Raw genomic sequence first — 117,288 nt, forward strand, 5'->3', positions numbered from 1 at the left:
GAGATGGTTGAGAACAGGGCCTGGGATCAGAAGCTCACTGAAGGACATCATGGGTGTTAAAAAAAGCTCTAGAGGCAGAGAGTGGGTTTGGTAGTCTCTCAGAAAGAATGGACATCTTAGGCCTAGGAAGCAGCTGGGTAAATGAGAGGGAGGAATTTAAGAAAAGACTTCATGTGCAAAGGCCTGGTGACATACATACAAGATATTAAAGACTAGTAGTATTAAGTGCATATACTTAACATAAACATTTAAGAACGTGTAAATTGTGCGTAAGATACTGGTCGGCTATGAGACCTCTCTTTGTATGCTTCTTATTGTCATTTTTCTTCTTTTAATTCTTTTCCTTCCTTTCTTTCTCAGCCACTATACTCTGTATTTTCCCTGAGGAACATTTTCACGCTTCATGTTAGATGAAACCTTCATCTACAATTGTGTGGAGCAACAGTGCCAGACAGTGGCTGGCTGAGATAAATGCAGCTGGATTTCCCTATGGTTAAGCCTCTGGGACCTGTAAGAAGCCTGTTAGTTACCTGTGATTGACCTGAGCAGTACAGAAAGAAGAGACAGGATTGTAAAGCAGAGGAATTATCCCTATTGTCTGCATTCCCCCAAAATTTCACGGGATTTGTTCTGATTTTGAACACTATGCTTGGAAATAAGCTCTAGGGAAGATGATGAGAGCTGTGACCAGCAGTTTAAAATTCCTTTCCCCTTCAGCACTGCTCATACTTCCATTTACAGAGCTTTACAGCAGGCTGCAAAACTCTCCTCATACTGTGGGGATTGCTTCTCCTGCTGGGACAGAGTCCCCTGTCTGTAAGGCCTTACAAGCTGTAGTAGCTCAGGTCAGACTAGAAGCACTGTGTCCCTTGCAGCACAGTATGGGTGACGTGCAGTCTGGAATAAAATGATACCCATGCCTTGGTCAGAGAATCTCGTTCCTGCCATCTCCTTTTTTTAAGGAACTGAGACCCAAGTTACCCTTGAGTAACTGCACACCCAGTAGCTGCCTCCTGTTGGCTAAACTGTCAGACAAATGCCCAGCAGACTGGTGACTTCTCAAGGTCTTCTCCTCCCTTGGTGCAGGAAAAGCCTCTCGACTTGGAGTGAGGATAAATGCATTTGTGGTGGATTAGGAAAACTCAAGTCCAACAGGCCTTTGAAATATCTTGCCACGGGAGCCATTTTACCAAAAGGCTGTGGGGAGGTGTGAGGACCAGGCAGCAGCGTGGTTTAGATGAACTTTCCTTTGGTGGGTTTAGAGGAGCGAATGTTAAGCTTTGTCAGCAGAAGGTCAATGGGTGGAAAAATTAATTACTTGAATTTTCAATTAAGTATATCATCTGCCATGCCAATTATTTTGGATGAGTAACAAATACTGGTTGTGCACTACAAGAGCATTCAGCAGATGGTTTCAACTCACATCTACCAATACTTTTGTATTTATGAATATTAGTTACTTCCTTTCTTGTAGCATTACTAAGGTGGTATTTGTTTAGAGTAATTCAACGAGCTTTACATATTTTGCCTATAAAGTATCTATGTGAATTCCTGAATGCTAATGTGAGAATTACCTACTTTAATATTCTACAGGGTTTTTTTCTTATATCACAGAATTATTAAGCTTCATGAAATCTTCTTATCCTCAGCCTAAGCTTTCAGCAATAGTTAAACCGATATTTGAAGGAAAGAAATACTCTAATTTTCCCCCACTCCAGCATCTCCAAATCAATTAGCTGCAGATAATAGCGGAGTAGGGGTCAAAACCACAAAAATATTTTGCGCTCTAAACGATGCTATCTCCAAGCTAGTTTAGATGCAATCTAGCTTAATTTCTGTTGTCAAAACATCTTGGGTTTGCGTGGAAGCATGAAGAATACTCACTAACTAGTTCAAAGAAGCAAGTAGGGCACACTAGCATGATGGTTAGCACGCAGTCATTGAGATGGAGGCAATCTGCAGTCCTCCTTCCAAGGGTTTTGTGAGGAAAAAGGAAAAAAAAAAAAAAGCAAACAAACACATATAAGTGATCTTTGGAGAAGAATTCTAACAACTAATAGGTGTGTTGCCGAGCCCCTCACTCTTTCTTAATCCCCCCGGCCAGCCAATGTCCAGTTCCTACACACAAACCAGCACAGCTTCACAGGGAGGGGAAGCGTGCCCCTCCAGGCCGGTTTCCAGACCGGAAACCGGGTCCAGGCCAGGGCTCGGGAGCTGCGGCTCCATCACAGCCCGGCGGGAAGGGGGACTCCCCCATCCTTTCCCCCCTCCCCTCCACCCAGGACCGTTCCACCCCACGAGTCCCCGCAGCTGCCCGTCGCCCCGGTAGCCGCCGCCGGCCGCCCCTGGGTGGCGGTGTTACCCCGCGGGACGCGGCCGCGCCCGACGCCGGGGCCGCCCCGGCTCCGCTCTCAGCCGCCGTTTGCGGGGCCTGCGGCAGAAGCTCCCTGCGACCGAGGCCGCCTTAGCCCTGCCGCCTCCCGCCCGGGCAGGAGGGAAGCCGTGGCTGCCCCCTAGCGCCTGGGCGTCCGGGGCTCTCGGGATGAGGGGGTGTTCGCCTTCAAAAGTCTTCAAACACCGAGGAAAAAGAAAAAGGGAGGGGGTGCTGCATCTTGAATGCACTTCTGGGTGTTGGTCAAAGAGGTTGGATGGCAGCTCCGAATGAAGTTATGAGGCTCTTGGAAAAATGGTTCTGCAAAAGGGAAACACGGCGTCACCTCATATGAAAATCCTTCAAATATGGGGGGGGGGGGATTGGGTCAGTCAATTGGCGGATTGGGCGGAAGCGGGGGGAAAGGCCACTTACATACAAGAGTGTGAAGGGAAGCCCCAGCATTTTGAAAGGAGGAATTGTTCATAGTTAAGTATTAGGGAAAATGTAGCAGAAGCGGTGTGGATGGGGGCTGGTTGCCTGCCGCAAGAGCTGGAGCGTTGATTATTACGGAATAAACCGTGAGGAATGCGGGGGGAAGGCAGAGCGAACCCCATCAGCAGGGGTGGGGTGTGCAGAGAGCAGTGAGAGGAGAGCAGGCTCGGACCCCTCCCTCCGGCCTAGGGGACTTGGCATGGACACTATAGCAGGGCCCTTCTCCGTCCCGCTTCTTCGTGCTCTCCTTTACCGCGGACAGCCTTGGCGCCCCGGGGAGCCCCTGTGTTCGGGAGCTGGGTGGGTGATGGCAAGGTGCGGGCAGCGTTGGCTGTGGGAGTCGTCTGAAAATGACCTGCGATTTCACACTGAATCTCTTCAACCACGGCAGCATGGCCGGGCTTTCAAAAATCCTTTGTTTTCTCGGTCAGGATAGATATTTTACGATGAAGTTCAGTGTTCTGCCTCTTTTGCTTGCTTGTCACTGCCTGCTTTCCTTTCAGCCTTTACTGGTGTGTGTTTAGCCGTTTCTCTTTGAGAGGTGCCTAGAGCTATCTATGCTTACTGTTACTACACGCATATAAATGTATGTGTATGAGAGGGCATAGGTGCACGGGTCTATCCATTTCTATATAACTTACCACAGCCCACAAACCTGTATTTGAGTGCTGTTTAAGCGTGCATATGCATGCAGGCATATGCCTCCAGACAGACACACATTGTGTAGTAGACTGGAATAGATAATTCCACAGAATGCAGGAATAAACTGAGCGGCTCAGAAATCAGTGAAAAAGAAAGAAAAGACAGAGAAAAAGAAGCAAGAGGCAGAGAGGGAAAAAGGAAAAGCAGAAAGGAAGCTGGACTTAGTGTCTGAACACAAAGTGCGGTTTTGTCTCACCAATTGATCTCTCTAGGAGCAGCAAACTGAATATCCTAAACTCGTGTTAAAAGTCAAGCGTATCTGTTTCTGAAAGGAGGAAGAATGTTTTCTTATTGTGGAAAATGAAATCAAATTTAGTGGCAGGCGTTTGTGTAGAGCAGCAGGGTCGGATGGCCAAAGAGCCTGGACACACACCCCTGCCTGTTAGGCTATGGCGCTGTAAGCAAACCGGGGTTAACGCTGCCTCTTTTTGATTAGAAAGGAAAAAAGAAAAAGAGGAAGAAAAGGAAAAAGACAAAAAAAAAAGAAGAAAGAAAAAAAGGTTTTAGCAATCTCTCTTTCGAAGTCCATACACTGCAAATCCAGCCGCGTTACCATACTAGAGGAAATGAAAAAATGCTTCGGTTTGAGAGGACGAGTCCTTTATTTCCCTTACTGGATACGTTTCATGTGTTTTCCCCGACACTCTGGCTTAAGGACATGCCTTCTGAAACCCAAACACACGCATAGCTCGCACCCGCACATGCACACGGACAGATAAGATATGTATTAGATCCTGACACATACGGGGTGGGGGGAAGAGCAAGGGAGAGAGAGAGAGAGGGAGAGAGAGAGAGATCCTCCTACCTGGAGCCATAGATTGCAAGATACGTAGTGTTACCTGGGGAAGTCAGAACAAGTAAAAACACATTGAACTTCAGGGCTCTATGAGGCAGTTGATCAAGATCAGTGCTTGCTCATTTTCTCCCTCAGACTGTCTGTCTTGGGTTTTTGTTTTAGCGTTTTGAGCAGCTCTTTCTATTTTTGCCTCCCTCTGGAGCTTTCATATCGGAGCCGGTTTCGGTCACCATGGCTCTGGGAAGAGCTGCTTATCTGCACGGTGTTGATTTTTTACAGTTCGGCCGGCTCTGCTCCTGGGTAGCTTCAGCAATGCTTTTGACTGGGATTTAATCGACAAGATCAGTTCGACTTTTCGTGCAGTTTTTATGGCTCAGTCCATTCTCTAGATCATGCACAGAAACTTTCGCAAGTGGATTTTCTACGTGTTTCTATGCTTTGGAGTCATCTATGTCAAATTAGGGTAAGTCCTTCTGCACGACAAATCTCCTTGGCTTTTGGGTCACGTTATTACGGAGTTGTGGACAAAATATTGCAAAGAAAAGGGAAAAAAAAAAAAGAAAGAAAGATAGAAAGAAAGAAAGAAAGAAACAGAAAAAGAAAGGAAGGAAAGAGAGAAGGTGACTGTTCCTCTCTGTCTGTCTCCCCCCTCTGCCCGGGTGCCCAGGCAATGGCAGCCCCCCGGAGCTCGGCCGTGCCCCCCACCCCGGCCCCGGTGCAGCGCGATGCCCGGCGGCGGGACTCTCCGGCAGCGCCGAGCCTGGAGAGAGCCGGTGGCGGGTGATGACGGATCCTTTTCTTTTATACTGCTTAAGCGAACTTAAATATTATCTCTGGCGTACAGTACCCTCCGTTTAAAAAAAAAAAAAAAAAAAAAGGCAGCCTGACAGAGTTAACTCAGCCGCTGCTGCTGGGACAATAGAGCAGAGCTTAAGTATTAAAAAGGCGAAAGGGGCGGGAGGAGGGGAATCCCTGCTCTGAACCTGCACTCGGGGATTTGGTTTATGCAGGCCTAGACACAATTTGCGTTTCTATCCATCACGCGGACGTGTTGAAATTAACTTGACAACTGGTCCGGCTGCCTCCGCGCTGGCGCGCCCGGGAGGCCGGGCGGGCTCCGCCGAAGGGCCCCCACCCCGGCCCGGGGCCGGCTGGCAGCGGGGCTCCCGGGGAGCCCGCGGATCGCTCCTCGGCCCTCGATCGCAGCCACAGAGCTCACGCTGTTATTTCAGTTGCCAAGTTTCTCCCTCTCTGCCTCTCCCTCCGTACCTGTATGCCCTTATTAATATTGCTCGTCGCAGTAGGCTGACTTGAGTTGAATTTCCACATTCCTGAGCCCCAGCCGAGTCCTTACCTGTCGAGCTACAAACTCTTTAAAGCTCCTGTCTTTGCATAGCTGCGGGATTTTTTTTTTACTTAATGATCAAGAATGCATAAGGTGAGTTGCAATCCAAAGAAACGCTCCCTTCCCTCCTTGAAATCAATAAGTGGAAGAGGGGGGAGCAGAAGGGGCAGCCCCCAAAGACGGGAGAGCGGAGGCAATTCCCCGGAGGGACGGGCCAGCCGACAGCACGGCATAGCGTCCCATTCCGTCCGGTCCTGGAGCGGGAGGGCAGCCGCCAAGCGGGGAGCTGCCCGGCCGGGCCCGCCCGCCCTGCCGCCGCCGCGGGCGCTGCTCGGGGCACGATCGATGCGCGGCGGGGATGGACCCGGCACAGCCCAGTCCCCGCTGTCAGCAGCGCCGGCAGCGGCGGGGAGGAGGAGGAGGGGGCTGCAGGGGGAGGGAAGCTGCGAGAGGGAGCACGCCAGAGCTCCAGATTAAGGTTACACCGAGAGGGGATTAAATCAGGCTCCTCGGGGATGAGCAGAAAGGGTCGGTGCATTCCCTCCCCTCTACCCCCCGCAGCTCCCCCAGCTGCGGGCAGCAAGGGCAGCGCTACCGCGGTCGCAGGCGCCGGTCGAAAGCCACGGGCAGCCTTGCGGAGGGTCCCCCGCAGGTTGTTCGGCGGGCAGCAGCCGGGTGCATCCCTGTGCATGTTTGCCTATTTATTTATTTATTTATTTATTTATTTATTTAATTTATGGCACGGAGCTCGGCCTGCCCCACAGCCGCTGGTGCCGCCGCGGAGGACCCGCGGAAGATGAGCGGAGGGAGGGCGGGGGACGCCCTCCGCCCTGCTCCCTGCTCTGCCCCCGTGCGCGGCCCGCGTCCACCCTGCCCCTGCTGTCGGGCATGGCCGGGGATAGCCGCAGATCCTGCCTGCTAGAGACAGGAGGGTGTTCTCCGTGCTCTGACCCCCGCGGGGCCGAATACCTGCGCCGCCCTTTGTCGTAGCTGTGGTCGGCAGCGATGGGCTCTGGCGTCCTCTAGGCTCAGATTGACGGGGGTTTAGATGAGAAGTGAATCTGATAAGGCTGTGTATCCATAAAAGAAGCGATGACGGGGGCAGCCCATATGCTTCAATAGCTGGAGGACTTCGTACAACACGTCTCTCACAGGGAGGCAGGCGAGCTCAAAGAAAACGCTTTGCAAAATCAGGGTAATGATATCGCTATTGGCTTTCACTGCGGTTTTATTTTTAAAGGGAACAGAAGATTGGGCAAATGGTAGAGTCTGGAAGGCAGAACTCTTTTCGAAATTGCTTGTGGCTGTTTTAGAAGGGGATTCAGAGCAAAAATCGCAAGAATGCTGTTGATCTGAGCCGGGAAGTAAAACTGAGTGGACAGCAGGAACAGTAAAAGCTCGTACAGAAACCCTATCAGATTCATCACCATGCCTGTAAGGCGATGAGGATACTTCACTTTCTCTGAACAATAGAAGAGAAATTTGCTTTGAGATCCAGGGCTACTTGTAGGCTAGGCATGTGGGATGCAATTATTTCCTCTTTCATCAGCCACTGGAACTACCATTTTGTTGAAACCATATCCTTAGAGTGTAATGATACCTTTTCCAGTGAGCTCTTTGCATGGAAAAGAAGGGGGGAGATGAAGTCAGATAAAACGTAGTTTGTCTTCCAGTGCATTAGGTTTATTTTGCAGCGTGAAGGAGAGAGCCCCTGTGCCCGCGGTAGCAAGGAACTTGCACTTGGAAGACTTTTTGTTTGGTTTTTCTTTTTCTTTGCTGCGGAGCACGTGTTCGTATCTTAATAAAACGTGCTAAAAGCTCCACTTCCAGTGGCAAACATGAGACCGAGGGGAGAGAAAATAATACAATGCATAAGAATTCACCCAGTTATTGGACGGGGCGGGGGTGTCCCATGGGGTGACATGGCAGGGTACCATAAAGAAGCCTCTATATCCAGTTAGGAGGAGAGAGCAAGAACCCGCTCAGGTAGTCATTCCTCTCAGGGAATTCCCGTTGTTCCCACTTCTATTTCCTATCCAACTTTGCTGGAGGGAGAGGCGTGAGATGAAGCATTCCTTGATGTTTCTGTCGATGACGTTTCCGTCCGGGCACCGAAGCGTAAAGCGGCTGCAACACTGGTGACTCCGTGTATCCCCTCGCGAAAATAGATCTCATCAAATACTGACCTCGGCTAGCAGCAGGATCGAAACAGAAATATTTCCTGCGGAGATCGCAGAGCCCTCATCTCCAGTTTAATTAATAAATACGTCTGAAGTTAAAAACCACAGCTATACCACAGATGCAAATCACAGCTGATGCTCTGGGGATGAGTGATGTGACTTTTGGCAAGACGGAGCAGCGGGCAGTGACCGGATCCGGGCTCTTGGGGCAAAATTCACCCTTTTCCTCTTCATCTTTTCTGGAGAGAGAGAAGGGAGACAGGCGGGCAGGGGAGGTGGGATGACCCCCGTCCCCGTCGGGCAGGAGCTCAAGGTACGGTTCGAGATATGCAGGCGGTGGGTGCTGGCGCTGCCCAAAGGGAGCAAAGAAAGGTGCCGGTACCCCTTCGGATTCTCCGGCCCAGGTTGGCCGCAGCACACCGCTCCCTCCCGGGACTCCTAGGGACGCGGCCGCAGGGAACGGCCCAGCCGACCCCGCTTCTCGCCCCTACGGCGAAGCTCGCCTTGGCTTTGCGGCGTTTGCAGCAAATGCCAACGAAATCCCGTTCCCCTCACACATCCCCGGGGCTGTCCGGTCTCAGGGAGTCCGTCAGCCTGTCCCCTCCGGTTCCCCCGGTCCAGAGGCCGGCAGCGGCTGGGACGCAGCCTCGACAGCGGCCACGTGCAGCACCAGGAGCTCCGGCGAGGCCCCCGGAAGGAGACCCACGGGATTTACGCTCGGAGCCCCGTTCGGAGCGACTGTGGTACCAGGGCTGCCTGGCACCGTCCCCATGGCGGAAGGACATGCTCTCCGGCCTTTCCGCGGGCACCCTCCGTTGTGCTGCTGCCGCCCCCACTCCTAGCCCTCCCCGCAAAGCAGACCTCCGCTCATGTTAGGAGACTCATCGTTCCGCTCCTTCTGTCCCCCGGCACTAGACTTGCCGCTTGGTAAGGTGCAAGAGATACCCGGTTTAGAGCAGAACGGAGTCCGGTGGGTTGCCAACCGGGCGGACCTTCAAAGCCTTCACCGGCTTCCGACGTGCTCTTGTGCCGAACACTCTCCAGGTTTGGGGTAAAAAGGAAACCGCAGCTGGGAATAGACAGATAAAAGAGAGAGAGAAGAAAAGGAAACTCTTTATTCGTGCCTGCTCTGCTTCATCTGCCCGACTATGGTGTCAGCAACCATTCCAGTGCCGTTCTGCCCCTATTTTGTCCCATATACACGTGTTTGTGGAAGAAGGAAAGACAGCTGCCGAAACGCCCATATTAGGTGTCACTGACAATACCTCCTCCTCCAGTGCCACATCATTTTATTGACGGGAATATATTCGGCTTCAATCAACAAAACAAGTGCACTTCTCACCATCGCCGGTTGACATGCGTATAGAACCCATTTGGATGGAATTTATCAGGTTATTCCTATCATCATTATCATTAATAATTTTCCGACGTAATAACCGGCCCGTGGTTTTAGAATAAAATCTAACTTCTCGAAAAGAAACGGCACAATTTGTTTTGTTTTATATAAGTTTCCTCTCTCTACACAGCTAAGCTGTAGATAAAACCAGCTTCGATCCCAAAATTGTAGAGATGGGTAAATTGTCTTCGTTTCAACTGGACTGGGTCTAACTCTGGTGGCACCGGTTCGAAGATTTCCAGCGCCAGCATTTACTTTGCATTTTCACAATTCCCTTTTTTTGGTCTTCTTTCCCCCAGGCCACCTCTTTAAAAGCAGATGCACGTTTAAAAACATATCCAAAGCAGAAAAAATGCTAGAAATAAAACATTAAAAGCGGCTACGCCGTTATCCTAGTTCCTGTTCAGAGCAGCTGCCCCAGCCTCAGCCTGCGTGCCTGAGGGGGAGAACGGGCATTACAGGACATACACAGCTATATGTTTGTTTACATATACATGCACACACACACTTACAGAAGTATAAATAGGACGATTTTAGAATCGTAGAGAATTATAAATAAGACGATTCAGGGATGACAATGATCGTTGAAAGGCTTAATCTTCTGTCCGTTGTTAATCGAGATTAGCATTTCTCAAAAGCACTTTGACTGTTCCAGGGTCTGTGCTGGACTCGTAGATGAGGGTGGTTAAATGACACCAAACCCCGAGAAGATTTTTATCGCATGCTGGGGGGCAGGCAACGTTTTTACACCGGTTCTGCAATTCCTGTTCTATCTGAGGGAATATTTCGTTGTGTCACGGAGGCAGCTGAACCCCTGTGCTGGGACTGGCTAACCGAGGAGGTGTTCCCAGGTTGTTTGGAAGAGCACTTGGCCAGGAAAACTCCTTCAGTCATTAGGCAGTTAACCTGAGTAGAACATTTACAAACTCTACGGACCGAGGAGAAGTCGGAGCCTGGTTCTTGCGGATGTCGGCTGCATTTGTGTTAAATTATCTGCGGTGCACGTTTCTCTTTCGCGGTTCTTTTTCAAGTCCTAACCCCGGCATCCTCAGCGCACGTCTTTCCACAGTATCCCCCATCGCTGAAACGTCAATTTTTTTGGTATTTCCTCCCACTCCTCCCCCCCCCCCAAAAAAAAAGGTAAGCGTCCGACAAGGAAGCGAAGAGGAAGAGCGACTGTCTCCCGCGCGGCTGGGCTACACGGGGCGAAGGGCTCCCCCCGGCCGGCGCGGGGAGGGTCGAGCATCCCTTGGCCTTGGGGCGCGGCGGGGCCGGCTCGGGGGAGAGGCAACTGACCTGCCGGGAAACGGCTCTTCGGACCGGCATCTTCTCAAGAAGGAGAGAGGGAAGAGAAGAGACGGCAGCTCTGCTTGCGGGAGCGGCGAGAGTTGTGGGGAGCCGGGAGCCCCCCGCTCCTCTCCTACCCAGGCTGTTTCACACCAGTCCTTTCCCTCCCCTTCTCTCACTTGAAATCCAACCTCTCCAGGAAGCTACGAGTGTGTATGTCTTTATTTCTCACTCAGGCGGGATACGACAACATATACATCCTTGTCGGTTTTGTTTTTTTTTTTTTTTTGAATGATTCCCCCTAAACCGGAGCTTAATTTTCACCAGCGGGGACAAGGAGAGGCAGACCTCTGTCGAGGCTGGAGGGACAGCAGAACCCTTCAGGGGACCTGGGCCAGTCGCCCGTAATAAAGCAATTCATCGACACCGGAGCTGGGAGGGAGCTGCCAGCTCCTTCGGGATCTCTCCCTCACGGCAGACGCGGGGAGCGAGCTTAAAAATGCCCCATGGTGCGGGAGAGGAGCGCCTGGGGAGCGAGGCGTGCAGCGAGGGCTCAGCCAGGGAGCGCGGATCCATGGCAGCGCGGGCAGGATCAGTGTCTCTCCATTGTCATCCTCCCCTTTTTAAAAAAAAAAAAAAAAAGGAGAGGGAGAGAAAAAAGTAGGCGGATTGCAGTGACTGACTGCCCAATGGCAGCCCCGAGTCTCAGGAGAGTTGCAGAGAGAGGGAGAGAGAGAGAGAGAGAGAGTCACTTTCTGCCATCCAAATCCCTTAAACCATCCTCATTCCAACACGAGAACCCACTGTAACAACTTCCAACCACTGAGACATGACAGGCAGGAGCCCAGAGACAGCAGCAGCAGCAGCGAGAGCCGCAGCAGCAGCACACACTCTGCACAGGGAGCAGCATTAGCACCAGGGGAATACTAGACACAACAATACAAACAAACAAACAAACAAACAGACAAAGCCCCCCCAAGCCCAAGGGACTGGATTCCAACTCAGATTCAAGCCACAGCTGACACCAAAAAGGGTGGGGAATTACGACCGGGGGGGGCCCAGGAAGGAATAACCAAGGAAGCGAACTCCAAGAGTGTAAACGGGATTCAGCCATGATCCTTTTTTCATCTCGCAGTGTGTTACTCTCAGTGTATTACCCTCAGATTTTCCTCATCCTTACCAGTGGGAGTTACCTGTAAGTGATCCAGATTTTTTTTTTTTTTAATTTATTTTTTTTAACAAAATACTGTTTGCAATGACCCCGCTAGCAGCTGCCTAAGGGCAACGCGCAAAGCGAGCAAGAGGGAGCTGGGAGAAGCCAGCACGGGCGGCAGCTCCGTGCAGTGCGTGGTGGTGAGGATGGTGGTGGCGGTGGCGGCGGAGGAGGTGCTGCTGCTGCTGCTGCTGCTGTGCTGGTGGCGGTGCTGGCGCTGCCGGTCGGAGGCTGCCGGGGGAAGGTGCACAGCGCCAGGTAACTCCCGGGGCTGCCCCACCAGCGCGGCCGGGGTGGCGCACCTTGAAGGGCGGCGGGGCGGCGGGGCACGGAGCGGCCGGCGTCTCCCCTGGGGACTCCGACCCCGACTCCTCCTCCTGCCAAACCGGAGATGGGCATCGCTTCGCGCTCGTCGGGGGGAAGTGTGTTTCTGCGCGGAGATCCCGAGGAGCGCGGGACCGCTATAGCCGCCGGCGGGCGAGCCCCCGGCCGCGGGGGCTCTTTGCTAGCCGGCTGCTTTCGCTCCGGAAGGATCTCCAGTCCCGCAGTTAGAGCTGGCTCCAGGACCTTTTCCTTGTGAGGAAGGGGGTGGAGGTAGGGGTGGGGGAAATGAGAGTCGGTGGGTGGGACTGCAAGGAGTTTCGCTCTCTTTTTTTTAATATCTATATCTGTATCTAACGTTGCGGTGGATAAGGAGCGGCTGGGCTAGTCCGTGCGGGCTGCGGAGAAAGTTCCCGCCGCCCTGCTCCTGCCGGTCCCCCGGCATGTCTCTGTCTCCGCCGGGCGCCGTGTTAGGGGGTGGCGAGGTGGCGGGCCGGGGTCCCCGCCGCTGGCCAGCCGTGGTGCCGGGGAAAGCCGGGTCCGGCAAGGGCTGCTCGCCGGAGCCTGGAGGGGCTGCCGGGCAGCTCTCACGGGTGTTTGCTCTCCCTCACCCTGGGAAAGACCTGTCCGCGCTTTGGGACAGGCATGGGGAGAGGAGGGCGCGGGGGGCGGCAAATCACCTGGCCGGTGCAGCCGGTTTAAAATGGGGACCCTTCTCCCTCCTTTGAGCAACCCCCCAGCGCCGGGGCACGCCGTGCCCCGCCGGCCCGGGACTCGAGGATCGGGCCCGGGGGAGCTCTGGGGGGCGCAGCGGGAGGGTCGGGTCCGGGACCGGCTGCCCGGAGGCCGTGGCAGAGGGGCTCCCCTAGGCCCGGGAGAGCGTGGGTCAGGGACGAGGAAAACCCGTCTCGGTATCCCCTGCCTCGCATGTCGCGGCCAGGAGGATCTCCCTTCTCCTCCACCCCCGTGCCCAGGTCAGGCTTTATTGCACCCCGCCGGGCGCAAAATTTGAACCCCTAAACTGTATGTGGATTTATATGTATGTTTATATCTCTCTATATATATAATATATAAAATATTGTTTCCCTCTGTACGCATGCACGGAGCACATGCACATAAATAAGCACGTGTGCGTGTGTTCCTCTGTGTGCGTTTTCTGTGGGCTATGGAAAAACGTAACCCACCGCTACGGAAGAAAAGTAGGAAAAAACACACTCATAAAAAGAAACTAAACGCCTATTTTTACATTCTTAATTCTTAATGAAATGCACATGCCTTGGCTACCTATTTTTGAAGGCGCTTGGTTTATGGAAGCCCGTTAGGTTTCATTCAGCCAACGCTGCCTGTTTCTATTCTCAAGCGGGATATGTCTGCTGGTAGGTGACCAATAGCTTGTAAAAAAATTGCAGTGCTTTTTTTTTTTTTTTTTAAACAGGAGGAAGGAGTGGTAATAAATAAATAAATACACCCTTTTAATATAAGCGTAGCCATATTTTTCTCAAACCCGTAGGAAATTACTATCCTACCAAGTTTTCCTTCTATAAATAGTGCAAATCTTAAAACAAAAGTTTTAAACCGCACACCAGATGCTGGGATGCTAGCGGTTTCCCTTGCTGTGTGACATAATTATAAGGTCCGAAAGCAAAAGCTATAGAAGTATAATAATAATACTAAGGCGACTGCTGAGGGGAAATACAAGGGAAGCAATGCTTGCTTTATTTAGAGCGAACTGCTTGGGGATCTTTTGAGCGCTGCCTCGCGGCAATGAGAATTTATTGTTGCTGATAAGTAACGCTCCCTCGGCTTTCCCGGTGCCATCCCCGGTTCGTCATCCCCTCAGCGGCGGGTCACTTAGAGCTGGACCCACGGAGCTGGAGCCGAGGCGGCTATTGCAGTCCAGCAGAGCAGAAGGGAAAGGGATCAGGAGGTGAAACACAACAAAGCGGAGCCCCAAAGCAATGCGCACCTCCCTCTCTCCATCCATCCCTCCCTCCATCCATCACTCCGGAGGGAGGGAGCCGGCTGCCTCCCCGGGGAGAGACTGCCTTGCCTCCCCCTCCCTGCTACCCCTGCGTGCCACCCCCGGCCCTGCTCGTTGCATCTCAGCCGTGACCCCCCGTTTTCTCCCCAGCAAGTGGGAAGCAGCGCAGGGGAGAGCCGGGCGCGCTACGATGCTTCGCCTCGTTCCGGGTTGAAAGTTAAAAGAGGAGTTATTTCAGTGCTTAATGGATAGTAGCCTAGCGAACTTGTGGTGTTTATCTTGTGGGTAAATATACTTCTCTGGCTTACTAATGGTAGCTTTTGAAGATTAAAGCCTGTTCGAGCATTATCTTCTGGTGTCTGTTTCTGCTACCCGCTCTCTCTGGAGGGCATGATGCTTCCCAAGCTGCTATTTAGTGAGCTCTCGTGGACTGTCAATGGTTATGTTAATTTTGCCTGAGATGTCTATCGTCTTCTGGGTGTGGGAACAAATTCTCGGCTTTGGAGTTGTTGGTCCTTTAGGGATAAAGAGGAAACTACCAGAGGCAGTAAGTGGAGCAGGAGTGAACGGAGAGCGAGGTGTCCGTCCGTATTCTCTCTCTCCTGATGAGTGTGCGGCGGGACGAGCACGATGTAGCTCGGCTATTCCACTAGAAAAGCTGGAAAGCATAAGTCCCCTCGTGATGAAAAGGGATTTTCAGGGTGAAAAAGACAATGATGAAATGAAATTTCATTTTCAGAATGAAAAAGGCACCGGGGCCTCACTGTTTTGTGCAGGGAAGAAAGTCAAGTTATTGTAGACTGTATTCAAAATTAGTTTAAAGAACCAACTCCTTTATAAGGTTTATTTCTATATGGTAAGTCTGATATATGATAAACTGATCTTCTTTGGCTTGCCTACTAGCATCTGTAAAAATGTAAAAGTTTTTGCAACCCGGAACAATTGGTGTCTGACTCTCTGAAACAACTGACTGCAGCTAGAATAGCTGGTAGTGGGATGATTGATGTATTTTAATGCTCTGGACATATTTTGGTAATCCAATTACATATTTAAAGTATAAAACTGACATTCAATAATATCAATGTAATTAGTAGAAATGTCTAAAACCCAGGATTATATCTAACACTGTCTGGCACCGTTTCTTGCAGTGCATCTTTGAGTATGCATGTGTCTGTATACATAGACAGATTTAGCTTCTTCTAAAGAAGATGGTGCTAGTCTAACTTTCCATTTGTGCACTCCTTTCACTGTTCATCTGCTTTAGAGTTGGATGCATTCACCAGCAATGTGAGAGTTAGTTCTTAAGAAGCTTATTTTGGGGATTATCTGCGGGTATATAGAGAGAGTTAATTCAGTTATTTGCTATACTGCAATTGGGAATAACTCATATGAGAGTGTGCGTACGTAGGAATAGAAGCACAAACATTTAAAACAGCTACATATTCTAACCGCATAATACAGCAAATAATTTGTATTAGTGAGAAGACATTACTGGCTGGTTAGGAAATATAGAAGAAGAAAAATCCCCTGCGCGTTTTGCATCTGTTCTGCTGGTGCTCCCACGTCCTTACAATTCCACATCCTTTAGAACAGGGCTTCTTCACGCTCGTGGGAAATGGCTTAGAAGGAATGCTTATTTTTCATATGCCTTAGGAAAATACTCATGCCTAATCCCTAAAGATTAGAACTGCTGGAGACAGTCCCTGAAGTTTGTCTCTAAATCTGTGCAGTGCGGGAGGGAGCTGCACAAGCAGAGAGCAGCCAGCCTGCTCTGTGGTGCAGAGCCTTCAAGGGGACAGTGGGCACGGCTTCACCAGTAGCATCAATGCTTCCACATTAGCTGATACAGTCAGGGCTACACAGGCTGGCCCACTCTTCTCATCCCAGTTAGATCAGCTACTGTGATAAAACTGTCTGTTATGGGAACAGGATTATCTCTAGCTCAATTACTGGACTACAGCGTAAATCCATCATTTCCCTGCTTTCGCACCTCATTCCTCTTATAACTGAGACTGTGTACTCTTTAGGGCAAGCTTGCCCTCTTGACCTCTATTTGTACAATGTTCCATGGCTGAGAAGAGCTTTGTTAAGATCCTTAGATACTCCTTTTACATGGTACTGTAATACTAGTCATCTATAAGAGGTTTTGGAATAGGACTTCAACTTTACTGTCTCCCAGAGATATGTTGGCTTAGAGACACAACAGGTGAACCTCCAAAAGCTGTTTGCAGGATCACTTAAAGCCAAATGCTTTTCATCAGCAGAAACAAGAAAGATAAAGAATATTTTCACACTGGGCTACCATAATCACTGTGAACTTGGCTTACCTGCCTGATACAGGCTATTTCCGTATGTTGAAGGAGTCACACAAAGATGGAAGAGGGATTCCAATATGACTTCTTGGCAGCTCCAGAAGATAAAGTCCACAATTTCTCTGAGAGACCCAGACTAAAATTCCCTGTCTAAGCTCAGAGAGCTTTGCTAAATCTGTGACTGGCCACCCCTCTCCCTGCCATGGTCTGTGCCGAGCACTCCAGTTCTGAATATCCTTGAATCTAAATACATTTGGATGTAGACAACTCTCTCGACCCTTTGGGGCAAGTAGGTTCTGGGAATTAAATGTCAACTATGCATAAAAATTGAGAAAAAGTAACAACTTCAGTAATTATAAGGAAAGGTGACTGCATCCAGGTTTTGTAGGATGACTGCATGACATTATTACATACGTTGCATTACTAACATAATAAAACAAGTGACTATAAAGCACCATGAAGTATTCAGATGAGTAGGTAAGATTAAATGCAGATGCGCTTGCCTATTAAACAAAGAACAAGGCTAATCCCTCAGAAGACGATCTTTCAAAGGAGGTGGTAAAGAGGTAAACTAAGTGAGCTGCAATTGTACAGTTAGACTGACAAACACATTTTATGTAATGGAAAAAATGCACCATATGTACCTGGCAATATAGCATGCTAAACGTAGAATGGTGCCAAGTGTTTTCTCAGTGTATGAGACTGCGTAATTTGGGCTGAAATGCTGTCAGAGAGATTCCTAACCCCCTAAACAATGCAGTTTAACACACTAGTCCTCCCAAGCTACCACAAGCAACAAAAAGCTGGGACCAGCTATAGATCAAAGGAGTTCTGCAGACGTGCTGACACCATGCGTTACAGAACTGGTTAATGTTGCAAGCTCCATTTCTTCAGCCCATAATCTTTGTATGGTGTTTACCCTAGTGGACTTTCACTGGTGCCTTTCATGCGTGCTGGCAAAACATCTCTACCTGTTAACTACTGGACAGGTGGCTTTTTGCAACTCATGTTCACCTGCTCCTTCCTCCTTGATGCTTCACTGCCCTCCCATATGGCGTTACCCCAACCTGCTTCAGGTATATAACTTATATAGTATTACAGCAGCACTCTACATGGGAGAGTTGCATGAGAGCCAGCCAGGCCTCTAGTCATGAGAACCATGACCAAAATGCCAACGCATGAAAGCCAAATCTCCATGGGTTCTGGGGTTACGCAACACACATGTGAATAACCTGGCAACGAGCTGAACAAACTGGTCACTGAAAGCTTCAGGTTTACAAGCCCAGAACTACTTGGGAGGCTAAGAAAGACAAGGGGCTCAGGCACAGGAGTACTATGGAAGAAAAGCCAAGAGGGCAGATTCCTGGAGAATGTCTTTCAGTCCTTTAAGGGCTATTAGCATCCTCTCCTTCTCTCTTGCTCTGCCTTCAATCCTCCCCCAAAGATAAAAAGATTCATTTTCCTTCCATCGTGGAGAGCTGCATAGGACTTGCTGGCTGCTTCTTGTCAAGACAACACCTATATATTTGCTTTTGCTACAACACACGCATAAGGAGCATTGTGCATACTCCAAAGTACAGCAAATGTGAAGTTCTAGATATGGAGATTTAAAGTATTTTCTCAGTAAGTTTTTCTGTCTATATGCAATATATTTCTGTGACTTCTCTCTAAATGTTTTTAGGACAAACCTTGCATAAAGCACTGAGTTGTCTTTTCCATACTTTCCTCTCAGTCTTTCTTTCTAAAAGGCAGTTTTCTTGATAGTGCAATGGAACTGAAAGTTAGCTACCTCTTTCAGTTCTAATGGAGTATAGGCAGCTTTTCTAAAATTAAGATAGTTCAGGCCAAACAGTTGTTCTCTTCATAAAAAAAAATCTTTCTTCCATGAGGATCTGACAGCAAGATGATTATCACCTATTATTTATTTTACACTGAATCATGCCTTCTTTAGAAAATATGAAGATAGACTAAATTAGAGAATTATTATATCTTCTGTTGGAAATAATTTTAATCATGCATACAGTTTGTACCCATGTCATAGTTACAGTTTTGAACATTTATTTTCTTTTCAGCCTATGCTTGTGGATCAAATTTCCCTCACGGCAGGAACCCACAACGGATAAAATTCACATTTATGCAAAAATCCCACTTAATCATCATGGTGACATAGTCTTTGTTCCAGCTCTTTGTCCAAGGTCAAATTTCATCCTGAGTTTCTAAGTAATAAGAAGAAAAGGACAGCCAGTGGTACAGCAAGTGTGCAAACGAAGGCAAAAGCTAGCCTCAGATGTTTAACATGAGGCAGTAGAATTTTCCCATGAAGTGGCACCAAGTCCACTTGTCACTGTACTGCATGTCCCCAGATTTTTTTCTGAAGTAGAACCACCTTATTGCTAATGAGTGGCACCACTTTCAAAACTGATTGAACTCCAGGGACTTTACTGGCAGATTTGTGGTGCAAAAGTAATGCTGATGAGTTTCGTCTTCCCCCAACTCATACCTGGGCTGCACGGCAAAGGCATTTAAAAGCTATAGATCTGTGCAACATTTTGGGAAGCTCCTATATCTTGTCTTTTCAGGTCTGAGGGCCTAAGGCTTTTCTTCCTTGGGGTTATGTCCACAGCTCAGTAGGTTAATAAAGCAGGAGAGACTTTGCTGCAGTCAACAAGAATGACTCCAGTGCAAGTGAGAGGTGAACCAAACAGAAAGCCAGCACAAGCCGTGTTCTTCCAGTATCCAGTCGAGTACAGCCTTGGCACGGGCTGCCATATTACACATGTTAAAGGGAATGTGGCCATAGTTCCCAAGAACATACAGTGAAAGCAATAGGAGGCCATGTCAGACAAAACCCAAAATCATTTCTATGGACTATTGAAAGAATCATTATGGCCTCTGGTGCCACTAAGAGCTGACATAGAAACAAAAGTTATCTATTTTTTGAGGGGAAAAGCACTTCAAAAGCACTGTGACATTTGCTTGTCATATGCAAAGCACTGTGGGGCAGCCCAGCTTTCAAAGCTGGAAGTAAGCATAAGCCATAAAGATACAAACCACTGTATCCCTGCAAGTAGGGCCTGGAAAACAATTTGAGGTGTATCTAATTTGAAATTGTTTAAGTGCTGCAGTACTGGGCCTGGCTATCATATCTACCCTCCTAATCTGGCTAAAGTTAAGCATAATTATGAAATGTGATTACTATTTAAAAATAGTTTTTTTCATTCAAGGATTGTAAGTGAATTAATCCTCCCAGTATTCAAGTGAATTGGGCAAGGATCATTTCACTCGCCTCTGGGGTGGAATGTAGCAGCTGCAATGTAGCACCCAATAGAGCTGTATGGACATGCAGGACTAGCACCAGTCCTGACATTCCTGGCAGGAAGGCAAGAAAGCATTTGAAAAAGTCCATGTGCATCTCTAATTGATCTGGACCCTGGCCAAGGTGGTAGGATAGCCCTTCTAAAGATTACGCTTTTCCATGGCAGGTTTCACTCTATGATGAAGACAGGCAAGGTCCAGGACTGGACTGATACCTGAGATGCTGAATAGCCGTATCCTGACTTGTGCCTGCCTCAGTTTCCCACAGCTTTAATAGGGCAATAACAATGCTGGCATGGCTTGGAGGTAGGGGAGGGGCAGAAGAGCGAAAGCTGCCACAGCACTTTGAAAATGCAACACATGGTGTAAGTGCCATGTCATTACTTTCAGTGTCTCTTTTCCAACCACAAGCAGCTGCGACGGCATGATTATGTCTCATCTGAAACAGTGCATCCCTATCACCTACTTCACCACCATGTCCAGTGTGGCCTTGCGGAGAGCGCAAGGGGAAAGCGCTGCTTACCAGAGTCATGAGCATCACTTCTGACAATGCTTCCTCCTTCCACAGGAGCCAGCCAGCCAGCCACCATGGGCACAGCAGGGCCAGGGAAAGCTGCTGGCCTTGGGGTGCGAGGTGGCTGGCGGCAGGCTGGGTAGCAGGCAGGACATGGTTAAGGGAGTGCTGAGAGGAATGGCAGCATCTCTCATGACTCCTTTGGCTGCTTGCCAGGGAGCCATGTGACTCCTTGCTTAAAAGAGTCCTCTCAACCATGAGACACTTCCCCCCCTCCTCTGGTTGTACCTTTTCTTCTCCAAAGTTAAAAGAAAACAAAACGTACCCACAAAACTTTCCACATTAAAGTTATATTGTAGTCCGATGACTCAGGGTGAGAAATTCAAGGGGAAAGAAGAGGAAGGGGAATATTTCTGAATCAGACCTGTTGTGCTGAGCGTTAAAGGACAGGAGGATTTTGCTGGATGGAGGGCAGCACTGCTGTACAGCACAGTGAGCAAGGAGCAAAGGATGGGGCTTAAATCTATTCCCTACTGCTGTGGGCTACTGCTAAATCTGACAGGGTAGCTTCAAATCCAGTGGACTTTGATGCTATCAAAAGGGCTAAGGGTATCAGTGCAAACAAATATGGTTTCTTCTGATTCCTAGTAAATTCCATTTTCTCCACCCCCATGGACTAGCTTTACGGTTTCTGGTTGTTTTTCTATTATTGGCATCTCTCATCATAGCATCTGAGTACTGCCATAATAATTAGATTGGCACATCCCTAGTAGACTTCCTGGAGTCTTTTGTTCTCCTTTCTCTGTCTCTGAGGAGCTCTGCCCAGGGTAGGTGCTTCTGAGGGGAGGGATGGGGTCAGATTATTGTTGCTAGTGTCACTCTGGTTAGGTTGTAAAAGATGTATCAAAGAGGAAGTTCTTGCACTATGACCTAAAGGTCGTTAGAGCCTGGATTAGTCTAATCTCTGAAAGTTTTTTCCCCAGACAGATCCTTTCAATCGAGAGTAACTTACCTCTGGGCTCAGAGCTTTGTCTTGTGTTTTATGATCTTCGTTGTTCCAGAGGAGCTCAACAGGCCTGGCAGAGATCTGTTTGGTCTGTCTTTTCTTGCTGGGCCATGATCCACTGATTGCTGTGTGGAGGTTAGGCTTCACACCTTGAACTGGGGATGAAAGATAATAGGAGAGGTGAGGACTCGCATGCAGAGGCAATGTCCACAGTGTAACCTCACCTGGACATGCAATCTACTTTGAAGTTGGTATGCTGTTTTCATGGTCAGAACACTTTGGAAGTCATAAAGCCTGCGTCTCATTTTGGTTTTGTCCTCTTTTGTGGAGCAAAAGGGCAAAACATTTTGAAATTGCCAGCCAGGTGGTTTTCCAGGCTCACCCATCTGTTTGGGTCTCTTGTAGGCTGCAGTGAGGAGTTGCAAAAGCTGTGGCTGGTTCAGGAATGTCCATTCACCAGCAACTCACAATGCAAGCTGTGCTGAGGGTGGGGGGGGGGGGTGCTGGACAGGATTTAGAAACAACCTTTTTACCCTCAAAATGCAGATGTGCTTCTGAGCAGAACCAAGACATCATCTTGGTGTAAATGCTCATTTTTAAGGAATGTGCTCAAGATAAGCATGTGTGCCTGCCCCTGTATGCTCTTCTCCTCTCCCCAGCCCAGCCAAGCAGTGTGCCAAAGCCAGTTCCTCAGCAACAAGACTTGGCAGGTGGCACCTGATGAGATAATCATGCCCCCGGGACATTAGGAGGCATGAGGTGCAGCCAGGTGCTCCTAATCTGTCCATGAGTATGATTTTCTGTGGTAACCACACCTTCAAGTGTTGTCTTACTGCAATTAGGAAATTTGTTCAGTTTAGGTCAACTACTTCTGTTAGGGCGCTCTTCACATCTAATATGTGTTGGCATGGCAGGAGCATGTGGATGTCCAGGGTCAGGCAATGCATGGCACTGAATGGTGTTTCTGCAACTAGCAGGGAGGAGGGGATCCTGCCTCTCGCCACTTTGCTATCTGCTTATTTCTAAACTCAGACCTTCCCTTCCTGAAGACCCTGAGCATTAATTCAGGTGCAAATAAATCCAAATGTAAACTGCACCCTGAACGTGACATTCCATTTGGACAGGGCTTGGAGAAACCTGGTCTAGTGTGAGGTGTCCTTGCTCATGGCAGAGGGGTTGGAACTAGATCTTCAGGTCTTTTCCAACCCAAACCATTCTGTGATTCTGTGATTCTATGATTCTATTTCATATATATCACCAACAAGGAACCTTTTAAAAAGTTGTTACTTTCATTTCCTGGGATTTCCATTTTACAAGAAGTTCTTTAAAAACTAAAACATATGAGAGCCTTACTGCAGCAAAGATCAAATGACAGTTCCTTCTTGTAGGTAGAAAATGCCTTATTTTCACAGGCTGGCTTGCATTTCAGTCTTACTACAGATATGGGAGCTAGGTGTTAAATCAGTCTCGTAGTGAAAAATACCAGCCAGACACTAACACAGGTTCCTACCTTCTTGTTAAAGACTTGATGCAATAAGGTCCAACAGACAATGAGGTGCTCTGGCTATCAGAAAGCTGAATAGGAAGGGATTCCTCCGGCTGCTTGCGGAACTTGTTCCCCATGTCTGCACTCGGGCAGAGCTGTCATTGCCTGTCATGTCTGCTGCAATACTGTAAGAGGTATGAAATGAAACATACAGAAGTGGCTTCAGGTGCTTCCAAGGTCTTGGTGTGACTTTGGGGAAGCCTTTCCTGCCTTTGTGCTATTGTTCCTGTTCCAGCATTGCCTGCTTGGACTGCAAGCAGGGGAAGATCTCTGTGCCTTCACACATGGAAGCATGTGCAACAACATCTCAGGTATTTGCCCTTCACTCAGCCAGCCTAGATGCTGCCTTGTTTAAAGTTTAATTTGAAATTTTGGCTCCATCCACACTTTGTCTGAATAACTGCAGGATTTACCTCACAGTATTTTGGTGGGATAGTGTTGTTTATTGGAAAGAGAGACTGATGTATTATATCTCTCTGAAAATGAAAAACACTTTCAGTGCTAACAAAAGTGCTGCTTTTCTCCCTGTTGCACAGATATGTTTTTTTGAGGTATATCAGATCTTTGCTTACATGATAGTTGCCATTGTATACCTAATTAGAAATCAGCTTTAGCTTTCTGACAATAGCTGGCACTGGTTATATTCCCTCTAAGACATCTTGTGAGATAATTAAAGCGATGACTGACAACATAACACAGCAAAAGGAATGTTTCTCAAAGTAGAGCTGCATTACAGGTCGCTTGTACACATTTTGTTAAATGCAGCCCTGGTAGTAATATAACTACTCTGACTTTAATGAATTCCCCAGAAATTAATCTGGACCCTGATTTTTTGAGAGTAAATCCTGAAATTCTCTCAGTTTCTGACTCCTTTTTAAATTCATGTTTAAATGCATGAGCACGAATATGCTGCTTATGAAGTGTGCCTGAATCACAGCCCTGGAAAATGAATTCCTCTCCTTACCCACAAAACCAGCGCAGCACAAGCAGAGGGTGTGTGAGCTTCACCACTCCACCCCATCCTTGTGTCTCATCCATGACCTAGACGGGCAACCTCTAGCTGGGCATAAGCGAGTGGCTCAGTCTCTGTACTTATTTAATCCTTGGCCAACCTGCTAAGGCTGCCAATAAGGGTGCCAATTGTGGTGATGGTTTCTGTGATGTGGATAGTTGTCCACTGGGAACTGGATTAAGACCATCAACTCATTTCAAATACTCTAAGCCACAAAGCATCTGCCAAACGGTAACCATTTTTTTGGTCACTACTGACTTGGGTCATGTTTGGATCAGTGATGAAAGGCTCCATATCCCAGCACCCATCCCCTGAGCCATAGAGTTTCCCGGAATAATTTTTTTAAAGAAGGAAAACATTATTTATTGTTCTAGATTCTACTTTGATCTGCTGATCTGCTGTACATATTGGCCCTTTAAGGTGCATAATTTTCATTACTTGATTGTAGAGGGTTCAGATGCTGGGAAAGATTCTGGAAGATGACAGGTGGCAGATCCATGTGGTGTGATCCAAAATGAGCTCTCAGAGACAGTAGTTACACACTCTGGCACCTCAGCTGGTATTATATTTGGATCTAAAACTGGTCTTACACCTTCAAACTTACTACACAGTCCCTCAGCAGGAAAACTGCCATTAAATTGAAGAAGATCACATTGCTTCCTTTGCTCTTGTTCTTTCAGAGATACCTAGATATCTATGTCAGATCTGTGGCGTTAGCCAGCTTTGCTGGTAGCTCTTCCAGCAACTCATTATATTGCCAGTGGTCCCCACTCAACCCACCACAAACTTTTGTGTATGCCCACTAGCAACTTACATTGTTGTTGGGAGGTGACTTATTTCACAGATGCTGCAGAACTGCTGGAGGCAGAGGCTAAATCATTTGGCACAAATGACACAGCCAAGCAGAGAAGGGAACTGAAGAGGAATTTTCTTGATCTCAGCCTAGCCCCCACATTATTAGCACACCTGAGAGTGGAGCTAGGGGCAGCTGAAATTCTTAGTTTAGTTGGCAATGAATAATACTTTTTCCTGTGGCCATGTCTCTTGCCCAGAAGAGACCCAGTCTCAGAGAATGCCTAGGATGAGAAGCACATTGTCAGAATGCTGAGGAAATGTCTTTCTGGTTTTTCTTGGATAATACAAAGCTGTGCAATATTGCCATCAGCTCTCCCTTCAGCTGATGCAAATCCTAAGAGGTGACTGGGTTTTTCTTTCCTAGGGGTAATTTGCATTTACACCAGCACAAAGGCACTACTTTGCTTGCAATTGTTCCTTAGAACAGTGAGTCACCTACCTTCTTTATTACATGTGGAAGTAAGGCACGCTGTGATATCAAAGGAGTGATTGTTAAGATGATAGAAAATTCTGAGCAGATCCATTACAGCTATGGATCTTTAGAAGCAACAGATAGAGGAAAAAATGGTATTATAGAGTTGATGGTATTGAGAGGCTGTGGTAGAATCTTCTTTCTATCACACAAGAAAAGTGCCAGGAGCATCTTGCCAGTACATATCTCACAGTGGTTTACTGGTATTAGACTGTGGAACATATATTTTGGATTTCCTTTGATTTTGTTTAAAATAATAAACAAAAATTGTTTTATTCAATGTATCTTTCCACTGTGAAAAATTGTTTCTGTTAAGAGAAACAGAAGAAGATGGCAAAAGTAGGGAAAAATTGTATTTGAAAGATTGTGTGCAGTCATATAGATAGGTATAGAAATCATAATTCTTTAATCCTTAAAAAAATGAAAAAAATAAAGCTCTCTTTTTTAAATTTCTCTCTTATTTGGAGCCCTTTTATGTATAGTTTCCAGAATAGAAGCTTCCCTTTCAATAGCAGATGAGGCTTAAATTCAAGAAAACACATGGAGAAATGTAAACGTAGTGGCTTAAAAGAGCTGCTAGTTGCATTCATGTATTTAAGAAGACCAGGTCCCAGACACAGAAAACATAGGACATATACAATGCCTAGCACTCTTGTGTGTTCCCCAAGTACATAGGGATTCCAACACATGCTTAACTCTTTCCTAAACTAAGTTCTAAGCTTGGGTGATAGCTCTCAATTTTACTTTTTCACTGGAAAATCTGTGAAAACCGAGATGAAAATGTACAGTGTCAGAATGTCTGTGGGATCTCAGCTTGGGATGTATGACTTTGTATAAAGTAAGTCAGATTTTTCCTTTCAGTCTATTGGCTGTGTGCAAGGACTAAGCTTACTGTCTCAGGAGGTTAGAGATGAAAGGTGATGAGGAGTGATGGGTAGCAAGGGAGAGAGAGCCAGGGCAGGGCCTGTGTGTTCCCCAGGAAGAAGAGAGTGGAGAGGTGTGGGGTGGAAAGCCCAATGGGAAGGAGAGTGAACAAACCAGGAAGAAAAAAGGGGAAGGAGCCCAGCGCTGGAAGGAAGAAAGTGGAAAGTCAGGGAAACATGGGAAAAAGGAAAGATGGAGCTGGAGAATGAAACAGGTTTTAGGATGGTTGCCAAATAGGGATGCAGTTCTTGGGAGGTTCAGCATTTAGCTGAACCATCATTCAACCTGTCTTGTTGGTCCAAGTCATGGCCCCATCACTTGGTCAGAAATTTAATCACCTGAAAGCAGCTCTTTTGCAACTCTGCAAACTCAGCATGAGGACCACAGTCTGGAGAGGAGCATAGTCAGGAACCAGGGGGCAAGCGTGAAAACAAAGCATGAGCAGAGCAGCTCAGGAGAGCTCAGCCCAGAGACACCCACTGTGCCGCTGAAGCTTATTTGTCCCCAGAAAGGATGTGACTGACCGTCAGTGCTCAGGAAGAGAGACAAAGGGCAGAGCACAACTCATAGCTGTCTAGTTTCAGCTAGCAGAGGACAATCCCCCTTTTGAGGAAGGGGCAGGGGGAGATGTGCAAGAGAGGGAATGTAAAAGAGGTAAGAGACAAAGAGCAGTTTACATCAATAAGAGAATTTGGCTTTAGAAGAAGATTTTCTGCATGGCTGCTCCACATAAATTGTGCTTAGCTCTACGGTTGCAGGCTTCTGGGGTCTCTGATGAGGGTCTTTAACTCCTAAAGACAATTTTACTATTTAGCATCCCAATATGCTACCATCCATAAAACCTAAAGCCTTATGTGGGTGCAGTTATAAGTTTAGAGATTTGGAAATTCTGCAATACCAGTGGTTAAAAAGGACATGAATTAAAGTCTCTCTTTACAGGATTTAATTTGCGAATATTGGGGCAAATGCACTCTTTGGCCTGAGAGTCCCCAACTGGAAGGCTTAACGGCAATACATCATATTACAATTCTTCAGTCACAGCGGATGCTGTGCAACACTGGTGTGCAAGGCTGAACTGGGACAGTTACTACTGAGGGGATGCTCTGCTTTTCCTTCCTCTACAGCATGAATTCATTTCAAAACCCAAGCTTTCAGGGGGTATAGCATTGTTTGTGTGCAGCCAAACCATGAAGGATTTTCTTCTCAAATTAAATTCAGCTCTTTTCTTCCAAACTCTAGAGCTAACTCTTTATATCAGCTGACTGGGATCCGGTTTTTAAAATATATATAGGAGCTATTGCTTGGCACAGAATAGAGACATTGGTTTTTATAGCAACCATGCACTACCACGGTCTAGTTTATTACTTTGTAAACTATTTTGGGGATGTATCTTTGTTTATATAAAACCAAGTCCAGCACCACACATATTTCAAATCTCTCCTTTTCTGTTGTTTTCTTCGTGGACACAAAAAGAGTTTACAAGATTCAGGAAGACTCCAGAGAAGGCCCTTCATGACTGAATATGAGTGGTTTGGGAATCTTCTTTTTAGCTTTGTTTATAGTTCTTTTTCCAAAGTTGCACTCAGTTTTAGCTGAAATTGGTGCCTCATATGCACATACATGATTTCAGTCTACGTCTCACAAGCTTGATTCTCAAAGTTTCACTCAGCAGTTTTCACTAAGGACATATATGAGTAGACTTAAGACCAGGCAAATGTTAACTTAAGCTGTCTATTTTATCTTATCCTTCTGAGGAGCTCAAATTAAACTCCCTGAGATGAACAGAGCAAGATTGTCATCTGAAGTAAACTATCTTATCAAAACTAATCTCAGTGTAGTTCAGTCAGTTTCAGTCTTACAATCAGAGAAGTGTATTTTTCTTTTTCTCCCTCTCCTCTATTCCCTCTATTATTGTTTCTAAAATAAAATGATTAAGGAAGGAGACAAGTGCTAGAGAAACACACGAAACTGAAAGGAGGCTCAGCACCCACCTATGATCCCGTTTGGAATAAAGCTCAAGCCACCCACTTTTACCTGAGATGTGAACCCCAAAATACACTTCCCAAAGACCAGGAAGCATCTGGCAAATACCTGGAGAGACATTTGCTCACATGTTCAGCAACACACCCTGGCACACATGTGCAGTCACCCAGGCAGAAGAGTAAACGCTAGCTCCAGCGCTTCCAAGTTCAGAACACATATCTGAGCAAACATAGGTTATTATAACTCTGGACAGCAAACCACAAAGGCATTCAAAGAATCACCACCACAATATTTGACAGAATATTATTACAACTGTCACCAGCAGTTCTGTCAGAAATCTGAAAATTGCAAACGACAAAATTTAACTACTGAGGAGCAGGGAATTCTCAAAATTTGTCTGGCATTATGCTGGCATGTTTCAGACCAGATAGAAAAATGCTGGACTTTCCTGCTAACCACCCTGCAGAGCACACGACAAAAACTAATGTCAGAACGATACTCATCTACATCTCTTCTTTTAAGATCCTACATGAATTCTCATTGGTACTTTTATGTCTGTTTGCATTCCTCCTCTGTATTGCACTACCTCTGGATCTGGACTGTCTCCAAGGACTAACTCAAACACTGTTCTTCATTGAAATCTCACTAGAGCTGTGACTTTGGAAACAAGTTTGACTTTTATAAGAGAGAAAGCAAATGGAACTGTGCTCAGCTGGCCTATACCTGCACCACCTGCCCCAGCAAAATGTGTCACATTAACATTGCAGTTAAATTATACCTCTGAGGTAATATAAGACATCTGGTTGGGCATGACCTTTCGCTATGCCTTCTTAATGCAAGAGGTTGTCAGAGGAAAAGTAGAGATTTGGATGTAAGGGAGTTGGCACTTCTGGAGCTTGGGAAGCTTTCACAGGAAGGGTTTTGGTGGGTTGAACCCTTGGGATGTCTTCTAGGCAGGAAAGGTGCAGAGCTTGAATTCCTTTCTTAAGTCCCATAGCCAACAATGGCTTCAAGTAACTTCCATGCTGCAACCCTTTTAGCTGCTACTTGAGCAAAAAGTGATGTAAGAGCACATTGCCTTAAAGGTTTTGTTTACATTGCTAGGAGTGAAATGGTTGAACACACTAACTGCCATTTTTGCCAGATTTTGGGTAAAGCAGACTTGTAGCATGTATTTTGCAGCTCACAGTTCTCTCAGAGCTGTAGTTTCAGTCTCCTTGCAAACTGAGTGGAACAGCAAGGTTACCGTAGTTTGTATGTTGAAGGGCTAATGAACTAGTGAAGAAAATACTCAGGATCAAAATGGTGCTGCAGCTTCCAAATAGTGAACAAGGACATGTTAATGTCATTGACCTCAACTACTTTGTGTGACAGCCTACTAATATATGTGCAAAGTGTTGCTGTGTGTGTGTAAACTTCTGTCAGCAAAGCGTTGTTGCCTCTGTCATTGCATATTCAGGGATGCTTTCCTGGACCCCCACACATAGCACAAACAGATGCTGTGGGTGCTCCTCTATGCTGGGATGTGATTGCAGTCAGACGGTGTTCAGAGTGGTGCCAGCAGTGCCTACCTTCTGTGTTCTCATGTGACACCCTGTATGGAAAAAAGGTTTACCCTAGAAATACCTGAGAGAGTTATGAAACATATAGTTTTTACTACTGGTCATGCCCATCTCCCTTTAAACCCATGTGATTTTAATACTAAGAGTTCAGGGATTTGTCTGTAGTACAGTATACGCACCATGGAGTTGTGAATGTGTCCAGCTGTGCAAAATACCTGCAGCTGACACTGCCCTAATGATGTGTTATTTGGTGTAGATCTGGAAACTGAAGTTCAGCATCATGTCCTCTTACTTTGGCTCCAGTGCTGGATGGGATATTTGGATGGATTATCTAGCATAGTTATTTACAACCAGAAGAAAATGCGATTGTATTTTTGTAAGTGTGGAAAGCCTCCTAAACTACAGGCCACAGGGCAAAGGAGATCGTGTCATTACAGGAGTGCTTTTTAGGCAACATAAGGCCACCACCTACAGAAAAGCATGGATTGCCCCAGAGCCATGAAGTATGAGTGTGTAAGGCCTAGAAATGGACAGAAGACAATTCCTATCTCCTCAGCGGTACAGCACAATCCTTTCCAGCAGTAATGACTTGCAAGATATTACACATCAAGACTGTCAATCATCGGTAGCTGACTGTTGCACCTCTGATGTAGGAAATACCAATTGTGGGGAAATATGTTTATTTATGTGCTAGTGGTTTTATAGGTTTGGAGCTTCAGAAGTAGTTCCAGCAAGCCCGGGTTAATGGACTGAGAGGACAAGAGGTGCAGGATAAGTAATGTAGGAGGCATTTCCGCAGCTTTACCAGCTGATATCACCACAATGTAAGTGATATCAATGTATGTGCTGAACAAAGCAATCTGTTGTATTGGGTTCCCGCCTAGCTCAGTTCAGCAAGAGGCTGACGTTTTGTGGCCTAATTTCACCAAAGTACTTAAGGCTGGGAGTATCCCACTGGCTCTGGTTCGAACACAGTGGGAACATATGGGCTTTTAAAACTTTCCACATGCTCTTAAGAGCATGTCTAAAGCCCATGCCTGGTGTGCTCCATGGGACGGACACTGAAAGGCTGAGTGTCATCAGTAGCCACTGGTGACGTGTGTGCTTCGGTCACAGCATGATCCCTCGGGTGGGCAGTTGCTTCACCAGACTGTTTTCAGTTACATATTTTTCCTGACCAAGGTTGTTTAGTTTGTCCCTTTGCTCTCAGACCTTTGCTTGGACAGTTTGCGTCACTTTTTAAGAGCTGCCTTTAATGCAGGAGCTCAATCCGATTTGGGAAATCAGCCTGCAATCATCAAAATCAACAAATCTGCATATTGAACATGCTGAATGTGTAACATCAAGTAGATGCCTAAAGGAGAAATGAGCTCTTTAGGAAATCAGATTGCTCCTGTGCTGGAAATCTGGCTTTCAGCTCTTTGGAAAATCTGGGTGCTGGACAGATTTCCTTCTAGTTATGTGTCTCTGCTGTCATCCCTAGCACTGTTAAAATCTTACTGAAAATAATCGTATTCCTTGAAAGCCTAGAGAACATTCATTCATTCATTCACTCACACATGGGTGCTATTGTCCATACATACAGCTGAAAATGCACACATCCTCCAGCTACGCATATAGCACTGGCTCCCCTCCTAGTGCCTCTTCTCACAGAGCTGCACCCCCAGCTGCCTCACCACCCTATATGCCGAGATGTGTCATGACCCTTTATTTTTGGTTTCTCCAGCTCTGCTGCAGGGAAGGTCACTCCTCCCCCAGCATTGTCAACAGGCAGTTCATTGCCATTCTAACATTTGCTATTTGTTTATTTTTAAGCTGGACCTCTGCTCTACAGCTGCCCATACAAAGTAGCTTCTAGCAGGGCCAATCGCCAGCACCAGTGGAGTTCATCATCTACCACCACCCTCTGGTCTAGCAGGGAAGAAAAGGGAAAAACACGTGCACAGGCAAGATCCTGCGCACGGTAGCAACACTAAGGCAACAATAACGAGTGCTGATACTGACCCTGGTTTCCCATATACATATTGCCAGTGAGGACAGTCACTTCTTTGGAGTCCCCAGAAACTCTTGTAGACTTCAACTGATTTTGGCTCAGGCCACCTTCATATGATACAGTCCTTTGCTTTAATGGGATAAGTTAAATTACTCCAGTTCACTCCCAGTTTGGGGTGCAGCTGATTGAAGGGGAGGGTGTGGAGGTTGCAGTGGGAGGGAGAAAGAGGGAATAGTCTTCTTTGAAAGTAAATAAATGCTACCACTTCTGCTAATTGCATAAAAGTCAAAAGCTAAGCCATAAATGGTAGTGCAAGTCTGAGATTACTTGACAGCCCTGTTACTCAAATGCAGAATGCTGTATGAAGCAGGTGCAGAAGAGCTTAGTGTTAGAAAAGGCTCTTATTTTTACTTGTTAAACCTCTCATGTGTTATGACAAGTCATCCCCAACCTAACAAATGAAGATTAGTGCACCACCAGTAGCATTAAAAACTATAGATACTAGAAACTGTAACAGTGGATCCAAATGGCCCCTGGTCTTTGGAGAACTGACACCTCAACCCAGTCATAGTTCAGACCCCTTTCTCATGAAACATCTGAAACCCACCTGCCTGTGTACCTATGAGCATGCGAAGTACTCTTTTTGATATACGAACTGACTTCCCAGTCCAATTAATCTACTGAAAAGACTTCTGCCGTTTTCAATAGGCTTTGGATCAAGCCCAGGTGGGCTGATAATGCACACTGAGCATACGGCCCAGAAGGATGGCAGATATTGCATCTTCTGTTCATATTTTGCAGCTCCTATTAAAGTCAAGGCATACCAGAGTGCCTCCTCAGAGGTTACTTGCTGTGGAGTGGCAGAAAATTGGCCTCGGTAATAATATCCAGAGTTGTTTTCAAAGTCAACTGGAATACATATTTGTGTGTAGGATTTTTCCTTTGAAAAATTCAATATGCAGAAACCGCAGTTGCTCCATGATAAGAGGTAAACAAAGAGAAGAACAAAAGGAGCTGTGAAAGGCAGCGGCATGTTGCAATCCACTTGAATGTTTATCTGCAGCAACATGCAGAGGTAGATTCATACAACCAAATTTAGGCAATGAGGAGAGGCTCTCAAGTTAGGAGTCTGGTCTCCCTGGGTCCCTCCTATAGTTAGTGGAGAAACAGGCAGGTCCATGGGGTAATTCAATCCACCTCCATTCTGAATCATCCTGGGAGGTGGCTGTCTCTTTCCTTGATGGTAGAGGGAACCTGGGGTGCCTGGTTGCCTAATGCAGGCACCTCTGGCAGCACTGTGAACAGCACAGAAAATGGGCCCCAGTGAAGAAGGCTACCAAACATCTTTGTTTAATTCCCATTAAAATGAATTAGACCTAGTCTGGCTGCCTGAATCATAGAATCATAGAATGGTTTGGGTTGGAAGGGACCTTAAAGACCTTCTAGGTCCAACCCCCTGCCATGAGCAGGGACACCTTCCACTAGACCAGTTTGCTCAAAGCCCCATCGAGCCTGGCCTTGAATACTTCCAGGGATAGGACAGCCACAACTTCTCTGGGCAATGTGTGCCAGTGTCTCGCCACCCTCATAGTGAAGAATTTCTTCCTAACATCTAATCTCAGTCTCCCCTCTTTCAGTTTAAAGCCATTCCCCCTTGTCCTGTCACTACATGCCCTTGTAAAAAGTCCCTCGCCAGATTTTTTGTAGGCCCTTTAGACACTGGAACACTGTTATAAGGTCTCCCTGAAGCCTTCTCTTCTCCAGGCTGAACAAGCCCAACTCTCTCAGCCCGTCTCCATAGCAGTGCTCCAGCCCTCTGATCATCCTTATAGCCCTCCCTTTGACTTGCTCAAGCAGGTCCACATCCCTCTTGTGTTTGGGGCCCCAGAGCTGGATGCAGGACTGCAAGTGGGGTCTCATGAGAGTGGAGCAGAGGGGGAGAATCACCTCCCTTGACCTGCTGGTCATGCTCCTTTTGGTGCAGCCCAGCATACTGAGATGCAAGAGAGTTAGAAGGGAGCAAATGGGGTGCTAAAGAGGCAGAGGACCAAACTCTGCTCTGTGCCAATGGTAGCATTGGATTCCACGTAGTGTAAGGGAAGATGAAGCACTGGCAGTCTTTGTGTTGCATGGACTTTCAGATTGACGAATTGGAGCTGTAAAAGCCCCTCATAAATTAAAATAGTCCTGAGGTGCTGCAGCAGTAACATCCTTCTTAAGGCTGCTGGACCAAGTAAAGTGATGGCACTGGTAGATAGCAACATTTCTTTGAAAGTGGGATAGTGAAGGCTTATACCAAGCCACTGCTCTTCATGAAGCAAAACAAACTTCTTAGCCTTTTTTTGCGGGTTATCAGTGCCATGGTCAATGTACAAGGTGGGCAGGAGGCAGATCAAACCTGTTCTAATTCAGGTAAGGGGTTCAGCAGCAGTTTGGGGAGAGGCAACAGAATCTCTAGAGCTGCTGAAGCGAGCTTGAGACTTCCAGGCAGTGAGGGTGAGTCACAGGGAGGGATAGAGAGAGAAAGACAAGCGAGCTCAAATCTGGGAAGGTAGAGAGTGTAGGTGGAAGGTGAATACCATAAAAAAGCAGAGGGCTGCTTTGTGAGTCAGTTGAATCCTATAGACACTAATGTTTATCACAAATACCAAAGAGGTTTTAGCAACCACAGACTCTCCGAAAGTAGTAAATGAAAACAGTTTCCTGTGGTTAGAAGGACCAGAGAAGACATGAGCAGAGGAAAAAGAGATAACAGGAATGCGAGTGCAAGGGAAGGGCTATTAGGGAGCATGACATAATGGAAAACAGATTAGCAGCAATTATGTGGCATGGACAATGAGATCAGATGATTAGTTTTTCCAGAAAGATGGTGTGTTGTTTCTCCCGGTAATCTCTTATTAAAAGGGTGCTAGAATGCATGAACAATGTAAGAAAACCCCTTCTTATTCTAGTGGCTTTTCTTTCCATAACTCCATAAGTTTTGGCCATAAGACATTGCAAGATACTATTTTTCTTTTTTTTTTTTTTAAGTGCTACTTTATTTCAGTTTTATGTGTCTTGCTTGCTTTGCTTGTCAGATGGCACTGAATGCAAGGCTTACAATATATGCAGAAGTATTTTTAACTCTGAAAGTTTCTTTTGGGGAGCACTGTTGATGTGCAAACCACTGTTTGCTTCTTTTAATTCACAACATGATCTTTTACAAGGGCCTGCCCTGTGGGGTGCAATACTCTGTCAATGATTCATTTCTCTTCTTTCTTCAGAGAATGCACTGGAGGGTGAGGGAAATGATAAGCATTATAACAATTTTCTTATATAGCTTTTTGATTTTAATAACAAAACAGACATTGTGAAAAAAAAAAAAATGCATCTCTGAAAGTAAGGCAGCAGTATAACACCTAGGATGACACAGATATTTTGCTCTGGCCCTTTTAGAATGTTATAAAATAAAGCCTAAACTTTGGACATTCCCGATATGCAGAAGTGATATTCTCTCCCCCCCCCCTTTCTGAAGGACAGATTGCAGTGAATTTCAAATATAATTGCCAAAGCCAGACTCTAAACCTTCTCAGGTGATTCCATCTACAGGTTAAGTAGAGCATTATTCAGAATGGATATAAGGGTGACAAATGGTCACAGCTGATATAAGTTAGGATAATACATACAAGCCAAAGCAGGGTAGGAGATTTTTTTGTCTGAAATTATAGGAGGGATCATCATGCATTTAATTTGAGACTTTTCCGGTTCTGTGACTGCCTGACTAATTTCAGACAAGACAGTTCAGAAGACCCCTACAGAGAGGCTACGGAAAGTATACTGCCCTGACCTGGGGGACTGTTTCTCTCACAGAGCGCTCTTGAACAGGAATTTGCAACTGGAGTCAGAGTTGTGCCCAAATTTGGCATTTGATAACTCCAAGTTTAGGCTAAAATTCAAGTTTAGAAGTTACTTCTTTTTTTCTCCTAGGAACTATCAATGGATCCTGAATGTGGCTCCTGCCTAAGTGCACATTAGTGTGTGATCTTTAATTCACAGTCACATTTTGCTACAGGTTCCCTGCCTCAGGAGTGCACGCTCTGGAGCATTTCCTTCAAGTGGCTTTGGGTCAGTCCACTTTCCTCCAGGGCTGTGATAGTCAGGGGGGGAGTGGGAGGGTCCTGTGGGTCAAGTGTTTGAGTGTTGCTGTCGGGAACTGTCTTCTGCTCCTTTCCGTGGCCCAACTGTCTGTGTATCGCTAGACGAGTAATTTAAACTTTCTCCTCTCCCCACCACCTTAAAGTTAGTAGTAGCAGTTCCTTGTATTTGATTGCTTGATTCAGGATGTGACTTGCTGTGTTTTAGACAAAAATATTATTTTGAAGGCTGGTGTCCTAAGAACTGTCCAACTGAACTCCTTGGATCAGTACATACTTCATAGCTAAATCCTGCTAAATTTCTAAGGTGGGAATAATCAGGTCTCTTCTCCTTAAAGGGATATTATGAAATAATTTTTCTGTTATTCTCTCACACATTGCATTGATCAGCACTATGCAAAAGCCAAAGTCAAGCTCAGAATTCATCAAGAAAATGGAGTTTGAAACACTAATAAAGCTTGAGGTGTGCATAGTGAACAAGGAGAAAGCAAGAGAGCAATTCCTCATCAAGGGACTGCATCCACCCTGTGCACTAACTGGAGGGTCCTATGGAAAAAAAGGTTGTGCTGCTGTTGAACCGCAGGCTGTATCACTGTGCACACATAGCAGACACATGAATAAAAAGTTTCGCTGTCAGTTTTCATTCTGGCGTTTCGTAACTTATATGTGCTTGACCTCATGACCTTAAAATGTTAGAGTCACTTTCTATCAGTTAGGTATGCTTACAGTGGTTTAAATGGAAAGACTGATAAAATGAACTAGGATATGAAACCCTGATGTAAATTATCTTATTTATTTATGTGTTTATTTATTTATCTTGCATTAGGGAACAATTTTTTCCATACTTGATTTTCTGAGGCTTCCTTTATGACCTATCATAACATATTGGCTCACTCATGTTTATATTAGCAAGTTAATTGAAGCCTGTTGAATCCTAAAATTTAACAGTTTGGGATTTTAGAAGCATTGCCCCAAATCCATCCCTCTTATTACTCTAATGACTAATGACTAAGTGGTATTTAGCTTATCGCACACCTTTCATTTTGGAAGGTTAATCCTGCTAGCCTTACTTACAATGAAGAGATACATTGACTTGTCTTATTACACTGGACTCCTTTGTGTTGACAACTCAGTAAATGAAGAGACATATTTGGATGCGTTCGCGGGGAGAAAAAAAAAGAACTACTTTGTGTCTTGCCAAAGAAACAGAAGCATTCACAGGGCAAATTAAAACTTTGCCACAAAGCTTATGGAGAACTGCTAAGCGATAATTTCACATGGCAGTTTGCTGAATGCTGCACCCTGCTTATAAGCTCTTGGTTATATCTACCCTAACTCTCGAATTCTAGGTCTTATTAAAACAAGGTGTATTTTTAGATAAAGACATTAGAACACACTGTAATTTCTACAGATGATTACACTTTGCAAGAGAAGGAAAGCAAGGTGAATGGCTAGGTGTGTGTGAGCATAGGTACTTGTGTATGTGTGCGTGTACATGTAACAAAGGAGGAGTTAACTATTATTTGAAAGAAAAAAAAATCTTGGCAATTTCTGGTTTAGCTTTGTTTTTGTCTTCTGTTTTATTTTTAAGAAAAAAAAATAACTTGTAAACGTGCAGCCTTCAAACCAGTTGGCTGCATTAGCCCAGGGTAAATGAAGAAGGGTGGTAGTAGAAGCAGATGATGGAATACATCTGAACAGATGAGTGGGATGACCTGACCTTGACCAAAGCTCATGGAACAAAGATATCCCAGCTTCAAGGTGATCAGCCCAAATTCTGTCCAGAGCAGCATTAGTTGGAAGACATCATCATAGAGCGGCTGCTGGGGGCTTGAGGGGAAAATGGTGTTGTGGCTTGACAGCAGCTTTCCCATGGGTCCCACCAGGCCACTTCTGTAACTTGCAGTAATTACACTGCTATTTCAAGCATTAGCTCCAAGGCCAAGTGGCAGGCCAGGAAAGGTGTCCCTCTGAGAGGCCCTTGGGTTGTGGCTAAACTTGCAGAGTGAGCACTGTAGTACCCTCCAGCCTTTGAACACCCAAAGAGAGTAGGCAGTTGGGAAGAACCTAAGTCATAGGAAACAATGGGTTATATTTACTATCTCACTGTTTAACCACTCCGAGGAAAAGCAATGAGAATTTTTAGTGAAGAAAGAAAAGACGACTATGTCTTAGGATGCTGCTGTCAGTGTCAAAGGGCAGAACTAATTTGATACTGCAGAGGTTTCAGTTTTCTTTTTGGCTGTTGTTTGCTCTTCTGTGGCAAACATTAGTGTCTGAATCAATGACTGGCAGCTCAAAACAGAATCACTCAGATTTTTGTGACAGTAAATGTTACAGCAGGAGTCATCAGAGCAAACCACTAAGGGAAGTGTTCATGTAAAGTCTGGGTCCTTTCCGGCATATACTTTAGTTCTGAATTTCTCAGATGAGAAATCTGTGACTTCTTTAGGGATCAGAAAAGGATTTGGGTGATGCTACAAAATTTTAGATGGCAACATGGAGCCACTCGGTTCTTCCAAGGGGAAGAGTGAGAGGCAGTGCAGATATGGGTGTCCCATGGTTGACTAACTAAGGCACAGTGGTGTGGCTTCAGTTTATTGGTAGGAGCTCAGCTCCTCCACATCAAGGGGGATGTGCAGCAAGCAAGGAAGGAAAGGACAGTGAAGCAGAGAAGATGTGTGTTATTGCCAAGTGAGGAGCCAACATAGTAAGCATTTAGAAATTCACAAAACTTCTACTGTATTTATACTTGGGCTACATCTATGATAAGAATTTGAAATATAATATATTCAGTATATCCTTGTCTTTAGTAGGAGATAATTGGTGCACAAACTAACATTAACATCTCTAGGCATGTGACGAACATGTTAGTTAATGTTGGTCTGTGTAACATAGCTGAATTTGAAAATGGTCTTTAAGATAGTACTGCTGAGACACCTGAAGGAAACATTTAAGGTTTGCTATACCTGCACTCATGTACCTACTCCCGAGCTGTAAAACACTGACATATGTTCGGCTTAAGTAGAGTGGATGCTTTGTTTTAGAATGACTACTTTGGCAGCAACATCAGCTCAGCTAGGAGAAAAACCTGTGCCAAAAGACAAAACAAAATCCCAACCCAACATCTTTCTTCCATGCAAATAAGTAACAGCAACTACAGCAAAACCAATCAGGATCATTTAAAAGAGTTTGAAAAGGGTAATTTGGATGGCAGAAGGAAGCGCTAGAGATGTTGGTACTCTCTGATTTTTTAGTGCCTCCCTTCTTTGCTGTCAGCTTGTTTGTTACTGGTGGTACCTATGTGGGAGTCAGTTGGTATGTGCCTTCTAATTGTTTTTTTTTTAACTAAATTGATGCCTACCACTGAGTTTGTACCATGGAAGAGATTACAAGAACGGGCAAGTCACTGTCCTGGCCCACATACCGTCTAGGAGGTAAAATAGATGAATGCAAGGAAGCAGGAAAGAAACACAAGGCAATGAAGTGGCTTGCCTAAAGGTACACAGCAAATCAGAGCCAAGACTAGGTCCAGATTTTGTTATTTTGACTGAGAATCTGAGTCACTGGACAAGTTGCTCTCCACCTCTTGCCTGTGGACCTCCTGAAGAATATGTAAGCAAGGAGAGCAAGTGTAGGCTGCTTTTCAGGACCAGGAGACTTGATATCCTGCACTGATTTGATGCATCCCTCACACAACCTGGCTCAGGTTGTGAACACAGAAGTGAGCTAATACCCTAAATGGGAACAGAGCAGTGTGAGACCAAAGTCTGGTTGCCCAACTTTCTGTGAGTCTGTGACTCCAGTGGACTATCTCTCAGATTTCAAATCCTAAACGTATGGGATGATCTGGCTTATCATCTCCATGGTTTGACATTGTAGTGCTAAGGTCTCTCATACAGAAAGACGATATGAAGGTAGAAGTGGTAAAATACTGCACAAAGTAGATGCCAGGGAGGCTTCCCATGTCATTTATAAGCTGTAAGCCTCTAAAATGTGGAGGATACTGAGGCAGACAACTAAAACCAGCAAAACTTAATCTAGTGTGCAGCAGCTGCTTGGTTTTGATCCTACTAAAGATGTACATCTATTGGAAACTGTAGCTAAAAATTTCCTACAAACTCCTGCGTGGGTTTTTTGTCTCCCCCTTTTACATTGTGCTATAATAGTTGGAATCACTGAAACCCAACTGGAAACAGGTAATTCTGCAAGTTTCAATAAGCACTGAGGAGCTGACGAAGAGTTTGCTTGGCAAAGATACTGCATGTGAAAAAGTTAAGATGGTAGGGAGCCATTTAAGATATTCTTCTCCAGCTTTTTCATTGAAGTTCATGGAAAGCTTTGTGAGGCAGAAGATGTTTTGGATTAATTGCTACACTCAAATTCAAAACAATATTTTTTTTGCATAGCTTTGTGCCTCAGTATTCACATTTCTCATCTATTGCTATTCTAGGAATTTTCAATCCGTGATTGTTTAAGACCATAGTCACAGTCAGTAAAAGGGACTTTAGCAGGCTGCTGTGTGTTAAGACTTCATACCAGAAGCTATTTTCTTTCTCTGTTTGGCTTACATTTTCCTTCTGAGTGACTGACTTTTTGTCACAGGAAACATTTCTTATTTTTGATGAACTTTTCTCTGTGTTAGAGTTCTAAGAAGTGATATTGTGTAGAGAGGTAGGATACACTGTGCTGAACATTTGGCAAAACTGGTAATAATCCCTTCATCAAGAAACTGATGTCAATGTTTATGTCTTTCAGTGAAGTATCACAATAGTAGTTTTGAGCTTAATAATGAAACTGGCTGGGGAACTGATCATGATATTTATAGTTGCACAATGGTCTATGGTTTAAAAATCATTATAATGTCAAGCTTTCTCTTCTAAGTCTCCAGTTCTGTGAATCACATTTTCTTCTATTAGCAAACCTAGGAAGACCACCCTCTTCCATGCAGTGTGGATTCATTCATTATCATTTCTAGAAAGCCTTGATTTAAGTTCAAAAGTAGTAAGCCTGTTTCATGTCTGGCTCTCATGCCACCCACAATGCCTCTGTGATAGGTTATGGCCAAAATCCATCCTGGCTACACTTCAGTTCTCCGGTCAGAAAGCATCCTGACAAACACACAAAATCATACACCTTTTCTTTCTGAGTTACAGACACATCCACCAATGCTTTCTATGTCTTGTATGTAATTGAGTCATGAATATATGATATTTCTGGCCCTTCTGAAGCAGTTTTAAAACAGTTGCAGGCCTCTGAAATATCTGCTCAATTTCACATCCATGGAATTGTCCCACTGGGCTATAGAGTTAAATAGCAAACAGTGTCTAAATTCCTATGTATAATCATGCAATTCTGAATTGGAAAATATCAGACATTTAGCAGAAAACTACCGAATTGACTCAAGTAATCAGCATGTTTCTTGCCCCCAGCTTTACTAGAAAAAAGCTAGGATGGTCACTGTACAGACCAAATGTAGAAAAACTGTTTAAACAGAAAGACAATAATAAAACATACGGTTAATACTTAGAGGAATTTTACACACACAAGTATAATTATCTCATTTTCCATCAGTTCTCTGATTCAAAAAAATGCCAGAGGGTTTTTAACACCACAAGAGATCAAGACCTCTGTTTCATCTCTGGGAGGCAACATCAAACTCTAGGACATGCGTCATCATTTATCGCCATCTATTTTCATTGTGAATTAGGCATTTGATATCTCCAGAGGAACTGGATCTTGGGTTAGCATGAGATCACATTGTTTTGTTCTACAACAAAGACTTGTTAGCTTTTGGGAGTTGATTTGTGATGTTCGTATTGTATTATCAGGATCATGCACCATATGGGTTAGTTATCAGATTATTCATGAAGTTATAGTGTTCCAAACACAAAACAAAAAAGGGGTGATTTTCTTATTCTTGTACTTCTGTAGGACAGAAAGAATGCTGTGGAGTTGGTGGGTTTTTTTGTTTTTTTTTTTTTTTGGTGACAGGAAGTTTTGAAGCATAACAAGATGCTCAAAAGAGGCCTAAAGTATACTTTAAGACATGACATTAAGGTATTATTTTGTAATACCATTTTTTATGAAAGCATTCAAAACATTCCCCCTATTAAAGTTATTGAACAAATATGTATGGTGATGGCTCACTGCAATTAGTTTTTCCTTTAAAATAAAGATTTTTACAGCATTCTGGAAGTATTTTTGAGAACACACCAGAAGTCAGAGTAAAAACACTCAGGTTAGAAAGCACTATCCACCATAGGAAGAGCCTTGGGAGGATAGATGTTGAACAACATGAACTGTGATTTTTTTTTTCTGTCTGTGGGGTGGGCTTCCCCACACAGAAAAGCAGTTTGTGTCTCATGGTCAAATTTACAAAATAAAAGAGATTTCTGTTGACCCTCCAAATGGGTGGCCAACTCATCACAAAGAATTGTCTGTCAACTGAGTAGATTTGTGACAGGGGTGAGTGGTCCTACTTATGGACTGAACCCATGACCCCCTAATCCTATCTCATATGTAGTGCCTGCTAGACTGTTCAATGGTCATTACACCTGGGTGAACAATTTGGACAAAAAAATAGAGTGATTCTGGGGATTAAAGATCCAAAGAAACCAAAATCCAGCTCTCAAAGTTTCCTTAGGCCTTCAGCTTCCACACAATTTTATATTAAAGTGATGTCTTTCCCATAGTACGTTTGTTTTGCCTTGACAGCAAACTTTGATCCTGCATCCTAGAGACTGAGCTAGGAAAGCTGGAGAATATGGTACAAATCCTTTGTGTGTGAGCTAGAAAAATTGGAGTTTAAGGATTCACTTTGATGGAATAACACAATGGTAATCCAATAAAATCAGGCCTTTTGATTTTTACTAGGGATTATATGGTCAGAAATTGAATAAAAACATAAACACTGGCTTAATTCTAAAACTGTTTATTTAAAGTGGTATTGGATAGGAAGCTTTATACCATATTCTATACGAAACCCATGAATTATAGCAAATTCAGAAGCATCTAATGATGTGGACTCTTAATCTTGACTCCTAGGGCCCCTTGAGCATACAGGGAGACTGCATTTCAGCCTGCAACTGAAAGACACTTTTCACCAACACACGTCATTCGTTACAACTGAAACTTCCTTGGCTTTGTCTTGAGACATGAGAGAATGACCCAGTAAGTCTGGATGTGATGCCACCTCATTCCTCTTTGCCAGTTCATAGATCTCCAGTTAGAGCAACTCTCCTGTGCAGTTGTTCCAATTCTCAGAATTGCAATGAAACCAAAACAGGTCAAGCCTACTTTGGCTACAGTTTACTGGGAAACTCGTTTCCTCTGCCATAATTCCACTCAATACCGCACCAAAACTTGATTGAGATGTACTCAGACTGTGTATCAGTGGGAGACAATATATGCAATATTTTTAAGACTCTTAAAATAGATGTCTTTATAACATGACCTTTTTGTATTTTAATTACGTAGTGAGGATACTTTTACTTGACAGAGTTTACCCTCTCTCCACACTAAAACCTTAAATACCAAGCATAATCTATGCAAATCGTGTTTCTACACTTTTTACCCTACTTCTTCTCCATCTGCCCCATGTTTTCAAAATCAGATGCTGCTACTCCCCTTATTTGCAAATCAAAGGAATGCTGATAACTGGATGCTAATTGCACAACTGCTATTCTTCCACTAATGAGGGAGTGAGACACAAGTTCAAGGAGTCAAAATATTTTTGCAGGGCCCATTTGACACAGCTGCAAGAGAGCCTTAACTCTGGGTCCATGGAGGAACTGGATTAGTCAGAAGCAATGGAAACTCACTGTAACATGAGGACTAAATAGTCACTTCAGGTCTGAAGTCTATTTCTTTCCTCCCTGCGTATGAACCTATTTTCAGATTTGGCAGTGTTTTGCTCCTATACCACTATGAAGGATACAGAGGAAGACCTCAGTGTTGAGCCAGTATTGATTTGATACACTTGATAAATTAAGTCTTACTCTCAATATGATACCAATGATTTCTCAAATCAGCTCATTCTCCCTCACCTACAGCTCTCCCAGGGTGTGGTGGTTTATCTAACATGGGTGGTCAGGGAGCCTCAGTCTTGTGGATGGCCTGAGGTCTCTGGCCCTTAATTAAGTCAATGGAGTTGGTCATCCCCCTCATACAGGACAGCTTTTCACTGGACCAAACACAAGAGGAGCAGCACTCCTGCTTTTTCTGCTACATGCCTTTTCAGACTGTAAACAAAGGAGGGACAGTTTTGGGTTTGGTTTGGGATGTAATTACATTGGGGTGTAATGCTGATGAGTAAGGAAGGGTAAGAGTGTGATACAGAAGACACTCATTGATCACAGCTCTATTGAGGTATTGCCTAAATTAGAGCTAAAGGTAGCACAGGATCAGTGAGTAGCAGGCAGCATCCAGAATGGTACTAAATGTGTGGGGTAGCAAACACAGTTATCTAATTATTGTATCCCTGTGAGGAGGAGAGGGGAGTGTATTTCCTTCAGTGCTAGTCATGATAAGCAGTTTACCTTCTTGTGCAGAAAACCATGGACCAGTAAGAGGGAACACTGAAAAAAGAGAGCAATAGAAATGATCAGAGGTCTCATGCCTGAGAGGAAAAGTTGAATGAGGATTGTTTTGCTCTGGAGAAGATTTATAAAAAATGTGAAAGACTGTGCAAGACCTCTGGGAACAAAATATTCTGCTTCTATTGGGAATCAGAGAAGCAGCACTAAGCTTTAGTTTTAGAAATTTAGGGAAAATTAAGTTAGGGAAAATTAAGTTAGGGTGCTTTTATAAAGTGCACTAAGTATTTGCCAGGAGTGAGAAAGGTGTAGCTGATCCTGCCTCAGGGAAAGTGGAGGGACTCCTGTTTCCTCAAGGTCGTTTTCTGTCCTATTTACTCCCTTCTGTTGTTAATACTGTGCTTTCCCATCACCATTCAGATAGAAGTGATTACCACACTGCTTTCTCACAAAACTCTCTCCAGGGAATGCAGCTCTTTCAGTCTCCAGCATTTGTGGTCTTGTAATACCCTAATGGGAGCCTTTCACTGTAAGCGTACAGTGGCCAGCTCTGCACACTGCTGTGCATACAGATGCCAGTCCAGCAGAGTGCTTTGGCATGTACTTATAGATCCTTCGAGGCACACGTTCTGCTGGTACTTTTAAAGAGAGGCATTTGCTTTATTTTGCCAGGGTTGGCTTGACACCGTATAGAAAGGCGTGTCACATCACATCATTTCAGTAACTATTGGGAGAAATTGAGGATGCAGGTTGCAGATTTCATACCTTCGATCAAGTCCATGGCTATCCTTGGCTATAATCACAACCCTTCAGTGGGTAAGTGCTATTAGGCTTAAGGATATTTAAGTTGTAGGTTCTCAGGAAAATCTGATGGTTTCACAGCTTACTTGCAGTCTATGGTGCTGTTGTTAGCTTTTCTTCTTTAGAATGGTTAAGTGTAACTCAGACAGAAAGGTTACACTTCTTTCTCAATTTCTATTGCACTTAAGGGTAAAAAGGTTAAAAAAGTCAGTGGAAAAAGAATGACAGCATTGGGATAAAAACAGAGTAAGTTTTAAGCAGTGAAGGAAGATTTATCAAAGAGTGTAAGGCTGGCAGAAGACGAAGACTAGAGTGTTTCTCAGATGTAGCTGTTAAGCCATGCTTAACCTGCCCTGGGTGCTCACTGACTGACACTCTGTGTGCCACATCATCTGCCTATATACCCTATAGATTTCATATGACTCATTTTTATGCAGCTGTTTTAGTACCACCTCTGCTGGCTCAGCTGTGAATCTCGAACATTTATTATCATTTACCTCTCTAAATATGCTCACTCTGAATTACATGGACTTTTTCAAATTACTAGATTTAGAAAGAGAACTGGAGGAAAAATACATGCAAGATGCCCATAGCCAACAGCATCTTCAGTTTGAAGGCAAGAAGCAGCTAGATTGAGGTCAACATACAACATAAAAATGCAGGAAAACACTTGCATGTGTATTGTCAGTGTGTGTGTGATCTTTTGAGAGAAGATTTTAGGAGGAGAAGTATTTCATCCAGCTGCTTTCACAAGCTTGTAGTGATTTGCAAAAAGCCAGAGACACACCCAACACGGGCCACTGGGATAATAACACAGATGCACGATTTTTATGGCTGCCTACCAAATTTAGAAACTCCCTCTGGAAAAACAACTCAAAATGGCTTTTGCTAATCCTTCTGCACACCTGGAATAAGCTCAACGGAACTCGAAAAGTTACTGTGTGGTTTACCATGACTCTTACATCACCCAAAATTAAAATTTTGAAATAAGCAGCTGAAAGAAACCTTACAAATTCATGGATAGCACTGTTGGGTGTTATATTGTTTTGTGCCAGTGTTGACAGTTCAGATTATAAAACACAGTGTTTCTGTTCACAGAAGGCTCACATGCTGAATAAAATAACATTTTGAATGTTTGGAAGTCTACAAGTGAGATATATTTCTTATATTCTACAGTTTCTAGAGGGTTCCCCACCTTTTTTTTTTACCCTCAAGGCTTTCTCCAACTGCAGCCATTTTATAGTAATGTCCAACTTCTTGGAAGAGATTCAAAGGTGGGATGTGTCTCACAGTGTACTAAGAACCAAACCCTGTTTCCTTCTTTTACTAACATGAATAATCTCACGTAGACAAACTGTCTCACAGCTTCAACGGGGTAATTCATGTAAGGAAGTTAAGCATAAATTATCTACCTGATGGATCAGAATTTCTCTTTGCATGATTATCAAGAGCCACTGGGCGTTTCGCTGGGTGCAAGGAATGAAGGCCTGCTCCATAAAAGCAGCAAGCAGTTTTGCTTGCAGTTGGTTATGGTGGTGCAGAAAGGCTGCAAGTAACTTTCACACTAGGAAATAAAGGTCACTAGACAGACTGTGAAGAGAAGAAGCAAGGTTAGTTAATATAGTAATAGGCTTTTAAAGAAAATATTTCACAAGCACAGTTCAGTCCGGTATTTGCTCAAAATTATGCTGTATGTTTTTCTTTTGCTTTTAGACAAATATTTATTAAAAGTATTCAAGACTTACCAAATGCAGCATTTCTGCACTTTATTTCTTAGGTACCTGCCTTAGTGCAAAGCTTCTAGCTCGTTGATTCATTTTGGGATTTGGCGTTTACTATGAAGTCTTCATGCAGGGGCGTATTCTGACACATTTACTTAGGCTGGCTTACAGCTTAATAGCAAATTTCCCACTGAAGCAAACAGGACTGCATGACTAGGAAAGCACGAAGGGTGGCAACTATGCATCTAGTACACTGAAATCTGTGATAGATCTATTGGATTTAATATGCTGGTCCTAACAGCATTTTCTTTCTTTAAATCAAGGCTTTGCAAGATCTTCTCTGAGCTATGTAGGGTGAAGGAGATTCTCAGGCCAACTGTTTGAGGAGTATGCTCACCTTGCAGCCAGCCTAGTGAGCTCATTTAAAGGTACCTGTCTTGCCATAGTACAACCTCCTGGTTGCCATACGTGTCCCGGGAGCAGGACAAGTACCAGGCAATCAGCCCATGCCCATCTCAGCCCTATAGTGGTTACGCTGCAACTTCGGACAAGTCACCTAAAGCTAGTCTGGGTATGTCTGCGTAAGGCTGTGCTCACGGCTGGGTAATGGTGAGGAAGTGCCTGGTCTGAGATGCAGGTCGGCTGTGTAACTGCTCTGCATCTTCAACACCAAGGACAGGAGGGAGGCTGTATTTGCCATGTCACCTAAAACTGAACAGATGCTGCTTCGCTGCTTCTATTAGCTTGTGCCTGTGTAATTTTCTGTTTACTCTCTTTCTGGTTTTGCCAACCTGACACTTAGTAATGTGACATGGCTTTTTCCTTACTGGTAACAACATGACAGTACTAACCACAGAATGGGTGCAGGGTTTCTAAATCAATAGACAAATATTAGAAGAGACAAAATATCTTGATTTCAAAAGCAGATTACCTGGAAGAAACAGCGATGTAATTAGCTGCTTTGAAAAAGGGTAAAGAATGCCTGCGTTCCTGCCAAACCTGGAGAGGTCAGTGGTTTCTGCTTCTGGGACTTTGTGTTTCTCTCCCAGTTTTTCCCACATCTCAGAAACAATGCAAGTGTGTTCACTGTAAATGAGTGTACACCAACTAGTGTAATTTGAGGGAAAGGTAAAAGTGGGCCACTGAGGAGGAAAGGTCAAGGAGCCAACAATTTGCCTGGTACACTTGGGTGCCGGCAAGGATGCGCCCAGTCCTCACACTCACTTCCTTACCTCCTGCACACTTGCATGGGAGAGGCTGCCCTTCCCCTGACGGTGTGTATCCCAAAGCTTCACCAGTTGTAGAGAAAAATCAAGAGAAGACCTTATGCTCTTCATCCTCTCTGTTGGCAGACAACAGTCTTGCATAAAGTGGGGTAATTAGAGCAGATGGGAACAACAAACTGCCACTGGTTTGAGCAATACAGCCATTCCAGATGTAGAAACAGGCTAATAAGTAAACCTGACAGCATCAAGCCCATGGGTTTTTGGTTTTGTTTGCGGATGTTATTTAATTTCATATTCTGATATCTCATGGCTTTAGCAAAGATTTACCACTATGAAAATAGTGTTGAAAAAAGGAAAAGAAGAAATAAATCATAGAATCATAGAATCATAGAATCATAGAATCATAGAATAGTAAGGGTTGGAAAGGACCTTAAGATCAACTAGTTCCAAACCCCCTGCCACGGGCAGGGACACCTTGCACTAAACCATGTGGCCCAAGGCTCTGTCCAACCTGGCCTTGAACAACGTCAGGGATGGAGCATCCACAACCTCCCTGGGCAACCCATTCCAGTGCTTCGATACCCTCACAGTAAAGAACTTCTTCCTTATATCTAATCTAAACTTCCCCTGTTTAAGTTTGAAGCCATTACCCCTTGTCCTATCACTACAGTCCCTAAGGAAGAGTCCCTCCCCAGAATCCTTATAGACCCCCTTCAGATACTGGAAGGCTGCTCTGAGGTCTCCATGCAGCCTTCTCTTCTCCAGGCTGAACAGCCCCAACTCTCTCAGCCTGTCTTCATACAGGAGGTGTTCCAGCCCTCTTACCATCCTCGTGGCCCTCCTCTGGACTTGCTCCAACAGCTCCATGTCCTTTTTATGTTGAGGACACCAGAACTGTACGCAGTACTCCAAGTGAGGTCTCATGAGAGCAACGACTCGGAGAGTATATTCAGTGTACAAAAATTTGAATCACTGACAAAGTGAATTCAATTTTTTCTCTTCTGCTGCTAATTCAAGACCAGCCAGACAGCTTGATTTGTTGTCATATATCTATGCACGAATAGCAACCTCCAGTGGTCATTTAGTCCAAATTGCACATTTTGTGTGGGGTCAATATGGTCTCTTCACCTTCCTCATGTAAAAGGACCTACTTGTACGGCTTTTCAGGTGTAGCTTAGAGTTGCATATATGCTTTCATACTCATGATTAACAGCCATTGCAGTGTAGTCTTAAAATTCACACAAGACTGAATTTTCTAACATAATAGATCATTAATAGATTTTCAGAATTTATTCTCATTGACTGATCAGATCTTGGCTAACAAAAATGAGTTCCTACCTGAACCACCATAGCAGTAAAACCAGATGATTTCATTTTGGGAAGCAAGTATCTTCCTCTCCCGTAGACACCCTATTATATGTATTCCTCTTGCAATTTTTGTATCATATTCAAGGAAGCCCTGTGCATGCAAAGCTAGAAAATGAAGATATATTAAGATATACTTAAATGCTAAATAGAAAACACAATAAAGCATGTATTTTAAAATATATTCCACCAACAGTCCATCTTCAAGATTTTAAACCCACAAGGCATACCTATTAATGGAATTAAACGATTTATATTATTATAATATTATTTATTATAATTTTATTTATATTTTATTTATATTTATATTTAATTTATATTTAATATATGATATTTAATATTAAATAAAATATTAAATGAATGACATTTTAGAGAGAGCTGACCAAGAAATATATGCTTCTGTGCAGGGGAACTGTTCTAGCATGATTTCAGGGTCACACCATGACTGTGACCAGACCACAGATTTCATCATATCTCACAAATTAAGTAGGGTATTGTCTTGCCAAGTCTTGGACTTTGCCTGAAGGACTTTTAACCTTCTCACAGATGAGATCAGATCGCTAAACTTTGATCAAAGCCAAAATATGCACTCCAGTTATGCTTAATTAAGGCTTGGAATTGATAAAATTTGGAAAACACCCATATCTATGCATAAATGTGTCATGGAGAGAGTATATTAATTTTTATTTGCTATATGAGAAACATAACAAAAGCATAGGTTTTACATCTTGAAGTGTGAAATGTTTATTTCTCCATGATATTGAATTGTTTTTGTGTAGACACACAGAAAATCTGAGGCTTATCTCTTCCAGCCATTTGGTATTTCATAGTTGTATTCCCCTGCAGGGGAACTGCAATATCCCACCACAGTTATTCTACAAGGTAATTTTGCTTTCCACTGTGGCGGATGTCTATTCAGCAAACAACTCTGTAACTTTCTGTTATATATCAGCATGACTTTTTCTACTGCTAAAGGAAACCAGAAATGGGGTGGAGGGCAAATAATAGCACTAGACATGAATACCAACCGCAAGAGCTCAGCAGGCATCATGGCAGTCAGGAATGGTCATTTTTGCTACTGATGGTGGAAGTTGCTTGGTACGTTGCAGGACATAACATAGGTGTATGGATGCTTGCAGAACTCAAATGGTAGGTCCTTAGTTGAGTTTATATAGCCTTAGAGAAAAAAAGAAAAATAAACAGAAGTGTTTCAGTTTGATTTCTAAATCAGTTAAAGTCCTGGGGTTTAAAAAGAAATCTAATCATTTTATATTAGCACCACTTTTCACTAAACTGACTGGGATAAGTTCAGCTATGCCATGTGTGTCACCACCCTCACCACTAGTAAGACCAAAGCAGGAATATTCCAGCCTTTCTCTAATTGCCCTGTGCATGCGAGCAGAACTGTTGCCTTCCTTCTGCTTCCAACACAGGCCTATCAGTTTACTCTGGTTTAGAAAACTGAACACTTCTTGAAACCCAGATTGTTTTGGAATCAATGTTTCCCACACTTCAGATATTTTAACATCCTATTTTACTTTTATTGATTTTTATATATACAAGATGTGAATATTTTCTACCATATAACAAGATGTCCCTAGAATGTGATTGGAGAAAAGAAAGAAAATGCTTGTTATATAGTAGTTTGCTATATAAATTCAGAATGTCTGCTGTAAGACAGTAAATGGCCAATGTGAATACCCAGTACAATAGGACATATGAGGCATGTGAAGTATTTCTGTTTTCCATGAGTCTTCCCTTGGTGTAGAACACAGGTAAACTAGAGATGTAACAGGTCTTCAAGGTATCTTGCTGTTATATATGAAGTTGCCTCACTGACTGATTAATAAAAATTATTGTGGCGGACTTATGATATGTGTCATCTTAATATCAGATTGGATTGCCATTTTGGGGGATAATTCTTAGGAGGCATCATGCCAGAAATAGAAATCCTATCTATTACAAAGACTCATAGATACTTTTGCTTTCTCTTGCTCTGGCATGAACAGGAAGAATTAGTCAAAGGCCGATATCAAGCACTGATGGATCTGTGACAGCTGGTGAGTAGGAGTGTCAGATTTTGCCTCTAACCACCCCCAGCCCTCCTACTGTGGCATAATGCTATTTAGATAAGGAATAGCTCCTGGGCCTTTGGTTAGAGCTTCAGTTACCTTATGTTAGGAAGCCAAAGTGAGTACCGCTCCCCAGCTATCCTCCATTCCATGCTCAGGACTGCCAGTATTCCTATCGTTTTGTAAAGCAACTAAAGACACAGTGCAAGTAGTGGAAGGTGCTCTGTTGAGCAATGGGGATTTTACCACATTAATTTTGGCTCATAATGTTCACACCTGCACTATTGTTTCTGGTACTCGGTGTAAGCTTTTCTTTGGTATACCTAGAAAACCAGTGAGGTAAATGCCACATCAGCAGGGATTGCATAAATGCATCATCTCCAAGGAGGTGAAAACATGCAGGCCCTGCGGACTTCCCTCATCAGAACCCGTGCATGCTGCTGCAGTGTAGCCTGTGAGTGTGCTCCTAGGACAGCAGGCAGGCCACTGCCACACCAGTGCTGTGACCTGGGGACATCTCTGCTAGGCAATGTCTCTCTTCCTTTCTCCTGAAACCAAATCATTCACTGCTGGCTTCATAGCAGTCATCCTGTGCCTCCCAGCTGGCAGATAGGAGAGGATGTGAAGCCAAGGTTTTGCTGATGATCCCCTGTATCACCTTTGCATATAAGGATGGGGTCCTTGTTCCCACTCTTCTCTAAAGCAGGCATTTAGCCCGAGGCATGCTCTGCCCTTGTGTGAATCATCCCTCGACTTACCTATCCCACTACTTCCATTTTGAACATGATCTAGCAGGCTCTCTTTTTGGGTGACCTGCTCAGACAAATCTCTGCCTTTCATTTGATGGGAGTAAACACGTTGCTGTGCACAGCCCCCACATCCAAAGGCTTGTCTTGGAGCCCCAGCAGAGATGAGTGCACCACAGGACAGTACCAAGCAGCCCTATTGGATTTCCGTTTCAACAACACATGCACTGAACAATGATTTCCCAAAGCGGGCAGTGGAAAACAAAATTGAAAGCCTAAATATATGCAGATGGCATTCTGAGCCCAGGACGCTCCTGCCAATTTCTGCAACTGATACACTCTCAAAATATTTACTTAGGAATTCTTAATTAAGTAAACCATTCGGTAGTAGTGTACTGTTTCAGATGTGTCACAGTGTCACCACAAAATATCTTGGCGGTTCCTTCTAACAAAGAATCCATTATGGGGATTTTTTTATCAGAGACAGTGGGGTAAGTACAGTGTGCTGAGGTTTGAGCCATGAAGCTCCTTTGCTGTTAATGGAATTCATGTGGCTAAATCCCTTCACTCCTTGCTGAAAATAAACCCCCTGCCCAACAGCAGCTTCAGGTGAATATCGAGTAGCATGGTTAGGGGTGAGATCACGGTGACCCTATGGTGCCTATTCAAAGGGCTTGCAGTAAGGCTGGCTTGATGACTCAAGGGGAAAATGTTCACTGTGCTGCTGTGCAGCCAGGAATACAAATGAGTGAGGGTGTCAAAGGAGAAGGTGTAGCTCCTGGGGCCACTCCTGTTCAGCAATAAATTTTATCTGCCCAGGGAGCAAGGATTGCCAAGAAGAATTTTTAGGGCTTGCTTTTTTTTCTTAATCAACAGGTTAAAATCAACTTGGTTAAGTGCTTTACCTGTATGAAATGTCTTGCTGGTTTAATCTCTCTATTTTACATGTTCTTGTGTATTTGTCAGAACTGAATTTTAAGATTCTTGGAGAAATCTCTGTACACATCTGTGCCTGCACAGGAGTTTGGGGAGAACTGTGAAGACTGGTTAGCTACTGCTGTTTATCTATATAACACTTCTATTTCACAATTTTGCCAAAATTCAGATTTTTCTAACAACAGTAAAAATTAGAATTTTCCTCATGTAGTGCATGTAGTTGTACAAATTTCCATTCTAAGGATTTACTTTATATATTTTCCACTTGTGCAAAGACTTTAAGATCCTCTATAAACTGCAGTTCAAGTGATGGTCTTCCTATATTGGAAGAAATTAGTCTGAAGTTGCAAGAACATAGTAACATTTGAAATCAATGAAATGACTAATGTACTCAAGTTAAGCAAATGCCTACCTTTGCAAATGTAAACTAGACACACAAGAAAGCAAATACGAATGAGGAGTACATTCCTATTCTGACAAGCAATAGTGCATTAAATTTTTTATTCTTACAGCTCGCAAGATCTTCAACCTTAGTGTTTAATTTCTGAAGTGTTTTCAAAGACCTTTACTTTTATGAATTGCTTGAAATCAATAGTAATTTTCATGGTTGTGATCTTTCAATTTTTCTACATAACTCTGTGAAAAGGAAAGCTCTAGTTACTTAGGTTCCAGAGAGAAGACACAACCATAAATAGGAAATGCATTTTGAGGGAAAATTTTAACTTTTCACCATAGTAGTCATGTGTCTTTGGATAATTAAACAAGCTTTACTTCAGAAAATAAGCTGAAACTTATCTCCCACTGCCATGAACTTTTGCTTGCTATGACTGCAGTCATAGTTACTTTTTCAAAGAATGAAACACTTGATGTTTCAGGATTCTGATGCAGAAACCATGCCTTCCAAAACATTGCTCGCCAGGTTTGTTTTGTCAGAAGTTTGAACTGTGTGGTCCTACCCAAGCCTAGTCCAGTGCCTTTTTAATTTGGATGTTACTCTCTTTACAATTACGGCTCAATTTCAGTGTTGGTTTTTCCCTTGGATTAATGACTAAGTGGTGAAGGATAGTGAAGATTCTCCATATGTCAGCCACTACTGTTAATTGCTTAGGAAATGTGACATTATTCCACTAATGCTCTTTCCTCAGATAAACCCATGTGGATGATGTTTAATTGGATAACCCATGTGGATGACCCAGCATAAAACTCTGAAGCGTGTGTGGGTTGTCGTCATGAGGGATGGTTACAATTACCATAAACTGCATCAGAAATCTTAACAAAACATTGCACTCCAGATTTCCTTATGACAAGAATCAAGGAAGTTTGCACCGCAGAGAAAGATTAGATGGCAAAAGATGCCAAAATGTAGCATGGGGATCTGCCTTTTGACAGTTATAAAGTGAAATAACCTCCATCTAGTAGCAAAAAATAGTGTAGCCTTCAACCTGCCAAGGGGTAGAAGCACGGCACGACCCTCCTGAATGTGTGACAGATGCACAAACTGAGGGATGCCACAAGAAATAGTGGAAAGGAAGCTTGAAATGCTGTTGAATGCATTTCTTTAATATAAATAAAGTTTTCCAAAACCTCAATTTCATGATTCAGCATTTCTTTTGGCACTGAAATTATAGTAACAATTTAAAAGTAGGCTAAACAAGTCTGAGGGAATATGCTGGTAAGTGCAGGCTGGAGAAGGGGAAGTCCCTGGAAGTAATAGTAAAAACCCTAAGACTCCCTCTACTCTCAATAATTGCAGTTTAATTGTTTTAATGAGGAATATATTAAGGAACTTTACAAATGCATAATAATTATAATATCCTCACAATACTTTCTGAGGCAGATATGATCATGCTTATTTTCTGGATGAAAATAAAATCCTTTGACCAAGGTCTGCTCCAGAAACAATGGCAGTCCAAAGAATACACTCTTTAACCTAATTATGAGATAGTAGCAATGTATAGAGAGGAAGCAACTAAACTGAAAATTATATGTGAGGTAGATACTGTGGCCAACTCTGTCTTGCTTTCCTATGTTTTGAAAGTCAGAAGTTTTTGCTGCTTAACTTGAGATAATAGTGAAAACTGTAGGGGCTTAGCACTTTCAAAAATATGATGTCAGAAAGTTATCTCATAGCTTTTATAATATATTTTATTATTTTTATTTTTGATTAAAAATATTTTTATTATATAAAAATAATTTTTATATATGCTTTTTATCAGTAAATTCATCACATGAACTCAGTAAGCCAATGACCATTGGGCAGGCACGGAAACAGAACTATGCATCTTGTGACTGTGTGTTGAGCATCAGCTTCAATTTTGCATGCTTGTGCATGTCTGTTTCATAGGACCCAACCCTCTATTCCTTCAGGGTTAGGTTTTCCTAGAAGGGTCAGTATATGATACAGCTCCTGCTGCAAGGGAAATTTGTTACTGGGTGGGGAGGTCTTGCAGGATGTTTGGGCAAAGCCAATTGAAGGGGGTGGGATAACTATGCGGCACAGCCTAAAAGGCGCCAGAGAACTGCTGCATATGCCAAGCCAAGGAGGTGTTGCTGCCAGGGAGCCCTGGCTGTTCTGCTCTGAAGAACGGATGTAGAAATTCACCCTTTCCTCAGCTGACCCGCTGACTGTGCATCCGAGCAGAGAGTGAGTAGCTGACCTGGGTTCCCTTCAGCCTACCTGAGAGGGAAGAATCATTCACTAAGCCGTAATTGCAGAGTCCCCTATCCCCCAACATCTTTAAGTTACTTGCTTGTACAAGATGTGTTTCCTTTGTCATAACTTTAAAACCATGGAAGGGTCAGACTTGGATCCTAACATTCAAAGAATCTTATTATTTCTACATCAACCTCATAATGTTTCTTTTTGAAGATTATCATGTCTTGAAAAGTCCCGATTTAAAGACATCATAATTCAAATATTTTATTTATTTGTTTAAGTAGAGGTTGTCCAGAAACAAAACCTTTGATCAAAACCTGCATCTTAGGGACTCCATGGTTCCAACTGATGCTCCAGCTTTGTTGCTCAGTACCCAGAGGGAACATGAATTAAAGTTACAGGTCTAGTGCTCCTGCTCCAAATGCTGTGAGTGGTCAGAGTTGCAACTACATTTTGTTCTTATTTTTGTTTAATAGGTAGTGCCACAAGACATGCACGCTCTATGTTTGCAATACCTTGTCTCTGTACCTATTAACACCCTCACCAAGCCATAAATAAAAAACCACAATTGGTGAATTTCTCATGGATTGTTAACTTTGGAAAAGATGCACAAATACCTATTAAAGGCAGAATGAATCACCATGGAATTTCCATTCCACAGTAAACGTGGTATTTCATTTTGGCCAGGGAAGAATTCTCCATTTCACCCCATTTGCTCTGGCTTTACTGCAGTTTATTGAAATGGCAAAATGAAACACTCTGATTTCATTGAAATGCAACATTTATGTAATTTTGCATTTACCTTTGCGATGAAGTTGATACATTCCTGTAAAATTCTTTGATTTTGTTCAGTCAGCATTTTCCAAAAGGAGCATTTCTAGAGGGAAATTTTTAACACTAAGAAGAAAGGCTTAAGTGAGTATTCAAGATGGAGAGGAAGATAATGGGGAAGATAATCTGTGTCCAGTTACTAACCTATTTATATGTGGTGACTTCTGTTACTCTGAAACTCCACTTAAAACCAAGGCGCTCCAGCATGATCTTTACATTACAAAGGCAGTCAACAACAGGATTTGATGGGCAAATTAAGTTATCCATATGATCTAATACCAGGCTGGAACAAGCTAAAGAGAGGAAAGGGTTTGTGGAGATACTTATTGTAGATGCTGAGAAGCAGCGATGCTCTCAGCACCACAGCCAAGGAGCAGGATTGACAGCTGGGCAGCGTGGCAGGGGCTTTTCCAGGCTTTGGTTGTCTCAGGTCCATCATGCCACGCTTTGTAAGGCCTGTTTCACTAACACAGCTATACAACCCTCTGGTCCTGCTGACTTGCTCAGAGCCAATTGAAGCATCCCAGCATGAGCCCAGCTGGTACTCAATAGATGTGACACGAGGCATCACTGAATGTGTACCCAAGTTGTCTTATTTTTTTCAAAATATTACTACTTAAAATGTTGCCTGTAAAGATGTAAAAAAAAATTGAGCCTGTAAAGATGTTGAAAAGTGAGCTGAAAAATGAAAAATAAATGCATTAAAGTGAAAACATATGGCAGGTGCAAGTTATATGCAAATTTTATAATGAATTCTGAAAATATACTTGAAGAATGAAAATTACAAATGTTTCTAGTCTGGATGGCACATGTTAAGGATCACTCCTATGTGCTCCATGATATTTGCCAGATCTAAAAGCACAGTTATGCTGGTGAACTTCCATGAATCACCCAATACCCTGAGTGTAATAATGGGTTGGTAGCATCAAGTCATTCTCTGAATCGAGCTTAATGGTTTCAAATTGGAGATGGATGAACTGGCTGCAGTAACTGAAATGCTGGGCCTAAATCTATGCAAGCCATTCAAAGCAGACATGAGTTTCAGAGATTTGTGGATGATCAATTATCACAATTTTTCACTTTCAAATGTCTTGCTTTCTACATCTCATCAGCTGATGGCTCTGTGTAGGACTGGAAGCAAAAGTGCCCAAATTACATTTCTCTGTTGTTTCTGGCACAAATCAAATCAGGAATTATTGCAAGATTTCCAACCTCTTTTGCCAGACCGGAAAGGTTGGGATAAGTTGACATAACTACAGGAACCCAACTTCCAACCCTTGCCCTTTTGCCCAGCACCTTGCTTGCCACATGGCAGCACATGGCAAAAGCATTTAATGGGTTCAATTTGGTTATAATGTGTCTTTCTGCTTTTTTTCTTCAGAGCTTTGTCATCCGTGGTGGCTTTAGGAGCTAATATCATCTGCAACAAAATCCCAGGCCTGGCCCCTCGGCAGCGAGCAATCTGCCAGAGCCGCCCTGATGCCATCATTGTGATTGGGGAAGGGGCACAAATGGGAATAAATGAGTGCCAGTACCAGTTTCGGTATGGGAGGTGGAACTGCTCCGCACTTGGAGAGAAAACAGTCTTTGGACAAGAGCTTCGAGTAGGTAAGGGTGTCTCTAATATGGTGCTGAAGTAATGAGTTTGGGCTGGTTTTCTTTTTAGCTTTCTCACTGCAGTCCTGAAAAGGTGTATAACACTCTGGTATTTGCCTACTGTATTTCAATAGTGATGCTCCCAGAACAACTGTGGTCTGTGTGTTTTCGCTCATTGAAAAGTAACTGGCAAGAGGAATAAAATCTCTTGTGGTCTGTAGATGAAGTCAGTGGTATCTGTTCAACTTCATTCCCAGCAATGACACAGATGCCTTCACAGGCATGCAAGGACACAGTCATCACACCTCATGAAAAAATACTTCCAATTGTCATCCTGTTAGAGGCTGCCATGATAACTGTGGTGCATATTATGACTGATCAAAAGGGAACTAAAATCAACTCTAAAATCCCTCTGCCGACTTCCCAAAAGCTTAAGCAATGGGAGAGTCTCAATTAACTGATGGTATACAAGACACTGGCCTTCCAGTACATGATAGTGATACATATCCATTTTAGTGCTGCTAACATACTGTAAAGAAAATACTGCAAGTGATTTGAGGTAGGAAACCCAATCAAAGAAAATAATACAGGACCCTGGCCCGATACGCTATCAGCCGGCAGAAGTTAAATTCATCCCTTTCTATTTATCCTATATCTGACATTATTTCATAGGGGAGATTATGCAAAATTTTCCAGCACTGAGATCATTATTTTCCTCATCACCCAGCTGAGCATCCTTAGCCTATTCCTGACCTTTCCTCTCTTTCCCAAAGGCTGCCCACTTACCATTCTCCATACTGTCTGCTGCTCAGTGTTGGGATAGCATTTTGTAGTGTGTGGCTCTCACAAGGGTGCTCAGAGTGATACCAGCATCCAGCTTCACAGTGGGGTTGTAGCCTGTTCTTGTGTCTGATCCTTCTTAAGGTGGCACCTCTTTCCTGAATTCAGTGGTTTGGGTGAGTCTTGTGCCTTCAACACAACTAAATGTGGTCAGACATAAGAACTCATTAAAACTGTGTGAAAAAAAAAGGCATATAATTTCATTCCATCTGTGCAAAGAGGAAATTACTTACATGGTACTTTGGTTGTTACTGTAGCTCAAGGCTTTTTTTTTTCCAACGCCCTTGTGAAATGGACATGAAAAGATGAGGTACACTTAAGTCAACGATCAAACTGAATATTTTTTCAAAGAACATGCAAGTCAGAGTCTGGCTGAGGTCTGGGGTTTTTAAGGGCACATTGGCTCAGCTGTTAAGTGTTGTAATGAAATCAGTCCATTAGCATCAGGGAAACTGACTTACACCCACAGAGAATCTGTCATATTCTGTGAGTATTACTCCACGCCAAATCACAGAAGTGGAGAGGGCTAAAACTAATAATAAGAAGAGTGAGTAAACTAAACTAATACCAAGAGAAAAGTCTGAACTTTCTGAACTTCAGAAAAAAGATTGGTAGATTTTGGTTTTGATGCTGTAAAGCTGGTGGTGAGGAATTTGCTCATCAGTGTCTCTTCCTGCATTTGTCCTAAGATATTTTGAATTCTGTTTAGATAATGCTTTTTGCCTAAAGAGTGCTTTAGATAATGCTTCTTGCTAAAAGTGTGTAAGCGGAAGGCATCAAACACTCTCAAGACACCTTGTACAAGAAACAACCTAACGTTTGGCTTTTACCTTCAATTTTAAATGAATCAGAATAACATCTAGTCAATTGTCTTGACTATTAGAAGCACAGGTCTGGTCCTCTTTGGTTGGTCTTATGCTTTCTTGTCTTAAGTTGATGTCCAAAATGATGTTGCTGCCAGAAAATATATAGCTGTCAAGCACGCTAGCACTGTACTTTTTCAGGCTATGTTATCTTGATCTGCCAATGCTTGCAGCCACGCTCTGACCCTTGGACAAATAAGTCCTCTTAACTTCAGTGACATCACTGATGTCCTTGAAGTGGCACACTCTGAAGAGTTGTACCAGAGTCGGTGTCATCACTAAGCTTCCTGATGAAAAAGGCTTTCACCACTTCTGTTCTCCTCTTCACCTCATCAGCTCTGGTCTTGTACTCATGAGTAATAATCCTCTTCACCAGAAAGACTCCTTTCATTCTCAGAAACCTTGAAAGTGAGTGCAGTTCAAATGCCTAAAGAGGACTACAAGTCATGCCTCTGCTATAATTCTTAGCATTTCTATACAAAATAAGAGCTACAGGGAACAAAAATTGTTTGGCATCAGGATGGACCAGCTAACGGGTTGGTCAGAGTATACATAGTTTGAAACAAACCAGTGTTTTCTTGAGCCACTTTTCAGGCCATATTTGCCAAAACGTTCACCATATTCTTGACCTCTTCACCGAACCTGGGTGGTTTCTTGCAACTCTGAAATGACTGATGTGGAATTTGGTGGGTTCTTTTATGGCTTAATGCAAACACAGATGAAACTTGGCAGTTGCAGCTGAATTCTGCTTTGACATTTGTTGGGTGTGAAACCACACATACTGTAACGGATGGAGGAGGTTTACATGACCTGTGCCAGCTGAGCCAGATGAGTTCCATGCAGGTCTATAAAGGATCCCATAATCCACATGTCTTTATTTGTTTTAGTAGTGGAGTAGCACCCAGAGATGATGTGGTCAGTATCTAGGAAAAGGGCAGGGTTTAGGAAGTGGTGTTATTACACTGGGGGTGGGAAGGGAATAAAAAAAGGACAGAGCTAAAAAAAAAACCCCAAACCCACTTAAAGGTACCAGATACTTGTAAGCATATATATTCACTTGTGTAACAAAACACATCTGCATCTGACGCATACAGAAACACTAAATCAGACATTTGGTTCTGCCTGAACAAACTGAAGAAAGGATTAAGACTAAAAAAGGCAGGCATGCTTTTCACTTCACCCCAAAGGAAAGCTCATTTAGACTATTCCCAGAACTGCTTAGGGAGATGAACAATCGTAGAATCATAGAATAGTTTGGGTTGGCAGGGACCTTCAAAGGTCACCTAGTCCAATCCCCCTGAAATGAGCAGGGATATGAACATCAAGGCAAGTTATGAACATCAAGGCAAGATATGAACATCAAGGTCATATGATGGAGAGGGCAAGTAGGCTATGATAGCGTGATATTAACTGCTCTTTATCTGTATGAGAAAGAGAGGACCTACTCTTTAGCCACTGGGCCAAGGCTCTACCGCTAGCACTGAGAAGTGCAGATTTACAGTTACTCTAATTCATATCCCCATGCAACACTTCTCCCCAAAATTCAAAACAAACCCCCAGCCTCACCCAACATGAGGCTTCTCCAACAGCTGTGCATCTATTGCCAACACCAACTCCTGGGTGCCACCATGCTCCAACCATGCATGTCTTCCAGCCATAGCAAGCAGCAGCTGGAAGGCATGACACAAGAGCAAATGTCGATCCTTGTGACTTCTGGGGATCCTACTGTGTCAGAGCAATCTTCAGTAAGTTACCTAAGCTGGAATGGTGCTGAGCTATTTTTTCAAAGAGGTGCTGCAGTGAATGAGGGCTGTACCACCTATATAATACCTGGGAGTCTGTACCAAAAAACAATTGAAATAGTTCAGAGCACAGAATAACAATTGCAGAAATGGTAGGCATGGGGCATTCATGTTGGTGTGAAAGATTTATAGCAGCCCAGATAAAAAGGGACGGATAGATACAAATTAGCAGCATGAACAAAGGATGTAGCATGGAATGAATTAGCCAAGCATTGTGTATAGCTTTTTTTGGTACATTTATAGCTGGGAACTTTTCCATAGTCTTGCCATCCCCAAAGAAAAGTCACTACCACACTCACTTGACTCACCCTGTTCCTGTACGTACTTGTATTTATCACCTCCCTGCACTCGTTCCTAGTTTTCATGCCAGCTTCTCACATAAAGTCATCTTTTGCACTCTCCAATCATTCCTCTTGCTGTAAGCCTCTTTAACAAATTACCTCTGTAAAGACTACCTCTTGGGTTCAAAAATTAATTGGTTAATGATATATCAATTGTTATTATTGATAAGCACCATTGAAAGAAAATTGTCTTAACTTTTTGAAGTCAAGGACCCAGGTCTAGAAAGTAAAGCCTCTGGTTGTATCAGGTTATTGATGCGAAAGAACACTGAGGACTTGTCTCTATTCCCACAAATGATGGTTGAAGCAATCTATCACGTAAGTAGCTCTAAAAGTTACAGATAATAACAGTTGGGAGCAAATAACTCCACACAAAAAAGTAAGCACTGCAGCTTCTGAAGTATGGAGTCAGAATTACGAAACTGAAATCTACTGTTGTTCTTTGACAGTGGATTATGCTGGCTAATTATTTGTGCATTGACAATTTCCACTGGAAGTCTCCAAGTTGATGTGCTTATAAACAGATTGCTCTTACCAGTGCTAAATCCAGGGCAAAAATGAGGTGTTTTGAGAAATATAGCTGTCAAGATATCAAAAATGATCTGTAGATGTCTCCTTTTCAGACATGTGATGTGGAAAATGATCATGATTTAGTAGTATTCATTTAGCTGTGCCATTGATTTGGCAAATCATTGAAATGGACACCAGACAGGGAAGAATCAACAGATAGACAAAAAACCGGAGAGTTCTGATTTTTTTTTTTTTTTTAAATCTCTGACATTTTGTATTGATCTGTATTTTTCTGGCACGTTGAAAGGCTGAATCTGAAGTGAGGCTAGCACCCTGCTTGCTGTGTGAGGTTTAGGAGAACAACATACTAAGCAGCTTCCTGTCACCACACATTTGCTCAACTTTTGATCCACTTTCCAGGCAGAAAGGGCGAGGGATGGGAGAGAAAAAAACAGTTTTAAAGGCTAATAAAATCTGTTCATGGATTTTATTAACTCACAGGTGAAGAAGACTGCAAGTAATTTTGAGAAACACCATCAGAAAATAAAGTTGAACATTGTGGTTATATATGAGCATGCATTCATACACATGCACACATAAACCACTAAGATGACAGCATAATTTCAAACAGAAAACAAAGAAAGGGAGGGGAACATCTTTTCAAAGAAACATACTCATTAAAAAAGTGATTCCTTCTATATTTGCATGGGAAACAGGTAACTAAGTCCACATTGGATCTCAATGTTTTAGCTGCAGGCCTGAAAGAACATGGGAATTGGGCATGAAAGATATGTAAGTGATGGTGTTGTGGAGAAATGGTTGGCATCTTATCATACATGCTGAGGGGGTGTCAGCCAGTAAATTATTCTTGGTTCAGGCCATATATAGGCTTAATTAAATTTGGATTCAGACTCACATATGAATCCAGTCATTTTTATTCTGGGCTATGATGGTGGTTTAACCGAGATGCCAATGTTCATAAAAACTTCCTACCAAAAATGGGAGGAGTAGACAGGCTCATTATTGTCCAAAAATGGAAATTTGCATCCAAGCAGATACATTAATCTAGCACAGTAGTGTCCAGCATGGTATGAGTTGGCCAACTTGGAAAGCTTGACTTTCACTATGAGCAGATAACTTCCAACACATGAAGACAGGCGACATTCTTAGGAATGCTTCACAACCATACTTGTGCTTTAATGCTATCAGCAAATCAATAAAAGGAACCATAAATGAATCCAGATAGTTTGCCTAAAGTAAGTACATTTCTATCTCACTTTTTGCCTTTCTTTCCTCCTGCCATTTCTTTTCCTATTACTTTATGTTCTCATTTTCTAATTTTTAAATTGATTTATGCTCTTAGTTATGTATTTATTAATACTTAGTAATATTCATATATCAGGTTGACTGTATGTTTATTATTCTAACATCTGTGTGTTTATTATGGGAAAATCTATCTTTACGGACTTGCATTATATCCAATAAAAACAATATGGGGGAAAGAAAGGAATCGTACAGCTGGAAACAATTTGGAGGGGGAAAACTAGTTGGAATTAGATTATTTTAAATAGGATACAGAGCAGGGTACACACTTCACCGACGGAAAAGCAGTAATTATCTTTGTCATAGCAGTAGGTGCTATGATTGCTTTAGGTATTTGTCAGTTATTGTGAACCTCAATTGCACAGTGGTTTTTGGATTAAACATGGAAAAATTTCTGGGTTTTTGTTGTCCTATAGCATGGTGCTAGACAACAAGGTCCTTTGAGCATCCAAGCAACTGATCAGTAAGAAACTTGTTTTCAGTAATTTGAACTGGATGTCTGCATTGGTGCTAGGGTATAGTAAAAGCATTCCAGCGTGAGAGGTGGCTTCTCAGGGGATGGAATCAACTTTCAACTCCTAGTGCAGCAGGCTACCTGGGATGCTAGGAGAGAGGTGCACAGGATGCATTCAATCAGCTGAAATCTGTCCCAGGACTGTGTGCAAATTCCAGAAGATCACGCAGCAACAATAAAACCCGGGACTTTATTACTCATATGGCTGCCTCGGAGTGACTGCTGATGTCCATTTCACAAAGTGTCATGTGGACCCATTGCCTTTGCAAGTGTGATTTAGTTAAACTACTAGATGCTATAAATACCATGGCTAATTTAATGAGCTGTGGCTTATGCAAAGGTAGTTTTTAATAGAAGCATATTACTATATCACAAGATGTATAAATCTTCATAATTTAGAGATGGAGTTTTCTCATTGTTGGGCTGAATAAAAGTAAAAAACCCAAGACATGTATAGTGAACCACCACCCATACCAGCTGGATAACTGACAGGCAGGCAGAGGCAGCTGGTAAGGAGGCAACACCCCCCCCCCCCAGATCTGACACTGCAAACACTCATTGCAGACCCATCTCTTAAAATGTTTCAGAGCATTTTTTTTCAGAACTGACATGTTGTTGCTGGAAGGAGAAACAAAAATACCCTTAAACTTAAGGATATCCTGTATATTTGTTCTAGCTTATTAGATATGTATTATTAGAGAAGGATTTCAATTATGCCAGTGACTATCCCACAAGTTGCCTTACTAAGGGAGAAATGCCATGCTGGAACAAAGCTGGGCTATTCCACATAAAGAAGACCCACAGAATCATAGAATAGTCCAACCTTCCTGCAATGAGCACGCCCTTATATTAGATACCCTACAGGCAGTAAGGTAAGTACTATTAAGGCATTCAAGCCGCATTATGAGGACAGGTTTTTTTCAGTACAATTCATCTTGATAGAAAGCTAAACAGTGGGAAAAAAGCTGTGATAATCTAGTAGTTACAAGGTAAAGCAAATGAGATTGCTATTTTAATTTGCTTTATCACCTTTGGAGGCAATTAAGGAGTTGATTCACAGTTCATACTTTCTGACTGTTGAAGGGTGGATAAGATTTCTACTATCACAAGTAGCAAAGCAAGACAGTAACACAAATCTGAATAAGAAAATAAACCTCCCAGCTGGCGGTAGCTGAGGTTGGGAAGGATTGGTAAAAAAATTATGAAACAACTACTGTGCTAGGAATTTATATTATTTTAACTGAGGAGACAGCCTATTGTGAGAGTAGGTTCAGAATCATCTCATTTTAGCAGGTTTCTGTCACTTGGAAGTTTTTAGAAAAATAAAAATATCTTTCTATTCTAAGGAAGCACTGTTGTATTAAAGAAACACCCTATTTTGAGAGGATGAAGGATTCCCAGCTTAGTGAAACAATTTTAAATTTGTAGATGATAATTTCTTTGTGCGTTAAAAATTTCTTAGATGCCAGAGCCTGATAATGATCTGGTGAGGCTTTCATAATGTTTTCAAAACACTCTGTAAATCATAGATGAAAAGATAAATGTGAATGGGCAGTACCAATTGTAATTTATGAGTTGACAGTCATAAATTTTGTTTTACTTTACTAGAAAAGATGTCATAGAATCATAGAATCATAGAATGGTTTGGGTTGGAAAGGACCTTAAGATCATCTAGTTCCAACCCCCCTGCCGTGGGCAGGGACTACATTAATGTTATCATCTAGATCTCTTTTTCTTTGTCTGTCTATAAATGCCTAGCATATATAATACGTATCATATAATAATCTTCAACCATGAATAGACAAATTTTTATATTTCCCAATTTATATTCTCTACTCTCTAGTCTTTTTGTCAGGTACTACTGTCTAGTTCAAGTGTATCTCAGTTGTGTTTTCTTTTCCCTCAAGGGTTATGAGTTGGAAGAAAAATATAGGTTCTCTCAAATTAAAATGTTATTGCTGGCATTTAAATATTTACCTCTTTGGCAGCAGTCTTGCTTTAAAAGGCAGACATAGCACTAATATGTTAATACAATTATTTCATGAATTCTGCATGGCTTGCAACTGGATGAGAAATGGTAGATGTTGACCTGAACAAAATCTGGAATTTCCATCCTGAGGGAAGTGTTACCTTCTAAAACTTCTGTTTCATTCCATTTTAATACAAAAATGAAGATTTTCTTGGAATGGATCTTTTTCTGTAGACATTTTAAAACTAAAAAGCACTGACATACTTGACTCTGAACAACATGATTTCTGTTAGAGCACTTAATTTTAAATCAGTTAAGGGCATTGATGTAAATTGATGCAGGGAACTGTAACTGGAGAAACTCAAGCCTCTGTATCTCATGATCTCCACTCTTATATGCTTCCATATATATTCTAACCTATATGGTTTCATAACACACCACACAGCTTGATAAGAGACATCACATAGCATGACACGCTGTCTTCTTGTGACCTTAAACCCCAGGTGTCTCAAAAAACAATGGACTGATGTGGGGATGCAGTTTAATATCGTGTCTCAAGGATTCAAAAATGGACCTGTTTTTTCCTAAATGGAATAGCTCCATTCAAGTGTCAGTACGGAAAAGAAATATTCTGTTGGAGAGGGGCAGGTACTTTGGGTTTTTGGCATTCTGTGATCATCCTAATAAATATGTAATTAGCTGTAGTGGAAAAGGGTGCTGTTACGTATAATGTGGCCTTACAGACAGTCTGTAACGACCTGTATCTCCGATCATTTGTTCAGCTTTCACAATAAGAAAAATTCTCCTTTTCTCTTGCTTTTAACTTTGTCTTTAGCTACTCAGGATAAAATTTTCCATGTTAATTTTCTGGTTTGCCTTGGGATGAGTGAGTCAGAGGTCCTGTGGAAAAGACACTATGCAAATTCTAGGCTATTAGTTAATTGAATACTGTACCAAAACTTGGACACAACAGGTCTAGTTTGCATACCAACATTAATTTGGGCATTTCCTTACTTCCAACTGCCTCACGTGGAATATTAATGTTCTTTTAATGTAATCTTTTTCACGTCACTTTGTAATAAAATTGCTGGCTACAAATGTTCCATAGCACGCTGACTCAATTAGTTACCACCAATGTCCCAGTCCTATTGGTCAATGACTTACAATGTAATGCATGCTTAAAACATGAAGGCAAATAACATTTAAAGTTAAATAAAGTGGTGCTGGGCTTAATAAAAAATGATGGGGGGCCAAATTCTGGTCCTATTGCTGCCAGTAGAAGTTTTGCCACTGCTTTCACCAGAGCCAGGATTTTACAGCCACTAAACAGGATCCTGGCTTTTGTGTACGAGCAGAAGTTCAAAGTGGAGCTGATTCTCATAAGAAGGACTCAGCTAAAACCTAATTAGCTTAATGGAAATAAACTATAAAACATTTGATTTTTTTAAGTTTGCAACTTAAAAAGTTTGCAAAGTTGCAACTTTGCAAACAGGCAGGTGCTGCCAAGTCTTGCCACTGCAAGGAAAGTTCTTTACGTAAGATGACAGGTAGTGTGGGTCGGCAGCTAAACTGCTGGTATGTGATCCTGTGATAACTTGGGGTTCTAATGACTTTGAGATTCCTTGAGCTTTACTACTGCGGTTAGCTATGTTGTCAAAATCTCTTCCCTAGAATTACAGATGATAGGTTTGGTCGTCTAGTTCAACCTCTAGATCAAGAACGACAGGCTAAACATAACATTAGACTTCAGAGTTACATGTGTAGCAGCATCCCTCCCTTTCCTCCCCTATTCTTTGGGATACATTCTGTTTGGTAAACCATCTGTTTCTAAATTGAAAAGCTTTAAATGCACAGAGAGGCATTTACAAACATTATGAAAAAAACAGCATTTGTTGATCTGTACATTTTGGTTTGCAAGCAAATGTTTTAGTATTCAGGCTTAGATCGCCGATCTATGCAGTTTGCTGTCTTGCCTCCAGTCACGAGCAAGTTCTTTCTCTAATGAAGTAGCTGGAGTATCCCAAAATATTACATCTGACAAATACCTTATTTTCTAATTGACAAAATTTCCTTCTTGAGTATCGTGCATGACTTTTTAACGTTGGATTACATTACCCATGACTGTAAGTTTATTTCTTACTGACATATTGTATGACCATAACTGTGAAGTATAATATTACTGTTACTGATATGAGTCAAATTAAGATGAAAGAAATAAAGCAAGCAAGCAAGCAAGAGGACTATATAATCTATTATTTGGAGGTTTGAAAAAATAAATCTAATGTGGTAGTGCTAAAGTAGTTCTTCTCTCAGGATTCAAAATGGCCAACAACTTTAGTCATGTTCTCATATGTGCTAAACTTTAAACCCTACATTTTAAGTCCTGTTAAGGAGGCTTTGAAAGTGTTTTACTTTAAATGCATGCCTGAATAGTTTGAAGAACACAGAAGTCATAGTGAAAGCCAGCATGAAAGACTGAGGTGATGATGGGCCCTTCAGCTAGTAAAAACTGTTGCAGTTATCCAGTTTTGATCAGATTTGGCTTTAAGATTGAAGTGGATCTAGGAGATGACTTTTAGCCACATGTGTAATCTGTTGCTATCTATAATGCTTTCTCCACTGCGGAGGTTCAATCTCTCTTTTCTGGGATTGTGAAAGAAAGATGATTCCTAATATTTAACCAGTGTTGGTGTAAAAAGTGGGTTTGGATTGCTGAGGAGTCTTTAAGTAGTCTTCTTTCACCCCAGAAATCTCACTGGTGCACTGGGAGAAGACACTTTTATCTCTAGATAGAAGTTCAACAGACATGGTCTGAATTGCTGTAGACTGGAAAGCTCTATTCAAGCTGCTAAAATGAAAAAAGTTTACTCATGCATCATGATTTATTTTTACCTGTTCACTGATTTCTTCATGACTACATGGAAGCCTGTTTTCTGTCTGATTCAGTTCCTACCCATCCCGCTCAGAAGAGGTCTCCATCCGAAGTCCCATTTGACATGGTCAGTGCAACCTTACAGTTTCTGAAGGGAATGGCACAAGAGGTAGCACTGGTTTCTGTCACTGTCGCTGAACTAAAGGGCTTCAGACAACAAAGGCGGAAAAATGGGGAGCCACTTCCTCACTTCTTTCCTTTGGACCAGTTTCATACCACATAGCTCCAGGCATTTGCACGAGATGTCTAAGATGGGAACCTAGTCAGCCTGTATTCCTTGTATGGTCAAAGAAGAGAGAAAAGCACTTCCAGAGGATGATTTGGATCTTAATTTGACTGCATGACTGTCCCAGTTGACTATCCTGGGAGCTTAGACTCCCTATTTATGTATCAAGCTTGTTAATATCTGATTTTTGTTTGTCTATGAAATTTTTCCTCCTCTCCATGTATGTTTCTCAGGGGAGCATGTAGTCCTCTCATAAAGTCACACCTGCTTGCCCAACATAGCAGACATGGAAACTTGATCTTCATTTAAATTCCTGGTTATTCTTGGTACTCATTCACCAGTAGTACCTGCAAAATTTGCCTTAGCTGATGACTTTCAGACAGATACTGGCTAAAAAAAAGAAAAAAAGCTGCAACCACAGGCAACTCCACCTCTGCTATTTGGAAATTTAAGAACAAGTGGAAGTCCAAAATTACCACCAGATGGTGCACCTATTTAGCAAGTGACAGAGACATGTTCCACAAGAAAGGGTAGCCACAGCCTCCAGCAACCCATCGAGTTGCTTCCCCTGCTGTTTATTCTCATCTGTGATATAAATTAAATGTGTTTGAAACACGGACCTGCCGGTCATACTATTCTGTTACATTTAATATGGAGTATGTTTTCAATCTCCGTGATGGAAGACTTTCAGCTGCCTGGCTAGGGACCTGAGGAAGTGGGAAAGAGTCTAGCAGATCTACAACTACATGTAAAGGGAGAAAGAAAAAAAAAAGAGGGACCAAGAGCAGGAAAAATTGATGATGGTGGATGGCAATGAGCAGGCTCCAAACTCAGAAGTGGCCAGCACAGAGCATTTATGCATTACTGTTTCATTAAGTTGGCTGTTTCTGGCTATTAATGGTAAGTAGCTGGGAGAAGGTTGAGGTCAGCGCATTTCTGAAGGATAGTCTTCATGTCTAAGTATTTTGGAAAACTGCCAATGCCAGTATCCCAGGCAAAATCACATTGGGTATTCTACACAGCAAAAGTGGTGAACTTTCCTAAACAGTCAAGTGTTTTTATTCTCTAACTGCTTCTCAATCCTAAGCACTTGGTACTCCATAGTTAGGGAAAGATCAGCAAAAATGGATAAGCATATATTTTCTGCCATATTTCTCACAAGACCATGTGATTCATCTGGATTTGCTGTGAATCAATCCATTATCAAGTGTAGGACATGAGTAGGCCTTTCTTCCCATTCTACTGTACTTGTTTTGAAGAAGATTCTAAAGTAATATCTAGGTTCCTGGCAATCCTCTTTCATGAACATTATAAAATTGATGCAGAAGAAAATGTTGTGAGTCTCTCACTCATTTGCATAGGCGTGTCTTTTACTTCTTTCTATTGTTTTGGTATGTTTTAGAGGATGCTGTAAATAGAATTTAATATATTGTTTGAGAATAATTAATGAGAAAGGTTTTTCTTTTAATTACAACTTGACCAGTAAAGAAACATCTGAACTGAAAATTTCCTCCGAGCAAAAATGAAAACATGTGAATGTTTTTTAACCTGAGAAGTACTCATTCGGAATGCATAAAATAATTTTTCATTCTCTTTGTCCAAGCTGAGAGGAAGGCATCACCTCAAGAAGCTCAATATAATTCCGTTCCTATCATTTTTCACATGCCCTGTGGCTCCTAGTTCGAAGTACTATCATTTTATGGTTAAAGCATGGACCAGGAGATAATGGATTTGGACTCTGTTCTCAGCTGTGCCATATACTTTTCTTGTGACCCTGAGCAAGTCACTTCATACCTCGCTGTCTGGAGACTAAAGATGACTAATTTTAGTGGGGAATTGAAAGGCTTAACTAACGTGAACTAACCTCCACTTACACACTTGTGAAGTACTCTGGGATTCTCAAACAAAAATGGTTGCTGTTAAAGTCTTCTTATCCAAACAGGAAGCAAAGAACAGAAATGTCGTGTAGGGATCTGGTCTTCTAGAAAGTGAGTCCAGGCCTGAAAAAAGGCCATACTGAAAAATCTCAGTAGAATAGGCCTGGTAAGATTATTAACTTAGTTTGCACATGAAGGAAGTTTGGAAACTTTAAGCAGCTAACCACAAAGAGCCTAAACTCAAATTTCACAAAGAGAAAATACTTGTGTTCAGTACCTACATGTAATGTGAAAAAGAGAAAGTAAAGCCCATAGGGAGAGTAACTGCTGGTTACTTACTGTGTGCTCGCTGTATGTATGCTGTGATTCTTTCAGTAAATCTTCCTGTCCAAGACCCTCTTTTTCTAGCTACTGTTGCAGAGCAACATCCTGACACCAGCAATGGGGCTTGAACACTTTTTCCCTTCTTCCCTTTCTTTTTCTCCTTGTTTTCTCCCATTTTCTTTCACTTCAGCAGTTCAGTAATGCTGAAACCAAGTTCGCTTCCCTTTCGTTTGCTTTTCCCTTGTCCATTGATCAACCATGTTGCTTTATTACAGACTCTGTAGTATTAACTACAATACAAACAGAAGCTCTTAGCAGGAGAGCTAGCTGGGATTTCCCTGCCCTCTTACACAACTGAAGCTTCTGCAGCACCACTTTCTTGTTTGTTTTCAAGGATTAGTGGCAATATTCCACTTACTGCTGACATAATGAGGCATAAGCTTTGCTCAGAGAAGGCAAAGCAGCACTGATTTTTAAAAGACTCTGGACTGCTGTGCTACTAAGGATGGGCATGGAAAGTTTGAAAAGCAGCAGACTACCCTCAGATCTGAGTGGCAATAAGATTGCTGATGGGGTTTTGCACAGCATGAACTGTTTCCGTGAACAGTGTGTCCTGCTCAAAGTTAAATTCAAAGTGTCTGTATGAAATATCTCATGTGCATGTGCGTGCTGTCACTTTGTGTTAGTCAGAGGAACATGACATCATGTGATAGACAAGAACACTACTTGGTACCATATAGCCTAATTCAAGACTTTTCACGTGAAATGTTTGTTTTGTTTTGGTTTTAAGACATTTGCTTTTCTAACTGGTCTGTTTTAATTAGAGCTCAACCTGAACCACAAACGATAGATTTGAACTTTCCCAGAGTTCAGTGGTGTTCAGATCTGGCTTTTGGTTTGGCCCATCACAGAGACAGGGGTCAGCTTCAAAGTTCAGATCTGGAAATGGGCTGCTACAAAGCAAGGGGCTGAAAAGATTATTTAATGAGACCCATATCTCACTTTAATGGTGGATTTGTAGTAGAGACACTTAATGGAGTTTTTTGAACATACTTTTACGTAAGCAGCATCTCAAAGACTGCTGTTAATACTCATCTATTTATTTAAATACTCAGTTATACTGCAGAAAGAGTCTTTTTCCTTCTTTCCTGGTCACAACGCCTGGATCCTGGTCTAAAGCTGAATTACCTTAAAAACCTACAGATTTTGCTTCTGATCTTTGTTTAAAACTCATCCTTCAGTTCTAAGTTATCATATTTAAAAACAATGGAAGCTCTTTGTGGGCTAGAAATGTGATCTTTTTGTGCTCATAACATTTAGCTTTTTCAGCCGAAAGGCAGCTAACTCACAGGACTGGCATCTGCTCATTTGTCAAACTCTTGCAGGCATGGATCAGCATTTTAGGTGAGCTTGCTCAGTATATGGCAAAACACAAGCTTAACACAGCACAAATAATAAATAACAACCACTAGTCTACTGGATAAGATAACCTGACTGGTAAGGTTAGCTGGACAGGTTCAGATTAAACACTGATTCAGTATTTAATATGAACACTGATTAAGTATCTTTCATGAGTCCTGAGAATCATACCATTCTTCCTTGTTTATGTGAATCTTGTCACTTCCCAAGTCCTGTCAGGACCAGAAACTCCAGAGCTGAAAAAAAGACTTTGCTCTTGTGATGCTTCCAGACTCATTTTGCAAACCAGAGAGGTTTGGACCAGAATCTAAACTTTGTGTATTTATCCAAAACCCTATGAGCTCTTTACTCTTTTAAATCTCTTTCATATGTGTGATTTGTGCCGTGTCTTTTTCTCTGGGGTTACAAACTTGACTAGCAGGCACTACACTAAGAAGCGTAGTCATCATTACCTGAAACTAGCTCTCCTCCCAGAAAGATTGTCAGGCAAGTTAAATGTATCAGAAACGTGAATGCAGCCACACAAGCAGTGTTGGAGCATTTGGAAAATATTCAAGCAAATTTGAAAGCAACTTTCATCCTAGCCCTTTCACTGGAACTTTCTTGTTTGCTTTTCACAAAGTCTGAGCTCTGACGATAGTGACTTACGGGGTTACCGCCCAGCTGTTTGCCCTGCGCCTGGAAGATGTGATCTCTGCAGTGGAATTAGCAGAGCAGAACACAGGCTCATATTGACAATCTGCAAACCCAGCCTCTCTGCTGCAACCACCAAGGAAGGGTTGGTTTGGGTTGGACTGCATGCTAAAGCCGATGAGGCACGGTCCTTCTGCTACCACGTGAGATATCAAGGGAGTGATAACATCCTCAACAGCCACACCAAGATTCACCGCATCTCACCTGTCAAACCCTACTTTGCCAAGAATGTGCCAGAGTGTCGTGGTTTGAGCCCAGCCGGTAACTCAGAACCACACAGCCGCTCGCTCACTCCTCCCCCCCCCCCCTTCTTCCTCCCCCCGCTCCCGGAGGGATGGGGAGGAGAATGGGAAGAATGCAACTCCCACGGGTTGAGATAAGAGCAGTCCCGCAACTAAGGTATAACACAAAACCACTACTGCTACCACCAATGATAATAATGATTAGTGAAATAACAAGGGGAGAGGATACAATTGCTCACCACCCGCCGACCGATACCCAGCCCGACCCGAGCAGTGATCTCGGCCTTCCGGGTAACTCCCCCTGGTTTATATACTGGGCATGACGTGCTGTGGTATGGAATACCCCTTTGGCTAGTTTGAGTCAGGTGTCCTGTCTCTGCTTCCTCCCGGCTTCCCCTCCTCCCTGGCAAAGCATGAGACTGAGAAAGTCCTTGGTTGGAATAAACATTACTTAGCAACAACTAAAAACATCGGTGTTATCAGCGTTGTTCCCAGGCTGAAAGTTAAAAAACACAGCACTGCACCAGCTACTAAGCAGGAGAAAAATGACTGCTATAGCTGAACCCAGGACAGTATCCACCCCTTATTCCATACCATTCACGTCATGCTCAGATCCCACATCTCTCAGCACACCATCACCCCTGTCCCATACATACACATATATATACACCCACACCCACACACAGAGAAAGATATCGTTCCCTAGTCCATGGACCAATCCCTGTAAAATTGCTGAACTCATCCAGTCCATGATGTCAGGTTCCATCTCTTGTAATAGTCTTTCAGGGCAGGAGGGACGGTACATAGTGTTGGGTTGTTGCCTGCTGATGATACCGCTAAACTCATCTGGTCACTGCTGAGCTCGTCTGGTTTCCTCAAAATTCATTCTTGGTTGAGGTGATGATCGGAGGGAAGTGAGGGTCAACGGCTGGTGACCTGAAGATATCTAGCTGGTGGGCTATAAAAGTGTTATAGAGCAGGCAACAGCGTACAATTGAGTTCATTGGCTGTTTTCCCCCAAAATCAAATCCCCTTGAGGTACACATCGGACTTCCCCATCTTCCCGCATTACCCACCAAGTATATCCAGGTCCCTGAGCAAAAGCAACCCCACGAGTGGGTTTGCCTTTACCTGAAGCAGGAATAACCCAGACTGTCTTCCCCAACAAATTCTTTATGTGCACCACAGGAACTTTATCCCCCTCTACGGTACGTAAAAGTTCTGATTGGGCTGGGCCAGCCCTGTTGGCAGATCCCCTACTGTTGACCAACCAGGTGGCTTTTGGTAAATGTGTATCCCAGTGTTTGAAAGTCCCACCACCCATTGCTCTCAGTGTAGTTTTTAACAGCCCATTGTACCGTTCGATTTTCCCAGAGGCTGGTGCATGGTAGGGGATGTGGTATACCCACTCAATGCCATGCTCTTTGGCCCAAGTGTCTATGAGGTTGTTCCGGAAATGAGTCCCATTGTCTGACTCAATTCTCTCTGGGGTGCCGTGTCGCCACAAGACTTGTTTCTCAAGGCCCAGGATAGTGTTCCGGGCAGTGGCATGGGACACAGCGTATGTTTCCAGCCAGCCAGTGGTTGCTTCCACCATGGTAAGCACATAGCGCTTGCCCTGGCGGGTTGGTGGGAGTGTGATATAGTCAATCTGCCAGGCCTCCCCATATTTGTACTTCAGCCATCGTCCTCCATACCAGAGAGGCTTTAACCGCTTGGCTTGCTTAATTGCAGCACATGTTTCACATTCGTGAATAACCTGGGCAATAGTGTCCATCGTTAAGTCCACCCCTCGATCACGAGCCCATCTATATGTTGCATCTCTGCCTTGATGGCCTGAGGTGTCATGGGCCCACCGGGCTAAAAATAATTCACCCTTATGTTGCCAATCCAAGTCCATCTGAGCCACTTTAATCTTAGCAGCTTTATCCACTTGCTGGTTATTCTGGTGTTCCTCAGTGGCCCGACTCTTGGGTACATGAGCATCTACGTGGCGTACCTTCACCACCAGGTTCTGCACCCGAGCAGCGATATCTTGCCACAATGCAGCAGCCCAGATGGGTTTACTTCTGCGTTGCCAGTTGCTCTGCTTCCATTGCTGCAACCACCCCCACAGGGCATTTGCCACCATCCATGAGTCAGTATAGAGATAAAGTACTGGCCATTTTTCTCGTTCAGCAATGTCCAAGGCCAGCTGGATGGCTTTCACCTCTGCAAATTGACTCGATTCACCCTCTCCCTCAGCAGTTTCTGCAACTTGTCGCAGGGGACTCCACACAGCTGCCTTCCATCTCCGATGCTTTCCCACAATACGGCAGGACCCATCAGTAAACAAGGCATATTGCTTTTCACTCTCTGACAGTTCATTATATGGTGGGGCCTCTTCAGCACGCGTCACCTCCTCTTCTGGTGACATCCCAAAATCTTTGCCCTCTGGCCAGTCCATGATGACTTCTAGAATTCCTGGACGACTGGGATTTCCTATTCGAGCTCGTTGTGTAATTAGTGAGGCCCACTTACTCCATGTAGCATCAGTTGCATGATGTGTAGAGGAGACCCTGCCTTTGAACATCCAGCCCAGCACAGGCAACCGGGGTGCCAGGAGGAGCTGCGCTTCAGTTCCAATCACTTCTGAGGCAGCTCGAACCCCTTCATAGGCTGCCAGTATCTCTTTTTCAGTGGGAGTGTAGCTGGCCTCGGATCCTTTATATCCCCGACTCCAAAAGCCAAGGGGTCGACCTCGAGTCTCCCCTGGAGCTTTCTGCCAGAGGCTCCAGGTAGGACCATTCTCCCCAGCTGCGGTATAGAGCACATTTTTCACATCTGGCCCGGCCCGGACTGGTCCAAGAGCTACTGCATGAACTATTTCTCGTTTAATTTGTTCAAAGGCTTGTTGTTGCTCAGGGCCCCATTTGAAATCATTCTTCTTCCGGGTCACGTGGTAGAGAGGGCTTACAATCAGACTGTAATTTGGGATGTGCATTCTCCAGAACCCCACAACACCTAAGAAAGCTTGTGTTTCTTTCTTGTTAGTTGGTGGAGACATTGCTGTTATCTTGTTGATCACGTCTGTGGGGATCTGGCGGCGTCCATCTTGCCATTTTATTCCCAAAAATTGAATCTCCTGTGCAGGTCCCTTGACCTTATTCCGTTTTATGGCAAAACCGGCCTTCAGCAGGATTTGGATTATTTTCCTCCCTTTCTCAAAAACTTCTTCCGCTGTATCACCCCACACGATAATGTCATCAATGTATTGCAGGTGTTCTGGAGCTTGCCCCTGTTCCAGTGCAGTCTGGATCAATCCATGGCAGATGGTAGGGCTGTGTTTCCACCCCTGGGGCAGCCGGTTCCAAGTGTACTGGACGCCCCTCCAAGTGAAAGCAAACTGTGGCCTGCATTCTGCTGCCAAAGGGATTGAGAAAAATGCATTGGCAATGTCAATTGTGGCATACCACTTGGCTGCCTTTGACTCCAGTTCATACTGAAGTTCTAACATGTCCGGTACGGCAGCACTCAATGGTGGTGTGACTTCGTTCAGGCCACGATAGTCTACTGTCAATCTCCACTCTCCATTAGACTTTTGCACTGGCCATATGGGGCTATTAAAGGGTGAGCGGGTCCTGCTGATCACTCCTTGGCTCTCCAGTCTGCGGATCAGCTTATGGATGGGAATCAAGGAGTCTCGGTTGGTGCGATATTGCCGCCGGTGCACTGTTGTGGTCGCAATTGGCACTTGTTGTTCTTCGACCTTCAGCAACCCCACAACAGAAGGATCCTCTGAGAGACCGGGTAAGGTGGACAGCTGCTTAATTTCCTCTGTCTCCAAGGCAGCGATACCAAAAGCCCATCTATACCCTTTTGGGTCTTTGAAATACCCTCTCCTGAGATAGTCTATGCCAAGGATGCATGGAGCCCCTGGACCAGTTACAATGGGGTGCTTTTGCCACTTCCTCCCAGTCAGGCTGATTTCAGCTTCCAGCATAGTTAACGCTTGGGATCCTCCTGTCACTCCAGAAATAGAAATGGGTTTCACCCCTTGATAGCTTGATGGCATCAGAGTACACTGTGCACCGGTATCTACTAGAGCCTTATACTTCTGTGGGACTGATGTGCCAGGCCATCTGATCCACACAGTCCAGTAAACCCGATTATCCCTCTCCTCCACCTGGCTGGAGGCAGGGCCCCTCTAATAGTGATCACAAAATTCTCCACTTCTGTCTTGTAGAAAGGGATTAGTATTCCTTATCACAGGAGCTGGGGTAAAATCAGCTCTTTCGCTCCATCTGGGAAACTGCTCGCCAGAGACTGGAGCAGCAGCTTTCCTGGGAGGATCATCCTTGACCATTGTTCTCCTCTTCAGTTCACGCACCCGTTGCTCCAGAGCTGAAGTAGGTTTTCCATCCCACTTTCTCATGTCTTCTCCATGATCCCGCAGGTAAAACCATAGGGTGGCCCGTGGCGTGTACCTCGTATATTTTCTTTCTCGAGCAGTAGGGCGCCTTCTGTTGATAGCTGAGACATGGGTTGGTACGCGTGGAGAGCTGGATAGATCGGATAAATCGTCTCTCAATTGTTTGAACTCCTGGGACAGTTTTTCCACAGCTGAAATGATGGAAGGGGTGAGATTGTCTTCGAACTCTCGGAGTTGACGAATCAGGAAATCCACTGTTGGTGATACTCCGTCATTCCAGGTCATTGATGCCAATGTGTGGGCATATGATGATGGCGCACTCCGTGTAAGTTTCCGCCACATGGGTCATGTACATTCGACTTCATCTGGGTCTACGGATGTGTTCCTGGAGTCCGGCCTACGATAGATCATCTCTATAATGGCTGATTCCCTCAGGGACTGGATGCCTTTCTCTATCGTGGTCCAGTTGGCTGAGCGATTCGTAATATTGTCTTTGTAGGGAAACCTTTCCTTCACAGCTGCCAGGAGCCGCCTCCAAAGACTGAGGGCTCGCTTCTCTCTTGCAATCGCTTTGTCAATTCCTCCTTCCTTAGCAAGTGATCCCAGCTGCTTGGCTTCCCTACCTTCTAGTTCATGACCGTCGGCCCCATTGTCCCAGCACCGGAGCAACCAGGTGACAATGTGCTCCCCTGGAAGACGGGTGAAATCTTTTCGCATATTCCGTAGTTCGGTTGAGGTCCGGGGTCGAGAAGTGACCTCTTCTTCTTCTTCCTCTTCCTCTGACCCACGTAGTAGTAACTCTTGTTCAGGTGCTGTTGCATATAGTAATGGCACTGGGTCTTCATCTTTCTTCGCTTCACGGGTTGCTCTTTGTGCCTTTCGTTTGCTTTTGCTTACAGGGGCAACAGACATTGTCACAAACTGGACATTTGGTTTAGCTGCAGTGTTTGTCACTGTGGTTGGAGTGGCTGCAGTGTCTGCCACTAGGATTGGAGTGGTTGCAATGTCTATTGCTGGGGTTGGTGCAGCTGTTGTACTTGGGAGTTGAGTAACACCAACAGCTGCATTATCTGTTGCTGTCGGGGTTTGAGTAGCTACTGTGCTTGTCACTGGGGTTGGTGTAGCTGCAGTGCTTGGAGTAGCCATATTGTCTGTTGCTGTCGTTATCTCAACCTTTCGAGCCCCACGTTGGGCGCCAAAAAGAACTGTCGTGGTTTGAGCCCAGCCGGTAACTCAGAACCACACAGCCGCTCGCTCACTCCTCCCCCCACCCCTTCTTCCTCCCCCCGCTCCCGGAGGGATGGGGAGGAGAATGGGAAGAATGCAACTCCCACGGGTTGAGATAAGAGCAGTCCCGCAACTAAGGTATAACACAAAACCACTACTGCTACCACCAATGATAATAATGATTAGTGAAATAACAAGGGGAGAGGATACAATTGCTCACCACTCGCCGACCGATACCCAGCCCGACCCGAGCAGTGATCTCGGCCTTCCGGGTAACTCCCCCTGGTTTATATACTGGGCATGACGTGCTGTGGTATGGAATACCCCTTTGGCTAGTTTGGGTCAGGTGTCCTGTCTCTGCTTCCTCCCGGCTTCCCCTCCTCCCTGGCAAAGCATGAGACTGAGAAAGTCCTTGGTTGGAATAAACATTACTTAGCAACAACTAAAAACATCGGTGTTATCAGCGTTGTTCCCAGGCTGAAAGTTAAAAAACACAGCACTGCACCAGCTACTAAGCAGGAGAAAAATGACTGCTATAGCTGAACCCAGGACACAGAGAAACACATTAAAGCCCACACACCTAAAGGATGAGTGGTGAGTCACCAGTGATAGTGCTCACATTATAGAATTGCTTGTGAAATTTGACATATTGAGTTGGTCCTCTGAGGTGTCCTGCCAGGCACTAGAAAAAAAATTACAAAATCTGTTTTGTAAGCAACAGATTTGTAGGACAACCCTAATAAGCAACATATACAAAATTATCCTCCAGGAGACAACCCAACAGCAACTCCCAGCAAATGCAATGAGAACCTCTCTGCTATGTTCCTATGCAGAATTTTACAGAAAAAGACAACATCCTGGTACATTATTCGATATAAATTACTTTTCCTTTTTTTTGTCAAGCATAAGACATAGTCTTCTGTCTATGTTTACACAGTTTTGAAGAATATCTTAAGGCCACCTTGAAATGCAGTTACTGAACAAGATGAAAGCATAACAATTTCTGTGCCTGGAAAGCACTCTCTCAGGCACACAGGAGCTGTTTCTCTGTGATCAGTAGTCTGAAATGCTTTTCAGAGGCCCCAGCCTGGCTGTCACCATTTCTGAGTGGGCAGTACTTCCTCCACATTCGTTGCTATTACCACAAAAGGGTGTGTAGATCAAGGTAATTCCAGATGTCACTATTTCACAGTTACTTGGCATAATAGTCCTCTTGTATTGCTGTTGCAGTGAAAGCTACGATGTGATGATGGTTATTTCTCTGGATTTAGATTGGAAATCTGACAAATATTTAAATAAATATTTATTTATTAGATCTTGTCTCGACCACATAGATGGCTACTATATGCAATTCAGTTTAATGAAAGATACTGCTGCTCTTCATAAACCTTATTTTGCAAATGTCACGACTAAGTAGAATTAGTACCTTATTTTATATAAAAGGATTCTGATTCTGTACTTGATAGAATCAAGTTAAATGATACTCTGAAAAAAAAACCCCTAGAAAAATACACTAAAAGAAGTTATATTATGTTTAGTAGAATTTCTTTATCCTAATCAGTGAAACCAACAAAGTCATCTTCTGGCTTTTAATGTAATGAAATCTTTTTTCCCCAGTCAGAACATAAAATAGGATAATGGACTGATAGTGGAATGCTTTAAGGGTGGGATCTCCTTTTCTAAAACCACCATATACCCTCAGCAATTACACTTAGATGACTGCTGCCAGCACAGTTGGAAAGGCTCACTGTGTAGTGAAATCTGGCTTAACTCTCTGGTGGGATAAGTTTAGACTGTCTCCCTTTCTTTGCATTTTCTACTCCCAGTTTTGGGGCTTCCCTACGCAGCTTGATGGCTTCTGGAAATCTTGCTTTTTTGGTGTCTAACTCTCTCAGTGCTTGGTAAGGCTGGATTCCTATCCTGGCCACATGGAAAATACTAGGTGGAAGAGCATCTAAAAGACAGGCTTTAGAGCCAACATCCCTTTGCAGATTTAGCTCTAAGTGCCTAGCTCTTGCCCTATAGAGGTAGTTAATTTTGTATACTATAAAGATTGGCATCTAATCTGAAAATAGTACCTCATACCTGGAAAATATCTTGGGCTAGACTTGCTTGCTACTGCAGTTGCTTTCTATGTTGCCAAGAGGATATTTCTAGATTAATACATATATATATATCTCTCAAACAAACAATTATGTTGGCTAACATAAGAAGTGAGTGCAAGTAAAAAGTCCACACTGACAAATAGAAGAAGCCAGCTTTTAAGATCCTGCTTAAAGTTGCAGATGCCTTACTAGTAGTCAAGAAGCGTCATCAACTCCAAACTGGGACATGAAAACATTTAGCATCTCTCTGAAACAGAAGCAAATGCAACCTCAGCAAAACTTCTGGCAAGACACTTAAATTAGTTATTTTTTCAAATTACAAGTAAAGGGATGATGTTGATCTAGTGATAAACAGGTATGGTGTGTGAGTGCAGAATGTTAGGAGTGAACTCTAAATGCTGTGTACTTCTCTTGTAGGCATGGTGATGCTGAGCATTGCCGTGCCCAAATCCCTTTATGACTCTGGCAGTAGATGACCAGTTCAATACTATGCTATAACAGAATGTGGAAGAGCAGAGCAGAGAGGTCCCAGTCCCATGAGCTGTTGCTTTTTTCTTGGAGTTCTCCCATCCCCCCAGGAAGCTGCATGGACATCTCCCTGAATTTGTTTCAGTTGTTGGTTGAGAAGTGTAAAGCTAAATTCCTCTGTGGCCTTCCCACAAAGAGAATCCAACAAGAGGACAGTTTGTTCTCTTACAGGTCCTTCTGCCATATGGACAAATGCCTTAACCTCCTTGTGCCCCTATGAAAGAGGGGAAATACTATCTTCCTTCTGTTGCCCCGTCTGGTTGAGAGATGCAGCTTCTTAAGGCAAGGACTACCTCTTCCATAAACAGATTTGTGTCTAACACCAATTTCATCTGTGTATGACTTAGTATATTTGTAATTTAATCATTATGGCAAACTGGTATTGGCCCACTAGTAGGGTCTGTGCAACATATTGAAGTAACATTCGTGATTTAACTAAACCGCCTCAAGAAATTCTGAAGCAAGAGCTGAAATTTCATCTGCAACTTACACAGACACACACAGACACCCACCCACAGACACTCTGGCATGCCCAGGTATAGGAGCTTAGTGCTTACAACTATTCATAATTCAGCGAACCCTTTAAAAGGTGTTATTATTTAACATGTCTCTACAGCAAAGCACAGGTGTGCACAAAAGAATACAGACATGACCACTGCCCTCAGGGCTTTGTTTTTTAGGTTAGAAGTGACATAAGATAATACAGGAAAAGATGACTTCATGCAAATGGCAGCGCAGATTTACTTTGAAAGAGATGTTCTTCAACACAGTATGTTTATGTCAGACCAATGAAATGATTGCAGTGAGTTAATCAAAATACTGACCCAGAAGAGAATCCACTGAGAAGGTCTGATTCTTCAAGGCAATGTCTTCTTAATATTCATAAGCATGGTAGTAGGGATAACAGAGTATTTGTGAAATTGAGCCCATAGCAAAGTTAAATATAATCACAGAATCACAGAATAATTTAGGCTGGAAGGATCCTCTATTGACAGCCAAGGAGAACATCCATTCTGAACTGATTCACGCACTAAAGGCTCAATCCACATACATGAAAATCTCAGGGACTTAACTGGTTTGGTAGCAATGGTAGCAACCTATCTTGATATTGCAAGCATATTTTCTATTTCTTAAATCTGAGTAGACAACATTTCCCTTGCTGAGCACCACACAGGTATCTTAGAATATCTTTAAAAGGCCGTGTATTAGTGCAAGAACACTGTCAAGAGCAAACCTAAAAAAAAGAAGAAAAATATGTGCCCGCATAGATATAGATTCCCTTCCCTTTTTCTTAATTATCGCTTTTATTTCTCCCTGTGAAAGGCCCTTAAACAAAGAGATCATAAAGTGCTAGCAAATCCTACATATAAGAACTGTTACAGTGAATAGATTGAGGCAGTCGAATTATTAGACTAGACTAGAACAGACTAGACTAAACTAGACTAGACTAGATAACAAAATCTGGTTTCTCATAACCCCGTTTAATTTAAGAATGTTAGCATACTTTAGGACCTAGTTTCTCTGAGATGCATTCAGGAGTCCATGCTTTCTGATAAGGGGTGCAAAGAACCTTTAAAAACTCCAGTATGCTGCAAGATGTCTCCAGCTGAGCTTTCACATATTATGATGTATCAAACCACTAGTCAGCACTGAAAAGAAAAAGCACCAAACTTTCAGCAGGGAATCGTTAAGTCCCACAATGGGACGTCAGTAGGTCCAGAAGAGAACACAGGCAGGAGACAATCTCTCTGCTTCAGCTGTTGCTTCCCACATACTACTTTGACAGTATTAGCAGTAGCATTGTGAAAACACAGCCAGCTGTGACACTGCACAGGCTTTTTTCAATGGTACAGTGTATCTGGGAACTACCCCCTCATGTGTACTGTGTATTTCTCAAGCCATGCTCTTGTGCGTTCTTTAAATGAGTGCTTAGCACCATGTTCTGATTAAACCTTGACAAAAACAAGCAGTGGTGTTTTTGGATCAAGACTTAATTTTCCCATTTTCTGTAAGAATGAAATACAGATTGTTTGTTAGGGCTGAGTTAGTAAGAAATATTGGCTACAACTAATAGTTTTTCAGAGGAGAGCCAAAAATTCATATTTCTTTGGGCACTTCTAAACATCCTTTCAAAAATCACAGCTAACTCACTAACCTCACAGGAGCTGTCCCAGAAAACTTCACCAAGATATATGCTGCCAAAAAACAGTGAAAAACACAACAGAATTATGCTCACTTTGGAATAGAAATGCTGACTATTGTTTACAGTTGCCAGGACTTAACTGAATATGTTTAGGGGGTAATTAAGTAAAAAAAACCCTGTAAATTGCTGGAAGCCTTGTTACAGAAATCACTGTGGAAAGTACCACCAAGCCTTTAGAAAATAACCATGAAATTGGAAAAATGCTTGAAAAAATGTGAAAAGCAGAGGCGTAGTAAATAGCTCTTTTTAATAGACATGCTTCCAAAAGCATATAAATAGTGACAGCAAGGAGCTGCAAAAGGCAAGTGTGAAATAAATCTGGTTCATTTACAGCCCATTCTAAAAAAAAATTTGACAAACTCACATGAGCAACAGAAAACAATCCAGTTGACAGTGATTCTAGACTGATGGCCAAAATTCTGGCACCTCCAGCCATAAAAACTTAGTGGGATTCTAGAGATGAAAAATGCTGAATAAGAGAAGAGTCTGTAAACAAACTATTATGTCATAGTAGTACACATTCTTAGCTCTGAAATTAGCAGTGTTCTCTGTCCCAACCATGTGTGATAGCAAATAGACATCATGAAGACATCTAGGAAGAAGCTGCTGAAATCATGTGCAACTCCTGCTCTAGCTCTAGTCTGACTAAACGAGACTATTTTAATTAGACTGTAATACAAAATAGGGGTTTAGGAAGGAAACGGGGAATGAACAAATATTGTAAAGAGAACATTACTCAATATGACCATCAGAAGACTCCATCAGATTTGACCAGAAAGTCCTGCCACAGTAAGAGATATTCAATCTGCACCAGGTTCAGCATTCAGGAGCACATTTGAGCACAGGTGCTACAAGAGGGACCTCACAACCATGGATAGCTATATAGGTATGTGGTCATATATAGCTGTATGACCACAGGCTACAGAGTTAATTATTCAGTCAGTACTTTGTCAGTGCGTGGAAGATGAAGAAAAAAGCTGATCCAGTACTCAGTGGAGTGGACCCCTGAGGAGAATGTAAACCAAGGACAATGCCAAGAAGGCCAAAAACTTCTTGCATGAGTCTTCACTAAAAAGGTCAATGGTGAGTGGCTGGTTATAGAACTAATATCATAACAGAGGAATATCACCTAAGCATTGGACAGAAGGAAGTATTTGTCCAGGTTGAATGCTTTCCAGTTAGCTGACCTCCCTCAGAACGTTTAATGAAGCCATTTTAGAGCTGTTTGTCCTCAGAGTCACTAGTGCTGAAAACTTATGGAGAACTCTAATTAAGAAGAATTGAATAGACAAACATATTGCCTTTGTCTAGAAGAAAAAAGGAAAGGAATTATAGGACCAACCAACTTCAGTAAATGAAAAAATATGGGAACAAAACCCCATTTGTAAGCTCATAACTGAGAACAAGGAGGTGAGTAACAGTCAACAAGGATCTGTCAAGAACAAATTGTATTAAATCGATTTAATTTCCTTCTTTTGCCACCCAGGGCCTCAGAGGCAGAGAAGCAGAACTTTGTACCATATATCTTGGACTTAAGTGAAGCTTTTGGCACTGCTTTATATGACATTCTCATAAGAAAAATAAGGAAGTGCCAAATGGGTACATACCATCTGGAAATCATAACTGAAGGGTATTTATCAAAATAAAAGGATGTGCTAACTATGTTTCCTTACGATCTCTGCTGGAACCGGTACCAGTCGTTATTATACTTTTGACTTGACCATGGAAATAAGCGGTACCCATTGAATTTACAAATGATGCCAGTCTGGGAAGGACTGCAAGGAAATTGGAGGAAGTTTGGGTCAAAACTGAAAATTATCATGGAGAAATGGTCTGGAAAAAAAGAAAAAATCAAAAAAGAGAAAAAGAAAGAGGAAGCAGATAGGGAAGACAAATACAAAGATCTGTACGTGGGAATAATCAGCTGAACAAATGCAAAATGGGAAACATCTGGTGTGATAGCAGCTGCACAGAAGACTACTGCAGTCAGATTACTGACTGAGTAAGAGTCAAAAGTGTCCCGCTGCTGTGAAAACACCATGCTGGCATGAGTAAACAGGAGTGTAGCATGTGAGACATATGAAGTGCTCCTTCTGCTCTAACCCCAAGCAGGGAAGACCTCAGCTGGAGCACCCTGTCACATCTTCGGCACTGCACGGCAAGGCACAGGCCAGCCAGCTGGGAGAGCGGGGGGAATGATCAGAGCTCTTGAAAGTGCTCTGCAAGAACTGATGGTGAAATACATCTAGGAACTGGTGGAAGCCTTTAAATATTTAAACGCTGCTGCTAGAAGAAAAGAGTAATCAGTTCTTAGCATCCGTAGAGAAAGAAGCAGTGGATTTGCATTCAGAAAGAGAGTTTTAGCTTAAAATTAGTAAAACATTTAATAGGGGTCCTGAAGCACCGGAATAGACTGCGGAACCTCTGCTACTTTAGCTCTTTAAGAACAGGATAAATAAAAAGCTGTTGTGAAGGACATCTGCATTATTAGCCTACATTAGTGTTGAGGGTCAGACTAGAGACCCTCTTGAGATTCCTGCCAGCCCTGCATTTCTATGGCATTTTTTCTGCTTGTACAAATTGATTTCAGTGGTCTATAGTTCTGATAGGCAGCAGTGGGTATAGTAAAATAGAAGCATGGAGAAATTAAACCAATCCCTGCTTTTAGATTATAAACCAAGAAGCTTAAAGTTAATTACACTGAAAATGCAAATAGAGAAAGGATCTGCTTCAGACAGTGAGAAAACTCTCACTGACTTGTATTGCTCTTGGATCGAACTCAAAGAGAAGAGCTTGTAATATTTTTCCTTGAGAATTGCTAATAAATGTGTTGAATAAAATACAAAATTACAAAGAACTAAACTTGTCTGTAAATCTTCATCCAACCCTACTTAGGGTGCTGTTGTCTGAGGTTTAGTTTACTCATCTAGATGCATCTATTGCCTTTTGCCCATAAAAAATTACTCAGTGTGTCCTCAACTTTCACTCACAAAACAAGACTTGCTGAAAAGGATAGGGTTGGCAAAAAAGTCAAACTTCTGCCTGCAATGGTTCATTTCTTCTTATCACTGACCTATATTGTATTTTGTCATAATCAATCTGGTGTCTTGCGTAATTTGTTTTGTTTAACAGCAATGTGTAGTATTTATTTTCTATTATTGTTGATCCAAGATTTAGCAAATTACTGTCTAAACAGCATATATTCTACAGTTTAATATTTCAAGTTATAGTTCTAATAGCTGACATTCAGTAGCAGTCTTACTGATGTAGCTGCAGACGTAAGACATTTCAGAATGATGTGTGGAATAGCAATATTTTCATATAGTTACTCAGAAAAATAGATGCCTTGCTAATACCTATGAAAGAGTTAAATTTTTAACTAGCACTCACAGCTGAATGATCAAAATATGTATTTAACACACATGATTCTCAGCTGATGGTGGTTACATGTTGAAAATACACTGCTGAATATATGTATGTCCATGTGTAGTAAACTACAGCAATTATGGAACTTGCAATAATTTCCACAGCAGACTAAGTTTAGTGCTCAGTTAGCAGTCTAAAACTTAGTCAGAGATGACATCTAAATTAGGGGTAAAATATAGGCTGCTCCATGACTCCACCAATGGATAAATAGGCTCCTCTTACCCTATCTGTCAGAAATCACTCATTAAAGGAGCAATGATCCAGTATCTGTCTCTCCGAGCAGCAACTGCCCACCCGCATTGCTGGGCATTAGAGCACTTTTAAAATACAGCCCTCAGTTAGAATGCAACCAAATCAACCACATGGCAGTAACTCTGACTGGCAGACCACAGGCAAGACTTCTCTTACGGCCTAGCAGATGGCAAGAAGTAACCTTCAGCACCTTCACAAAAGCCTTCATTTCAATTAGTACTGGTAGTCATTGCCTATTAGATTTCTTAGATCAGGCAGTTATCAGATCAGATAGATCTGATGTCTGCATCATGAGTAACATGATAGATTCATGTTACTCAAGAAAATATTCATTCTACCTTTTGGGAATTAAGTCAGAACTGTCTTTTTTGGCACCAAAGCAGGCACTCCTAACAGTGAAAAGGATAAATCTAAGGATTGCAATAAAAGCCAAAACATTGCCTCAAAATAAAACCTTGGCAGAATTATTCTGGTCTATGTGACAGAAAACTTTAAGAAGTCAAACAAGAATTTTTCATCTCAGACACAGATGCTGAGCATATACAGTGCCAAATAATGAGATGCCCAGGATGTTCACTGGAAAGAGAAATTTCTAGCTTCAAAGTTGGGTCAAATCCCAAATTTGCTTCTATTTATAAGTATTTCTTCATTTCATGATCATTTCTGGAAAGAATTGTCTCTGTTCCATTGCAGAACAAGAATATTTTTGAAATCTCAGAAAAATCCATAAAATGAGATTATTGTTCTCCATTCAGGTATCACAGCAATCATTACTTAAATATTTTTAGCTGCCTAACAAAGACTTGCTTAGAACTGATTCCAAGTGATGACATACTAATGGAAAGCTTTGTGTACAGCAGACATATTATTAGGGCACAGAGGTTCCCCTCCCTCTCCCATCAGCATTTTCTGATAGGCTCTACTGATCCCAGGACTTTAGAGAATTGCTGAGGTAATGGTTACACTGAAGTTCAAGGGAAGCTTTGGAACATCCTCTAGTTAAAAAACCTAAAGCAAACCCTGCCTTAATGCTTAGCCAGACAACTTAACTTGCAAAAAGAATCTGATTTTCAGCCAGATCTTATTTCTGAGCCCTGCTTATTTTAGAGCTGCATTGAAACAGAAGAGTAACCTCTTGAGTCAATATGGTTTCCATTTGGTATTATCCCATGACTCGAGATAATTCCATCACTGCTATAGCTCTCCAGTGGATGAAGGAAAGATGTTTTCCTCTATTCCTGAAGGTAATCGGGAGTATAATGGGAACAAGCAGGGGTGGAGGGTGGGCTGAAAGGAAGATAAAGTCAGGATATTCTTTAGTTTGACAAAATTCATCAAGGCAAGCACTGTGCGAAAACTCATAGACAGGTTACAGACACAGTGGCCATGATAAAATGGCTTACCTTCTACTCTGGATACATGTGGAATATATTGAGCTTAAAGATAAAACATAAGCAACCTCTCTCTGGTTAATCTCTGAGTAAATCTACTGAACTGCAGGTCACAGCTGCTATGTTTCCTGGCAGGAATATATTTCTGCTTGTTTATAAGCCTTTCTACATGTGTTTTAAAGGTGTCTTAACAAAAAATTTTCCTGGGTCTGATTTTGCATTCTCATTTACCCTCATCCTGAAGAAAAGGAAAGCTTATCTCTATGTACAGTTTCTATTACATCTCGTATTTCCAATCTTTTGATTTATAGACGAAGAATAGATAAAAAACCAAACCAAACCAAAACAAAAAACAAGATGAAGAAAGAAATCCTTCAAGACAACAGGATACATTTTAAAACATGAGTCCTAGATTTGACTTCAGCTGCTGGGTAAAGAGGAATCAATATCAATATGCGTTTTTAGAGAACACACTAGGAACTAGAACAGTGGTTCCCAAACTTTTTTGGATTGCTATCAAGCCTCAGAATTTCTTGTGGACCACCAGACATCATTATCATCAAACTTTTAATTGAAAACACTATTAAAAACAGTGTTTAATATGGCTCTGTGGATTAGCTGTGAACCCTTCACCGTGGCCTCCTGGACCACCAGTGTTCTGTGGACCACGGTTTGGGAACCACTGAACCAGACTACACACATCGTACACCTCAACAAAACACTTCTGTGTCTGAAAGCAAAGTCAGTCCTTCTATTGCGTGATGTACTTAAATTATACACAAGTCAGTTTAACTTTCTTGGTACCTGAAGAACACAGCACCCTTTTGTTTTTCTCTTACCTTAAGTTTCTTTTTTTATTGCTTTGGAGAAAAAAGTATATGGTGCCAAAAACCAGTTTATGATTGTTTCTTGTAGGATCTTTCTCATATCCGGCAGTGGTGTAACCTTTCAGGAAGCTATCTATGAAAATAAGAAATATAAAACATAAATATATAAAAAAAAATAGAACATAAACCCCCCCCACTGTGCACTGGTCATTCCAGAATTGTTATGGTATCTATGAATCCTAAAATAAAAAATTAAAAATAGCTTCTAAGTTGTTTTGGGTTTTTTTTCCCTCCTCTGGAAAATTTGTTCTTTATTTTCCTTCCCAAATCCATTAACAATGTTAAAGCTCTGTGTGTGGTCATTAAGGCATTTCAGCAACTTTCTGCAAATTCTTTACAGTTATTCTTTGGCTCCACTATTACAAGATTGTCTGTTTATCACCAGATAAACACACAGAGGAAAATGATGATAGTGCTGAGAAGGCAACTTGTAGAGAAATGGTATAAATAAGAACAAATAATTGTTCTTATAAATAAAATAAGCAAAACACCAAAGGCTATGATCCAGCCCTACATTAAGTCAGTGACAGAGTGCAGCCTCACGTGAGAGCAGGAATGGGCTGTAGCACCCCTTTCAATTGTTCTGCCTCTGTATCTCCTTGTTCATGTGCACCCCACAGCAACTCAGCCAACCAGCATCTAGTAAGGAAAGGGAGCTTCGTATACTCAGTATCAACAACTAGAACATGGAATTGGTAATGAGGAAACTTGGCAAGTAGTGCATTATAGCAAAAAAAAAAAAAAAAAATTCCTAAAAAGACTATTTTTTTTTTTTTTTTTTCTGAATAAGACTGTACTTCCGTGTCATTATCTCCCTTGCTTTGGACAGGAAATAATGCTGCCACAGCACTTCCATACCCCTTGCATGCTCAATAGCCAAGGTAATGCAGAGGTTTGAGTCAGAGTGGGAGTGGAAAAGGGTCATTACAGCAAAACTAATATGCAGGGGAAAGGGGTAGCCTGTACCGTTCATTGAAAGAAAACAAAACTTACCCAGATGTTTTCTCTACAGGCATCTCTTGCAATACTTTACACGCAGCATCAGTAATGGATGCTACCAGAGCATTTATAAAGGTGTATTAGTAATCTTCCCCATTTGTGTCCTAGCCCTCTTGCACATCTGAAAGGGTCTGGTATTTTTTATGTTGTCTGACTGCTTTTCTTTTTCCATGCAGTGCAAACAGTTAGAGGTACTTACTGCTTTCCAGCGAGTGTTGCCACCAGTGACTCACTTATTATGCATCTGAAATACATAAGGTTCAGCTTGCAAACCTGACTAGACAGTGGAAAAACAAATCATGTTGCTTCACCTCACCACTGTCCAGACTCATTGCCAAATTCCCCTCTGGCAAAGGGGGTTAGGTGGGACTATCAGATGGCTGGTGCTTGCCTGTGGTAATATGCCCCAGTTGCACCAAGCATTTTGAAGATGTATGTAATTCAGTAAGAATGAGAAATACACACTTAGTAGTAATGCCCTCTTCACATTGCTGCCTGACAACATTGATGTAGATAATGTGTGTATCTTCTTTAGTAAGTGCGTGCTGCTTTTCTGCCAACCCATCAGCTTTTGGCTTCTCTCCACAGGAAGCAGGGAAGCTGCGTTCACCTATGCCATTACTGCTGCTGGCGTTGCACACGCTGTCACGGCCGCCTGCAGCCAGGGCAACCTCAGCAATTGTGGCTGTGACCGAGAGAAACAGGGCTACTACAACCAGGAGGAGGGCTGGAAGTGGGGAGGCTGCTCTGCGGATATCAGATACGGCATTGAGTTCTCCCGGAGGTTTGTTGATGCCCGAGAAATCAAAAAGAATGCACGGAGGCTGATGAACTTGCACAACAATGAGGCTGGAAGAAAGGTATTCTAGAAAGGACAAGGGATGGGGAAATGCGTGCTGGAGGATGGGGGGAGACTGGTTTGGTGGCAGGAGGCATTCCCTGAGAACTTTTACCCCTCTGTCTGCTGTTATCCCACACCCACATCAAGTTACCTGATGGCATCTGATGTTTACATTCTGTTGCTGGTTTTTTTATTCAGAGCTGGCCATGTATTATAGATGCTCTCCTAAATGTTTCTGCTTCCTAAGCCTTCTTTCCAGTCCCACTGACAACAGAGAGGGCTTTGCTGGAGCTGTTTGGCATAATGATAAACCTTTGCTTTTCATCTGTTTTGCAAAAACCTAGCAAGAGATGGTCAGGGCTTGTGATGTGACAGGACTGTGCCTGTGGTGCTGAACTCCCACAACACTCACAGCTATTTAATTCAAAATCAAACACCTCTTTGACCACAGCTGTAATGAAATACACACTTCATAGCAAATGCACAACTGTCCATTTCTCATTGGCAAGCTACAAATGGCTGCATAAGTGTCACTTTGGAAGAAGAAACAATTTCATATCTGCAACCATGACTGAGTTGCTTGCAATGGAAACAATAAACATTGTGAAGCTACACTGATTTATGTTCATTGAATAACAAACCTCATAGCTCCCAAAGCTTCCCCTTTAAAAAGTATAATAAATATTTCTGCCTAAAATATACCTACCTCAGGACAGATTTTACTATACCCTTCAAAGTATGTTCCCACAGGTAAATAAATGCTGCTTTTACCCTCCAGTGTTGTAGGAGACTCCAACATACCACTCGTCCAGACCTAGCCCCCAAAGTTGGACTGAAATTTTCTCCTCTAAAACAGCGTGTGCTTGCAGTCCTACACTGAGCACTAGCCACTGAGGTGGGCAAGATGGCTGAACTGGTGGTGACAGAAGTAGTACAATTATCTTATTGCCTGTATTTTGTTTTTAACACTCACTCCATGCAACAAAATGTCCTGAGGGTTTCAGTTGGCTCTGCACTGAAACTGAAGGTGGTGTATGGACAGTTATCCATTGGGAAGAAAGTGCTTACATAAACTCAACATGGTGAAAGAAACCAGATATGGGGCATAATCACAAGTGTAGAGACAGGATCAATACTTGAATGATGGTTAGTACTGAGGTCTTCAGATGTAAAGGAGACAGCTGACTGAAGAGCCAGACAGAAAAACATCCTTCAGAGAGGCACAATCTGTTTTTCCAAAACTTGCAGCCACAGGTGTAAGAGCACCTCATAGTCCTGTACGAGGCACTCTTGGAAGACCAGGAGCTTGGAAGACCAGCTCCAGGTCTGATCTCTTAGCCCGAGCGTTTCACCTCAGCGTCATGCATTGCGTTTGAATGCAAAAGAGGATGGAAGCTGCATGTTAAATTTGCAAGGCAGCATTTATTACTGCTAGATGCATTATAATCTCTGCTTAAACTGGCAGCCAGCCCCACAGAGATGCTGGTGCATGTCCTGATTTGAACAGGTTAAAGTTAAGATGTGAAAGAGGGACAAAAGAGCAGAAGTGCATACATAGATGGAGAACAGTGAAGTCCCTTGCCCAAGGACAGAAGGCGGCTCACTATCTGAGCCAGGCACTGATCCTAGGTCCTTCAGTTCTAAATATAGCCCAGTAACCACTAGACCGCATTGCTGATTCTTATTAAGAATATTATGTTCTTATTTTTCATCAGAATTTCATAAGCAGGGGGGCATAAGCAAACCAAAGTAGCATGTGCTTTCACAGCTATTTCTTGTAGCAGCATTAATGCAAATGCATTTAACATTTCTAAAAACTTAATTTTTTGCAAACACTCTTGCAAAAACAAATGATAACACTCACTTTCATGTCTTTGAGAGAGGAATAAAAAGGCTTGAAAATACTGGCAATATATGTGGGGTCTTTTCCCCAATAATTTTTTTTTTTTTTTTTTATAAATACTATTTAGGAATTTACCCATTTTTTCGTTGTTGGCATTTTTGAGTAGTTATTTATACCCATATAGATTGATTGTAATCATTAATGCATCCAATCACTTTCAAAAGCTAAGGATGACTGAACGGATTTTGTGTAGTTTTTTGTTTTTAAGCACAATCCATCAAATCCCAAGGAATGTGCTCACATAAAAGATGGTTTGGGGGTCATGTTTAGAAATAATGTTGGTGTTATGACATAAATTCCAATGAAATGAATATGCAAAGTTGTACAGTATATAATAGTGATTTTGGTTCATCTGAGATCATCTGCTATTTGTATAAATAAGACATTCTGAATTTGAGACTGTCTGAAAATTAAGGTTAGAACAGAACTCTGGAACCTAGGATATGTTTTGTCCTTTACAAAAGCAGCCACAGAGTTTTGTGCAATCTCAATGTGAAATCACACCTCCCTTCTGAGAATCCAGGCAAACTTGAAATCTGACCTATGCTCACCTGAAATTTGGCAGTTTTGGGGGTCCTGAGTAAACGTGGCTTGGATTGTGAGCCTGACACAAAATCTGAAACCAGATTTGCTTATGTGTGATTGTCATTCTGACACTCAAGTCAGAAATAACTGCAGTTATGCCTGGAGACTTGCTGAATCACAATACTGAACCTCCATTTTTCTTCCTTTTCCCTTCCAAAAACCTCAAAACACAGTCGGGAAAAGCTTGTACCTCTCTGAGTAAGACTGTCAGTACCATCCTACTGATCTGCATGCGACGTCTTTTAAAATTTGGAAACAGTTTGGAGCCAAGCTTCTGGTTCATAACTGCCATTATTAAGAATAAAACTAAGGATATTTGTCTCTTGCTGTGAATAGGAATAAAAAGTAAGAAGGAGACCACAAGCAACTCAGATTAATTTTATTTTTTTTTACATCTTTGTTGCTTCGGAAGTTCTCAAATAATCTTTTCAACCTTAGGGTGGGAATGCCAAGACAGTAAAGGAAATATATGCGTTTTTAGCTTCCTACAGAGATTTCACAGCACTGTAACTACTTAAACCCCCCCACATTTCTATCTATAATGTTAAAGCTCACTGTTCTTATTCAGTCATACCAAATTGGCTTTTTGAGTTAGGTTAAGAACAACAATAGTTAGCCAATAATTCTGCTATCTTCATAATAGTCTTCTCATTAAATCCTAGAGCCTCCTAAGACAGAAACATGAGGAAAAAAGGATACAAAGAACTCCCAAACCCACCTACAGTTATTTTTAACTTGCTCTGAAGTCAGTGGAAAGCCCTTGATGACCTCACTAGACCTCTACCAGGTGGCCAGAAGATCCTTGCTAGGATCATTATCCATGACTCTGACCACCAGTTTTGTCCCCAAAGCAAAACCTGGTGCATGTGAACCTTTTACACCATCATGTGGACTTTTGCATGTGCCAGCACAGGAATCTTGCCCATCCTCAATATCTCCCAGCACTTACCCCAAACATGCCTGGGAGTCAGAGGCATTCATAATTGTAGCAGTGACTATAATATTTTGCTCTCATAGGGATGGTTTCAAAAGCTGGCCTGCTAGTATTTCACTGTTGTTAAAAATAGAGTTCTGAGGAATTTGTCTTTGAGGAAAAAACAGCAAGCTGTATAAATAATTGCACAAACCTTGCAAACAGATGAGGGGGCAAATAGTTCCGGGGGCCCTTTAACTTGAGTCTGGGGCTGAGATTCTCAGAACAACATTGATAAAGTACCTCCTTGGAAGAAAAGATAATATTTAGGCTTTTCAGGGAATTTCTGATGACTGTGGAAAGAATGAATCCTTTAGTTGCTTTGCACTGCATCCCCTAATGGCTCTGCATTGCATTTCTATGAATTGTTTCAGCTAATGGCAAGTTTGTGAAGTTTCTAATAAATTTGTAATGAATAGCACCAGTAACAAAATAATAAACTTGCCATTGGTGCCATTTGGAAGAAATTAATGCTTAGTGATTCCTGGTGACATGAGACGCTACTGATGGAAGATTCATGCTTTGCGGCAAAACAGCGCCGTGCTGTGTAAAAGAGTGAAGTAGCTGACTTCACCAGCAGTTTTTAAATGCCCATTATGATTCAGGATTGAAAGTACAAGTGTGGTAAATGAAAACAAGCCCCCAAAGGAAGACTAGTGTAAGTCTAACACAAATGTGGCTGAAAGAATGGCATATTGCAAATTTGAATTATTACGGAGAGACCTGTGGGCAAAACTTTGATAGAGTAATGAAAAATTAAATACCAACAAAACCAAGTGAGCTTTGATGCTGTTTTATGAGACAGCTTTCTACCATGTATTTTTAGAAACAAGTATTTTTGTTCTGGGACAAATGAACTTAGAAAGAGTAACATCTGGGAACACATGCCATTAATCTTAACTTTTTGTTGAAAGCTTCAAAACAATGACCGGCTCTCACAGGGAACCTCGATTATAAATATGGGGTTTTCTGTTTGTTTTTAAGGGGACAGCTAAAAGAACAAGCTGACAAATTGGTAGCAGATCACAGCTTTTACCAAAAAGAAGAAAAGAAATGTTTCTAACATTTTATCAATTATGCTCTTATGATAGACAATGACTGCAGTTATACAGAGAAAAAGCTGGCCTATTTCTTTCCCTTACAGAAACACACCCATTACAGTGACTGGCAGCAATTCAGCCTGGTACCATCCCAATATTTATTTCTTTGTAATGTCAATGGGTTTTTCTTGTTCTTTTTTTGGAATGCCTGGAAGATGACAACATCTTATTTTACATTTGAAACAATAACAGTGTAGGGACAAAAAAAAAAAGTAATTCAGACTCTCTTCGGAAGAGATTATTAAATTACTTGGGACAACATTTCCATCCAAGCCATGGCTCGTTCTCACAGTTCCTTGTGCCGCAGGACTGTGGTACTGGGAAGGGTTTTTTTGCTGACATGCTTTGGCTCTAGAACAGCTAATGAGGTGATTTGTTGGTCACTGTTCATTCTATACATATATTCATACACGCCCACACGCATATACATGGAGTGTGTGTGTGTACATAATTATGGATATTTATACATATTTATATGCATTGTCTGTGCATAAAATATGTGAGAAAGCGTTAGCTCACTTCACCTCATATAAAATATCTAAATTAATAAAGTCACTTCCGCAAGATGCACAGCATGACCTAATACATTGCAGCCTGTCCTCACTGCCACCTGACAGGTCATAAAGATTAAAAGCAATGTCCAGAAAAAGACTGTGTGAAATGCTCAAAGTCATCGTGGAGGCTGAATCCGAGTTTCAAAAGTGAAAGCCAACTAAGTTTATGCTCCTATAAGCCTAAAATATTCTTAAAAATGTGACTGTTTCCTAAGTCATTTCAGCGATTTAAAGAATGTGACTTTCCAGGTTTTACAGGCCCGAGTCCATCATTTGCTGAAAGTTTCTTTCTCTGCAAGAGACAAACTAATTCACTGCATGTCCCTTGTGAGAATACTCATGAAAGAAAAGCTTTTGATAGTCGTGCTTCATAGCGTACTTTCCACTTTTCCACTTAAATTGATTTGCAGACAGATATAAATCCAATTTCAAAAAGTTTGGTGTTACAGCTTGGGTGGGTTAAATGGATAACTAATGCTTATCCATATGTCCTGAATATGCAAGCTTTGGCTCAAAATCTCATGAGGATAGTTCTCTTGCTTCCAGTTGGGCTGGATTTACTAGATTATTTTTTTCTTCCAGAAACACACCCTTAACATTGACTGCCAGAAGCTACATCTGGTACTATCCTACTTTTTGAACATTTTGCCTTAAAATTAGAAGGGGGGAATAGCCAAATATTTTAGGACTTGCTAAATGGTTTTATTCTAGAAATGCACATGCCCATGCATACCATGCAATGTTTGCAAGACACATATCATCCATCTAGTAAAATATTACTGCACCCCTTCAAACATGACATCTCTATACAGGTTGACAGAATAAAAACATCAATAAAATATTTTTAACCCTTTAAAATGATATTTAAAATTTTACCTTCAACCTTTACAGCAAATTCCATAGAAAAGAGAGTGAAATACTGCAGTCACACTTGGTTTGGGGGTGATGTGAAGAGTGTTTCTCAAGATTTTTGGGTTTTCTGCAGTTCACTGTAAAAATAGAATTCAGAAAGTTTTAACCAATTGCAGCAGTTTATTGCTCAAACTTAGCAGCTATTCTATCTTCTAGAAAGCAGGAAAGAGGCACAGATTGGTTAGGATCTATAGCCCATCCTCATAGTAATAGGGAGTTTCATCTCAGAATTCCAGGATTACTTTCTTGCTAGCTGAGAGGAGAACTTTGGTGAAGACAGCAGTGGGCCTTCTTCAGTTCGTTTTTTTTTAACGCGTTTAATGAGGATACTATGGGTGAGGGTGTCTTGCCTAGGGAGGCAGATGAAGGGCAGGAGGAGGTGAATTGATGCCTCTTGCACTTCTGAGGGTCCACAGCCCTGCTGAGCTCCTGCCAGTGTCAGGGAAAAACCATCTCACGCTGTGGCTGGATACTGACCTGCTGCAAAGCAGAGGCTCCCTGCTCCCATCAAACTAAACAATAAGGAAAATAGGAGTGTGACAAGAGGGGTAAGCACAGTAACTCAGTTCCCCTTCTCCCATCCCACAAAGTATAAATACTGCTTTGATGCTTGATGGAACAGCCTCACAGAGGAGCAGAAAGAAAAATGTGCCAGGTGAAGCACTCATTTCCTGCTGGTTCCACGTCTTATCTGCACAGCCCAAGGAGACATGACATAAACTGCGCAGTTTTGGGCTCTGTGAGCTGCTGTTAATGAAGAATATTTTGAGGACATTTGTATTGGAGTGGCATTACACCCTACTAATGTTAGTTATACCCCTGGCTATCTGAGTTAAAAAAAAAAACCAAACAAATCCAACTTTGTTTCCCAGATAGGTCCATGAGATCAGCATTTTGTCAGCAATCGTGGACCCCAGTCTGCACAGAGACTAAGGTTACCCGGTGCCTACACATCATCATCGGCAAGCCATTGGCTCTCATGGCTGCAGACGCATGAGTACCAAAGAGATGGTGACATCTTGTGACCAGGATCCATCTCTTTGGTACTGTTATTAACCCAAACAAAAGTTGATCACTTGCATATTTGATGGGGAAAAACTCCTGAAGTTTTCTATTTCTTTTTGATACTGCAGTCAGAAAGTAATATGGATTTTGTTACATTCAACATCTGGTCCAAAAATGTGCATTTCCACTAAGGAAAACACAAACCAGAAAAGGCAAGCCAAAACACACACACACAAAATGTTACTATTGTTTTTACATATTTTATTCAGATAGGATTTTTAATATGTACAGAAACTGTATCTGATGTTATGCAGTTGGGTCTAGATATGGAACTTGAAAAGATGAATTTCTTTTCATGCATATCATTTTGTTTTATTTCAGTCTTTGCTAGTCTTTTTCTACTTAACTGGCAGCAGACAACCCTCAAATTGCATTTTCAGTGTATGATTTATATAGGTATAAAAATATGTGGGATAAGAAAGCTTTAACATTATATTTCACAATTCATTTAACAAAGTAGCAGTAGTTAGAAAATTTTGCTTGGCAAGATCATACTGGGGTGGGAGTGGGCCTGTATGTGGAAAAGGGACTTAAGGAATGTTCCTACCATTAGTTTGAGGCAGTACAGTCCAACGATGGGAATTTGCTCTGGGAGGCAGATCTTGCTGTAAACCATTCAAGATTAGATATGAGGCAATGACATATGACAAATGAAACTGCTGAGAGAGTCGGTCGTATGAGCTAATGATTTTCAATCTTTAATCAGGCACCTACCTTGGCATAGGATATTAGATTTGAGTAAATAAGTACCTTTAAGGCTCAGGGTCAAAGCTTTGATGGGAATTTTGCTGAGGAAAATTGAGCTGGAGGGACATTTAGGAAAAAAAAAGTTATCTGCTCTTCATTCACAGCATTGAGTCAACAGGGGCAAATCCTGCCACCTTTGCCAGGTCCAGTGGCACCTTGCTGGCAAGTGGGAAGCTGCTCAAGATATCGCTCAGACAGAAACACCTCTGGGAAAGCAGGACCATGCTGGCTTGTCAGCAAAGTGGAATGCTCTGCAGCATCTGGGTGGAAAGAGGGAAAAAAAATATTGCTTAGAATCTGCTTAGTTTGGGCCTTGTATTCCCTGACCTCCAAGTTTTTGGGCACAATTTTATACCCACAGCTGACTGTGGGCACACAAATTATAGCATTCAGGAATTTAACTACCTGATGATTGGGCCTGTGCTCAGTGTTGTAACCCCAAGCATTCCACATTCATGAGAGAAGCCTCCAAAAAAATAAAAAAAAACCTGCGAGATTGGCTTCAAGATCATGAATTAATACTTTTTGAAACTTCTGCCTTTTTTGAGCCTGTGTGGCTTGCATTTGCAAGTTCTTCCACCATCATAAACAGTGGGAATCTTTGAAAAAATACAGCAGTGAAATCAGATTTCTGATTTCAGCAAAATGACTCATGAAACTGGACCTTCAGAAAGGCAAAACCAAAAAGAGAAATCATGACTTAGGATAAAGTTGCTGGACATCGTACTACTGAGGGTGCCAGGCAGTGCTGTATATAAATGTCAGCATCTCAACCAAATAAGCACACAGAGGCAAAAATACACACACACATCCATACATAAATATACATAAACAAAGATATCCCTAAGACACCAGAATGGTTAATATCTTTGTCTGTCAGGAACAAAGATATTTTCTGTTGTATTAGGGAAGCACATCAATGACAGAGATGAAGGCTCCTTGGAACAGTGTCCAGTGTGTTGAGCCCACTCAAGAATAAGGAGCCTCACAAGCTTTACCTCCTCCCACTCTCTGAGCAAGTTACTGACTTGGCCTTGTCAACCAAATAACAGACATCAGAAATACACACAGAACATGACAAAACATGTACTTTTCACCAAGATTTGCTACTTGGAGAAAAGAGGAGCATGAATCAGGTGTGGCAGACTCATCCCGTTGGCAGTGCTTTCCTGGAAGTCCTTGGATCTTAGTACTCCTTGGTGAAGGTGTAGAGAAGGTTGCCTCCATCCACTTTTTGTCATGGATTTTGCTGCAGTTCTTGTGGCTGCAACTGCATGTTGACTAGTGGTTGAGAAAGCTGTAGAAAAAGGCTAGTTTCAAAGAAACACATTTCAGCTATATCAAGCAAAATTTATAAGCACTTTTATACCTATCTACATGTACATCTAAATACCAGTAGCATATTTTAAGCCAGATTTGTGGAACAGGATTGGAATCTTGTTTGCAGGTCTGTGCACAGGCACAAAGTAGAGACAGAGGAAACCCTGGAGACCCCAGAAAGATGCTGCAGTATTTCATAAGGCATTCCTCTCTTCACTGACACTGAAATGCTACTGCTGCATTTTCTTTTTTAGAGCAGTTGTGGCTATAGGAACTTCTTCTCTAACCTGGTAAACCTTCCTGGAAATCACATTTTCTGCCTCTGACAGGTTAAATTGACCTTGACCTGGGAAAAGCCTGTGGTTCCAAGAGGTCTAAGGTAATCTTGAATAGGATGCTCAGCTGTCTTGTACTTGCTACTGTGTGTTGGCAAGGGAGAATTAAAACCAAATATTCTCTTTAATATTGAAACCCCAGAAATTTGGGAAAAAACAAAACATACAATTTAAGTGAAACTCGAACAACTCAGGAGGGTGCCCTCTATTTGCAGGGATAACCAGATCTGTACAGCTTTTATTTTAAGGCCAGTTTCTTAAGCAGTAAGCATTTTTTACTCCCTTCTACTTCATTATGCCATTGTACTCAGATTTCGGCCCTTTCATCCCTTGCCCATTTCAGTCATGTTCTGGGATCTGCAACGAAACCACTACAGGAGATGGTCTGCAGCATCAGTAATGCTTTAAGACAAGCTCAGTAGCTCATATTTCTTTGTTAGCATCCCATTGCAAAGGGGAAAGATCAGTTTGCTTTGTTCTTAGGCCTTGATTTTCATAAGCTAATGATGACTGTGGATGCAATTATGGTCAGGCTTAAGTGGTAGCGCAAGGGCAGACAAACAGAGAGGCGCTTCCGCGAGGCTGGTTTCCCCTCTGCCTTGCACAAGGAGTGGGAGGGCATCTGCTTGTCTTCCCCAGGGCATACATCCATGCTCAGGGAAGGAGGGATGTGCCAGTCATAGCACAGCTTGGCTGCAGCAGAAGCGGGAGCTGGAGCATGAGCCTGAGCACCCACCAGTTTGGGCCCCTTCTAGGGACTATCTGATGCTGGATTAACCTCTTTGAGATTAACCTGCTCTAGCAATAGAAATAGTAAATGCTCCCGTTTCTTTGCGGCTTACAGCTGAGCAGGACCCTTCAGTGGATTTTTCCTTTAATGTTGCACAGTCATTGCCCTGGTGCAAAAAATGTATTTGTGGCTGAACACTTGTGTGATAGTCAGGTAGTTATTGCAAAGAGTGCTGCTTTTAAAGGGGATGGTATGCTCTGTGGGTTGAAGAGCTAATAGGTATGCTCATATTGCCACTGCCAGTATAGACAATATTTTTAATTAAACAGTGAACACAAATGCCTATTCAGCCACACAGTATATGTTACGGCTGTGATATTAAAGCTGGTCAAATTTTTTTAAACATCCTTTGAACATTACTGAAAGCGATTAAGATTAAATATTCTCAATCACTTAAGAAAACATTTTTTTTCCTGTTTTCAAAATGAAAATGGTTTGAAACATATATTTTTAAGTCATGCAGTCCTATGAGTTACTTTGGCTCTAAAGACATGTCTTCTGAAATTTCAGTAAATATTGTCCAATGTTTGGAAAAAGAATGCAAATGTTTTCTAACAAAATGATAAAACACTGCACTTCCAACCAGGCACTGTGTAAAATAAAATGTGTTAAGAGCATTCTGCTTGGTGGTGAGAAGATTTATAAGCATGAATTCGAAAAATTTCAATCAGCAGTCATGACTATTCATATGAACTAAACAGACTGAGATTTAGGCAAGTTTGCAATACTATTTTTCTGCAGTAACAATATGCAAATGTCTGTACACACAGGTTCTTGAAGAGAGAATGAAATTGGAGTGCAAGTGTCATGGAGTTTCAGGTTCCTGTACAACTAAGACCTGCTGGACCACACTTCCTAAATTCAGAGAGATTGGATATATTTTGAAAGAGAAATACAATGCTGCAGTGCAAGTGGAGGTGGTACGAGCCAGTAGACTAAGACAGCCAACCTTCCTGAAGATAAAGCAGATTAAGAGTTACCAGAAGCCCATGGAAACAGATTTAGTGTATATCGAAAAGTCACCCAACTACTGTGAGGAAGATGCTTCCACGGGGAGTGTCGGTACCCAGGGACGACTCTGCAACCGTACCTCACCCAATGCGGATGGGTGTGACATGATGTGCTGTGGAAGAGGGTACAACACACACCAGTACACCAAGGTGTGGCAATGTAATTGTAAGTTCCACTGGTGCTGCTTTGTGAAGTGCAACACGTGTAGTGAGCGGACAGAAGTGTTCACCTGCAAATAATGGCATCATGTGCAAACAAACAGAACAAATCACCAAGAGTGAAGAAAGTGGAGTATAACCAACGATGACAGCATCATTTTGCACATCTAATCTTCTTTGGGAAAAAAACCCCAACCACCACCACAATAACCACTCCCTCCTCACTACTTACACTTCTAAGGATGGTGCATTTTGGCTGGCTGGCTGTTGTAACTGCTTTGGAAACAAGGGCAACAGGATTAAGGTGATGTTGGCAACCATATGAAACTTTTTTTTTTTTAAACTACAATCTTGGTGTTGTAGATTCTCTTGTGTTTTAAGTTATACATATGAGAGAAGCTGATTGCATTGCAGCTCCCATGAAATTTAAAAGAAAAAGACACTTTCTCCCATTTTACAACAACAAAACCACCGAGCCCTGTGCAAATAAAGACTTTTTTTTTTTTTTTTTAAGGAAATGAAATCTTCAGTGACTAGAATACAGCAGTCTTGCTGCAAAAACCTAAATTTCTATGAAAGCAGGTAAAGAGAAAACGACTGGTAGGGAGACAAAATCTATGGTGGAAATACTCCACTATCAGTTTGGAAAAAAATAATGTTCACAAAATTACATCAGCTGCCAGTGACACTGGAACTCTTTGAATGAACATTAAAAATAATTATTTATGTTTTTAATAGTTTAAAAAAATTCTAAGCACTAACGGGTAGCTATGTCTTAATTCTGTACTAAATGTAAACTTATTGGAACTCTGACTTTATGACTTTTGTATTTGGTTCTCCCTAAGTTCTTCAATGCTACTGATCTGTTGTCACTCCACTATTAGCGAGTTCAATTACTGTAGGCCTTAAGCAATTACCAGAATTGAGCAAAAAGATCATGCGAAACTGTGGTTACAAATGCTTGATAAAGACTTTTCCCACTTGCCTCCTGATTAAGAATGACTCTTTTTAGACTCAGGCTTGAGGCATGGAGCACCTGCTCTCAGCTCCTTGCAGGGAGTTTTAGGATACAAAGACATGCTTCAACAAATATCAAAGGCTTTGCTTTGTTGTCAAATGCACTGGCAGGATCTTCCAAGCATTGTGTTTTGCCTTTATCGGTTGAAAGTTAATATTACCACTAGTTTTAAATAACTTATGCTCAGTATGAACTGAGAAGTTTATAAAAATATAGTAGCCAAGCTCTAGGGTGCTGCAACCTGTGAGCTGTGCTGGCTTCGTGAACATAAGAAAGCTAAAATTTGGGTTAGTCTGTGTTGTTGTTATTCTAAGGTTGGAAATAACATACCCCGTGGTAAATACATGAATGTTAAGGAAGAAGCTGACTTTCTACACCAGCGCTCAATTCTAATTCACACTCCTTTTCCCTCTGAGAGATTTAAAGAAAGTCCTCAGATGTTTTACTACTGTAAAGTCTAGTGTTTTTAAACCCAAGAGCCAGATATGCCCACGTATAACACAGCACATTTAATCACATAAATGTTTGCTTGTAGCAAGGGTCCCGACATAATTTTCTAAAAACGGGGATTAAAAATTTCCTAACATCTGCATATCTGCATTTCTAGCTTTTGTTTAATTTTATTACTTTTATTGAGGGGCTACACAGCCATGAGCCCTCCCCACCTGACATGGGAGCACTTGCCACACCACACAGTGCTCTTGGGGCAAGGGATTGGTGGAGCTACCTCTCCACTAGCTCCCATGCTGGATATATGAATGAGCCAGGATTACCTCCATATTTTATGGGCCTGCATTATCAAAGGTAACTAATCACTTGGGGACCTTCATTTGAACACTCATGTGGACCTGCCTTTCTGACCCCAAGCACTTACCCTCTGAAAATCAGAGCCCTTTGATGAGCCTGCCATGGAGCAATCCAAAGTTGAAGAGCTCATTTATTTTATTGTTGCTGTTGGTTTCTAACTGCCAACCTTGATGTGAATAACCCCATAGAAGTACAACAGGGGCCCCCCAAAATGCTAGAGTCAGTCCATATAATTTAAAGTCCCTTTGATTCATGGGTATTTTTGCTGAATAATAGTGATATACTGTACTTTCACTACATTCTTGACAGGAAGCAAACAAAGCTCCCAAGCACAGTAATGCACAGTCTTATGGTACTAGATACTGTAAATATATTAGAATAGTATTTGTTAAGTACAATTGAGGAATCCAATTAAGTTATATTATTGTATATCGTTTAAATGTCTATAGAGTATTTTAAATTATTGTGAACTACACTGCGTTAAAAAACAAGAAAAAGGTTATATATTATAACACCAACCACTCTGAAAAGTGGACCAAAGTGACACTTTCTTTTTTTACATACCCTTATTTCAAATAGGTTTGTCAGCTATTGTAACATCATGGTAACAGTCCTATGATTGGATTAGCTGTCTAGAATATAATGTTTCAGAGCACCCTATAAAATTTTTGTTCGTGTGGGTACTGCTAGGCACAAAGCAGGGGCTGACCATGGGAATGCATGGACTTTGAACTATGTCCCAGGAAAAAGCAGTTTTGGTCAGAAAACACCATTACCACTAATGTACTGAAACATTCCCCCCAAAATGGTGACCTTTTAATGAAGGTGTCTATGAACAGATGTGGGTTACACACAACTTTTATTTTAAAAGATGTAGTTTGATGTCAAAGAACTGTGACAATAGAGGTTTGAATGTGACCAGCAACACAACATGGTTTAACCATACCTTGGCCATGACAAAACTCATAATACTGTATGTTATTAAAGAACTTGAGAGCAAAGATCAATTTGTTTACTATGTTAATGTTTTATGGCAAGCAGAAAACAAAAGATGAAATGTGTGTCCATTAAAATTTAATTTTTTCCCCTTCTAGTTCCCTTTCTTTTTGTTTGTTATTCATTTAGAAAAAAGAAAGAAAACATCAAGGCCTTATACAAAAGCCAGTTGTGTACAGGCTTCTCTGGATGAGAAATGATAGGCAGATTCCAAGTCCAAAGCAGTTTTTGTGTTTTGTGAGAAATAATAATGAATGTATCTATCTGTGTTTGGTATCACAGTCCAAAGTCATCTACCTACATCAGTAGTACCAGAGAAATTGGTGCAAGCACCACCAACCCTGCTATCACCAGAGACTTTGGCTGGCTCAAATGAGAAAAAGATAAACGTTTCGTGATAAAAAATGTGGCATCCTACTCCAAAATGGTTCTTGACCATGAACCTCACGTAACAGATCAGCAAACAGAGAGGAGTAATTAAAAGCATAGAAGAGAGGCTTGAAGACCCTGACTTCAGGACTTGCACATGTTCTAGCTCACTCAAGCAAGCTATGGACATATCTGAAAACCCTACCTGAATCTGTACCTAAAATATTGTACAGCATTTACCTTGGTCAGATTAGTAGCAACCTCCTTGATACTGAGAATAGTGTCTTCCTATAAGAAATCTAAAGAAAATATACAACCTTTGGTGTATTTGCCTCTCAGGGAAGATATCCAGCTATAGATAAAGGTATAGCCAAATTCCACATGAACTAAGTCCAAAACAGCTTCATTAAAATGAACTGAGTTGGCCTGGGTTTATAGCAGCATAAGTATGTACAGCATTTTACCCATGGATGCCAAAGAAAACACTGCACCTTCTTTCTAATTACATCATGGGAAACTTGTTAATAGAGCTGAAGAATTTTTTATATCGAATGATAACATCACATTTGTTTCTACAATGACATCTGGAAAATAGATGAAACTCATCAAAAGGTTTGCAAATCTTTTAACAAACCTAAAGCATGTTGCAAGTAGGTCACTTAAAGTTTTAAACATATTTCCATGGATTTCTTTCTTAGTTTAAGCTAAAAACCCCAAAGTGATACTGAACGTAACAAATCAAGACCTTCCCTTATACCAGCTTTCCCATGCAAATAACTTGATATCCCTTTCACTATTGAAGGCACAATTGGCGTTCAACAGAAAATGCTTTCTATAAAGCTACAGATAATTTGCATTCATAGTGATTTTCATAACTGGACAGAATGACTGCATGTTTCCTTTCCAATCCTTCAGACCTTTTGTTGTAATGACAGTTCCCACAGCAAAGGCGGTACAGTAAGTGGTACAGTAAAGACCCAATATTCTTCTCACTGAGTGACAGCCACAATGAGATGTGGGATATACACAGCTAAAACCATGTCTTAGGGAAAAAAATATCAAAGTTGGAAAGGCAGGGGAATTTGTAAGCAATTTCAGTTTGTGATACTGTGATAATGTAAAAAACCTCCTGCATGCAAAACAAACAGCATTGTAGACTGAACTTCACCCACAAAAGCTTTTCCCCTCAAATCCAAAGTGCCCATCTGCATCTCTGCACATTCAGACTTTTCACTGGAGAACAAACATACCCGAAGGCTGGCAAGTATTTTCCTTTTGGTGTTACACTTGCTATTAGGAGATTGAAGGGGATCATTATCTGACAGGGGACATGAAGTTGCAAATTTAAAATTTACATCTCATTTTTTAAATAAAGACCCAAGGTGTTTTTCCCCTGCACATTCCTGCAGTACAGATGTGTGTGCTTTAAAAGATTTGTTTGGTGAAGAATGAAGGTGTCAGTTTTCACACAGTACCTGATTGTTGTTTGTACTGTGTTGCACAGATCACTGATACAGACGGAATAATACTGCTGTAAAAGATGGTACTTATGGAAAGGTGAAAAAGTTTGGAAGAATAAAGTTTACTTTGGTTCCAGATCCTCTCATTCTCTCTGTAAACAGGCCATAAGTTCAATAGAGAACCAGTTTAATGACAATTAAACTTCTGCATAGGTATTAAAAACAATTAACACATTTGTTTCACAGGCGATCCCAAACAAATGTCTCCGCAGCAGATATTGGAAATATTTGCATCGAAAGCCAGCTGTACGATTAGCCTCTGCCTTCATTTGCCCAGCAATTTAGGGGAAAGCCAGCATTTTAGATCCCATACAACTAAAAGGAATTCCCCAGGAGATTACAAGATTTTGATCTTATTGTTTAATTCCTGTGACTGAGAATGAAAAGGAACATTCCCTCAATCTTTGGGTAAAAGGAAACCCAAAGGCATTTTGAAGACTATTCACACCACTTAACTTAAAAGACTAAAAGATGGGCTAAGTGAGCTGACAGCCTCTCTGGACTCCCTCTACAATAGGGAGAGCAAACTTGCTCTGGGGAAGGCGTTAGTGCAGCTCTGACAGAACCTTACTTCCTTCTCAACTGGAGAAAAACCCCAGGGAGACACGCCGGATAATTTATCCACTGAAATTAAGCACCAAAAATTGTGTCATGTGAATGAACTCCCACTTCCCCTCTACTATTTGCCTCAGCTGCTCTGGGGCACTAATTACATTTTTCTTACGGGTTTTTTTTTTTTTTTTTTTTTTTTAACTGTGAGATCTATTATTTTATGTGTTGTGGAATAGATACTCTATTATGTCAGTGAAATTGGCTTTGCTTTTCCTTTTTACTGCCACCCTGTTGTTGTCTCTTCCAACCAATCTCTGACTCCTGATTTTATGCATGAACTATTTCCCCACAGAAATGATTTCAAACAGAATTATAAAAAAGCCAGACTATTATCCTGTGATTTGAAGAAGCAGTTTCCTACAAAGCGGCTTATTTATGATTTTGACTTCCTCTTAACATACGAGCTGTGCAGAGAACTCTAATCCAACGGGTGAATGTTTAATAGTATTATGATACTGGTTGTGAAGGATCCTAACGGGTGCGCATTGCAATGCTCCCTCGGTTATTTCATTGGAGTGCATCCAGGTTGCTGTTCAACTCGCCAGGCTACGCCAAAAGGCTTTTGCAGCAGCAGAATCCCAATTGCCTGCATGGATTGCACCCTGCCATTGAAGCTGAATTCAGCCTCCAGGTTAGGCTTGCTAAAAAGGCAGTGAAATTTACCAATCAAGTACTTTCTGTAGTGCTAGCCATCACACAGAATATGGTTACTTGTCTCAACACCTTTCTGAGGAAAGTATTATATGCTTTAAAGGCAAAGAAATATATACATAACAGTACTTATAAGAGTTAGCATACCCAGACAGAAGGAAAAAAAGGCACTCCTCAAATTGCATCATATATCCCAAATAAAAAGGCTAAACTGCACACATATCACACGTATATTTCCACACACACAAAAATTATATGTAAATATACTTTTAAAAATATATGTGTGTGCATATCTGAAAAATACACACCGCAGATATTCAGAGCAACTTCTCTGAGATCCTTCCTCAATTTTTCCCTTTTCAAGGAGAGTGGATTTTGTGACCTCTTACTGAAATAGAGGGATACAAATTTTCCACATTTCCTTCCAGATGTACTGTGTCAGCAGCACCATAGTAACATCTGATAACACTTCTTTCTTACATTTGTAGGTCTTTTTGTTTGTAGGTCTCTAAGAAAAGAAGAAAAGTTCTCATTTTGCAATTGGAGAAAGTGGAGATGTGTGAAACCTTTTTTCCCCTTCACCTAGTCAGGAACAGGAGGCAGCCTAGTTTAGTTCTAAATCACTTGCCAAAGGCCCTAGTAAAAAAAAAAAAGTCAAGAGTTAGGGCTACAACTCAGATGTTCTGGTTTTTGGTCTGGGGTTCTCATTACCAGCCCTACCCACCCTGGTTACAGCAATGCACGGGAGTGTTAGCTGTGATGAATATACGTTTATTGGCAAGCACCTCACAAACCTTCTTCCTTATCTCTCTCTTTGAAAGATAAGCTACTTACCATTTGCCCCTGGCTGGTATCAACAAATGTGTCATGATATGCACTTGCTTTGCACCTGTGTTAACCTTTTGAGCAGATGCAGGCACTTTCAGTCAGAAAATCATCACCAGTATGCTCTGTTAGTACATTTACAGTAATGAGCCAGATAAATGCTTTCTGTTTTTAAAAGGCTAGAAGCAATGCAGCAGGACGGGTTTGTCCACCCACTGCATTTTGTTCCAGCAATTCTGGCACAGGGCTGCATCTGGGATCAAATAGTCTTAGGAAGCCAACATGCCAAGCTTGAACAGTAGACTAATGTAAATATATAATGGCGTGGGAAAAAGTCTTTTGTTTGTTAATATTAGGTGATACAGAAAATCTGTTGTTCAGGACAAGGAACCAGGGAAATGTTGGATTACATTCAGCAATACCCAGCTGTCTTTTTATTTTTCCTAGTGCATAGGTTGCTTTCCTCTCTGTGCATTTGTATGCGTGCACACATGCAGAGGCACTTGGGAAGCATTTAACTAAGTCAATGCATTAACAAACTTTTCATTTCATGGACAAAAGAGGTGGATGGAAAAAAATGAAAAGCACTTAGTGGGAATCTAAGAAAGAAATACCTGGAGATGGGTTGCAGCAGCATGGTAAGAAAATATGTGCGTTGGAAGATTCAGCTGACTACCTAATCCAAACCACTCCTGAAGGAAGGAGAAGGAATGAGGAAGTCAGTTTGCGGTCACCAGCTTCTCTGCCTGTGATATCCAGTACATAATTATTACAGGGCTACAGTTCAGGCAGCTTTTGACAAATGAACTACCAAGAGTTTTCTCTGCATGTTTTCTATTCAAGTGTGTTTGGTCATAAATACTTGGTTCTAATGGCATTTTCTTAGTCAAACAGAGCCACTCCTAACCATTGTTAATACATTTTACTCTTGGTATAAGCCTTTGAACAAGATTCTTTTATTCTGGTTGAAGGTCTTTTTGCAGAAGTGGAATATCCTGGATATTTTTCACCCACACTGATTTTGACTAATCATACCCCTAGTGCTCTTCATCTCCAAACAGTCCATATATTCTGCACTGAAAAGTTTCCATGAAATCGAAATAATCTCTGTGATAGTCAACAAAATTATAAAATTAATTTTATAAAAGGAAAAAGTAATAGCAAAGGACATAGGCATCAGGTCAGGACACCAGATTTCCTTGTTCCCAATGACTTTACTCATACTCAGATTCTCTAGTCTTCAGGTTCATAAAACAGAAACTCCTGAGTGCATGTAATGCTCCCATTAGCTCATCTAGAGATATCCCCATTTTAGCGGTACCTGTAAATACCAACTTTCAGTCCCAAAGATGTGAAGTAGGAAGCAATGAGCTGTAAACACTCCCTGGTAGTGCTACCCTATGATTTGACTGTACTTGCAAACTTAATGCCGAAATGATAATTACTAATTATTGAACCATTTTTGTAGGTTTTGACTCTGTATGAACAATTCATGTATATGTAAAACACATCTAGTGAAAGTACCAGCACTGACAATTTTTACTTTCAGGTACTCCTGAAATTTTCTCCCCATCTCTAACTGCCCACCAACAAAGAGAACACACAGAAATCCTAAAAAAAAACCAACCAAATGAAAACCCAGCCAAATAGGTGCTTTTCTAAGGACCTGCATTTGCTCTCCTTTAAAAACAGTACCCTCAGTTTTCTCTTTAAAACCTTTTGCATTCAAGAGATGCCTCTTTTCCCTACATGGGTTCACTTAAGCTTCTTTCTCTACTTCAGCTTTTTAGTTAGCTACTCTCCCTCACAATCTGATGCCTGTTCAAATGTCTCTACTCAAGCTGAGACAGATCCAAAAAGTGCTTGTAGAGGGTGTTGGCCACAGTCCCGAAAGCCTTTCTGCTGGCACTTCAGAGCAGTGAAGTGTTTGCCTGCTCCCATCGTCTCCAGCTGAAAGAGGAGGGAACTGAGCTTACCCTTCAACCGTGAATGACTGCAAGGTAAGACGCATCAATATAAAAAGCAGTAAATCAATAGACTCTACTCAAGCTCCTGGCCTGAAACTTGTCAAAGGCGATGGTTTTCACCAAATTCAGCTCTGACTCTACATCCAGTAAAGCCAGACTCAATCAAGGATGCTGTGACCTAAATGAGAGGGATTTCTGAGCCCAGCTTCAAAAGTGATTAAATCCCTCTGACTATTGAATGCCTCATCCTAAATATCCCATTTCAGTTTTGAAAATTTTGAAACACTTTTTGTTTAAAAGGTTTGTGTTTAGCACAGTTCCCATGTTTTACCGCCCTTCAGTAATTCAGCTATTGAAAACAGATTGCTCAACAAGGGATTTTCAGGATTAGTCTCAAACTGATAATGTAGCTCACACACTCAACAGAAGCACCAGGAAAAAAAAAAACCCAAACAACCCATAAAAGCAGTCCCATGAAGATTAAAAAATTGAAAGAATTGAAAAATACTTGACTTCACCACACCGCTGGGCAGTGACTACTTCTGCATCTTCTGGGGCAGAAGAGAGCAGAAGGCAAATCTCCAAGACTTGATTTTGAGGGCTACAGGCAAATACTGGAAAACTAGCGCTCTGGCATTGGTGTGCTCATTTCTCCTTACCATGTCACCACCTCAGGAGAACACTTGGTGGCCAGCAGTGGAGAAATTATTTAAGAGAGATGCAGTTAGTGCCGAAGCACTTTCTCAGGTGACACTGGTCTCTACTGAATGCCACAACATTTAGCCTCTGTTATTTGGAAAACCTTGTGTCATAGTTGTTTCTTGGTGCTTTCCCAAAAGCTGTTAGCAAGTGTCTTTCTTTCCAAGGCCAGAAACACACCTGTGCAAAATAAACACACTGCCATGAGAGTGTGTTGTTACACATCTTCAGCATGGATTGCAGAGTCACTTGAAGTGTGGACAAGGCAAACAAACAAACACATCCCTCCACCTGATAAAGCAAATATTCCATTTGTGCCGTTTTGGTGATGGCATGAGTCAGGAAGTCAAAGGCAGAAAGGATCCCATCCACTCAGGGGACTGGACTAGGATTGTTGCCCTGAGGAGGCTGTCTTGCCACCAGCAAACAGCCATGGCATGGACCGAGGAGTCAGAGAGGCATAAGCCCAGCCTTCAGCACACCTCACTGCCTCACTTGCAGCTCGCACTGAGAAGATCATGTTTGCATACTCAGGGCATGAATAAAGGCGAAATTTTCCAAACTATTTTAATGTAAATACAGGGGCATCCACAGCTAACCAGCATGGCAGTTTGGCTGGGATGACTGCCAAGGAACAAATTTAATGCAATGTATTTCATTTACTCCCAAACAATGGGTAAATGGCACTCTTTTGCTGTTTAAATGGCATACCCACGGCTGTCTACGTGTCTGCCCACAGGTGTTATGCAGTACGAACACTTACCGTCTGTTAACATAAATTTGTTCGCTTGTGTTTGCTTCCCTCTTCCAGCCTGACTGCTAAGCCTATCAAAGGTCCCAAGCTAAACAAGTACAAACACTGCTCACAAAGTGTGTAGGCAGCAATTAAAGCACGCCGAGGTAGGGTGCAGCGTTTTAATCATGCTGGCTGATGGCCAAGGAGCTGCAGAAGTGAACTGTGCTTCCTCAGCCATGGAGGAGGAAGGAGGAGGAATTCCCTTCATGCCTCTAATGTGTTGCTATTGACAGCGCTCCTTCATTTCAGAACTGCACCCTTGTCCGCACCTTTCTACCTGCTGGCAGATATTCATGTCTATTCTTAAAATGTGCCTTCACTGCAAGTATTTTTGCAACCATACTAAATAGGAGTAATAGCCCATTTGTTTCCTTGACGATTATTTGTGACTAGCAAACAAGCTGCTATGGAGCTTTTCGAGCCACTATCGAATTTATTACCTTATTTGAGCAAATGTGACAGGTCTTTGTTAGTTTTGCAATGAAAAATCACTGCCAAAACAAAAACATAGAAAATATTTTGCTATTACACAATAACGGGGGGAAAAGTAATTTTAAATCATGGAACTATGATATTTTATCAGTTTACAGGATTAAAACTGAACGTGCACAGAAACTGTTTGCTGAGTTGTAACCTTAATGTTTTTTACGTTCTGGGACAAAACCCCAGTAGACTAATGATGATGGGCAGAAAAAAAAATCTTTTAATTCTATAAGGCTTTCTTTCTAGTAAGTGTATACATTACGATAAGTAAACAAATTCAGCTCATGTAGTTTTTCGTTTGGATGTAAATGTGACTTTCAGCTTTCTGTTTGCTATTTGATTGGTGTGAAATAACTAGAAGTGCATCCTGGATATTAGCATACAAATAGTATGTATAATTCAGTGTAAACAGAATTGTTTATAAACATCAAAACATTATTTATAGCTCTCTCATACACACAAGTCACCATGGAAACAAGGTAATTGCTATACTATTAGGATGCAATTTCTCTGTGCAGTGAGGGAGAATGGCAATTTATCTGCATCTGGGTGGTTTTACATTACTGTTTGTGGTCACAGATATCCCCACCAAAGCTTCTTTGGGATGTGAAATTAGTTTTGATTACTGAAGAAAAGATTTGATCGATATAAGAGTGAGACAATCTGAAACAGAAAAGCACATGTGAAAACACTGCAATTATTGCACAGGAGTGATGTGAACTATTCAGTGATGGGGATTCAAAGACAAACAGGAATTTCAAGCCCAGTCAAAGGTCACTGTAGGCCCGCGTTTCCCATCTCGCCGTTGCCGATGGTCAATGGTTGCTGCCATCTGCTTGCTGCTTGCCAGTCTAAATGAAGTAGTATTAATTACAGATTCAAAAGGTAAAAAAGAAGGCATGAAGAGATATCCTTGTTTATAATCTTTCTAGTAAGGTCAAGGATTGAATGGACCAGAGAAATTTTTTCCTCTTGAAACAAAACAGAGTATACACAGTACCGATATTTAAAGGTAATCAGAGCTTTATTAGAAGAATGTAGGGGCAGAGTTTCTAAAGGACCGATATGCCTGTATATAGAGATAGGCATCTACTGAGATTTTTTAAATACGTAAGTAAGAACGTAAGGTGTTAAGACCACTGTTTTCCATCTTGCACTTGAAATGGAGGCTGTGATGCAAAGAAACATATTCTTAGCCTTAACAGTGTTAATGGCAAGATTATCACATCTTCGCAATAACAGCTTCCTACTTGGTGATTCCTGCATAACAAGAGTACTTTAAAAGAGCTAACACAAAGTAGATGATATTTCATCACAGCATCATACCTTTTATGTTTTAACACAAGAAAACATCATCAATTTCTCAGCTGAAATTATCAGTCCTCTCAACCAAAACGTTCAAGGATGAGCTGACAGAATCCTTGTAATTTTGATGAAAGGTTCACACCAAGGCTAATTTTGCAATATTACTGCAGGCAAAATTCCCAGAGATGTTAAGCCAGACTCGCAAGGTTACTCCAAAAAGATTGTATGTAGAAAGTCCCATTAATGCATGAATTGAGTTTATTCCCCAGCTAGATTTCCTAGGAACTGACCTGCATGCTGTCTCATTAAAAAGCGCTCCTGAATTCAGAATGGAAGATTCCTTTGTGCAATCTGTCTAATAACAGTGAAACTAGAATGGCTTCTGTATTTTTGACAGAGGCTCTTTCTCAGAAAGACTGAAAAAAGAGTCTTCTCTCTCCTTGCAGATGTAAATGCTGAAAAGTACTTTGAGAGCCTTTAGGGTAAAAACCCCTGCTCAAGTAAACACGGGGTATAATTATCATCATCTGTCATCTCTGTGAATCCATACATTTTATATTCCACTTACAACAGAAAAAAAAAATCCTCGGTGGGATGTCTTCCAGAGAACCAATTTAGCTAATGAGAGTGAATATCAATGACTGCTGGCTAATCAGAATGGTATTAGCATAAATTTTACTTAATGAGGACATATTTGCCCGCTGCCAGGAGCAAAATGGTACCGAGCTAGAGTGTAAAGTGCAAAGGATGGGTAAGTCTGATCTGGAAGAAAAATAGCAGAGCAAATAAGCAGAACTGTATCTGAGGTCACTGCTATACTAGCGCTTTTTATGCAACCAGAGATTTTAACCTCACTTAAGGCTTTTCAAACTTTTTCATTATTACGGAATCTTATCCACTCTTTAACTGTGAAGAATTAAACACCCTGGGGAACAGCTTGACAAGAGATTCAATTGAACTCTTTTAACCTCATGTTGGTAGGTGGATCACTGAAGGAACTTGCTTTCTTTTTAATTTAAAGCACACAATACATGCACTCTGCTGCACAACAGAAGTATGTTTTTCGTTTGTGCATTGTGTAAGTCTCGCTTCTGAAAAATGCTCAAATATTACTCTCAGCTTCAAAACCAGCAATGTTACATTGCCTTCTGTCTGCCTGTGAGCAATCTCAGGCAGAAAATTCCCTTCGGCCACTATTGTCTTGAAGGAGTTAAGTCCCAGCAGCATCCCAGTGCTGTTGTGCACACTGTGTTTCTTCCTCTCTATACAGGCTCTGCATTAGACAGTCTGAGAAGTCTCCACGAACAATATGAAAGATTTTTGTCCACAGTAACATAAAGGGGTTAGAGTTCAATGCTCTCACAAAATATTTAATCTTGTGAAATGTTATTTGTAGTGTCATTCTTGTATATACCTGCTTTGAAATTCCTAACCTTAGATT

The 117,288-nt window shown here is 42.2% G+C and overlaps 1 protein-coding gene across 1 annotated transcript; it reads left to right on the plus strand.

Annotated features, from left to right (window-relative positions):
• The first annotated feature begins 11,353 nt into the window (after positions 1–11,353).
• Positions 11,354–106,618, plus strand: WNT7B (Wnt family member 7B). Its single transcript, XM_030478733.1, has 4 exons — positions 11,354–11,767; positions 57,987–58,213; positions 92,094–92,365; positions 103,401–106,618. The coding sequence occupies exons 1-4, from the start codon at positions 11,685–11,687 to the stop codon at positions 103,878–103,880; spliced, it is 1,062 nt and encodes a 353-aa protein (XP_030334593.1). The 5' UTR covers positions 11,354–11,684; the 3' UTR covers positions 103,881–106,618.
• Positions 106,619–117,288: the final 10,670 nt, after the last annotated feature.

Source organism: Strigops habroptila, chromosome 3, assembly GCF_004027225.2.
Source record: "Strigops habroptila isolate Jane chromosome 3, bStrHab1.2.pri, whole genome shotgun sequence".
NCBI classification, from domain to species: Eukaryota; Metazoa; Chordata; class Aves; order Psittaciformes; family Psittacidae; genus Strigops; species Strigops habroptila.

Bases quoted from the DNA above. Each gene is read 5' to 3' on its own strand.
- WNT7B (XM_030478733.1), top strand. From the start codon at position 11,685: ATGATCCTTTTTTCATCTCGCAGTGTGTTACTCTCAGTGTATTACCCT. The intron at 11,768-57,986 runs GTAAGTGATCCA...TTTTTTCTTCAG, and splicing joins CTTACCAGTGGGAGTTACCT to AGCTTTGTCATCCGTGGTGG. The intron at 58,214-92,093 runs GTAAGGGTGTCT...TTCTCTCCACAG, and splicing joins TGGACAAGAGCTTCGAGTAG to GAAGCAGGGAAGCTGCGTTC.